At 47.1% G+C, this 135,449-nt stretch overlaps 1 protein-coding gene and 1 non-coding gene across 7 annotated transcripts; one reads left to right on the top strand and one right to left on the bottom strand.

Moving 5' to 3' along the window:
* Window positions 1–1,849: 1,849 nt before the first annotated feature.
* On the bottom strand, window positions 1,850–70,330 carry ZNF236 (zinc finger protein 236). 6 transcript variants are annotated; one of them, XM_065932279.1, is made up of 33 exons: window positions 70,045–70,330; window positions 59,682–59,824; window positions 58,365–58,529; window positions 53,679–53,857; window positions 52,878–53,002; window positions 52,405–52,577; window positions 50,151–50,294; window positions 48,368–48,571; window positions 47,200–47,428; window positions 40,995–41,267; window positions 40,171–40,374; window positions 37,035–37,176; window positions 36,046–36,306; window positions 34,610–34,863; window positions 33,845–33,946; window positions 33,194–33,345; window positions 31,709–31,812; window positions 29,082–29,233; window positions 28,169–28,381; window positions 26,294–26,576; window positions 24,758–24,861; window positions 23,784–24,149; window positions 22,666–22,811; window positions 22,336–22,576; window positions 21,757–21,936; window positions 21,324–21,365; window positions 18,856–19,011; window positions 13,716–13,903; window positions 11,884–12,012; window positions 10,343–10,540; window positions 8,923–9,052; window positions 5,057–5,233; window positions 1,850–4,311 (listed from the first exon to the last, which is right to left on the bottom strand). In XM_065932279.1, the coding sequence occupies exons 1-33, from the start codon at window positions 70,097–70,099 to the stop codon at window positions 4,187–4,189; spliced, it is 5,739 nt and encodes a 1,912-aa protein (XP_065788351.1). In that variant the 5' UTR covers window positions 70,100–70,330; the 3' UTR covers window positions 1,850–4,186. The 6 variants fall into 6 exon arrangements, with proteins under 6 accessions (XP_065788351.1, XP_065788350.1, XP_065788353.1 ...); XM_065932278.1 differs by having other exon boundaries at window positions 1,850–4,314; XM_065932281.1 differs by lacking the exon at window positions 70,045–70,330 and adding an exon at window positions 68,947–69,199 and having other exon boundaries at window positions 1,850–4,314.
* A 63,310-nt stretch (window positions 70,331–133,640) lies between these two features.
* On the top strand, window positions 133,641–133,774 carry LOC136168095 (small nucleolar RNA SNORA70). The gene has a single exon (XR_010663248.1). It is a non-coding gene; the product is annotated as a small nucleolar RNA SNORA70 (small nucleolar RNA).
* The last annotated feature ends 1,675 nt before the right edge of the window (window positions 133,775–135,449 follow it).

Consider the following 135,449-nt stretch of genomic DNA (forward strand, 5'->3'; position numbering starts at 1 on the left):
TTTTTCATGCTTTATTAGTCCTCCATACAAGGAGGACCCCTCCTTGCACCCCTCCATGTAAGTGTGGGGCATTGGGCATGAGAGGAGCGGGGACTGAGGCAGGGGGTGAGCTCAGATGGGACAAATGTGGAGGGTTTAGGGGCCTCATCCAGGAAAGGCTCCAGGAGGCTGAGGCACGGCTCTCGCTTCAGCACGGTGTTACAATGAGATGGTTTAAAAACACTGCTTTTCAGGAGTATTAGGTAGAGACATAGAGGCTCCAAATGTGTGCCAAGGCATTTTTGAAATTCCTTTCTAAAAACTCCAAAAGGCCTACATGAATAGAGATTAGGTGGCAAAAAGTGGTCTAAAAGTATCAGCTGTGTAATTTCATCTTTGCCTCACTGTATACAACAGACTTTAGATAGGTAAAAAGCAGGTATAAGGTATTGCTAAGAAGAACTAGAAGGCAGTTATGTGTCCAGTCACCACTGTGCGACCCCGTGGACTGCAGGCTGCCAGGCTCCTCTGTCCATGGGATTCTCAGGCAAGGATACTGGAGTGGGTTGCCATGCCCTCTCCAGGGGATCTTCCCCACCCAGGGACACAAGCTGTGTCTCCTGCAGCTTCTGCATTGGCAGATGGCTTCTTTATCGCTGAGCCATGGGGGAAGCCCCATGTCCTATACAATTTCTTAAGATGTTATTTACATAAATTGGACTGATGATCTTCTAAAAAATGTTTGTGAGTTACGAATGTCTTCTGCAAAGAGGAAAATCCACAGGAAGAAGAGAAGCCCACCTCCTTTTTAGAATCTCACCCTGTACTGGCGTGTGTCCTTCCTGCCCATGAATACTGGTGTGACTGTAAAACTCAGGCTCACATTTCCTTACAAATGGTTACGGGCACCGGTACAAAGCCCTGTTGTGAAGAGACACTCGCTGGTTAAACGCTGAGATCGGATGAAATGGAAATTCAAGGGAAGACAGGAATTGCGTTAGGCCGGGTTTGTCTCGTTCTGTAGGTGACTCGTGGTCAGAGCTCGAGGAGCTCCTATCCACTGGACCAATAGCGCAAGCTCCCTCCGTGCTGGATTCTCCAACCACAGGCCTGTCCAAGCTGCCAAGTCCTTGAGGGGCCGAGGGCAGCGGGTGGGGAGAGGCGCTGGAAAAGCTGCCCCGTTTTCACCTGCTGCCCTTTGTGCAGACGTGCCTGCCTGTGCAGCGGGCATGGATGGGGCTCCACACACACCCTGACGGGAAAAAGTCCGCCTGCCACACGGGAGACCCGGCTCCGGCTCCGACCCCTGGGTCGGGAAGAGCCCCTGGAGGAGGGCACGGCAGTCCCCTGCAGCATTCCTGCGGGAGAACTCCAGAGACAGAGGCCACAGTCCATCGGGTCACGAAGGGTTGGACACCACTGAGCACTAACCCTTCCCCTCTCCACACCCTCCAGCTTCCCCACCCCAGCTCCCGGGAACTACGCCCAGCTCCCAGCGCAGCGTCCGAGGGAGGGGGACTCGTCCTGCAGCTGCCCAGAGCTGCCCAGCTCTTTACCACGGGACACAGCTACAGGCGGCTGCAGCCTTTCTACAGGCACCTAAGTGACTGGGGTGGCGTTCGTTATGGTCAACAGTGGCAGCAACGCAGGAGCTTGCCGCGAACACAGACGGCAGGCCGGCCTCGAGGCACAGCCTGATTCTTAAGCCAGAAGCTCCTCACGTGGGCCTCACGAGGGTGGTGCTCGTGTGCGCTGTATGGAGGCGCAGGAAAACACCACTGAAGTTCTCTGTGAAAACATATCTGAATGCATGCACCAAACTATCTTTCAGTAAATATTTTAAAAGAAAAAAAAAAATCACATTTCCTAACTTCATTTTTTTATTTATTGTTATTCCAAAGCAGATATGCTATGATAGATATTTTTTAAAAATACAATTATCTATCCTCAAAACCCTGGTTATGCAGGAGACTAGAAATCTCTTGTCAGAAGACTTTTTATCAACCGGTAAAGTATAAAGATCAACTTGTACTCCACTCCACCAAAAGTTCAAGTGAAATTATGTCTTTACAAAACCTTATTTTTCAAGGAATGTTTTGCAAAGAAGCAGCTTTTATAATTAGGAAGTAAATAAAAATAATACATTAATGTCTTGTGTTTGCCTGATAATAAACTGAGAAGACTCACAAAATGGATTACTGATAGGTTTTTTTCTTTAACCAAAATAAAAGTAGGCTTTAGATTCACCTGGTAAGGCCTTACTTAAACAGGCTGTGCACCAATACAATTCACTGAACTATGCTTTCTATACAACTAGGAATTAAACAAACCCCTTGCAGAGACTGACCTGAGATGACATTTAATGCTAAAACCAAAATAAATAACCTAGCAAGAACAAAATTTTTAAAATTTCAATAATTTCAACTTTGGAGATATTTGTTCACCAAAATTAATCAACATTTCTAAAATATTTTAATACAAAATTATAAAAGAAAAGTGCATTAAAAGCAGAACCTTTAAAACTCTGGCACAATTACAGTTATTCTGAATATACGGACTCCAGCCAGGTACACACACTGACATTCAAGAAAAACCTCAGGATACAGAAGTCCAGTATCACAAGTCAAATAAGGCTTTTTTTTTTTCTTTAAAAAAATATACAATACACAAAGCAGTTTGAAAAAAAAAGTAATATTTAACAGTTTTTAGACTTAAATATTTTCACATAACAAAAGTTTTTATATCACCATCAATACTACTTATATACATATGCCATAAGTGTGAACAACAAAAAATCAAAAGATGCCCCTTCAAAAATTAACAGTGAAATGTCTTTCTTCAGGAATCTGAAATGAGCTCCTCTCTTAATATACAAAGTCCATATAATATTTATAATAAAACTGCTCTCTTCTGAAACTAGTGAGGCAATGAGAAAAAATAAAGGCAATTATTCTTAGGAAAAACAAACACAAAAAAAGCAACCCCAGCTTTATGTCACAATGACGAGGATGTCCGTTTCTTTATTAACAAAATGAATGCAATACTGATCTGAAGTGCTCGTTGGAGGTAAAAATGCTGTCGCTCTCTCTGTAACAGGGATAGTGCTTATTTACAAAATATACTATTCAGCCACACAGAGGCCCATATATCTGCATATGTACATACGTATTTATATATAGAACATATAAATAATTTCCAAGGAGAGAGTCACGTGGAGTAAGAAGTTTCTGTCTTTGGAATGCCGTGGGACCGACATGCGCTCTGCCCCAGCAAGGGCGGGATTTGGTTGGTTTGGGGCATGTTCAACGTGGCACCATTGATGATACTAAAGGATTCCCTGAAATAAAAAGTACACCTGCTTATGGATGAAGAGAACACCACGGGGCTCGGACAGGCTCCTATCTTCTGGGTCGTTGGGGCGCACGGACGGCAGCGTCTCCGCTCGCGGGAGCCGGCGCTGCGGTCTGCCATCTGCAGTGCGGCCTGTGCTTGATGCTGACCTGGAGGTGGGCCCGGCAGGGACTCAGGCGCGGGGCCGCCTCCAGCAGGGACGGCCAAGTCCTCACTCGTGGGTCAGGCTGACTCTGTCCTCATGTTCACGCCCCAGGTGCTGCCTTCTCCTGACTGACGGGTAAGCTCTGTCGTGGAGAGAAGTGGTCCAGCCATCTCTCACGGTCCCAGTATACTAACATACGGTAGGCTTTAAAAAAAAAAAAAAAAGGTACATTTCTACTCATCTCGAAATGCACACAGAGAAAAATGGAAAAAACTTCCCTGTGTGTCGTAGCGTTTCCTCTGAACTTCATGCACCTAGCTTATGTTGGTTTCATGAGCTACGCTTTTGTCATGGGAAGCACGAAGGAAAAGAGAACCCTCTGCCTTCCCTCACACTGACACCTGTCTTGCTGATCACACCACAGTGACAGTAAGATCCGGCAGATGTCCAGCTGGCTGCACTGGCCACAGGGAGGGTGAAACTGCTGACACGGACCTGAGTTTAGTGGCTTGCAGAGACATGAGAACGCTGTGCTTCCACCTTGCCCAGCTCCTTCCTGGAAGTCGCTGAAAGTCAGTGATCTCTAGACCATTTTATAGCTAAAAAAACTATTGTGGTGACATTTATAACACTTGAGGCTTCAAAAGAGAAATCCGAAGCGCTCTGTTCTCCTCCACACTTGACTCCGGGACGTCCTCGGGGTGGCGCCGGTCAGAACACGTTGGCCAGGGCCTGCCACTCGCTCGCGGGCTCTGGGACCACCTCGTCCAGGTGCAGCGCGTGGCTCAGCGCCTCTGTGCCCTGGTCCTGCTGGCCCACGGGCTCCAGCACCACCCCTGCTGTGGGACAAAGAGCGACGTGAGATGACGCACATGTAAACAAGGACAACACAGAGACGAGGCATTCCCAAACTGCTTTCTTCTCCATCCCAGTGAAGAACCGTTTGAGCTGCAGGTTTCATGGTTCTAACAATTACTGCTACTTCAACATGAAGCCACACAGCCCTTGTTCAGTACACTCTCAAACTCTATGTATCGTCAAGGTTATGCTAATATGACATTGATGAACCATCACTAATACCACTGACAAGACTTTTCTAAGAGAAAGAAAAGCAGGAAGCACTAGCGTGCAGACATTAGGATGGATTTTCTCTTCCACCAAAGCTGACCAGCATGAAGGGTCCTGCCCTGTGGCTCCCGGAGACCCTGGGGTACTCACCCCTGCACTCAGGCCTGACTGCAGGCCTGGCCACAGCACCTGAACCGGAGACACAGGCTGCAGTCCAGCCCCTCCCAGCACAGCTCCTGCCAGGCGACCGGCCAGCAGGCCCATCTCCCGGAGCCTCCAGGCACTCCAAGATGACACGGGACAGGCAGATGGGGGGACACAGCAGGGCCCCACGGAGACGCCCTCACTCTGCCGGCACCAACGCTGGCGAGTCAGCGTGGGAACAAGGTCGCCCGTCTGCGGGACTACAGGGCGCAGACCCCACAGCGGCTCCCCAGCCCTCGGGACAGCGTCCAGGCCGCCGCCGCGAGGAAGGGGCCTCCCGACGCCTGCGGTGGCTGCGGGCCGCCTCACCTGCGTAGCTGTGGGCCCGCTTCATGTGCAGCTTCATGTTGCTCTTCTGCGTGAAGCCCATGACGCAGTAGTCACACTTGTACGGCCGCTCCCCCGTGTGCTTCTTCATGTGCACCTGCAGCGCGCTCTTCTGGTTGAAGGCCTTCTCGCAGAGCGTGCAGTGGAATGGCCGCTCCCCTGCGGACAGACGGCTCGGTCAGCGCCCCAAGGGGCGGCCGCGAGGAGTGTACACACACACACACACACAAGCTCCCAGGGACACACACACACACTCACACGAGCTCCCAGGGACACACACATTCACATACACACACACGCTACCAGGGACACACACACACACACACACACACACACACACACACACACTCACGGGCTCCCAGGGACACACACACACACGAGCTCCCAGGGACACACACACACACACAGGCTCCCAGGGACACATACACATACACATGGGCTCCCAGGAACACACACACACACGAGCTCCCAGGGACACACACACACACACACTCACACGAGCTCCCAGGAACACACACATACACACACACACACACACGCTCCCAGGGACACACACACACGGGCTCCCAGGGACACACACACACACACACACACACACACACACACACACACAAGCTCCCAGGGACACACACACACACACACACACACACACACGAGCTCCCAGGGACACACACACACATACACACACACACATACACACGGGCTCCCAGGAACACACACACACACACACGGGCTCCCAGGGACACACACACACACACACACGGGCTCCCAGGGACATACACACACAAACACGAGCTCCCAGAGACACACACACACACACACACACACACACACACACACGGGCTCCCAGGGACACATACACATACACACGGGCTCCCAGGAACACACACACACACGAGCTCCCAGGGACACACACACACACACACACACACTCACACGAGCTCCCAGGAACACACACATACACACACACACACACGCTCCCAGGGACACACACACACGGGCTCCCAGGGACACACACACACACACACACACACACACACACACGGGCTCCCAGGGACACACACACACACGAGCTCCCAGGGACACACACACATACGAGCTCCCAGGGACACACACACACACACACACACACACACACACATACACACGGGCTCCCAGGAACACACACACACACACACACAAGCTCCCAGGGACACACACACACACATACTCATACGAGCTCCCAGGGACACACACACACACACACACACACACACACACACACACGAGCTCCCAGGAACACACACATACACACACACACACACACGGGCTCCCAGGGACACACACACACACAAGCTCCCAGGGACACACACACACACACAAGCTCCCAGGGACACACACACACACACACACACACACGAGCTCCCAGGGACACACACACACACACACACACATACACACGGGCTCCCAGGAACACACACACACACACACGGGCTCCCAGGGACACACACACACACGAGCTCCCAGGGACACACACACACACACACACACACACACACACGGGCTCCCAGGAACACACACACACACAAGCTCCCAGGGACACACACACACGAGCTCCCAGGGACACACACACACACATACTCATACGAGCTCCCAGGGACACACACACACACACACACAGGCTCCCAGGGACACACACACACACGGGCTCCCAGGGACACACACACATACGAGCTCCCAGGGACGGACACACACACACACACACACACACACACACACACACACACACACGGGCTCCCAGGGACACACACACATACGAGCTCCCAGAGAGACACACACACACACACACACACACACACACACACACACACACACACACACACACACACACGCTGCCTGGAAGGGATGCGAGTTCTACGGGACCCTAGTGATGTCCCCCTGCTGCATCACTCAGGCGGCTAACCCAGGGTCTAGCAAGGCTGCTCTGCAGGGAGACAGAAGACAAAGCTACGCAAAGTCCCGAAGTATCCAGAAATGAACAAACATGGTTCAAACAACACGCTTCCAAAAGAAAAGCTGAACAATGTTGAGAACATATGAATAGGAAATCCACTTGATTAAAGTATGGTTTATACAGTATCTTTTAAATGTTAATTGCTTTCAAGTTGATACATAAACTTACAAATGGAAGAAAAAGCTGCCAAGAACGACCTCTGCAGGGAGCCTACCTCGGTAAGCACCTGTCCTGGTGAGGATCTATCCAGGTGAGGACCTGCCCAGGAAAGCATCTGCTCAGGTGAGCACCTGCCCAGGAGAGCACTGTCCCGGTGAGCACTGCCCAGGAGAACATTGTCCCAGTGAGCACTGTCCCGGTGAGCACCACCCTGGGGAGCACTGTCCCAGTGAGCACCACCCTGGGGAGCACTATCCCAGTGAGCACCGCCCAGGAGAGCACTGTCCTGGTGAGCACTACCCAGGAGAGCACTGCCCAGGAGAGCACTGTCCCGGTGAGCACCACCCTGGGGAACACTGTCCCGGTGAGCACCACCCTGGGGAGCACTGTCCTGGTGAGCACTGCCCAGGAGAGCACTGTCCCGGCGAGCACTGTCCTGGTGAGCACCACCCTGGGGAGCACTGTCCTGGTGAGCACTGCCCAGGAGAGCACTGTCCTGGTGAGCACTGCCCAGGAGAGCACTGTCCCGGCGAGCACCACCCTGGGAAGCACTTACTGCACAGCCACTCTGGTCCTGGCAGCCCCCGCCTCCCCTGCTGTCACACACTTCTCAGCCCCAGGACCGGGTCCTCACTTGTCCAGGGCACAAGCCTTCACTCGGCCTAGAAAGTTCTTTCCCACATGCCCTGCCTGGCTGCCTCTCGTCCCCATGAGGCCCCCGGATCAGGAGGCAGCACCCCAAAGCTACTCTGGAGGCAGTGGGTTGCCGTGCTCCAGGCGGCCCTCCTCAGCGATGATGAGGGAGGCCTCAGGACTGCTCTCAATGGCAGGCCCAGTCCTCAAAACGGGTCAGGGTCTCTGTCCTCATCCCTAGACTGGGACCGCGACATCACACCCGAGGAAAAGAACAGCCACGGGTGAACTGAGGGCCCTGTCAGACGAGCAGGGTGATGGAAAGGGAGACGACCCTGTGGGCGGCTCTCCCTACTGGCAGCGCCAGCACAAGCAGGGCGCCCCCTGCAGACACAGGCGGAGCTGAGGAGAGGAGGGCCGGGACTGAGGACAGGCACCCCCGCGGGCAGGGAAGCGGCCCTAGCAAGGTGACGAGGTGCCTGCGAAGGTGTGCAAACCCTGCCCGTGCATGTGTGCCATTACACAAGGCAGTCATTTCCAGCCCTGAGTTAAGGTTTTGAAGAGACGCACTATGGAGCAGCAGCACGGTGGTCTGTCACTCGAGCTCCGGGCTGGTACCCAGCGGGCTCCAGGATCTGTGCTGACAAGCAAGGGCATCTCTGAGAACACACAGCCCATGAAGGCTGCCAGGCGCCTGCTGACGACACACGAGGCCCAGGTGCCAGTCAGGGGCACCAGGGAGGAGGAGCCCTCTGAGAGTGAGTCGGAGGCGGCTGCCAACAGGGCACCAGGGCTGGGAGAACTGTGAGAAGGCTGGGCACCAGACAGAGGTGGGCAGGAACACCTGAGACCTCCACGTGCAAACAGCAACAGCCTCCGTCTGGGGAAGTCAGCTACACAGTAAACTGGCGAAAAGTCAGGCAGAGACCTGAGCGGGTGGGTTGTGCTTCATGAACCGGGTGCTGTGTCACAAATGAACACAGACACGCTGCATGTGACGTTCCCGTCACGAGCGGTGGGTGGCAGGACTTCTCTTCTCACCCAGGGCCCTCCCCGAGGTTACCTGTGTGGATGCGGCTATGGCGCTCCAGCTGGCTGGGCTTGGCAAAGGCCTTCTCACACGTGTCACACTTGAACACCCGCGGCTTCTGAGAACTTAAGGAGGGACCAGCCTGATGCGTCTGCATATGCTCCTGGGGAAGACACGTACACACACACACACACACACACATGAAGGACACTGACGATCGTTAACAGAGCCTTACAGACCTGAAACAGGACAGGAAAACCAGCACAGAAAGGCCAGTCGGCAGGAGGAGGACCCCAGGCTCACCTCCAGTCAGGACCCCATGGAGCAGAGTCGGGGGTGGGTGAGTGCTGGGTCGTGGCCTGCCAGGGAGACCCAGGCCCCCTGAGCCCGGGGCCTCATCCTGGCCTGCCTGTCGGCCACCGTGACAGGTTTGAGAAGGCTGGCTGGGTACTTCGCAGGATGTTCCTTAACTGATTCGTCTGATGTTTTCCTCACAGACCAGGGCTGTGTCTGTCTGTGTGTGTGTGTGTGGCGGGGGGCAGTGCCACTGCCATCCCGTCACACCACCACGCGTCCACTGCTGCACCGACTCTGATGGAGCGGTCAGCATCCGCCAGGCTTCTCAGGGGAAGGTGGTCTGTCTGTAACACGCCACCCCAGAATGGTCACGGGAGAGCGAGCTACGCCTTAGGTACGTGTATGATTTTAAGTACCTTAAATTTTCTTTAACCATTTTTATTCTTTTACTTCTTTAAAAATATTTATTCTCTATCAGACTACCACTTCCATACTCTCTACTATGGGTGTAAAGCTAAGCACTTTATACTCCTCTGACAAACACAAGTATTTTATTAGGAAAGTGGAGCTGCCAGTGTCACATAACCCGAGCAAGAGCGCAGACAGTCTGAGTGACAGGGTCAAATTCAGAGAGTCATGGACAGCACCCCAACCTCACCAACCTCCTGGCCGTGGCCTCTGCAAGGAGAGCTGCTATGATGGTCAGTGTTTCGTTTTTAAAAGCAAACGTGAAATTCTCTTTTTCAAAGCATATTACTTAATACTGGGATTTCCCATCTCAGGAAACGGCAGGAATGGAGGTGAGAGGTGTAGCCAGCTGCAGGCCTGGAAAACGGAAGCTGGTGTGCTGCCCAAGCGACTCCTCGGCAGGCCCTGAGGAAGGAGGCTTGGGCCCTGCATGCACCTGGGCGTCTGTGGGGCCCGGTGCTCCAGTAACCGAGCACAGAGGAGGTGCCGCGGGCCGGACACACGGCCCCTGTGCTGTGCCCCCGCCAGGTGTCCTGGGAGCCACGTCCCAGTACCCGGCCCGCCTCGTCCCCTCCTCTGTGCGTGTCCACAGTGGACCCGACCCTTCCCCGCAGGAGGGAGCGCACACACCCTGCCCCCACCCGAAGTGCGGCACGGGCACGTCTGTGCTCTGGCGGCGGGGCTGTACCTTGAGGTGCGTGGCGCGCTTGAAGGCCTTCCTGCACACGGGGCAGACGTGGATGCGCTCACGCCCGTGGGCCGCCTTGCTGTGCTGCAGCAGCAGGCCAGCCGAGGCGAAGCTGCAGCCGCACTCCAGGCACGCATGCAGCCGGGCCTCCTTCTCGGGCGCGCCGCCCGGGGCCAGGCTGGCAGAGACATCCGTCACCTGCAACAGGGCAGAATCCCAACTGAGCCGCTGAGACCCGGCTCCCAGACAACACCCGGCGGCCACTGCAGGCTCCCGCCAACTGCTCTCACTAATCTGGGCCACGGTTTATAAAATAAAGGGATGAAACAAGCGATCGAATAGTTCCGACGATGCAAGGACGCCACACGCCGTGGGAAAGCGATTGGCCTGTGCCTCCTGTGTGAGGTGGGCCTGCGTCTAAGACAAGAAAAGAAACGACAGACACTCCTGTGCTCAGCTCTCCGCAAAATTGCATCTCTCCTGAGTCTTTTTAAAAAGGCTGAAAACCACCGGGAATAAATGACACTCAAGGTTGTTCTGTTACTGCAGGAAACAACCCACCCGATAAAACAAATGACACGCAGGGAAGGACACCCACTAAAAACCCCGGGGCCCCGACACTCGTTCATCAACAGTTACAGAAACTAAGACGCACACAGGACATGTTTCTGACTCAGACATTCCGTTCAGGGGATGTCGGCTTTACTGTAACCACAGGGACAACAGACCTTTCTGAGTCCTGAGACCTGTGAGTACACCCCTGAACTTGAAAGTGCTCTTGTGTTAACTGCTACACAAGCCAAAATCTAGCTAAATGGACTCTGGTTACTCAGGCCAGATGGGGAGAAATTCCCATTGCTGATTACATTTAATTTCTATTTGAAAGAAGTCCTAGTCTCACCGAAAGACCAAAAACTAATTATCTTAAAATCCAACTGCTAAAAAACTGCTTAAGCATAAAATTTAATTCTTCAAAAAAAAAAAATTCAGAGATTTATTATCGGTATTTTACTTTTCTGAAAAGTTTTAGGCGTTTTTAGACTCTTTATATTTGGAACTATCATTTACTAAGTGTTTTGTCCACCCCCTCCAAAAAATGCATTTTAAAAAAAGAGACTAGTCAGATTCAGATGACAAACAGGTCACATACAGACATGTGAAAATCCCTATGAAAATGTATAACAAGATGTGAAAGAAACATCAAAGGTATCACAGGAAATCCAACAAAAAAAAACTAAATGCAAGGGAATGACCACATGCAATCTGATCAGTGGGCAAATCAAGGAGACACTGCTAAACTGAAAACCAGGTCTCACAGCTTTGGTTACGACATCTCCTTCTGACCCCGAGTCATGGAGAGAAGGAGACCCTGCATCCACCCAGGTCCCTGTGCTCGGCGCCTGCTCCTTCTTGGAAGACACGCAGCTGCCAGGCGCACTGAGCCCCGGCCGAAGGCTCTCCCCAGTACCCTCCAGGCCGCCCCTTCTGAAGTGAGGTGCTCTGAAAACCTTGAGAGACTGCAGACGACACGTGTGCTGTACCTGGTAGGTGATCTCCTCACAGGCAGACGCCGGCTGTGCAGGGGGGCTCACCAGGATGACCTGGGGTGAGCCCGCGCCCCCGGGGCCCGAGAGAGAAGGGTCCGTGAGTAAGGCTGGAAACTGCTGACCCTGCGGAGAAGATCACTGCTTCAGAAGCCACGACATGACCCCACCCAGCTGTCACTAAACACGGGACACCTGATGGGCGCTCTGCTGTCACTGGGGGGAGCTGAGTAAAGGGGCGGTCCACAGGGTCTGTGCTACTTCTTTTAATTGACTGCAAATTCACAATTATCTCAAAAAAAAAAAAAAAAAGCTTGATAAAAATAAACAAACAAAACCCTGGGGCTTCCCTGGCGGTCCACTGGTTAAGACTCTGCACTTCAACTGTAGCCAGCTGGGGTTCGATCCCCTACCGGGAAGTAAGATCCGGCATGCTGCACAGCACAGTCAAAAACAAAAAGCAACAAGAACAACAATAAAAAATTCTGAATACAATGGCGTTTACTAGCTTATTACTGGTATCTCAATGGCTAATTTAAGTATCCTCAATGCAAATGCCCTGATTTAAAAGTCAACTGCCCGATAAAATAAATGCTCGACAATTAGTGATACTCACAAAAGTAGTGACTTGAATCCACTAAAAGGGCATCACCTAAAAATGACTTATTTTTGGTTTGTATTCTTACTTGCAGACTATTGCTTTCTTTGCTGTGTTTTGATTACACTGATGTGGAAATCACACTAGTTCTCACTTCTCAAGCGCACATGCATTCTGTAAGTGCCTGAGCACTGGCTGAGGGGAGTAGGGTCTCCTCATCTGCTCAGGGGGCCCGGGGGGCTGAGCGCTCTCGTGGGCCAGAAGGAAGCCCCTCGCGTGCAGTGTGTCCTGAGTCCCCTCGGGAGGACTGGGCTTGCTGGCAGGGACCTCAGAGAGCACAGGGTGTGCGTCACGGCCACGCCTGCCGTGCAGACGGACCAGGAGCAGGCCGAGGTGGCATCACTGGTGTGCACGGGGAGGAACCGAGTCACCCCCAGGGCAGAGAGCCCGCGGGCAGCGCAGAGCCTGGAAGCGGAGGTGGGGCTCAGACAAGAGTCGGGTGAGCCTCGCCCTGCCACCTGCCCGCCACAGCCTCCGCGCAGTAGGGTGTGCACGTGGGGGCCAGCAGGCGCAGCCCCTGTCGGAACTCCACACGGCTGCCTCACAAGAGCTAATCACCGCTTCTCAGGATTTTCCCAACGGGGCTCTGGAAGGTCTGTCAGCATCTTAACCTTCAACCCAGCACACCTACTGCAGGATCTAAGAACCTAAGATCTACTCATCTAAGAACCTAAGTAGCACGGAGTATTGGAATTCCCACACCACTGACAATAGCCAGGGTGCCTAGAAGCCCACCGGTGCTCTCAGCTACAGGGCACACAGCCTGGAAGCCCCCCCGGCGCCCTCCTCTACAGGGCGCACAGGCACTGAAACGTCTGCACAGCTAAAATCACTGAAACAAACGCAATCACAGCAAAATTAACTAGGGGGGAAGAGTTTACACTCCACAATACACACGAGCTTGTTTCTGTAAAAGCGAGAACACGCGCACCCGTGTGTGCATAGAAAGGTCCAGAAGCATGTACACACGCAGACGTTCACTGCAGTTCCGTCTAGCGGGGTGGACTACTTATGCTTTTCTGCACTGTTTGGATTTTCTTATATTTCCCATTTGGCATCAAAAAATTACTTTTTAAACTTATTTGGAAAACAACCAGTTGTGTTTTGAACAGATACCTAGGAAAGAAGGTGTTTCCTGGGAGGACCCCATCGGCGGGGCCATGGCACCCACCTGAGAAGCGATGTTGAGCGTGACGGTGTCCAGCCCCCCGGAGAGCAAGCCCTGGGTGTCCGCCAGGGTCAGCGTGACGCTGGCCTCGGCCCCCACTGCGGACGAGGACATGACCAGGCTCTGCGCAGAGACGGCAGACGGCGACAGCGGCGTCGTGGGAGGCAAGCTTCCAGCTGTGGCATTAAGTTCTACGAGAGAGGCGAAGCAAGTAGATGAGTGGAGAAGCCGGTGAGTGCACACGGGGATTGGCGCAAGAAGACAGTTCTCATGGAGGAAGAAGTCGACCACGGTCAGCATCTACACCCCTAAGCTCACGAGGCTGCACCACCAAGACCACTGCCTCTCAGATTCCAAAGCTGCCTCAAGGCCTTCGTGAATACCCACTCATCTCTGAACGCAGACTCTGCCCCTCCAGTGTCACACACAGGAACAAGCAGGGAAAAGAAGAGCGGAAAGGTGACCCTACAGTCCCGCCCCTATGGCCAGCACAGAAGGACACTCAGACAAGCACTTCCACGGTCCCGTCCTCATCAGGACCCTGAGTGATGACCCGCTACAGAGTGGATGTCTGGCGACGCCACTCACGTTCACGACCCCACTGCCCTGCACATCTGCCTAGCCTGAGACACGGGTGGTCCACACAGCCCTCGTGGCACCCCAAGCCCTGACTCATGCTGCACAGCACGCCAGCTCCCTCTGCAGAACAGAGCGCTGCTCCTCTCCCTCTGCAGCCCACGGTACGAGAAAGGCCACTGGGGCAGGCGGGGCAGAGATGGGCCTTCTCTCCACACGACAGAGACTCATGCACCCGCTGGCAAACGAGACGGCTCGGCGTGGGGGCAGGGCCCAGATCCTGGGGGGGCTCCAACCAAGACACGTGTGAGCGCGACACACATGCACATGCGCGTGTACACACACAGGCCGTCCTTCCGCCGGCCTGACAGCGACTCAGCGCCCACTGGCTGCAGCCACGGTGCCAGGGCCCGGGACTGGCCCTCCCGCAGAGCGCCACACACCGCTGCCTGGGGACGCCTGGGTACGGACACCGCGCGGCCGCGGGGCCTGGCTGACCCCGGGCCTGCTCCGAGGTGTGGCAGGGGCCAGGCTACTTACTTGTGGCCGGCGTCCTCCACAGATCCACACTCCCGGACTTGCACACTGTGCCGCGCAGACCTGGAACCTTCAAAAGCAGTACAACCATTAGGAGGCTGCGTGCGTCCACTCTGAAGCACCACGCGGCTCCCGAGAACCTCGCCAGCCCCCCCCCGCGCGCAGCCCCGCCGGGACGGAAGGGAGTGTGGATCTGCGGAGGGGCGGCACCCTGTGCCGCCGTGCCCTCCACACGCCCGGACGCTCACATGCGGCGTGCAGGAGCGAGTCTAATGGGAGGGCGACGTGGACAGGGACCGCAGCCTCTGGCCGGGCCCAGCCAGCAGAGCAGGGGCTCCATCGGCATCACTTGGGAGAGAGCCGCAGCTGGGAGAAGAGCAAACCGCTCATGGCAGGTGCACCCGGGGCAGACGGCCGGGACGCCATACCTCGCCCTGACTCCCGATGAAGCCGACCCAGGAGCAACAGCTGACCTTCTGCCGACTGTCGGAGCAGGCGACGGGTCAAGGACAGGTAGCCCAGGAGAGCAGAGACAGCGCAAGCAGGGTCACTAACCACACAGCACCCCGACCCCGGGCCCGGAGAGGACACCGAGCAACTGCAGGGAGGGCTGGAGTCCACACTGCAACCAGACACTGTGGTGAGCAAGCCCCAAGGAACACTCAAGACATTTCCCACAAGGAGGACGATCCTGGCTCAAGCACTGCAAGCCTCCATATGACTGAAAAGAGCCTGGTAAAGGGGTAAAGAATCCACCTGCAATGCAGGAGACACAGATTCGATCCCTGGGCTGGGAAGATTCCCTGGAGGAGGAAATGGCAACCCACTCCAGTATGCTGGCCTGGAGAATCCCATGGACAGATGAGCCTGGTGGGCTACGGTCCATGGGGTCACAAAGAGTCGGACACGACTGAGTACACACATGACTGTACTTAAGTCTAGGGGAAACAGGGGCTAAACTAAAATAACCTCACAAAGAACTAGTAAACAAAAAACCGATCTCTTCTCTCACTGAAAGAAGAATTTGATTTCTTCACCAAAATTATCTTAAAAATGGACTAATGGAAGAACAAAAAGGTAATACCCACTTAAGATAAATTCCTTAAAAAGCTGTGCTAAATTCAGACCTCTATCAGTAACGACTTTCTGCCTCCCAGAGTACTGACAACACATTGACTGTTTTGTAGGAAAACCCTTCACCAGGAGTGTAACCTGGAGCTGATTCAGAAACAGCCTCCAAAGCCAGGCACACAGCAGAACAACAGCACATGCTTCACTCACTTCAGATCATGTGTAACCCCTAAACGGCGGTACCAGCTGTCTCCCCACTAAGACACGAGGAGCCCACGCTGCTCCGGAAGCCGACCAGCCCCGACCACGTCCCATTCACACACAGTATAAAGACCGACGCCCACTGCGTCACCTTCCTCCCATGGAGATGACGGGTCTGCAGCGTAACTGTCACAGGTTCACACTGAGCATCTGCATTCTGGTGCTCATCCTACAAGAGGCACGTTTAATCTCCAAGTCATTTCCATTTCAGCTCTTACTTCTGTGGCCTGAAGCTGGGTCCGGGACTGACTGACTCGAAGGTAAATGTTGCCCATTAGGACGCAGTCTCTTGACAATAAGGTATAGATGAGATCGGGTACTTAATGAGCTCTAGTGGAATGTGCAAACCTCACTAAAAACATCTGCTTGGCACCACAGATCGAGTGGTTCAACCTGTGAAGAATCTTTGCCTACAGTCAGGATTATCCAAAGGGGCCGAAGGTATTTAACAGTGCAACTAAGTGCTTATATGAATTTAATCCTGTATTTATAATAACTGATACAAATATCCTTTAATTATAGAGCATGTCTTTTATTTTATAATATTAAACTCCTGAAAAAAAATTTTTTTCTAAATGAGACACCAAATTAAACTAAACGGGCATCGAAGAGAAGGAGAGAGAAAAGCTCTCAGGTGGCTCTAAAACAGTCTAAACAAAAGAAAAACAAAACCAGGAGGAAGGGGCGTGCTCGCCGCTTCTACAGAAACATCTGGGCATGTGTTGGGGCCCGCGCAGCATCGCCCAGCCCCCCACAGGGGGCGCTCCAGCAGGGACGCCTGGGGACCGACAGCACACAGGCCTGAAGACGCGCCGGCGCCAGGGCAGAGCCCTCCGCACAAGGCTTCCCCGACCCCCTGTGCCTCCTGATCACTACGTCACCAGCTTGAAGGAACTGCTCTCAACGAATGCCAGTGTCACCAAGCCACGCAAGACGCCACTCCGTTTAGATGGACGCACCCAAGACTCTCCTTGTCTTTCCACTGATTGGCCCGAGACTCGCTAAAGACACTCAGCAGAGCCCCCAAGGGGACAGAGAGTCCCTGCAGAGCCCCCGAGGGGGTGGACGGTCCCGCCAGCTGCAGCAGGCTGCTCCTCAGGGAAGCAGGAGGCCCAACCCTGAATGTTCTGGAACAGAAACCCGCCACCAGAGTGAGACAGCAGGCACTGGGGCCGAACAGGAGACGCAGAGCCTCCTAGGAGTCGCTTCACGTAAGCGCCCCGCAGGGCGGGAGAGACGTCAGAGCCCTGGAGGCAGTGAGAACTGGTCCTTTATAGCCAGACACAAATCACGACTGTCAGGAAACATTTCCAGAAACAAGTATGCTATGTGACTTTAGCAGCATATGACATACTGCAGACGTCTTACCCATCACAGACGAAATCAGAACTGAAAAATCCCCTTAACTGAAAGCTAAACATGAAGCTTCTCACTTTAAATTAATAGCTGAAAGAATGCAGTTCTATGACACAACTCTTAGCACCCCAAAATTAAACAACAAACCAATGAAGGAGGGACAGAGTTGAGTCCAAAGCAGAGACAAGAAAACAGAGGGCAGAGGTGGAAATGACCGTCAGAAGCCCGGGCTGTGGACCCGCCCCAGTCCACCAACATGAAATGCTGATGAGGCTCTCGGGCACCCCTTCAGCAGAGGGAAGGGCGGTCGGGAGGGCCCTCGGGGTCTTGAGTGGACCCTGACCGCACGCAGCCCTCGGCTCACCGCCCGCCCCAGCAGGGACAGCTCGTGGAGCCTCCCTGGCGGGGGACGCGCCTCCCCGCGGGACGCCACCCGGCCCGGGTCAGCCCGCCGGCCCCATGACCTGCACTCGGGGCGGCCTTCCCTCCCGTGTGGCACTGGCTGTAACCCTGCACCGCCATGCGGACTCTGCAATCAATGCCGGTGCCCTGCTAGCTCCTGGGCTCCAAAACGCAGGGGCCCACGGCTGCCTCGCCGGGTCCCCCCCTCAGGCGCGCTCAGCACACAGCAGGCACCGCGCTCTGCGGGGAATGGACCACCACCTGGTAAAAAGGCACGCCAAGCGAGCAGGAAAGCAAGTCTGCTCTGGGTACTAAGAGGAGCCACACAGACCTAAAGATGAAGCCTGACTCTCTAAAAGAAAAAAAAATACAGGGCTGTCAAACAAGAGGGCTGAGGAGGGAATGGACGCTCTGTCAGGTCCAGAAAATGGGGGCGTCACCTGTGAGGCGAGGCCTCGTGGCACTGAAGCTCTGGCACTTTGATTTTGATGGAGCCCATTTACTTTTACTTTTTATTAAAGTCGACACTTTGAAGCCTTAGAAAGAAGCCTTTTGTGAGTAATTCTGCCATCGTGCGCCCAGGAAAACGTAGCACAGGGTTCACCCCGCAGAGCACGGAGCCGAGAGCCATTCGGAGCCTGGGTGTGACGGAGCCATCGGGGCCGGCCTGCAGACACACGCTGCCTCGCACGCTTGCCCAAGACCATTTACCTTTACTCTGCAGGACGTAGGAACAACCCTGAAAGCTCAGTAATGCTTGAGAGAGCGCTGGGTCCCAGAATTACACAGGAGCCTCTAATCGTCAGGAATTACACCAAACGCGTGAGAACAGGAAGCCGACACAGCTGTCACCTGGAGGGACAGGTGGCCCTTCCCACTGAGGACGCACACAGCCCTTCGACGAACACGTTAAGAAGCCTTTCGGTTGTTCACTGCGTACCTGAAGAGTTCAACGTTGCGCTCTGCGAGAGAAGCTGATCATTGCTTATCGTCAAGGTGGCACCTGCGGATTGATTATTGATTGTAGGTGCTGACAATCTTATGCTTCCATTTAGTTCACTACTTCCATTAGAACTGTGTTGAATAAGATCTTGACCTAAACAGAAATTAACATTGTGATATCTGAAAGTAACATGTTAATTTACACACTGCTAAGTGTGCTAAACATATAAGAACATCCCTCTAAAAATGAAAACTATCTCATTTTTAACATTTTACAAAAAAATGAAAACAAGACTGTGAAATGCATTGCCCTCAATGAAAGTATCTGTCCACATGTTTTAACCTATGAAGTTCCTGAGTAACTCCTAACAGCTCTACTTTAACTCCATGTTTAAGCACTTATGGCTACATGCTTTGTTGAATACGACTTAAACAGAATTGGGACTATTCCCCAACATGGCGGACGACCAGCTGGAGCCTCAGGGGCCTGATGGAGGGACAGGAGGGCGGCGGCCACGGCGGCTCTGCTGCGGGAGGCTCTCTGCCCCGCAGCACCCTGGACACGCACAGTAGGCTTGCACACACCGTGACGTCCTCCCACCAGGAGACTCAGGCTTCCACCAGCCTCATTAGTTTCATAATCTCATAACATGATCAAGCAGTGAGCAAATAGAGGAACAGGAACATGAAAAACCTGTTGCCTTTTCAATGAAAACCAGGCTAAATGCTTTGAAAAGACTTGGCAAAGACAAGCTGCTTTAAAAAAAATCTATTGTCAAGCCAGGTGAAAGCAAAACAAATATACGAAACTGGAGGGCAAAAAGACAGAATGGATGACGCACTAGGCTGTACCAGTGCCGGCAGCGCTGCGCCACACGGGCGCACATCTGCAAGCGCAGATTGCTGAGCAACGCCGGAGGTGTGAGCGAGACGGGAAATGCAGCTACCACCAGCAGAGCAGACCGCAGTCAGAGGCCTGTGGGGAAAGGCTCAAAACCATGTGGCATCGCTCTCCTCTCTGCTCGACAAGGCTCTTTGTGAATAACTGGACTAGAGTTGCCAGGTAGGAGCCCTCTTACAGTGTAAGACAGTCGGGGAGACTGACCACAGTCCTCATCTTCACCCAATGCTTACTTCTCTTCTTATGAATTGCTGAAAGGTCTACACAACTTAACTGAAGTAATATTTGTATTCCAGCATTCACAAGCATGTATAATTCCATGTACTCATGGAAAAAAAGAACATTCTACAAAATAACTGAAAATCTCTGTAAGTGGCCACAAATTAAAAGCTCTTCCAGACTTCTCAGAGTGGGCTAAGAAACTGCTGGCTTAGGAGTCCTCAGAGCCCATGCGCGACACATACAATAATGAGGAGACAGGAGATAAATCTTAGGCCTTTAAAGTTTGGGCAAACTTCATCAGTTTCATCAACTAACTAAGATTTCTCCTATGATAAACCTTTTAAGCTAATTTTTAAAAAACTTATATTCATCAAATACACTAGAAAGCAATAAAATAACTGAATGATCAATATAGGGAAAGACAGGAGAAACAGATGCACAATCCACAAACAAACAAAAAACCAAATTTTCTGAACCAGAAGCAAGAATCCCACACTTTGTGCTTTTTGTTTAGGACTAGCAAAACACCTCTAAAACTGAGATTACTCAAAAAAAGTTAATTTGATCAACAAAATAGCTTTCTTAAAGTAACTCTTCCATTTCCAACACTAAAATTCAAATACACACACACACACACACACACACACACATATACAGACAGAAGAAGGTTGCTGGATTAGATAAGTTAATTTTTGCTGCTTGTTAGAACCTAAAAATCAGTGCTTGTCACTAAAGAGTTCCATCTAGGAACAGTTCCTCCAATTTCTCTCACAAATTGAAAGGAATAAAGACACCTCTTAAAAGAGAAAGCTTCTGGTTTCCTTCTCAATACCTGCGCTACGCCAATAATGGTTTCTGCAGGAGCCTCGTGGAGCAGAGGCGACACTGTGGACCCCCTGGGGCTGGGCCCAGGGTCCGGCCGCCACACCCCCAGCGCTGTCCGGGAAAACACAGTGCTGCCTGCGGCCACACCGGGACCCCAGGGAGGCTACTCTGACTCCCAGCAAGATGCTTTTTTTTAAAAAAAGAAAAAACAAAAGCTCACAAGGTTGTTTCTATAAGACTTAAATGAGTTAATATTTATCAAAGTGACTAGAATAGGACCTGGGGCACAAGAAGGGTCAAAAAAGCTGTTGCTAAATTTAAGAACTGCTCAGTTAACACGGAGTTCATAGCTAAGAAGTACGTGGACAAAGCACACCTGTAAACTGCGCTCCAAGCTAACTCAGACGAGACGAGGGGGTGGTCTGACGGCGAGCATCACAGGCCTGGTTACCGACACGGAGGCTCGGCAGGCCGGCCCAGAGGCCTGCGCTGCCAAAGGGTGTTTTCTACCCACTTACCTATTTTTCTATCGTTATTTTCTACATGATCCGAGAAGAATTCTGAAAGGTAAGGAGAGTGGGTATCTGTAATGCTCTGGGGTACCAAAAGTATACACTTAAACTAATTACACTCCTTCAGTTCAAAGGAGCATGACAAGCATTTATGAAGTACGGTTTTCTGCTCTTGATTAAACAAAAAATACATAACCAAACTAACTGGCTCAAACTAGAAGTGGCATGGGGAACCACCATGTTTAATTCCTGCCATGAGATATGAACCGCAGGAACATTTCACTAAATGGAGTTTCCCAGATAAATTACAAACACTTCCTGAAGCACAGGATTTATGCAAAGCTCAGTCTCACAGGAAAAAACAAAAAACAACAAAAAAAAACCAGATAAGATTTACTTAAACTGCAGGTGAACAGATTTTAAAAACTTGAAGACTCACCAGAGATGGTCAGGGTGATCTCCTGTGGAGGCCCCGAGGACGACGCGGCAGCTGGCCCGGCAGCCTGGGCCAACACCTGGCTCAGGCTCGAGTTGTTAATGGTCAGGGTGATCTCATGGGGGCCGCCGGAGGTGGAGACCAGGCCTTGTGAGGTCATCACCTGAGAGAGGTCTTGTGTCCCTGGTCACCATTATAAAACAGAACAAAGCTGGGCTTAAAAAATCATAATGCTCTCCTTTCTCCTATTAAAACTTTAGTGAAACTAAGACTTTGTAAGATTCGAAACACAGTATCAGTCATCTCTAGGTCCTTCATCTAAAATGATTTTTAAAAAAAAAAAAAGAGAAAGAAAATTCTTATGTTGAAATAGGAAGCCAGTTCTATGAATGCAATAATCTCTGTGCATGTATTGGTTAAACATCATTTATCCTTAAAAAAAAGCTTACTGCATTCTTAGGACATATGATGCATTTGTTAAGCTTCACACAGAGAAGAAAACAGCATCTTAGGGTCAGGTGTGTGACTGTGAGCAGCGAGCTGGAGCCCAGCTGCCAGGACCAGCCACGCGTAAGCTCTCACCGCTGCTGCTGGTGGTCAGCACCGAGTCCTGCTCCGAAAGCGGGCCTATGGTCAGGTTGGCAGAAGTCACCGTGGGCTGCAGGGAGAGGCCTGAGATGGGCTGGATGACCACGCTGGCCGGGACCGTACTGTCTGGCGTCTGCAGGGAGCTGCCCTGCGGGGTCAGGCCAGTCTCTGAGGTCAGCTGCTGAGCAAGCAGGTTGCCCTGCTGTAGGGTCTGCTGCAGGACACTCGGGTCAATCTGAAAGCACAGAGGGCCTTGTAATGGAAAAGTCACGTGGAGCGTGACTCCGACTTGGGAAGTGCAGAGGCGCTGAGCAGGTGTCATACCTGCAGCGTGATGTTATTGACAGTGGAGGCATCGATCCCGGAGATCTGGACGTTGGGCCCCACCAAGTTAGCTGCCAACTGTAGCTGTATGCCCTCCAGGGTGGCCAGGCTCCCATCCGTCAAAGACACCGTCCAGTCACCACCAGCTACAAGAGACAGCAGGGATGACTGGGTGCCAGAAACCTCCTTAAACAGAAAAACTCAATGCTATACAAGGATTTCCAAGTATGCTTTACACACATATTAGTATGACCCAGTTAACAAATAATAGTATTTACTTTCTATCATACATATATAAATACATGATGGGAAAGATGGAGGGCAGGAGAAGGGGGTGAGACAGAGGATGAGATGGCTGGATGGTATCACCAACTCAATGGACATGAGTTTGAGTAAACTCTGGGAGATGGTGAAGGACAGGGAAGCCTGGCGTGCTGCAGTCCATGGGGTAGCAAGGAGTCGGACACGACTGAGTAAATGTCTGAACAGCACCACTAACATGTGTCCAACTTAACTATCACAAAACAAACCCTGTGAAACAGGTAACATCCATCTTTAACACATCAGGAAACGAGGCTCAGAGAGATCACCCTGATTAAGTCCACAATGGAAGACAATGCTATCATTCTACTGGGCTTTAACTGTGCCATGGGTCATTAGACAGAGAGACAGCCATTTAAGACATCCAGTAAAGATGAACATTTGCTTCACTCTTTGTAAGTACACAAAAGATAATGTTTATTTAATATTATTAGTAAATATTACCTGACTAAAATGTAATGCTTTTCAAACACTATTGTGACCCAAGAGCAATTCAATAATTGCAGTGTATTAAAAATAAGGCTTAAGAGGAGTAATATATTATGTCTGTTAAGTTTTGAGAATACCTAGAAACAGACAGGTTTAAGCCCAACAGACCAAACAGCTGAAGGGTAAAATGCAGAAAGGGTGGTAGAGAGAATGGGAAACGGAAAGACAGCACGTCTGAAAGATGGAATTCCATCTTCCCACGGCTTCCTGGGAAAACCTCAGGGAGGGCAGCGTGGGAGTCGGCTGGGTGGACACAGCGCATGAGTCCCCCACGGCCTCAACCCGCGCCTCCAGCACGCGCGGCCCACCTGACACTGAGGCTGGCAGGACGGCCTGGCCCAGCAGGCCCGGCTGCAGCAGACTCTGGTCCAGCTGCCCGGTCAGCACCGGGCTGTTCATGATGAACACGCCGGGGTCAGTGGAGGGTGCGGGGAGCGCGCTCACGGGCTGCGGGCCCTCGACCGCCGCCCGGGTCACAGGCTTCCGGGCCTTCTTGGGGTCCGGCTTGTAATGGAACTGCATGTGCGTCTTCCTCCGCCCCGACGTGCGGAAGCGCAGCTCGCAGTGCGGGCACTTGAAGGGCTTGGCGCCCGTGTGCAGGCGCATGTGCACCTTCAGGCTGCCCTTGGTGGAGAAGGCGTTGCTGCACACGTGGCAGCTGAAGAGCTTCTGGCCTGGGGGAAGAGAACAGAGTCAGCCCGGCAGAGGGTTCACCCATGCCTCCTCCCGCCCCGCCCCTCCTTCCCTTCCCGCCTCGCCCCTCCTCGCCTCCCGCCTAGGACCCATGTGCTGCGTCCATCTTCCCCACCCTCCCACCCCACCCCCACCCCTCGTGCTCCCAGGACCCCCACTCCTGCAGGACATGTGGCTGGGAAACTTAAAAGTGAGTCAAGGTCACTGTTTAGGACCTGAGTTTGGAGTTTCATCTTTCACAACACAAAGGCACACTGCACCCTGCATCAGGGTCTCTGCTCCCCACTTTTAGAAAGGGTGAGTTTGCCTATCACCATCCTCTTCTCAGCCTGAACCAGACCAGGAGGTAATCTTTCTAACTAACACAGGTATTTAAGTCTGAATGACCGCTGGTAACTCCACATTGGAGACCCAGATCCATTCCTTCAGTGCTAGATCAGGAATCTCAAATCTTTTACATTCATTTCTTCATGATTCCTGATTTTTAAGCTTTCTATAATCTTGACAAGTCTGTGTGTTCAAAATGCACAGGAACAAGTGTAAGATGCTGTCGGGAGGCACGGAGCAACATGCAGGCGTCTGCTCCTACCTGTGTGAGTCTTCACGTGGCAGTCTAGGGTGGACTTCACTGTGAAGCTCTTCCCACATTCCTCACATCTATATGGCTTTTCTCCAGTGTGGATTCGAACATGCCTAGCCAGGAAGCATTTGCAATTAGATGTTACAAACAACCTAATGCTTTTAAATTTATAGCTATCAATATGGCTTCCCTGGTGGCTCAGTGGTAAAGAATCTTCCAGCAACGCAGGAGATGAGGGTTCAATCCCTGGGTTGGAAGGATCCCCTGGAGAAGGGAATGGCAACCCAGTCCAGTATTCTTGCTTGAAGAATTCCATGGACAGAGGAGCCTGGCGGGCTATAGTTCAAAGCATGGCTTGCAAAGAGTGGGACATAACTGATCAACTAAACACTATCAATGCAATAAATAAATTCAGCAAAATAAAAATTTTCATAAAAAACAAAAATTTTCAGCTTTACTGTATATAAAAAAATACCACCAACAAAAAAGTAACTGCAAGACCAATGATAACAAGGCTGATTTTCTTAAAAACCAAAGAGCTCTTACAGGACAACAAGTATCACAGGAGAAAAGGAGGCAACAGACAGGCAGCTTAGAAAAGAAACACACGCATCCAAAGGCCACATGAAAAGGTATTTCCCCAGACTCAGAATCAAAGGGAGCCAGTTAAGATGACAAGATGCTGCTGTCCCGCCCGTCTGATGACCCACTGTTGGCAGGTGGCCAGGGGGCAGGCATTCAGGGACTGGAGGCTGGAAACAGCACCGGCTTGAGGCCTGTGGCGGCGGGCATCAGCCCTGACCCCGTACCCACACAAGTGCCCGCAGAGCACAGGGCGGTGGGACTCAGCGCCGAGAACTAGGCATTCATCAACAGGGATCTGGAGGCTGCTGGCCACGCTCAGATGGGCACTTCCAACCCAGCAGCGCCTCAAGTCCCCCAGCCCTCCTGTCCTGCAGAAGGTCCTGTGTGAAGAGGACGGGAGGACACCTGCTGGAGCTCCCGAAGCAGCCGGCTCTATCACCACCCATCCTCAATCCCGACAGCACTTCCTCTCTGTCACCCTCTACCCTCCCTGTTAGTTCCATCTCCTTAAGCAGAGGCAAGTGTCCGCTGTGCTGTCTGTAAGGAGCTTTCCAAGGTCTGGGAGCACTGCACAGTGGCCTTCCTCCCGGGAGCCCCCCCCCAGCCATCTCCCCTGAGCTGCCAGACCTCAATCACCTCCCCACCCCGGGGCCCTCCCCCTGGGCTATGGGCAGGTGGCACCCGGGGCCGTCATCTCAGGGCCTGATGTCCTCAGTAACGCTTAACTTTTTTCACTGCCACCACAGTCACACAGAAAAAAGCGCAGGGAAGAATCTACAGCGTAAGCAGGCTTCGGACTAACGCGCTGGAGAAACTTGAGGGAAGCCTCTAACACGCCCCAGCCCAAAACGCAGCTGGGGAAAGCGGGGTGCTCCTCAGGGCACCAGGTTCAGATGGCGCAGCAGGGGGAGCGAGGGGGCCCGGGCACCGCCCCCCCCCCAGAGCTGCTGGCCGCCGCACCTGACCAGGTCACTGGGCTTCTTGAAGCTCTTGGGGCAGTAGGAGCAGCAGTTGGCGTGCTTGGGCTCCGCCTCCAGCTCGGCTTGCCGGTCCTTCATCTCGCTGATGCGGTCCTTCTCGGCAGCTGACTGCACCAGCACCTGCTCCGAGACCGTGGCGCTCTCCTGGGGCGGGATCTTGGCCAGCTGCGCCGTCTCCTCCTCAGTGAAAGTGATGACCTCGGGACGTGCCTTCCTGGACGTGCTTCTTTCGGAGCCGTCCTCCTCCTCCTCCAGACCCATCTCTAAACAACACATGGGACAAAGGACCAGCTCCTAAGGGACACTGAGTCATGGCAGACCCACCAAAAATGAACATGGACCTTAAATGTAGGTGGTTAGAATCTGCAGCTCAGTTATCTGTGGGATGGAAAAGGGTTTCTTCTCACCACTGCCTATGGAGAAGGGGGCCACAGTCCCTGGTAAAGGAGCAGTACAAGGAAGGCGGCGCCCAGGCAGAGGGATCACTGACGGGGAGGATGCCGAGGCCACAGCGCCCCCACCCCTGTGGCCATGGCCCCCACCCCTGTAGCCAGGCCAATGGTGAGCTCTGACACCAGCATCCACATGAGTCAACATGTTCACACTCACAGACGTGCGTTCACCAGTATGGCACAAAGGGAGTTAGCCTGAGAAAACAAGCAGCCCAAACAGAGAGACCGAACTGATAATCAGCAAACAGCTTTCAATTAAAAAGACTTACTGAAAGGAAAAAGAAAACCACACTTAAAAACATGTGTGTTTAAGTATTCTTTCAGTGAAATGTAAGAACATATTTACATTAATTAAAAATAGGAATAAGCTTCTGTTAAAATGTCACTGAGAAGGAAAAAAGCTTTGGCTGGGGGAGAGAAGGGACATCATTACTGCACAGATGGCTAAAACATGTTTAAAAGAACAAGAGAAACACTAAATAGCCAAGTGGACGGTGGGCAGAGCCAGAGGAGGGAGCTGCCAACCCACTCACGGTCCTCCCGTCGTGCCCCCCGCGCAGCACATCCAAGCCACAGACATCAGGCGCCGGCGCTGTACACACACAGCACAGACAGGAGCCCAGGCCCAGGACACCGTGCAAAACGGCACGACTCACACTGCGTGGGACAACGTCAGTTACAGAAGTCAAAACGCCGTGCACCGGCGTCACGTCAACATGTCAAAATACATGCACGCTGCACATTCCTATCACTGTAATTTCACTCGTGGAATTGCTCAGAAGAAATCATCTGGTAAGAACACAAAGTGTAAGCATGAAATAACACTCTGAGGATTACTGCACTCGGCATGGGGACGGGGTAAAGCCTCGTCTGAGGCTGACTGAGCTGCACATGGCGTCGTGTCCCTCAGGCTGAGAGCGCACATGCGGTGGGCAGTGTCGCGGGGGGCGCGCTCCCTGCCACACGGAAACCCTGGGCACTTGCTGCGCCTCCGTAACAGGCGCTCATGTCGTGAACCACAACAGAGTCAGTGCAGCTGTGCAAACTAAGGCAGGCCTGTGCCCCCCCCGGTGACCAGTGTGTCTGCGGTGAACATCAGTGGGGCAAGGTGAAGTGGACGCCAGCACTGCCTGGGGTCTGACTGCCTGTGGGTTAAGGAACTGAGACCCACCTCCACGTGTGTGTGTGCACAGGAGGGAGACTGCCCTGCGCGACGCTGGCACTGTGGTGCGACGTGACCAGTGAGATAAACAATCCTGTCTGTGCCTTCCCGAACCTTTCTTTCAAAGAGCATGTACTGCTTCCATAGTCGGAAAGGGAAATGCTCACGCACCAATCACCTTTGAAGTGAACGAGCCACTGAAGCTCCGGTTAATAAGCCAGAATCAGCCAAGGGGCAGTACCTCCTCCGTCCGCATCTCCTGGCGCTGAGCCGCCCGAGGCGGCTGTCTGGTGCCTCTTCATGTGCTTCTTACAGTGCACTGTGGTCCGGAAGCCCTGCTCGCAGAACGGACACCTGTAGGGCTTTGCACTCACATGCGTGGCCATGTGCCTGGTGAGGCTGCCGTTGGTAGTGAAGGCGGTGCTGCACACGCTGCAGCTGAAGGCCTTGACTCCTGCGACGACAAACGACGTGAAGACACACTTCATTACCTGAAGCCACATGTCAGAGCAAACGAGGATGCACTCAGTCAGCACAGAACTAAAGGCCACTTGCTTGCTGTGACCTCCAATCTCTTAGGGACCGAGCGTGTCTTAGGAGGAGATTACTTTAAGGAATGGAAGCTGATGTCATGTGTTCTAAGGATGGTCATCATGAAGCAGACAGACCACAGAACGTGCTGACAAGATGTGAAATCAGTGCTGGTGGGCAAGGAAAACAGCGCAGCCCCTCTGGAAAGTGGTTTTGATCAAGCCCAGGCTTTAAACAAGTTTGAGAGCCAAACAAGGCAACAGCTCAGCTGTCCAACAATGATGAGTGGACGAGCAGGAGGTGGTCTCCCCACACAGTGGACTCTGACTCGGCCATAACGTGACTGGAGCGGGACACAAGCTACAACACACGAACCCTGAGCGCCTGCTGAGGGACAGAAGCCAGCGACAAAAGGCCGCGGGTCTCCCGGCTCCTCTGATGGGAAATGCCTGGAGGAGGCCAGTCCAGATAGGAAGCTGGCGGAGGCTGCCAGGGCTGGGCGTGGAGGCAAGTAGAGGGTTCCTCTGGGGCGTGACGAGAATGCTCTAGAATGGGGCTGGGGGATGACAACACAATCTGTGAACACACGGAACCGCACTGTGCCCAGTGCGAGGCAGACTGACCAGTATGCGTCTTCTCGTGGGACTTGAGGACCCCGGAGGAGACGAAGCCGCGTCCGCAGAGCTTGCACTTGTAGGGCTTCTCCCCCGTGTGTGAGCGCACGTGCTGCTTCAGGTGGCTGGACTTCTTAAAGCCTTTGCTGCAGTAGTCACACCTGGGCACAACAGAGACCACGTCAGTGCACGGCGGGACCATGAGTGAGACACCCCAGGCTGGAGGAAGAGCAAGCACTTTCCACCAACAGTTATTCACAGTCAGGCAGAGCTGTCAGAGAGAGGAGGTGTGTGCACCAACAGTTATACACAATCAGGCAGAGCTGTCAGAGAGAGGAGGTGTGTGCACCAACAGTTATTCACAGTCAGGCAGAGCTGTCAGAGAGAGGAGGTGTGTGCACCAACAGTTATTCACAGTCAGGCAGAGCTGTCAATGAGAGGAGGTGTGTGCACCAACAGTTATTCACAGTCAGGCAGAGCTGTCAATGAGAGGAGGTGTGTGCACCAACAGTTATTCACAGTCAGGCAGAGCTGTCAGAGAGAGGAGGTGTGTGCACCAACAGTTATTCAGAGTCAGGCAGAGCTGTCAATGAGAGGAGGTGTGTGCACCAACAGTTATTCACAGTCAGGCAGAGCTGTCAATGAGAGGAGGTGTGTGCACCAACAGTTATACTTAATCAGGCAGAGCTGTCAGAGAGAGGAGGTGTGTGCACCAACAGTTATTCACAGTCAGGCAGAGCTGTCAGAGAGAGGAGGTGTGTGCACCAACAGTTATTCAGTCAGGCAGAGCTGTCAGAGAGAGGACACGTGCGCACCAACAGTTATACACAGTCAGGCAGATCTGTCAGAGAGAGGAGGCATGCGCACCAACAGTTATACAGTCAGGCAGAGCTGTCAGAGTGGAGGCGTGGGCACCAACAGTTATACACAGGCAGAGCTGTCAGAGAGAGGACGCGTGCGCACCAACAGTTATACACAGTCAGGCAGAGCTGGCAGAGAGAGGAGGTGTGCTCAGCAACAGTTATACACAGTCAGGCAGAGCTGTCAGAGAGAGGAGGTGTGCACACCAACAGTTATTCACAGTCAGGCAGATCTGTCAGAGAGAGGACGCGTGCGCACCAATATACACAGTCAGGCAGAGCTGTCGGAGAGAGTACGCGTGCGCACCAACAATTATACACAGTCAGGCAGAGCTGTCAGAGAGAGGAGGTGTGCACACCAAAAGTTATTCACAGTCAGGCAGATCTGTCAGAGAGAGGACGCGTGCGCACCAACAGTTATACACAGTCAGGCAGAGCTGTCAGAGAGAGGAGGTGTGCGCACCAAAAGTTATTCACAGTCAGGCAGATCTGTCAGAGAGAGGACGCGTGCGCACCAACAGTTATACACAGTCAGGCAGAGCTGTCAGAGAGAGGAGGTGTGTGCATCAACAGTTATACACAGTCAGGCAGAGCTGTCAGAGAGAGGAGGTGTGCACACCAACAGTTATACACAGTCAGGCAGATCTGTCAGAGAGAGGACGCGTGTGCACCAATATACAGAGTCAGGCAGAGCTGTCAGAGAGAGGAGGCGAGCACACCAACAGTTATACACAGTAAGGGAGAGCTGTCATTGAGAGGAAGTGTGTGCACCAAGTTATACACAGTCAGGCAGAGCTGTCACAGAAAGGAGGTATATACCAACGTTTAAACAAAACTGTAAGATGCTAGCAATAAAAATGTGTTAGATCAAATTCTGCTTACACCCGCAATGATTTTATTTCAAAGTCAGTAAAACCTATAGCAATCCTACAGCAAAATAGTTGATTAATTAGAAACTATTCCTTTAAGCATAACAGGAAACTCATTATGTGCTGTTTTCTTTATGAAGTCATAAAACTCTGCAAACCCTTCTGCTGCATTAGGGTCAGAATCACCTGAGTATCTAGACACCTGGAAATGTCAATTAATACACTGGTTGGTAAAATATTTCACAAAACAGAGCTGTTCTGAATAATATATAAATATCCAGTGTTTTTCTCCTCTCAGGTGTTGTGAAACATATTAAGGATGAAATAATTATAAATATCAAAATTCCCATTCATATATTATTAAAAACAAAATTTTAGAAAAATTATTTTATTTCCCTATTTTCTCTGTTTCCAGGCTTTCACCTGTGACAGGAAGGAGCACAAAGCAGACAGCTTGGCACACAGCAGTTCTTGGAAAGTGCTGACTGTCAGGAAAGCATAGGGAGATGTCACAGAGGAATCACGAGGAAACACTTCACTAGTCTCACCTGACGATGTCAATGCAAAATCCCAAATTAAACATTAACAAATACTTGTTAATGTTTAAATCAGAGTGTGAATAAAATGTCGGCAGACAAAAAGGCACATTAGAAATTTAAGCCATTTCTGAAAACGAGGCAGCAGCCACCTACAGTGGGGACAGGAAGCCACAGCAGATGCTTTACAGGGAGAGCCTGCTGCATCCTGACTCTGGCCACATCGCTTATTAGCTGCACAAGCTTTGGCAAGCCAGTCTCTCTGCAGAGCTTTTGTGACGCCTCAGGAATGGTGCAGTGGGGCACAAGGCACAGCGGGGTGGCTGCAAGTGCAACAGCAGGAGCCTGGGCGCCTCGAGGGGCCCGCGTACCTGTAGGAGCGTCGGCTCTGCTCTTCCGTCTCCTCCAGGAACGGGGGGCGCGGAGGCTGCAGGTCCATCTCCTCCTGGGGGGACTCCTGAATCAAACGAGTTGTCTAAAATGTAACGGAAGCACAGAGTGGGCTACTTGAATATCTATGAATGAACATGAACACCTAACAACCAAGGATAAGCATAACCATAAATGTGGATTTAATAATGGAGAAAGCCCAATTAGGCCACTGCAATCATTTGGGCCAAATAAAACAACAAAAATCATTTATACCAGTTTTATTAAAGAAGTATTTATCTTCCATTAACTTGTGTAATACAAAGTTTTCCAAGAATGAAACTGATCTTTCCATATTTTCCATGTATATTAAGAGATCACTCTTGCACTTGCTCTGCTCTCACTGAGAGTGAACAAAAAGCACCACTTTCTCAAAATATTCAGTCTCGCTTGCTACAAAGTCACAGGGTTGGGGGAAGCACATTCCCAGTCCAGGAGCAGCAGCTAGGAAAATAGGCCCTGAAAATTTCACTGGAGGATCCAGGTCTTCCACTTGACAAAAGCTTCCCACAGAGGCTTTTAAAGAGGGAAAAAACTGACGGGCCCGTCACCCCACCACTACCGAAAGATCTCCGAGAACAGCAAAATCAACACCAGGACAAAAACCTACATGCCTCCAACTCGGTGAATGGTGAAAGTCGCTCAGTCGTGTCCAACTCTTTGCGACCCTATGGACTATACAGTCCACGGAATTCTCCAGGCCAGAATACTGGAGTGGGTAGCCTTTCCCTTCTCCAGGGGATCTTCCCAACCCAGGGATCAAGTCCAAGTCTCCCACAATGCAGGTGGATTCTTTACTAGCTGAGCCACAAGGGAAGCCCAAGAATACTGGAGTAGGTAGCCTATCCCTTCTCCAGCAGATCTTCCTGGCTTAAGAATCAAACCACGGTTTCCTGCATTACAGGTGGATTCTTTACCAACTGAGCTATCAGGGAAGCCCGACTTGACTAAGAAACAAAATCTCAAATGATGCATCTCAATATTTATATTCAGTCTGTTAGCATGCATTCTAACATGTTTCTTTCAAGATCCCACAGATTAAAATGTTCAGGTTTGATTGCTAAAGCACCATGACATCCTTCAGATGTTACCAAAGTCCGTTCCACTATCCTGACTTCCCTGACTTTCAACCGAAAATGTAAAGCCATGTGATGGGAATGAAATCTTAAAGTTATACAAAAATGTTTTAAGGGAAAAGAAGTCCTATATGACAAACATTCAACTTTTCACAGGTGATGCAACAGTGTTAAAGTTGTAACGAGCATGCATACGCTCTTAAATGAATTTTTAAAAATTACAGTGAAGAATAAGCTAGAATTAGCTTATTCTTGTTTAACTACATTAATGGTGTCAGTGCCAGGCACCTAAAAAATTACAGTGAAGAATAAGCTAGAATCTGCTCATGAGGACACTTCTGTAACACTCACTACATTAATGGTGTCGGTGCCAGGCACAGGAAGGAGGTTCTGCTGGTGGAAGCTCGTGGAGAGGGCCTGGGACTCCAGTGTGCTAGAATCTTGTAACTGCTGGACAGGGGGGAACGGGGTCTGCTGACTGTACGTATCAGTCACTGTAAAACCTGAAACAAGTCAGAAAACATGAATTCCACCAAAAATGCTAAAGCTACACACACACACAAGAAAAACAAAAAAGACTGGTTTTACAAATTAAACTAATTGAAGTAACACGTGTGCTTTCTGAGTTAGAACCAGGGTCGTCAGTCTTATCAGCAGGCTCTGAAGTGACCTGTGTACAGGCTTGCATCCTTGCAGGGCCGGCAGACAGACCAGCCACAAGAACGCACTTACCTCTAAGTCCCAACTGCTGCTCAATTTCCTTTCCTTGGCTAGAAACTACATGTAGCGTGGTTATTAAAATCACTTTCTGGAAAACCTGAACAGACTACAAAATAATGTGTGCATACACATGTACACACACACAATATCCATGTAAGATAGCATGTGGATTGAAACCATACATTCCAAAAGAGTGTTAAAGGAAGCTCTCAAGGTTGCTGTAAAGTTAAGCCCAGACAGGCACCGCTCATTGTTAAGCCCCAGGTGAGACCCACTACTGACCCTGAGACAAGCCGGCCGATTCGAAGGACTGCTGAGGGGGTGCCTGCTCGTGAAGCTGGTCCACGTGCCCCTGCAGGGCCTGCTGTGGGGCCACGAACCTGTCTGAAGACAGAAGTAAGAGGGGCTCACAGACCTGGAAGTTACCGCAGGCCTACCAATCTGTCCAAAAGGATAGGTTTCTTTTTTTCCAAAACTTAGCTTCCTTATTTTGAAAAGACAGTAGGAAGACAATGCAAACATAGTGTATATAAATCTACATATTTGGGGGTAAAAACTACAAAGTTCTAATCATAGACCAAACACGTTTTGGGACCGTAACAAAACAGTCAGCTGGCTGGCCAATCATCCGTTAGGCCTGTAGGAGACCCTGGGCTGGACTCTGTCACTAAGCTCGGTGTCCCCAGGGGAGCGGACGTCTTTCTGAATGAGACCTTCCTGCAGGAGGCAGCGGGCTGGATGAGGAGCTGAGGCTCCAGGGACAGACAGCTGGCAGCCTCACCCTGTGGAGTCTGGGAGTCGCTGGAACATAGCACACGCAATCACACAGATGAAGACGAATGAAGACCAAAGGCTTCTCGGTGTCCTCGGGGTAACAGTGCGCTACAGAGAGTACGTATTGGAAGGTCCTATGTCTACAGCTCCAGATGCCTCGCAAACGCTCACATGTACACACACAGCACAGGTCGTGACCACAACAGTCAGAGATGAGAGGACCAAGGAGGACTGGGGGATGCAGGCTGCAAACTCTTAGGAGGTAAAGCTCACCTTCCTCTGCCTCCAAAGGCTGCCCCGCCATCTGCGGGCCCAGCCCCGCCTCCTCAGCGCTCACGCCGTGCGGCGGCCCCAGCTCCAGCATGGCCCCGGGGTTGGCGGCCACAGCCTCGGCGCTGGGCTGCAGTGCCTCACTTTCAATCTCCACCTGCATTGGGGTAGACACGTGCATGCCCTGCTGGTCCACGGTGCTGTCGTCCATAGAGGAGGCCTGCTGATGCTGCTGGAGCTGCTGGGCGAGCTCATATCTTCAAAAGGAACCAACAGTCCATGGTGTCAGGTGCGGTCAAAAACCAGGGGCATGGGCTACTAGTGCCCAAGATATAATTTACTCAGTAAATTTACTTTATCTCATTTTGAAGTCATGATGGCAATCCAGTTGAAAGTTAAATACTATTAATAATTCTGAAAGAAAAATCATGTCCCCTTATTTTTAAACATACTTTCACAGATTATATGGACTTGAAGGCAATAAGAAATTTTTTAAAGCTTAAAAAAATTCAAGAGAGGCCACATTTCAAAGTAAAACCCTCCCAACCCAAATGGTGCAATGAACCCAAGTGTTGGGAAGAAGACCTGCATGAAATGAGGCGGAGCCGTCAGACTGCTTTCAGCGCTATACACACACGCGTGGGAGACGCGCTAAGTCCTGGGACCTGCCAGGTTGTGCTCGGCCCAGTGACCAGGTCCACAGACTACAGCATCTGGACGGCGAGGCATGTGGCCAAGTTCATTTTCTGCAGGAGCCTTATTCCTGTTAATATCACTTTTCCATATACAAAATATACCCAGCATATTTTCAAGGCCAACAACTTTTCTTTCAAAGAGAAAAATGAGCTATGAATTCAGTGAGTGAATCAAAACACTGGAAAAAAAAAAACAAAACCCAAAACCCAGGTCAAATATAGATCTGATGTGGTCAGAAATGCATTTCTGCAAGAAATGCAGATGAGACGAGATAGCCCTCTACTCAAGCAAAAATCTAAGTCAGCGGCAATGACAGATGACCTGATAGCTAAAATATATATTCCCTTTATCAACAACTTAGAATAATTACCAAGCAGGCAACACTGATGGTATGCCTAGAAGTCACAGAGTCGACCAAGATTTCCTTTTTTGCAATCCTCATTACCTAATTACAGTAGACATGGTCTATCTAGCATTTTATCTACTACTGATGACCAGTTTTAAGAAAGTTTACAAAGCATTTAGCCTAACACAGACTACTTCAATATTATATTAAAAATAAAAATTTTATGTTTTACTCTACGGTTCTTAATAGATCCTTAAACACGGATATAGCAGCTTCACTAGATCAAGCTAGAAGTAACAACATAGGAGAACAAAGACAACTATTTCCTAAAAACACTCCCACCAACATCGTGGAACTACGCAGACGATTAGAAGGTGCCCAGCAGAGCAGCACCTACCTGTGGGTTTTCATGTGTTTCTTGCAGTTGAGCGAGGTCTTAAATGTCTTCTGGCAGTAGGGGCACATGTAGGGGCGGAGGTCGTTGTGGATGCCCATGTGCCGCCGGAGGCTCCCCCCGGTCGTGAAAGCGCCATTACAGATCAGACACTTGAAAGACTTCAGGCCTGTGTGCGTTCGCACATGCGCTTTGAGCACGCCCGCAGAAACAAAGCCTCTTCCACACTGAGAACATTTAAAGGGCTTTTCGCCTGTATGGGACCTAAAAAGAATAAAGACAGTAATGAATGGGTACCTCATGCTTTCATGGTGCCTTATACTTTAGAATGCACTCTCGTAACTATCGCACTTGACACCCCCTGCCCTGAACTCCCTGATTCCAACAGGACCTCTGAGACTCTACGCCAGGTAACCCATCTAAAGTCCTGGGGCTCGTTCATGTCTGACACAAACCCAGACCCCACGTCCTCGTCCATGCTCCATCCTCTCCTCATGACCCCTCACTGTCTCTTATGACCAGGTTTCTACTTCCTTTTCACTGTTGCTAGTGACAATAATTAATCTAAACTCTGATGAACACACCTGAAAAACTGTGAAAGAACATTAACCCTAATGAAACAAACCGATACTTCTCTGACAAGTCCTAGAAACTGCAAAAACTGAAAAATAATAGTGTAAATAAAATTCAGGGGCAATTTGTGGGTAAAATATTTTGGTCAAGACACTAAAGGATGAAAATGTGTGTGTGTGTCTTAGTTCCTCAGTCACATCCAACTCTTTGAGACCCCATGGCCTTCAGCCCACCAGGCTCCTCTGTCCCTGCAATTCTCCAGGCAAGAGTACTGGAGTGGATAGAATACCAATGATCAATAAACATTTGGGGGTCAAAAGTGACATTTTAAATAACAAGCGTTAACACTACCATTCTTAGTATTTCTACAAGTCACCAGGTCACTAAATCACTTTCCATCTCTGAATCTGTCAACTTACCTGATGTGTTGTTTAAGATGGCAAGATTTTTTATAGGCACGATGACAGTAAAAACATTTGTATGGTCTATCTGCTTCATTTACAAAACTGTTATTAAAATAATTTTGAAATAACTGGTTCCTTGGAATGGGCTGGATAAGACCTACAAACCAAAGGAAAATCAGGAATAATTCGCTGTCAATGTACCAAAAAAAGTTAAATGTCAAAAGGCACCTGTTACCCAGAAGATAGGAATCCTGAGAAGCTAGATTCCAATGTGGCAACTAAATGCTATTTTCATTGTGTTAGGAACTGGCTATTCAAAGAACACCTATCCAGAAACACAAAATTAACGTAAGACAGATTTTTTTCCCCAACGTAAAGGAATATTTATGTTATCACAGTTACTTCTCTTTGTTCTAGAGCCAGTTTTTTACGGATTTCTACATTTACTTTCTATGTAAGCATCTACTGGCATCAAATTTCTACAACTATATCAACATGTAGGATAGTCCAAGTTCTCAGTCTCTTGTTTGTTCGGTATGAAGACTGTACCCTAGGTACTACAACAAACTCAAGACAGAAATAATTCCAGCATCATTTCTGTGTTCTAAAAAAGTCTGGGTTTTCATAGGAATTTTATTAAAAGAATATCTGTAAACAGAAAAATGACAATCTTATATATATCAGGTTTTACATACTTTCAAGTAATAAAGAATTCCCTTAGCCTGACCGTGTGATAAGTATGTCTTCATCAAGCAATAACTTATGCAATTCAGGACAAGAATACACTGAACCCTCTGATTTATTTAATATCTACCTGGAACAACAAGGGGAAGACACACACAGTCAGCACTGGCTGGGCTGTGCCTCCTCCGTCCCAGAACAGGCCCCTGCCACACCCTCTGCCCCCTCCACGGCCCTGGGCACTTCCACGCGAGGGTGCACAGGCTCCTCTGACACACGGCTCTCTGGACTGCCCCTGACGGTGCAGGCTACAGCTCAACCCTGTGCCCTAAAGCCCATTACTTCCTCCCGGCTCTCCGAGTGTGCGCAGCCCATCCTCCTAGTCACACAGGGGCCAGGATTTGAGCATCTCTGAGCCACTTGTTAGGTTTTGCCATTTGCCAGTCCTGGAGATCACGTTAGTGAAGATTAAATACATACTATGTGAAACTGGTCTTTTGTGCTGTTTGGTTTTGTGAGCTGCTGAAACTGTGTAACAGCATCAAAGTATTCTAACCTACCACAGGTGCTTCGATCAGTGTCTGTACACTAAACAACTGAACACCCCAGGAATGACAGTCCTAGGAAGCTTGGCAGAAATCATACATAAAGTCATTGCAGACTGGTGTCTGGGGGGAGGATTCTCTTAAACTTGTCTTCTGGGGCTTTCCATTTCTTCTAGAGTCAATTCTGAAAAGTATACTACTCTAGAAAAAATACATTTCATGTATATTTTCAAATGTATTAGCAAAAAGTTGCAGAATATCTGCAAAGTGTTTATCTCATCTGTACCTGTGCTTATAGACTGAGTCTCACTCCTAATACTATAGACATTTTCTCAGTCTTCAGTTTACCAGAGACATGTCAAATTATCTGTTTATTTTCTAAAAGTTGTAAAAATATGTTCACTACAATTTCGTTTTGTCTTAAACTGTTATACTTATTAATTCCTTTTTGTTACTTGTTTTTCATTTTTCTACCTTTTTGAGTTATATATTTATTTTCATTCTTCTTTAGTAAGAAATAATTCTTAAAAGGCTTAATTTCCCTGATAGCAGCTTTGGCCCATTCAATTTGCTTATAAAATGTTCCATTTCTTGTTTGTAATTGCAGTTTTGAGTCTTTCTTTTCCATATAATGAAATTTTAGATAGCTATTTTTTATTATGTTTTCACTGAACTATAGTAAAAGATTGTTTCCTTTACAATTTCTACTTTTGAAAACCTGAAATTTCTTTATACCCCAGAATTTGATCAACTTCTTCATGCACATTTAAAAGAGCATGTACTTTGAAGTAAATAGTTTTAAAGGTATTAAAACTGTTTTAGTATACACCCTTTTATATGTGTGTTTCAAATTCTCTTCAGTCTTGCTATGTCTAAATTAATCTAATTGAAGACAATGGTGCAGAATTTGAATATTTCTCCTTTCTTCTGTTTCTGGTTTATATATTTTCATGCACCTGCTGCTGCTCCTGCTAAGTCACTTCAGTCGTGTCCGACTCTGTGCGACCCCACAGACGGCAGCCCACCAGGCTCCCCCGTCCCTGGGATTCTCCAGGCAAGAATACTGGAGTGGGTCGATATTGCCTTCTCCAGTGCATGAAAGTGAAGCCGCTCAGTCGTGCCCGACTCTTTGTGACCCCGTGGACTGCAGCCCACCAGGCTCCTCCGTCCATGGGATTTTCCAGGCAAGAGGACTGGAGTGGGGTGCCATCGCCTTTTCCGGCTATGCACCTAGATACATAAAAGCTCATGACTGTTGATCATCTGATCAGTGGACTACCACTGACATTAATCCACAATATCTCTCTTTATATCATTTAAGCTTTATTTATACCAAATCATATTTTGTTTGATACTAATTTTGTTCACAGACTAGATTATCTTGCCTAAAATGATGAAATACAGGAACTGTAATAAAAACGTAAATTCTTGCACAGAATTTAATGAATTTAACTTTGCTCTAAGACCTACATTTTCCCAAAAATTCTCATAAGCAGTGTTTTCTTTTTAGTTAACAAAATCATAATTTCCCTTCATTATAACATCAAGCCTAAAAAGAATTCAAAAGCTGGCAGACTTTTGTTTTAATCAGAAGGTGAAAGCTGCCCAAAGGATGATCTGTGACGCAGACGACACGGCACTCCAGGTGCCCCACCAACAGGTTCCCCGAGGAACAGTCCTCCTCGGCGAGGACTCGGACGCCAACACCCTCCCTCACACACCACTTCCTCTCACCAGGAACATAATCCGAGCAGCAGGTTAAGAGACTGACAGAACTAGGATTTTAATTTCTCTGTGGGACATACTGGCCCACAGAGCAAAACAACACTTTGCAACAACCCCCCCTGCTCCACGCGTACAGCTATCTACCTGTGCAGACCACAACACTCCCCCACTTGCAAGACACCCAAGGAGGGGACTCTTACCTACGTCTGTTATGAGAATCGGTTCCTGCAAAGGAATGTCAGGGACTGGGACATTCGCCTTGCCCACACGAACCTTGGCAGGTTTACGCTGGTGCCTCATCTTTCTCAACTCCGTGTGTTTAAAGTGAGAGGCAACGTGAGTCTTCCTGTGGCCTGAGGTTCGGAACTTCTTGTCACAGTGAGGACAAGCAAAAGGTCTGACTCCTAAACAAGTGACAGTGGAATTATTCCAGACACATACATCTCAGTTAAGGTCAGCATAAAATTCTAGTATTGGAATATTGATTTGAATACTCAATTTGTCATTTCATGTTATATGTATATATTATCTCATGGATATTATCAATTATTTCCCTTGTCTGCATACAGTGCACTTCATAGATGTGAAGGCACATAATAAGAGCATTTTATGTATAAAAGAGCCTTTACTATTTTCAGGAGAAAGCCTAAAACGGTAAACTAGGTATTCAAACCACCAGGAGTCCTTCAGACACTAAGACGCTAAGGGTCTCCTCTCATGTGGCCCACCACTTGTGACCGCAATCACAGCACAGCCCCAGGCCTGTGGCCGGCATTCCACATGCTCGGGCCTCAACAGCACTTAGCCGGCCCAGAGCCGAGCAATCCAGCAGCAGATGCTGGCGTCAGAGGCACGTTATCCTGGTCTGTGTCTAAACCCGCTGCCACGGCAGCTCCCTCCTCACTCTTAAGAGGGCGGGGAAGGCTCCCTCTTTGGGCCCTGGGCTCCACGAGGACCCGCTCATGTGGAGGTGGCTCGGCCTACAGAAGGTCACGCGGCCCCGTGCCCCACTGTCCCCGCGCACCTGTGTGCAGGCGAATGTGCACCTTGAGGCTCCCCGAGGTGGAGAAGCTCTTCATGCAGTACTGGCACTTGAAGGCCTTGATGCCCGTGTGTGTCTTGATGTGGGCGGTCAGCGTGCTCTTCACGGCGAAGGCCCGGAAGCACTGGGGGCACTTGAAGGGCTTCTCATGGGTGTGGATGCGGATATGGCGCACTAGGTCGCTGGGCTTGCGGAACTCCTTGGTGCAGTAGGGGCACACGTGCCAGCGCACGCCGTTCTCCTCGCGGATCGACCCTGGGGAGGGCGACAGACGGGCCCAGCCTGGCTCAGAACCGTGCTAAGCCAAGCGCGGACATCCTGCTGACGGCCGGGGGGACACTCAGACCACACGGCACCCCTCTGTGTGCTTTCTGCCACGGCAGAGGGTATGTGCAGTCAACTGTGGGGAAGGCGGAAATCTCCACAATAACTGAAATTTGACTGACACCCTGCTGGCGGCCGGGGGGACACTCAGACCACACAGCACACCTCTGTGTGCTTTCTGCCACAGCAGAGGGTATGTGCGATCAACTACGGGGAAGGCGGAAATCTCCACAGTAACTGAAACAAATGACGACTATGACTGAATCCTGCAGACAGTCCTAAGAGGCTCAGGAAGACACAAATCATTGGCTGAGAGAGAGAAGAACTCTAACGAGACAGGTGCTATAGCATAAATCAAGAATGGGCAGTACAGACTCATCTGCTGGAAATGCAAAGAATAGCAGATCTCATCCAAAGGCTACAAAATTAACTCAAGGAACAAGAAGAGAAGGAGCGAAGAAGTTATAGTAAGTCTTGTCTGAGCCAATCTGTTGTCACTAATAAAAAAAATACAAATAAAAAAATAAAAATACTAATAAAAATGCAAATAAAATGACTAGGAAATGCTAAGTTCTCATGTTATAGAAAGGAACTAGACAGTTAAAACAAAGTTAAAACTCATTTGAACGAGTTCATGATTCATGAACAAATATAGAAAATTCTTCAAATACAAAAAAACTCTAAACACTTTTATTCAACCTTGAACCAGGCTTAAAACTATTTCCACCAGAAGAAAAATCACAAGTAGAATTTGTGGAAATATATTAAGTAAAATAATATCTAAACTGGCAAATTTCTAATTTGACAGAATCATCTTTTAAAATTTCAATAAGATTTATTCATCAGAAATGAAACAGATGCCTACAATAAGAATCCACTTGAAATCAAAAGGGCTTGGGCCATGTTGAGGAAATTCATCAGAAAATTTTCACTGTTTATTGAACTGTGTCTGTACAGACATTATTTTATTAGGGGAAGAGAAAAAATTGTTTCCTTCTCTTTGATATCAGTAAATACAAGGAATTTTCTTTATGCGCAAGTGAATTTGCAAGGAGAGAAAATGTATATTCCTGAAAATAATCCTCTTTGCAGGAATAACACAGGAAAGGAGGTTAAGTAAAAGAATCCAAAATAATATTTTTTCTGAAAACAAGAGCAAAGAAGAACAGACACAAACCATGGCAGGTGGCGGGGAGAAGAGCTGGAAACAAGCGAAATATGTTTTTAAAATGAGAAAAAGATATTTATTTTATGGTGATATTTCTCATATTGAGAAAATCTAAAATTTAAGACTGCTTAAACTAACGGACAAAAACTAATTTAGAAAAGTGCAATAATTAACTAAATGTCTTACCATGACAAATCAGAAAAGCAAGGAACAAAAAGGAAGTCTCTGTTAGCTAAAGTCTGGAAATCACCTTCCTCAATCAGATTTTTTTTCAAGCAAAAATGAAAATATATGTTTAATTGCGTAAGATGACACACAACTTTCACCGGGTTCTAATTATTTCTGGGAATAAAGGAGAACAGAGACACAGACTGGCATCTGGAGCTTTGAGCCTGGCGCTCTCCAAATGCACCCTGCAAGTATTTTGCTTGGCCCAGGCAGTGTTAGAAAGAGAAAACTGAATCCAGATTTCTGACCCTGTGACAAAATGTAAGATCCGGAAAACCAGTTCTTCATTCCCACATGGCAATCCTTCCTGGAGTTGGGCAATAGCTTTTCTCTTCAAACACATCAATAAATTTTAAAAGAAAAAAATATATATAGTCATCCTCAAGATGAAAAGGCATTTACTAAAATTCAACATCTAGTTTTAAGTTTTAAAAAAACTGCCTAAAAACAGGAGGAGGTGAATAAAATCTATCAATAAAATGTTTGACTTATTAGGAAAATACGAAAAGCAGTCCTACTAAATTAGGTCAGGAAAAAGTTCACTATCACACTGCCATTAATTTCTCACGTTTGACAGATGCTAGCCAATGTAACTAGTTAAGATACAAAAACACGCAGTATACAGGAAAAGGCAAAATTATTGTTTACAAATGATATGGCTATATACCTAAAAAACTAAAACTCAGAAAAAGGCCCACATTTTAATCTATGGAAATCAGTATCCTTCCTATCTACAGTCAAAATCCAGAAGAAAATTTTAAACCATTACTAAAATATGGAAGAAAAGAAAAGAAGATCTAAGTAGAAATGCATATCCTATTCTTTTTTAATTTTTTTTTACTGATTGATTCTTTAAGTTATATAGTGCTTTTCAATTTTCAAAAGTTTCACATACATGATTCCATACTAACCCTATTCTTCGGTATGAAGACAAAAAGTTACAAAGGCATCAGTTCTCCCTGATTAAGTCACTTACATACAAATACCAGGGCTTCCCAGGTGGTGCCAGAGGTAAAGAACCTGCCTGCCAATGAGGAGATGCAAGAGAAGTGGGTTCCATCCCTGGGTTGGGAAGACCCCCCAGAGGAGGGCAGGGCGACCCACTCCAGTGTTCTCGCTTGGAGAATCCCATGGACAGAGGGGCCTGGTGGGCTATGGACCACAGAGTCTCAAAGAGTCAGACACAACTAACACGACTTAGCACAGTACATACAAATACCAATAGGAGTTTTTCAGAACTAGTTCTGGAAGTTTAGTAGATGCTTTTAAAGTACATATGAAAAAAAAATATATGGGAAAATAGTTTTATAAAAAAAACAAAAAACTTAAAAACAAGTGAAGTGAGAAAGGACCAGATGTCCTAGTTATAAAACATACAATAAAGCTAAAACCATTTAGTATTACAACACATGAATAAAAAGACAGATTACTGGAATAAAGTCCAGAAAAGACCCACACAGGTTTGAGAGTGTAATATATGATGAAGGTGACAGTGCATTTCAGCAGGGAAAACACGACTTACTCAACAAATGGTGTCTGGGTAGCTGAGTGCCCATCGGCAACAAAAAATAAAACGAAGTCAAAGATTTGGTTTAAAATACAAAAGTATACAGATGGTAAATGGATATATGGTGATCATTTTATAATGTAAAAAAAAAAAAAAATCTAAATGTAAAAGTGTTAGGTAAAAGGTACTTTTTCCATAATGTCAGTGTTGAAGTCTAACTGTTACCCAAATCCAAAAGTCATAAATCACTGACAAATTTGGCTATATAAAAATAAAACCTATCTCTCCCTTCTGCTATATGAAAACAAAAAATACTTCTCCCTTTTAACTCAAAAGCCAAGCAAACTAGAGAAGAACACATGCTACAGAGAATACTGTTCAGGCATCTTGCACATGTAAGATACCATGGCAAGAGAGTAAATATCACACAGATAGCATGGCATACATCTCACTAAGAACAATAATATATAATACATAATAACATGCCTGTGCTTGCTGGGAGACACAAGACCATCGTGAGGCAGCGGCCTGGAGGGCGGACGGGGCGCACGGAGCCCGGCAGGAGCAGAAAGGTGCGTGCCCCGCCGCCCACCAGATTGTGAGATGAGCAGTCCCACCTGGTCTCAGAAAAACTTAAAAATGCATGTATCTATTACACACTTACTACGTTTCAGGCACTATTGGATTCTCCTTTATTTATCTTATCACCGGCCCTTTTACAGATGAGAAAGTTGAAAGGTTAACTGACTTTATTAGAACTTCATAATGAGGATGGTTGGATGGCATCATCGACTCAGTGGACATGAGTCTGAACAAACTCCAGGAGACGGTGAAGGACAGGGAGGCCTGGCGTGCTGCAGTCCACGGGGTTGCAAAGAGTCAGACACAACTTAACGACTGAACAACAAGTAATGATTTACACGGCACAAGTGTTACGATAAATACAAAAGTTTTTGTTAAATATTTAACTCATACATAAAATACTTCTTAAAATAACAAAGCAAATTCTACTAAAAATATTCATTCTCGCAAAACTGAGTAAATCAGAGTGATGGCTTTAGATGGCTGCATATGTTTAACTTGGAAATGTAATTAAGGTTAATTATCAGCTGTTAAGAAAATGTTATGACTTAGGAGACAAGAATAGTTTGCTCAGGGTCTTCTTAGGGTACCAGATGGTATCAACTACCCTTGAAGAAGTGTTTTTGTTTTCAGAAATGATCATTACATTAAAAGTATACTGGTTCCTGTAAGAGGAGGGACTTCTTTTAATCAAAAGCACTGTCTTTATATAGAGACATGCCCCCAGTAATTTTCTCATCACAACATCAGAGATGATTAAAACAAAAAAAGCTTGCTCCAACCTATACTAAGGATCACGTTTAATCTAAAATTTACTAGAACTACATAAACTTGCTCAGTACTCTAAATATTTAATGTAGTCAAGTATTTCAAAAATTAAAATTTGCATAATCTTTACAAACTCTGTAAGTACAACATTCCATATTAAAATAACATACAATAGGGTTAACTGCAGTTCCATTTTAGAATCTCCATATCCTTATAAACTCGCTAAGTACAACACCCCACATTAAAATAATGTACAATAGGGTTAATTGCAGTTCCATTTTGAAATCTTCATCTGATGCTCAGTGCAAAAGAGAAAGCCGTTTCTAACCCTGAAGACGGAGGACAACGTGGGATGAAGTCTCCCCTTCAGCACCTCCCGGAGGCCAGCCTGGCCTGCCCTCAGCCACGTCCGAGCATCTCCGGACATTCACAGCAACGTGCAGCAACTTGTTTCACAGGGACCGTAGGCTTTCATCACTTTATCAGGTGTACGAAAAGGAAGTGTTCAAGAACGCACAGCTAACACGGGACCTTCAAGGCCACCACACAGCTGACAAAAATGTGTGGCAATGGCCCTTATTTCCTTCTTGCCTCTCCAGATCCCAGGAAAACCCAGACAATAAACTGCTTGGGTTCCATCATCCTGTTTTTCACTTGGGGAGGAAGGGTCGGATCAAAAGAGGAGGGAGAAGAAGGAGAGTAGGGCCAAGATGTTTTGTGGGCTGAGATTCAGAGATTTCACAACCACAGGTTAGCAATGGGACAACACACTCTGAGAAAGAAGTGTTAACACAGATCACAGGTTAGTCCATGCCTCCCAAGAACAGTTAGTGCATTAAGCAAACATTTTTATAGGACCACTTCTCCCAAAAGGCAGGGATCTATCTTAACCATAAAAGACACAGTAAGGCCTGCTCCGGCATGGTGAGCCATAGCGAGCCCTGTGGGATGTTCAGAAACACACAGAACGCATTCCAGCTGCACATGAGTGACCCAGGGGACCAGGGGTCCTGCTTGTCTTCAGCACTGAGGAAGGAAGACCCCTGCTCCTACGAGGCAGCGACGTGAGCTGGCCTCCAACAACTGCCCGAGTCCCCCAGAGAATGAGAGAGGAGAGCGAGGAAGGAGACACGTGTGACGCAGTCACGTCTGTGGGAACGCACGCCGCTCAGCAGACGCGAGAGTGCTGAGGGGACAGCAGGCACCCAGCTTCACCATGACATGTGCTTGTGTCCAGACGCCCGGAAGGAAGGCAGAAACGCAGGTGGGGCGGGCTTCCAAGGGCCAGGAGCCGGGGAACAGACGGCGCCACTGGGAAAGGGCCAAGGGGGGCGCAGGGGGGCTTCTGGAGCATCAGGTGGGGGCAACGGGGGACGACGGGGCAGACACTGGCAGGAAGAGCTGGCAGGAAGGAGGGTTCAATCACGGGACATCGGCCGCCCGCGGAAAAGGGGCAAGTCCAACAAGGCTCACCACAAACAAATGCTATTGGGTAGAGACGATCGGGGCCTTCAACAACACATCCCCCTTCAGAAGGAAAAAGGAGGGCATGACTCTTAAATAGCAACTGACCACCCAAATGTCGGAACCTTAAGGCATGCTAAAATTACCTGGTAGGAACGGTGATTTCTTCTTTATAATCTTTTTCTCCTTTTTATCCAGCTTCTCTGGGCTTTCCTGCTCTTTCTCTTGCTCTGTGTCTGTAGGGTCAGCTGGCTCACTTGAAACGCTCGTAGCGTCTGGGGTCTGGCCCTGAGCTGCCGCGGCCTTGGTGTGGCTGGGGTCGCTCGGATGCGCTGCAACTGGAATTGAAGACAGCCCACTGTTTTCTAAGGCTTGCTGAGACAGAACAGAACTAGGAGGTTAGGAGGGGTGGCGCCCGCACCTGCCCACCAAAGCCAATCACAAAGACACGAGCAAGCCTGACCTGCGGGATTCTGACTCAGCCCCACCAGGAGGAAAGCCTCCGTCGCCAAGCAGTCCTCTACTAACATAAGCAGAACGTCCAGCTCTGGAGGTGGAAACGTCCCTTTTGAAATCTGACATCTTACCCCTACCCAAAATCTGGCATGGCAAGCATTTGCGTTCCAAAATTAAAGGGGATTAAAATTAATTACACTGCCTGGTAGAATTGTTGTATCAGACAACCCTGGTTGTCTATAGCACATCTGGGAATCACTGTTAAGAGACGAGAGGGGCTTCGCCCTCAGGACACCAGCTGCCACCGGGTCCTGACAGCCTGACTCTTCACTCCCCAATCTGTCACCACGAAGGTGGAGCACACAGGTCAGCGTTTACCATCAGCAAGGAAACGGAGGGGCGCGGGGGTGAGGGCCGCGGCCGTGGAATGGGCCTGGGGGAGAACGAGAGAGGCCCAGTGTGCCCTCCTCCGCCAGCTCCATGCAAGCAGAGATGCTCACACATGGTCAGAACACGCGGCGCTGTCTCCAAGGAGCTCGGGCAAGAATCAAATAGTCCTCACCCTCTGTCACCAGGGACAGATACAAGAAAGCCCTGAAAAGCCTGTTCTTTTCCAGGAAACTCACTTACAGAGAAAAAAGTTAGGTTTTTTAAACTTTTTGTTTATAGATTAATAAATCATTTCAAAATCTGCACTTTCCATAAGTAATCAAATAAGCATGCTTTGTTTCAATATAATCGTTTCAGTTAGGACACATCTTTCGTGAAGACGTCTTTACTGCGACAAGCCCTGAACAATGACTCCCAGTGGTGACCCTGGCCCTGGCGGACACGGACAGCAGGGGCAGCGCGTCTCACCTGCAGGATGTCCTGGTTGATGCCCACAGTGATGCTCAGCTGCTGGGCGGCCTGGGGCGGCTGGCTGGCCTCCACCGGCCCCGGCTCCGACAGCTCCAGCAACTGCTGGATGACGTCGGTCACCACCTGCGAGCTCTGCTGACCGGGAGCCGACGGGACCTGGGCGTCCGTCTGCTGGAGTGGTAAAGTCTGAAACAACGTGGCCTGAAAACACACCAATGTTTCATTAAAAATGGTAAACAAGTATGCTAATTCGTACACCAATTTTTTTAAAAAAAGAAACCAGCATTATCTTCATTATGAGCATGAAAATCTAACAATATTCCAAATATGCCTCACTGACTTTTTAAGTTAGACCAAAACTGACTCTTAAAAAAATGTATTCAATGAATTTCTCTGTAACTCTTTTAAAGTCTTTTACATGGTAGTAGAGACTATCACTTCAAGATGAGGGATTAAGCACACAAGCCTCATCCCCCTGTTGGTCACTAAAATGAAGGAGAAAAAAGTTACCAAATAGAGAAAATAAGAAAGAAATCACTGTGGTCTAAAAGTTTTTTTGATTCCTAAAAAACAGGGGCATTGGAGGAATAACAGGTCTGTAAAGCCACAGCCAAGAGTATGTAAGGGGAGAGCTGATCTGATTCCTCAAAAACCCAGAAATCTGAAAAACACACACATAAGACGTGGGGTCAGAGAACCTGCAAGACACTGTCATGGCAGATATCAGGACAGACCCCTGCATGACATTCTCAGTGTTTTATTGAGAATGTAGATTTTTTTCAATGACTTGGATTATCATTCCAGGTAATTCACTCCACCTACATGCTGGATTTGCATACTGCCAAAAGAAAAGGGAAAAAAACTCTAACATTTGCTTGATTTATATATTGAAAACTTTATTTAAAACTACTCAGTCCAAAATAAAATTGAAGACCTAATTACAAGACTGATTACTCTCCAGTTTTAGAACTTCTTCACAACACTTTCCCTAATCAAGAGTAAGCTGAGGACTCATCCCAAGCCACAAATATTGTGAGAAAGGAAAAAGCCAACCCTCAATTGGCGCCCCATGCTTGGAGACTGAATACCAACTGGGCCTGCGCTGTCTGCACTAAGAGGCAGCTGCCGACCTGACACCAGCTACTGGCTGGCTGCACTCATGAGGCCCCTCTGCACTCACGAGACTAGTCTGCTGTGGTCAGGACACCATGCTCCACACTTGGATGCCGCCAGGCAGCTCAGCTGAGAGGGCAGGAGAAAAAGCAGCCGGAGGCTGAGTTACCACAGCCTACAGGAAGGAGTCAAGTGGGCGTGCTGAGTCACAACCTTAACTGCATGTTAAACTGGAAAATACAACTTAGTTTCCCCAAAGTGCAAGGTTTCAGGAGAAAGAATCACCATCACATCAGACCTAGGGAAATATCACTTTAAAAAGAGAAGTGATTCTTCAATGATAACACAAGCATAAAGAATATTCAATAATCATCATCAGTCAACACTGACTGTAGGAATTACAACTTCATAACAGTGATGACGTTTGACCTTATTTCTAACTGGTTCAGATGACACCCCATAAATCAGAATCACATAAAAATTATTTTAAAGTTTCCAAAAATTTGATTTTCTTTAATTAAGCAAACAAATTAAGTAGGACCCATACTTCCATAGTGGAAACTTTCATAGCACCTTTATGATACTACTATTCAATTTTAAAGTTCATAATTAAGATGACAGATTTTGGTAAAAGAATATCTTCTGTCAATCAGCTGGCCAAGCTTACCGTTAAGACGTGAGCAGTCTCTGTAGCGCCTGCTGAATTCTGTGGTCCACCCATATGCATCTTGCTGATGTGAGTGTTCAAGCTACCTAAACTTTTAAATACACAACTACATTCTGTACAATTATAGGTAGGGCCATTCTTGACCTTAAAGAACAAAAAAGAAAAATCAATATTTCACAATTAATTGTTAGATTAAAATATTTAAATGATGGCAAATTATAACTAACCATTCAATTAAAATGAGAGAAATAACGTAACTCTTTATTATACCTTTTACGTTAGAGAGGTCTAGAATCAATGACCTGACTGTAATCAATATTTTCAGTCTGGGATTAATTGAAATTTCAGTCTTTTCTATAAATCAGAACTGGCTCAGGAGTGAAAAACCACAATTTTCAGTTACAGTACTCTAGTTAAAAAAAAAAGTCTGACCTGTTCTCGATTTCTTAAATGGTTAGCGTTCAATAAAACGGTTTAAGTGTTCAACAACCAAGGCCAAACAGTTAGACTTTTACTCTGAGTCTTAAACACACAAGTCAGGAGGGCGGCCGCCAGTTCCAACAGTCACGTCACATCACTGACCACTTTCTAAAACTCTGATGGAGCAGAAGTGGAGCATGGAGCAGTGACGGGAACAGGGCCACTGGCATGGAGGCTGTGCCCGCCGGTCCTCGCCCAGCCCTCAGGCCCCACACCCTCCCTGTCAGCTGTGCCTGCCAGCCCTGCGCTCAGGAGAGACTCCATCCTCCCAACACCTGGAGAAGAGCAAGTCCACGGCTTTAGGCTCGCCACAGGAGTAGATAACACTCCAAGCAACCTTTAGGGGTTGTTCCCAGAACACCAGAGTCGGTCCCACTACAGGCCCCGGGGGTCTCTGGCCGGGGGCGGGCGGCCCTGGCCTTCCCTGCAGGGCTCCCATAAGCCGGGGGGTGCTCAGCCTCCTTTCCCAGTGCTGTGTGTGCAGACACAGACCCTTGGCGATCGCCTCCACACGGAGCGGCTCCAGGAGGCTCCGACGTGGACCAAAAGGTACCCTCACCAGTGATCTCCCCAGGCCCCCTGGGTCTTCCACAGTGAAGTCTTCAAAAGCAGTTTCACTGCATGAGTTCTCAGTCTGCTTGTAAACTATCAGAACTGTGTAAGCTTTTCTTCATTTTACTGTTATGGAAGGATTTACTGTTACCTAAGGATTTACCAAGGGAAAAATTAAAAGACATACACTTGCTTTTAAGACTGTGATATTTTTCATCCTCCAAAGCAATTACATAAAATAAATAATCCATGGTAAGTGCTTTGTGTTGCTTAAATACGTCTTCATCATCTCCAACTAGACTAAATAAGACACCAAATCATGACAGTTAACAAGAGCAAACACGAATGGGATGAAGAGAGCTACCCCCAGAGGCTGACAAATCAGTATTATCTGGAGACAACAGAGCACTGGAACATCAGTTTGGCTGAAATGATCAGTTAATGTGCAGCATGGAGGGAAATCCACTGGCCAGGACTCTGCTGGCAGAAAAGGTGAGTGGGGATGCACACGAGGGCAGCAATACCAGCACAGAAAAACACTGCCTCCTCAGTTCATCTTTTCTCTCTCAGTTCCTTACACTTGGAAGCGTCCATGTTTCAGGTTCACTAAAGGCATGACGTGACACAGATTGATAGACCGTAACTAGCAACAGTATTACGATTATTTTCAAACGTTTATTCATCAAAGCTATAATATTGTTGGTAAAAAGACAAAAAATAGTATTTTATATTTCCATACAAGCCAAAAAGGTTCATATGTTATATATATATATAGATAAATATTATTCATGTGTATGTATGTACTTGTACATATATATACATATATATATATTTGGGGGAGCTTCTTAGGTGGCTCAGTGGTAAAGAATCTACCTGCAATGCAGGAGAAGTGGGTTCAATCCTTGGATAGGGAAAATCCCCTGGAGGAGGGCATGGCAACCCACTCCAGTACTCTTGCCTGGAGAATACCATGTGAGGAGCCTGGCGGGCCAGTCCATGGGGGTTGCAAAAAGTCGGACATGACTGAGCCTGCACTGCACACACGTACTTTTTTAAACAGGGTTTGTTCCGCACAAACCCTTCATCTACATTTAGCAAGTGGCTCACCCTTCACTCCGGGGGCACCTGTGCAGCCTGTGACGTCTGCACCCCTGTGAGGACCTCCTCGCTCCACCCCAGCCCGCCCGCCCGCCACACGCCTACACCCCGGGGACATGCTCACCTCGGAGTGAACCCTCTGCACATGGGACTGGAGGTTCCCTTTCTGAGAAAAGGCGGCGGGACAGAAGGCACAGGCGTGGGGCTTCTCACCCGTATGCTTAATCATGTGAGTCTGCAGCGCTCCCTTCTGGTTAAAAGCTTTTCCACATTCGCTGCACTTAAATGGCCTTTCACCTGGAGAGAGAGAAAGATGATCAAAATAAGATTCTGCACTGTGTGAGCACCTGATGGGTTAAGAGAAACACTTCTTAAGTTACCCAAACTCAAGACTGCACATCTGGTCCCTCCAGGCAGAACGCCTCCCTGTGGCCACAGACCCACACTCCCACTGACTCCTCAACATCGCAAAGGAGCACCGCGGGCCCCAGCAAGCAGTGGGAAAGCCGAGACCCCGGTCCAGGCCGGCCGGTTCCAGGGCATAGTCTGGCCCCGAGGCCCCGTCAGGGGTCCTCCAGGAGCCAGTGCGCCCCACACCTGTGTGTATCCGGACATGCCGCGTCAGCTGGCTTGGCTTCTGGAACGTCTTTCCGCAGTGCGGGCAGGAGTATGTGAAGCTGCTCCTGTCGATGTTCCTGTTGTACGACCTGGTGCCGGCCACCCTGGGATCCCGGAGGGAAAGCACGCGGTAAGTGGGGGTCCCTGTGTCCCCACTGCTTCAAAACCAGAGAGAGCTTTAAGGAGAGATCAACCGCACACACAGGAGCGAGGAGGCTCCCGCCTCCCCGGTCCGCAGCTGCCGCCCTGCGCCCTGGCTCTCCCTGCTCCAGCCCCCACAAGCAGCCTCGCCGCATCCTGAAGGCTGGGCAGGAACCTCCAGCCTAGGCTTTCTCATCTGCAAAACGGAGACCACAGCAGTATCCTGGCCTGAAGGGTGGTCTGTTAATGATTAAATGAAGTTTTAATTATCTGTTTGCAGACACACGAAGCAGTGTTGAATACGTGCAAGCTCCAGTTAGTACAAATAAACCAACTCACTAAAAAGGATGCTACTCTGGCCCTGTGAGTTCACTCTACACACCTTCTTACCTGCCCATTAAAAGTGTACTGCCAATACCTTGTTCTACAGCTGTTATTGTAATACAGCTAAAAACTTCTACCCTCAGTCTGAGGTTTCATTTTTTACCTTATCTGCCTTACTGCAGACACGACACGGAACACAGGTTATAAAAGCCATCCCAGTACCACACTCCCGAGTCGCCCTGCTCCTGTTCCTAAAGCAGCGTGCCAATTTTTCACACATGGTGTAATCTTCTTTAGCTGGGAAAGGCTCCCCACCTGATCTTGTAATGTGTCTTCATATGCTCCTTGAGCTGTGAGGACGTCTCGAACTCCTTCCTGCAGGCCTTGCAGGTGTGACTGCGGCTCCCAGCCAGCTCCTGGCGGTGCTCCTCCATGTGGATGGCCAGCTGGCTCTGCAGGGTGAACTCATCCCCACACTCGGAGCAGATGAGGTTCTAAGGAGGAGAGGCCACCCGTGAGCACGCGGACGCGCCGGAGCATGGCTGCTTAAACCGCTGACGCACGGAGTGCGCCCTCCTGGGGAACAAACACTGCCTTGCCTCTCAAAAGATACACTGCGGGATCCAAACATGAGGATACAAGAAAACACTTCTTTGTTGACAGAAACACAGGGAAAATGATGAGAGAACACTACAGCTTTTGAGCAAAGTGAGCTGCTTCAAACTGATTGCTGGGTAACAACACTTTGTCCATCTACGCTGTGAAAACTCTGAAGCAGGACTTGGATGCCACAAAAAGGTCAGGAAAGAATTTAATAAACTTCCTTAAAACAAGCTGACAGCTGGTAAGTTCTTAAATGGAAACACCTATCATTCTCTCCGTCTGGTTTATGTGGAAGGTCGATTATAGGACAGTCAGCGATTCCGTACAGATGTGCCTGGCTGAGCACCTGTGGGGCTAACATAAGATACACACAGGATTTCAAAGCCTTACTGAAAAGAAGGCAAGGTGTAAAACAGCACAGTAACTTTTAATGTGAGACTTACAACATTTTGGATATATTTTCATAAATAAAATAAAATTTATTTCATCTGTTTTGTTTTGACTTCTGAAAATACAGCCACGGTAAATTTTAAATTACTCGTGTCTCGGTTAGGACAGCGCAGGTCCAATGTTCCAAAGCTGGGCCTTGGTTCACGTTAAGGCTCCGAATCACTAGCCATGTGCACCTGAGTGTACTGACCGCCCAAGGGGTGTGAAACAGTGGTGACAGCAACACCTGCCCTCACTCAAGGGGCTGCCACAGTTAAGTCCAGAGATACACGTAAGATGCTGGACAGCTCAGTACACAGAGGCAGTGCTCAGTAATGAACTGCCGACACGGTACAAAGTGAGGCGTCCCATAGTACTATGTGGAAAAGAACGAGCATAACCTGTCAGTGAGCCTAAACTGCTAGTTCTAAACAAAGAACACAAAGCTATCTCTTCCCACCAGACTTTCTTCTAATTACTGCACCTGATGGTCTCGTGAATGCACAGAAACCTCACTGAATGAGGCCGCTCACTGACGCTAGTCAGCGCATCCTTCGCGGAATGGATGAAGTTGAATAGGATACTTGGAGTAATCCAATGACTTCAACTTAAACAACTTTAAGTTAGTGTTAGTATTTAAAAATGTAAGGAAATAACAAACTGCTGTTTTGGTAGTGTCTTGCTGATAATAAAGAAATTTCTTTCTTGGAACTGTCAAAAATTTTTTAAAAACACCTCACAACAAAACTTGCTGCCCACCTTGAATGCAGCGGTAGGGCCACGTGTACCCTGACTCTGCAGGCAAAACATTCACCCTGCCCTGACAACTTACAGTTATGACGCAAACCATGACTTTTATCCCCCATTCCCAGCCCTGTTTATTTGCTCTGGCTCAGATCCACCCTCTTTTTTGCGTACTTTTGTTTTTTTTTAACCAAATGAGCAGGTGAGTACATTTCAGGAGGTATCTACATGGATATTCCTCTGAAACTTGTCTGAACTTTCTGAGTAAACCCTGGCTTGTGTACAATTAGTTCACGTGGTGAAAGCAGGATGGAGTACACGCTGAACCACAACTGACATGGGCTATTGGACGGGAGGTTTTGTAGCTGCCACAACGTCACACCTGCCAACCCCAAGAGGCATGGATGCGCCTCCCATCCCTCTGGGCCCCAGCAGCCTGGGTCCCGGGCACATCCCGGTGGCAGCGTGAGGCCTGGAGGGCAGCAGGCGGCCTGTCCACTGCACTGCGTTTCCTGCGGCCGGAGCTCCTGCTCATGCCTCCCGAAGAGGCAGGTGGTCCTGGGTGATGTCAGTGACTGCTGAGTGGCCAGCAGACCGTCAAGGAAACGTGTGCCTTTCTTATCAGTCCCCATCTGGTTTAAGATGAAATTTTTAAAGTCAGAGTATGTGACACGATAAACAGCAACCACCTTCAAGCTCCTTGCCTGTAACACCTGCCCTTTCTGCCCCCTCCCGGGGGCCACCGTGGCCCTTCTTTCGCGCCCCCCGGGCACCCCTCCCAGGCTGTCTCAGGAGCCCTCTGCCCTGCCCACAGGAATCTGCCTCAAGGTGCTGCTCAGTGTTCGGGAGACGCCCCAGCCTCCCCCGCAGACCCCGCCCTCCCGAGCCCAGCACAGCAACCCCCCCCCAACCCTGGGCATGGTTTCCCCGGCTCACTGCAGGGCCGGCAGGCGCCCTGTGCCGCGGATGCACACAGGGCCCCCGCCGCCAGGCTTCCCCGCACGGCTGCCGGCCTCGAGCACGTCACAGCACTGCAGCCCTCCGCCGACACCCGACTCCCCCCTCCCATCACACAGGTGTCCCCAAACCGAACCTCAATGCGGACCGCCACCCAGTTCACGGGCGCTGCGGACACATCCCACACTCCCCTCCCACCGAACACACGCACAGCAGTTCGCAGCAGTGATCCCAGCATTCCATTCACACGATCCCCGTGTATGTGTGTGTGCGCGCGCCCACGCGCGCCCCTGGTCAGCTCAGCCCCGGGTCCCCAGGGCAGGCTTCCCGCAGCCCCCCAGCCCCTCACAGAGCAACACGAGGCTGCGCTGGCCACGCCCAGCCCAAGGGCAGCCCCACGGGTCAGGGCAGCGGATGCCACATAGCACCGCAGGCCCGAAACAGTACCCGAGACTCAGTGAGCTGAAGAGGACAGCACAGAACGCCAGCACTCGACGGCCTTGGTGGGGCGCACATATCTGTGCGCGCACTGCCGCCCCCAGACAAGCTGCTCCCGGGAGAACTGAGGTCTGGGGCGAAGGGGACTTAACTCTCTACCCCTTTCTCTACTGTTTGAGTCTCACTATGTGAACTGACTCCCAGATATTTTAAAATACCGTATTAAACACTTTCTGCCTTTTAAAAACAACACATTGGCCATTTCTGGACAGTGCTACAGCTGTCCAGATTGAAGCCAGGCCTACAGTCTGCAGAAGGTACAGAGGGGCACACGCTTTCTAGAATACAAGGTGGCACTCTACAAAGAGCCTGAAGAAGCCTTGTTAATTCAGTAAATCCAATTGCAGGAGTCTATTTCAGTGAAACGATGAAAGACACATGCGTTATCTGCATCATTTATAGTACTGAAGGAGAACAAACAACTTAAATGTTAAAATTTAAGAAATATCATGACTCTCTACAGGTGCTGAAGACTTTAGTAAAGTGGTTTAGAATAGCGATGTGGGGGAAACGCTCATGGTTGATTCAGTGAACAAGGGAAAGAGGCATTCACAAATACGAAAGGAACAGAGCAGATGACATAATAGTATATAACTATATTTGCACTAAAAACACTATTCTTAAACAAACTATTATGGAAGTAGATGTACACCCCCCCCCCAAAAAAAAAAACCAGAAACAGCACAACTGACCCTTGAAAAGCATGGAAGGCTAGGGCCATTGACCCCACAGGTGAAAATCTGAGCATAACTTTACAGCGGGCCCTCCATGTCCACGGTTCCCCATCCTTGGTCCTGGAACCACCCAGTCCTGTCGGATGTGTTTACTTAAAAGTTCTACCCACGCTGCTAAAGGGTCTACCCACGCTGTATATGCATTCTCTCCCGCTGGTGTGACTATTGGTTCTTTTACTTTTGTTAATCAGTTTCTAACTTTTTCCAAAATGAAAATGTATTACTTATATAATAAGAATTTAAAAGATAAAAAGAAATTATTTTATACAAAAAAATTAAAGACGTAAAAAGAGGACACAAACCTATACATGATGTACAAACTCAGTTTTCAGGATGCAGATTTTACACGTGCAATTAAATGTTGTATGTTTTTCTGTCTCAGGAGAAAATCACACCAAATAGTTACCTGTAATCACCCCTGGGTAGCCAAATTAGAGGTGACTGCTATTTTCTCTGTGCTACATTTGCATGTTCCCGACTGTCTACAGTAACAGTGAGGGGTGATATTTTACACTTCACGTGCACCCACCCAGCAGCAGGCAGGCCTCTCTGGGCAGCGTGCCCTCAACTCCATCTCAAGACTGTCCCCTTTCAGACTATTACTAGGGGGCATAAACTGCTTTGTGTCTTCATGAATTTCCTCTCTTCTCCCAAATGCCCATGTGTCGGGGGATGCAGGAGCCAGGCAAGGAGACTCTACCATCTTCAGAGGCAGAAAGTTTACCTTTATTCACTCAGAATTCTACAGAAGCTAACTTCTGTTAAGGAGAAAACAGGGGTCACCTCCGCCAGCCACTGTGGACGAACTTTGATCCTCCGAATACACCACACATTAAATAAAAAGTCTTGCCCTAAGCTGCTGACACGACCCAAAAACAGATGCTTTCCCAGGGACCTGGAGACTGGCTGAGGCGAGTTTCAGGATAATGGGCTCCATGACACCTATACAAAAGACTTTTTCTAACTAAAAGCCTCCTGACCCAAGATGAGATGCATTTTAAAAATCAGCGAACAAAGTATAGGCCGAAATAATTACCTCTTCCTTTTCATGCAGCATAACATGTGCTTTGAGACTAGCCACTCTGGAGAATTTCTTGTTACACACGGGACAAGTAGGATCCTCCCCATTGTGGGTACATTTGTGAAGGGTCAGGTTGAACTCAACATTAAAGGTTTGGGGGCACTGGTCGCATCGATGTGGCTAGGTGGAGAGAAAAGTCGAAAAGCTACTGAAACACAATCTTTCCACAATAAACGTCATTCAAACATTAGCAAGCACCACAATCCACAGATAAGCTTTAGAAGCAACTTCTGAAGTCCTTCTGGACCTGAAGTCAATAAATCCAAAATGGACACAGGAAAGCTCCTTACAGAATTTCTCAAAGCAGTATACAGAGACATCACATTTGCATAGAAAATTATTTCTAATGAGAAATGCTGCATATAAATCTAACAGAATGAAACCTCTATGAAAGCAAAAGTGAGAGACTTCAACTTATTGGGTGGGGCTTTCCCCTTCTTTTTATGACAACTCCATTGCTGTAAACAAAATCACTTCCAACAAAGTAACCATAAAACTCTCACTGGATTGTCACAGGGCTGCCTAGCCCCACCTAAAATTCCCCAAACGGAAGGTGTCCTGCCATTTACTTGTACAAAGAAAATCCCTGGTATTTCTCTTGGAAATAAACACCCTAATGGGTCAGGATTTTCAGATTTTCCACCTGGGAGGTTAACGCCCAGTGGGTTCTGGTGTTAGCAACATGTGGTCACAGCTACAACATCATCACTCGTGCCCAGAGTGAGGCTGGAGTTGCTCACACCCGCCCTCCAGAAAAGAGCGCCCAGGCGAGAGTCCCATCCCAGAAGACTCACTGGCTCACGCTGCGCTAGCCCAGAGGGCTCGGCGCTCACTCTCTTCACGGGGCTCAGCTGCCAAGTTCCAACTACCCTGACACATCCCACCAGAGGCACTAGAGTTCAACCCCTGTGTACCAGAGGGATGCTGCCCGCGGAAACATGATCTAAAATACCTCAAATTCCTTAAGATGCAAGACCACTGGGGGGTAACACTGCCTGCCAGAGAAAAACACATCGAGACGTGGGAAATTGAAAGAAAGTCATATTTTAAGATTATTTCTCTGTCCACTCACAAATAATTTCATTAGATTCACTAGACAAGCTCTCACTTTCTCTCATCACCTAACCATGGCTAGAAATACTACAGCTAAAAACAAAACATCAAAATCTTCATTTACATAATAAGCAATGTAGGAATAAGAAAGAATGCTGATTTGACAGTTCCTCCAGTTTCAACGCTCACATTTCCGACATCCTTCTTATAAATACATACCTTGTCATTTCGCTCGTGATCCCGCATGTGGCGTTGAAACTGGGACTCTTTTGGAAAAGATAGCAGACAGATTTCACATTTATGGAAGTTTGGAACTTGATAGTCATAATTAGTGTTCTCCGCATTCAATGTTAAAACTCCATCTATAAAATTGCATAAGTATAAACAATAAATACCAGTTGTTATTCTCAGCACATAAATGAAACTAAATTATCCTGTTACTGTTACAAAACCAAATTATGTCAGATTTATGAGAAATTTCAGATGAAATTAATGATACCTTAAATTTCTTAAATGGACATGTTTTTACATTAGAAATGAGACATGCTGTGATGACTGAGACAGAGATGACTATGCCCAGGGTTTTTAGAAACCTGAAACTAAACTCCTGAGGCTTGATACCCACTCAGCAACATACAAAAGCCATCACATTTCTTAACCTTGCCTGCCAGTTCAATACTGTTTCTAAGTCACAACAAATCAGGAGGCACTTCTCCACTTAGTCACTGTGAGAGTTCATCAATAATCCAGTTTCTTAAATCACTCAGTAAACAAAATGCTAGTAGAAATATAAAAGCTAATTCACTAATTCAATCTACCTCTGAAAGCTGCTGCAAAGCAAGATGAAGTCAAGAGGTAAAAGCTTCTGTTCTCTTTCACAGCTGTAGTTCATGAGGTTTTAAAGGATTGCAGTGCTACAGACAACCCTCAGGCTCTACTGCATGTTTTCTATAAACCCATTTAGGTTAATAGCTATAAATTTAAAGTGTTTAGTCCCTCAGTCTTGTCCAACCCTTTGCAACCCCGTGGACTATAGTCCATTAGGCTCCTCTGTCCATGGGATTTCCCAGGCAAGAATAGTGGAATGGGTTCAGTTCAGTTCAGTTCAGTCGCTGAGTCGTGTCCAACTCTTTGCGACCCCATGAATCGCAGCATGCCAGGCCTCCCTGTCCATCACCAACTCCTAGAGTTTACTCAAACTCATGTCCATCGAGTTGGTGATGCCATCCAGCCATCTCATCCTCTGTCGTCCCCTTCTCCTCCTGCCCCCAATCCCTCCTAGCATCAGGGTCTTTTCCAATGAGTCAACTCTTCGCATGAGGTGGCCAAAGTACTGGAGTTTAAGCTTCAGCATCAGTCCTTCCAATGAACACCCAGGACTGATCTCCTTTAAGATGAACTGGTTGGATCTCCTTAGCCATTCCCTTCTCCAGGGGAATTTCCCAACCCAGGGATCAAACCCGGGTCTCCTGCATTGCAGGCCAAATAAGAATAAACATGCAACAATCACAAAAATTTACCAAGAATGTCATGAAATAAAGATGTTCTGCTGCTGCTGTTAAGTCGCTTCAGTCATGTGCGACCCTGCAGACGGCAGCCCACCAGTCCCTGGGATTCTCCAGGCAAGAATACTGGAGTGGGTGGCCATTTCCTTCTCCAAAAGATGTCCTAAATCTCTTCAAATCTTGAGAGTAAGTACTCTAAGTCTTATAATTTGGGCACAAATACATAATGCATATTAACTATACAGAGACAGAAATATGGCACATATAACTCTCTATATCCAAATTGACCTCAAATAGTAGAATTCAGAAATTTGGAGGTAGGGCAATGGGTTAATTTTAAGATTCAAAGAAGCTCAGGAAAGTCTCCTATGTGGTGAACACAGCACTCGAGTATTTTCTCTAGACTTTTATGTCCCTATCTGAGCAGACAGCCTGGAGCTCCTGCCTTGGCCAACAGTCCCCGGGGGAAACAGCAAAATCCGCCTGAAAGCAAGAGCCATGAAACTCCCATGAATGGGAGGTGGGGTGAATCAATGCTGGAGACAGAGCAGAAGGGGACAGAGAAGGTGGACAACAGCTTCAAAAATTCTCCTGGCAGATCCTCAAGTAAAGCAAATTCCAGCTTCAAGAAATCCTAATGTTAATTCAAGAGACTGTAACTTCATTCATAAGCAAAATGGATTGACTAAGGGAAAGATATTCATAACTTCTATTTATTCTTAACTCTATCCACATCCTTTCCAAAGCCCATACACTCAAAATCTCTACACTAAACTAATAACAAAATGTTCTATAACTCCTCAGGTCCAAATAAAATGATTGCTGGGACCACATTAATATGCTGTTTCCTTTGGAAAAGTCTGTTATGGAAAGAAACACTGAAGGCATGAGTGAAATACGTGTTGACAAACATGTTGTAAGAACTCAGGAGCCAAGTCTTTTAACCTAAACACTGAAAATGGTATTTAAAAAGCCCCTCAACTTAATTTCTAAAATGCAAAACTAAAATGCTATTTCAGGACACAGAGTAAAACAGTTTTCATAGCTCCTATGTTGAAACTACACTTAATATGCTATCTAAAATTGAGAATTAAATTGACTGCGATTGATAGATAAAACCCTAAGGGACAAAAAAAGGTATATTTAAAACTGAAAAATGATGTCATTTTGCTTATTGATTACAACTTTTCTAGAATTCCAGGCAGTGCACCCAGATGCTCCCCTCACACATACACACCCACCACTCTTCAACTGCTCACCCACCTCCTCCAACTCTCTAGCAAAAGGAAACAAAAACTGATCAAGGAAGATCAGTAACTGAACACTTCACTTTCTTGAGAAAAACCTGGAGACCAGTTTGAAGATCAGTTTAACTCTATGTACACAGAGACCCTAAAGAGCACATGAAAACAGCTGTCTTTCCACCGCCCCAAATAACAGAAGGTCACAGAGTTCTGCAGATTAAGTAAGACGCTGCTTCCTGCGGCTGCAGCGACAGAAGTGTAGGGACCATCCAGGAGCGCGGCCATCTCTATAACAGGCATCCGTGCTCCTCAACACCCTATCCGTCATCCCATAATCATGCCATGCCGTGACTACCCAGAGTCAGGCCTGGCTTGTGACGAAGGGGACAGAGAGTTGGCTTACACGCTGCTCTTCCCTGGAACAGGCCTGCACATCAGGCTGGTCCGCTCACCTTGCCAGCAAAGGTGGTCCACTTTCCCAACCTGAAGGATCAAGGTCGATCTCTTCTACACAAAATGCCTATGATGTGATACCAGATTCCAGCAAGGCCTACTGCATTCATAGCGTTCCCGGGATTTAACTCATACTTGCATCCCCTGACTAAAACTATTCGGTACTGTGCATTTAAGATCTCAGCTACCCATAAATTCTGATGAGGCATTTTCAGTTTCTAAAGTAACTTTGCCCCAAACTTTTAACCTGATTTTATTTTGTTTTGAATAAGAATTTTCCCAAAATAGAGCTGAGCTCCCTATCTTCTGCTCTCAACAGGCACCTGCCCTACTTCCCTTTTTCCATCTTTCCCTACTTTCCTCCAAGAACTAGCTCTCTAGCCATCAACTGCATGCCCTCACCGCGTCAGCCTCTGACCCCACAATGCTCTGTGACGTCATCAACAGGCCTCTGTGAAGTCTGACAGTCACCACCCCTACTTCAAATCTCTAACACCTTGGCTACTCTACCATTCTTTCCCTCTTGTTTCCTTTAATAAAACGAAAAATTCTATTTTCTTTTCTCCAATTTTCTACTGCTCCTCCCATCTATGTCATCATTCCTTTGGGCTTTTTCAGGTAAAACTCTGTGAAGCGTTTGGGCCCATGGATTCTTTCTGCTTTGTCACTGCATCTCCAAATCTTTGCACGGGGCCTGGTGTATAATGTGTGCCTTATAAATACTTGCTAAACACATGGAGATGAGACCAAAGCTAATGACTTTTTGGTCTCTTCCCATTAGTTTGAGGCTCCCAGGACCAGTATGCCTATTTCCACTTTTAGCCTCATTGACTCACGCCCTCCACTCGTACCTAACTTAGCTTTAACACCCTTCCAGCTTGTCATGTATCCACCAACTGCTCTTCTTCTGCTTATATATTGTTGACCCTTGAATACCTCGAGGGTCAGGGGTGCAGATCCTCCAATAGGTGAAAACCCAGGTAACTTACAGGTGGCCGTCTATATCCACGGTTCCTCTGAATCCATGGATTCACCAACCACGAATATATGGTACTGGAGTATTTACTACTGAAAACAATCCGGTCCATTGTATAAGTGGACCCACGAGCTCAGACCCACCTGTAAACTTTGCTACTAAAGAAAGGATTTAAATTCATGTAGATGTACATTCAGACATACATGTACATTATCCAAATTTAACAAAACTATACAACATTAAAATCATAGCAAAATAAAGCCCTAGTTATCTACAGCCTCGCCTTCCAGCTAACATACCGAATTCTAGGCTCAGGGTCTGAATACAACCGAGCTTTTCTGAGGAGGATTCAGCCCTGCTGAGTGTAACAGCTCCTATGACAATGGAAAATGTTAATTTCTGCACATATACAGAATCATCTCTGGTTGATCTGTCTGCCGTTCTGCTTTTCATCTCCGCAAACGTACAGCTGATGGCAGCGCTGCACCAGCACTAGGCAGGCCACAGAGCGCTGTGCAGACCCGCGAGAGCTCAGCCCAAGAGGAGTCCCGGGTTCGTATGGGCAGTGCCTGCCCGGTGCACGCCCTCTCTAAGGATCCTACAACAGAGGCGTCCACAGAAGGCATGGGCCACAGGGTACAGGACATGGAAAAGCAAAGAATGCCGGACTGGGGGTCATGAGAGCAGTCTCGAGGCAGCCGACCATTAGTGAGGGTCTCTGCAAACCAGACCACCATATGTTTGCATGCGGCCCACTCTCAGGGCTGCTGTGAAGATCCAAGTTACAAAACATGAGAAAGAAAAAACAGCTTTCAAAAAGGTGAAATGCATGTCCAAGAGGACGGTTAAAATTAAAAAGTCAGACAAAACCAAGGACTGATGAGGATATGGAACAGCTGGAGTTTCATATACTGTGACAAAGACTGAAATTGGAAAACTGACCAAAAGACGTCAGGCCTGAGAAGATATTACCAATGACTTCACCTAAAAAAGTTCGATAAATGGGCAAGACTAATCTAGGTTGTGCAATACCAGGACAGTGGTCAGTCTTACAGGGGTACTGATCAGATGGAGATTTCTAGAGTGCTATAATATCCCTTTTCTTAACCTAAGAAATTACATTTATAATCATATGAATTATTATTATAACCTATATAAGCTGGGTGCTGATTATATGAGAAAGCTCATGTTGTGAAAATTCACTGAACATAATTTTCATTCTTCTCTGTATGTTATATTCCAACATGAAGTTTACTCAAAGTAAAGTAACAGAACATGCAACTTTCCTTTGTATTCCTGTCTTTCCTTCCAGACTGGGGTCAACTAACCAGTGTCTAGCCTTTCGGGTAAACTCAGCTTCACAGAACATAGCCACGCTCATGGGTTACGTATGACCATGGTAGTTTTCTGGCTGCAACAGCAATTCTGACTTACAGTAAAGACCTTAACGCCCACAAGGCCTAAAATATTTACCATACGGCCCTACAGAAAAAGTCTGCCAGCCCTTGCCCTGGCCAGGAAACCAGGACTCCACACCCGCCAGCCATTACTACTGCAATCCCTGGAATGGCTGTGACCTTCCAAGCTCTGAAGCACCACAGTGACGTTCCAGAGTGATAGAGGCATTCAGGGCTGGTATACACTATCCCTTACCTACTACAATAAGTAGCCTTCATATTTACTTAGGTATAATCTCTTTAAAACTAAGACCTCTATCTTAGTCACTGCATAGAAAGACTGGATGTTCCCCTAAATAACAATTTTCAGATATTAACACAATAAAAGCAGTTATCTCTGCATTTCACCATTCTGCCAGATACCTATGTATGCACTTCATGCCTTTTTACCCCACCTGCTAAATGTTCTCTGCCAAGCATTTTCAATCAACGCAACAATGAGCACTAGGAAATAATGATTAACAATCACCTATTTCCTAAAAGCATGCAGAGATAGTGTTTTCTAAGTATGACAAGCATACCACCAGCAATTTGTAAGGCGATCTGAGGCAGCATAACAAGAACTCACAATTTTCCTGGCTAGGTATTTACAAAGTCTTAAAGTATACTTGAAATTTAGATGAGATACTAGCACATAGACAGACATATGGACCAATGGAACAGAATTAAAGAGTCCAGAAATAAACCCACACCACTCATCACCAACTGATTTTCAAAATGGGGGTCAAGACCATTCACTGAAAGAACAGTCTCTTCAACAAATGGTTATGGGGACAAATGGACATCCACATGTAAAAGAATGTATGCGGACTCTTACTCCATACCACACACAAAATAACTTAAAATGGATCAAAGACTTCAATTTAAGGAACTAAAGCTATAAAACTCTCAGGAGATAAGAGGGAAAAGTTTAATGACTATGTAGTGACAATGAGGCTTACTTCTTTACTTATGGCCTGTGCAGTGCTTAGTCGCTCAGTCGAGTCCAACTCTCTGTGACCCCAAGGACTGTAGCCTGCTAGGCTCCTCTGTCCTGGAGTGGGTTGCCATGTCCTCCTCCAGGGGATCATCCCGACCCAGGGATCAAACCCAGGTCTCCCACATCGCAGGCCAATTCTTTACTGTCTGAGCCACCAGTGAAGCCCACTTATGGCCTAAAGCTAAGTATTACTTTAAGAAACATTTTTATGCTACCAACAAGGGATGACTCTCCAAAGCATGCAAATAGCTCATACAGTTTAATATAGGAAAAACACAAAACAAAAAAACTCAATCAAAAAATGGGCAGAAGACATAAACAGACATTTCTCCAAAGACATAGAGAGGGCACATGTAGAGATGTTCCATATTGCTAATGATCAGAGAAATGAAAATCAAAACCAAAATGAGCTATCACCTCATACCAGTCAGAATGACCATCATCAAAAAGTCTACAATTGCTGGAGAGGGTGTAGAGAAAAGGGAACCCTCTTACACTGTTGGTGGGACTATAAACTATAGAGAAAGTATGAAGGTTCCTTAAAAAACTAAAAACAGAGTTGCCATATGATCTTCCAATCCCACTCCTGGATGTATATCCAGAGAAAACTCTAATTTGAAAAGATATATGCACCCCAGTGTTCACTGCAGCACTATTTACAATAGACAGATGGCCATTAACAGGGGAATGGATAAAGAAGATGTGGTACATATATATGTATATATATATGTAGGTATAATGGAATATTATTGTGTTGTGTTACTCGCTAAGTCGTGCCCGATTCTTTGCGACCCCATGGACTGCAGTCCACCAGGCACCTCTGTCCATGAGATTTTCCAGGCAAGGATACTGGAGTGGGTTGCCATTTCCTTCTCCAGGGGATCTTCCCAACCCAGGGATCAAACCCGAATCTCCTGCACTGCAGGTAGATTCTTTACCAACTGAGCTATAAGGGAAGCCCTTGTGGAATATTACTCAGTCATAAAAAAGAATGAAAGAATGCCATCTGCAGCAACATGGATGGACCAAGAGATTATTACACTAAGTGAAGTAAGTTGGAAAAAGACAAATATCACATGATATCATTTTTATGTGGAATCTTAAAAAAAAAAAGATACAAATGAGTTCATTTACAAAACAGAAATAGACTCACATTGAAAACAAACTTATAACTATTAAAGGGAATGGATGGGGGAGTAAATCAGGAATTTGGGATTAACATATACACACTACTATATATAAAATAAACCACAAGGACCTACCGTGTAGCACAGAGAACTCTACCCAGTATCTTGTAATAAACTATAATGGAAAAGAATTTGAAAAATAATGTGTATAATAATCACTTTGCTGTACACACGAACCTAACACAACATCATAAATTAGCTTTAGTTCAATTTTTTAAAACTGTTATCAAATTGCATTTTAACAAAAAAGGAAATATTTTTGAGCAGGCCTCCTCCTGGTCATTTTTGGAGGTTTCAGCTCTGACATCACTTTCCCTGGGAAGCCTGACTTCTAGTGGTTGTCAACTGCTGCCATAAAGTGTTCCTGCCATCAGAAAACACACACTGTCCTGGGAGCCAAGGCAGAGACTTTGTCTCTGTTAACCCTTGTACCCCTAGCCCTCAGCACAGTGCCCACCTATGACAAGAAGTGCTTTAAAATACTTGTTGAAGAAATGAGTTAACCCATATGCAGGGTGTTATACTGATCACAGCAGAACAATGTACTGCACACTTTGGATTCAAATGTAAATTCAAACTCAACTCTTGACACTTACCAGCTGGGTACACCTTCCACATCACTTAACCTGTCTGAGCCTCATTTCTCTATCTGTAAAAATCCCCACCTACCTTCCAGGTTTTTCTTAGAACAAAATTCACAATGTGTGACACCAAAAAACAAACAAACAAATTTCAGATCATGAAAAACATTAAAATCGTAAATTGTTAGTGCAATGGTCCCCAGATCTTTTCGTTTCAGGACATTCTTAAATATCAATGAGGAGCCCCCAAATCCTAACTTTATATGGGCTATACATATTGACAGTTGCCCTACTAGAAATCAAAGCCAAACAACTTTCAAAACACTTATTCACTGAAAAAATATGCTAACAAATATTTTTATGAAAAACATACTCTTCAAAAACAATAGGAAGAAGTTTTCACTTTTGCAAATGCTTTTCAATGTCTGGTTTAATAGAAGGCAGGTGGCTCCTCACATCTGCCTCCACATTCTCTCGTTGTCTCTGAGTGGAATTCACAATAGGTGGCCTCGGCCACCTTGACTCCTGCTGAGTCAGCAGTTTTGCCCCCAACGGCCTGTTTATGATCAGTGCAAATGATAACCGAGTGAAGAAGTCCAACAGTCTTAGCACTACTAAGAAAACAGCTACCTTGCAGACCCCTAAAAGTGTCTCCAGGAACGCCCAGGGGTCGGTGAATCACACTTCCAGAACCACTGTGGTAGAGAATGGCTGATGGGGGCGGGATTAACCTTCAGAAAGGTCTGAGGAGGCTACTCCTAGAAGCCGAAGCACAGGACCCAAAGACCGAGCCAGGGTTGGGTGCTCAGAATAGGGGTGCGGAGACACACCAGCACCGTCAACGAACAAAGGGCTGAGTGCAAGGGCAGAGAAAGTAGAGTTGGACAAAGGCCGGGCCAATGAGGGTCCTGCCCGGCGGGGATCTTAAGTTAAAGGGGTGAGAGACCCTTCCGATAGTTTGAATCCGGGTGTGGCCATCTCATTTACGTTTTAGAGCGCTGCCTCGGGCTGACAGGGGCTGGGTTTACTGGACAGGACAAGCAGAGACCAGTCAGAAGGCTCCCACAGAAGCCGAGGCGATAACTAGTGGGCAAGGACTCACCCTGAAGAGGGGAAAGAGGAAGGCCAACTGAAAACGCGTTTCTGAGGAGAAGCTACAGAGCCATGGGCCGTCACGGAGAATAGGATAATTTTTTTTTTTTTAGTTTGGGACTTGAAAAGCCAGGTGAACAGGGAGTGATGTCACTAGTTTGACGGAAAAGACTGTTGGAACAGGAGGTCCCAGCCTTATCCCAATGCAAACTGTCTTTTTTCTCCACCGTAAACCTTCTTCCAAGTAGACAGTTGAAAGACACTGCACTTTTATTTTCTGCAGAAGTCGTTATCAACAAGAAGAATCAATAAACTGCACAGAACAAGTCCTGAAGACCTCCTTCCAGACTGCATCCGGCACGCGCACGAGCTCCGGGCGGTCAGGACCCGCCCCGCACCTGTGCGGGGGCCGGCCCCGCGGGTCTCGGCCGGGGGGTTGCGCCCGCCGCCGCCCTGAGGGTGCGCCCGGCCTGCTCTCGGCCCCTGGGGCTGCGGCGGGCACACCGGGACCCACGGCTCGGCCGCGCTTCCAGAACCCCGTACCCCCGCTCCTCAAGCCCGGGCCCCCGGGCAGCGCGGGCCCGGAAGGCAGCGCCCCCGGACGCCGGCCCCGCCGCCTCGGCCCCACGTGTCAGCGGGGGGGCCCCCGCACCGGGTCCCCCCCGCCGCCGGGGCCGCCAGCCGCCCCAGGGCCGGCGCTTTCTCCTCAAAAAGGGCTCCCACGACCCGCGGGAGCCTGGCCGGGCGGGCGGGGACGCGCGAGGAAGACGCGGGAGGGGGAGGGGAGGGCGGCGGCGCGCGCCTCGCCCCCGGCCCCGCCGCCCGCCCGCGCGGCCCAGGAAAGTAGGCCCAGCCCGGCGGAGGGGCCGGCCGCGCCGCGCCGGTATCATTCCGCCCGCGCCCTTCGGCCCGGCAGTCGGGCGGCGGCGGCGGCGGCAGCGGCGGCTGGCGCCTGACGCCGAGGGGCGTCCCCCCGGGGCCCCGGGGCCCGACCCCAGCCCGCCCTGCCGCCCCCGGCCCGGCCCGCTCCCGGCGTCCCCGCGCCGCATCCGGGAACTATATTCGCGCGGAGCGGCACAGCGCGGCCGGCCGGGCCGAGGCCACTTACCGGTGTCGCCGCGCGCCTTGCTCTCCTTGGGCTTCGGGGGGCGGCCCCGCGGCATCGTCGACGGCGGCGGCGGCCCACCCCTCGGCCGCACACACACTCACACACATACACTCGGCGGAGCGCGCACGCGCGGGGACCGGCCGCGGAGGCGCGGCGCGCGCCCGGCCGGGTGAGGGCGGCGGGCGGGGCGGCCCGGGCGGCCGCCGAGCCCCGGGCGAGCGCCCGCGGGCCTCACGGCGGGAAGACGCCCGAGCGAGCGGACGGGAGAGTTCGACCCGCGCCAACTTCGGCGGGTTCCATGGCCCGGCGGGCCGCACTAGGGGCGGGGAGCGGTGCCCTGCGCATGCGCGCTCCGCCGCTCGGGCCTGGGCGGACGGAGGGCGAGCGGCCGCGGGCGCCGGGCGGCGGGGCCTTGGCGCGGGCGGATGGACACCCTGGCGGGCGGGTCTCCAGAGGTTCTGGGCAGCCGAACTCACCCGGCTGGTACAGCCATCGGTAAAGTAAGTGGGGGGAAAGTATGTTGGTCGTTCTGTCGTGTCCGACTCTCTGCGGCCCCCTGGACTGTAGCCCGCCAGGCTCCTGTGTCCATGGCACTCCCCAGGCAAGGATACTGGAGTGGGTTGTCATGCCCTCCTCCAGGGAATCTTCGATCCAAGGATCGAACCCGGGTCTCCCGCATCGCAGGCTGATTCTTGATCTTCTGAGCCAGCAGGAAAAGCCAAAGTAGGGAAGGTGCACTTTTAAAGGGCAGAGGTGGTGAGAAGGAGCTTTTCAGATGGAGACAGGTAAAAGAAACCAGCCCGCCAGGGCTTCTGCCTGTGCCTCTTGCTTGATCTCCGTGCTTTTCAAGTTCCAGAAAAACAGCGCTTCATCTCCTGGGTTGTTTCAGGAAGGCTCTTGAAAGTGTCCACGTGCGAACCACAGGGGCAAAAAGCCTGGGAGCCTAAATTTACCCAAAACATCCATCTTGGGCCCAGGAAGACATACCCAGAAATCATTGATGTTCCTTTGGTGTAAGCCACTAAAATTGTGCAATTCCAAATATGTCGATCTTTTATTTTTGTTGTTGCCCACATTTTCACAAAACCCTAACAGGAAGGTGACAGCTAAGTGTTGAGTGAGGCCAAGTAAGCGGAAAGAAAGTAGTCTGACATTATCTTAGTATCCTCCGAAAAATTAATTCAAAGCCATAACTAATGACCACCAACTACATGCAGGGTATTTTGAGGGAATACCAAAACAGCCTGTCACCCAAAATACTTGGAACCTTAAGACAAGAAGGACACAGGTGTAGTAAAAAAAAAATCCACAGTGCCTTGAAAAGGATAGGACAATTAATTTCAAAAATAAATAGGAAAGACCCTCAATTAAAATTTAGTAAATGGTTGGATACTAACGGATGGAAAGGGTTGGGTTTTCCATGTGGAGGCAACAGGATAAAGAAGGAAAAAACTTAAATGAAGAATTGTATCTGTTAGGTGCTTTGTTATACATCCCACTCCTGGAAAAACTAGACATAATTGTGTAAAAGGAAACAGGCTCAGGGTATTCAACCTCCCAACGTCAGCTAGCAAGCAAATGGCAAATGGAATTTAGCAATTATTAACATTTCCTGTTACTCAACTTCTTAGTGTGTTCTATCCCTGGGTCAGGAAGATCTTCTGGAGGAGGAAATGGCAACCTGCTCCAGTAGTCTTACTTTTGAAATCCCAAGAACAGAGAAGCCTGGTGGGCTACAGTCCATAGGGTCAAGAGAGAGACAAGACTTAGCAACACTAAACAACAAAAATATGTTTTACTGCCTTAAGTAAAATACTTGTAATCTTTACAACATTCCTTCAAGGTATTACTTTACAGATGAGATTCAGAGGAGTTAAGTAATTTGCCTAAGGCCACATAAACTTTTTTAGCTAACTTTGGTGTGTGTGTACTCAGTCATGTCCAACTCTTTGCCACCCCATGGACTTTAGGCTCCTCTGTCCATGGAATTTCTCCGGTGAGAATACTAGAATGGATTGCCATTTCCTCCTCCTGGGGATCTTCCCAACTTAAGGATCAAACCAGCATCTCTTGTGTCTCCTGCATTTGCAGGCAGATTCTTTACCACTGCACCGCAGGGGAAATTCTGGGGCCACATAGCCTTAGGCAAATCCAAGACCCAAATCACATCTGCTATCTGTTAATCCTGTGCTCCTAGCTGCATCCAAGCAAAAATGTACACAAGTTTAGCCAAAATATAACAGCTCTTCCATATGAATATTAAGACTGGAGTTCTATGGAAGGGTGAGAAAATAGATTGGAGGCAGATGATAAGAATCCTTGGCCTTTTGTAAATCAATTTGGGTAATGATGTGTTTGTAAATGTATACCCTCTTGTTACAAAAAGAATTTAAAGCTCTTTATACCAGGACAAAATAAATAGATGAGGAAATTAGGACAATAGAAAAAAAATTAGAAAATCAAAGTAAAGCACCTGAACTAATAAAATCTTGTGTAGTTGTAAAAGGTAAATAGAAAATCAAACTCTTGATTTTTAGTGCAAGTAGAGATGATGAATTACAATTAGTTATTCATAAAAGAGAGCAGTATCCCTGTCACTGTGCCCCCTGTGGGATGCCACTTTCACCACACATGTATATTTACACGTACCATATTTGAGATCTTATCACCTGCGGAGACAATCTTACTTCTTCCCTTCTCATTCGGATGCCTGTTATTTTTCGTGTCTAATTGCACTGGCTGGGTCTTTCTAGCTCAATGCTGAATGGAAGCGGTGAGAGTGGGCACCTTTGTCCTATTCCTGGTCGCAGTGGGAAAGCTTTGAACATCTCACCAAGAGTATGATGTTTAACTTTCTCTTTGTCACATTCTTTCTGTACTCAATTTGTTGAGAACTTTTACCATGAAAGGTGTTGAATTTTGTCAAATGCTTTTTCTACATTTATTGAACATACAATTTCTACCTTTCATTCTGTTAACATGGTATATCCCATTTATTGCTTTTCATTGCTTTCCAGGGATAAATTCTGCATGATCATGGTTACATGATCCTCTTACTATGCTGTTGCAATCAGTTTGCTAGTATTTTTTTTTTTTAAACATTTATTTGACCGTGCTGGGTCTTAGTTGTGGCACTCAGGATTCTTAGTTGCAACATGTGGGATCTAGTTCCTTCACCAGGGATTAAACTCAGGCCCCCTGCATTGGGAGCATAGTGTCTTAGCCACTGGAAGTCCCAGTTTGCTAGTATTTTGTTGAAAATGTTTGCATCTATGTTCATCAGGGGTATTGGCCGATAGTCTTCTTTAATGTTCTTATCTGGCTTCAGTTTCAGGATAATCCTGGCCTCGTAAAAATGAATTGGAGTGTTCCGCTTTTCGGTTTTTTCCATGAGTTTGAGAAGGATTGGTCTTAATTCTTCTTTAAATGTTTGGTAGAATTCACCAGTGAAACCATCTAGTCCTGCCCTTTTTTTTGGTGGAAGATTTTTGATTACTGTTTGAATTTTGTTACTTGTCATTTTCTCCAAATTTTCTGTTTATTCATGATTCAGCCTTGGTAGGTTGTATGTAGGTTGGTTTTCTAGACTCATCCACTTGGATGTCTCGGTTCAATGGAGAACTGGTCTTTTCTTTTCAAGTTGATAACTGTATCAGGTATTAAAACAAGGATGTAAAACATATGCTCCCCAGAACTACCACATAGGCACAGCTAGAAAACAAGACTAGCATCATGAAAGATCCCGAGAATGGCCTCCCCCTACAGACACCTGGGGTTTCCAAGGTGGCTCACTGATAAAGAATTCACCTGTCAATGCAGGAGATCAACCCAGGGTTTGATCCCTGGGTCGGGAAGATCCCCTGGAAAAGGAAATGCAACCCACCTTAGTATTCTTTCCTAGGAAATCCCAAGGACAGAGGAGCTTGGAGGGCTACAGTCCATGGGGTCACAAGAGTAAGACATGACTTAGCAATTAAACAATTCTAGGGAATACAAAAAAAGCTGAAAGAATGGTCAAATGAACACATAACACTGATACCTAGATTCAAGAGTCAATATTGTGCCATATTTGATTTATCCATTTTTTTTTTCTTTCTTTGAAACTACCCAACAAATTGAACTTGACTCTGAAATCCGCCTGAAACAAACGCCTGGAGTACTTCCAGAAGCAAATGGACTTAGTTTGCCACCTAAGAAATAATAATAACATTATAAGTAGATAAATGGTTATTAGGTACATAGTTTGGCACCTAAGAAAATTGAAATAATATGATAACAGAAATAATAATTTGTTCAGTTGCTAAGTTGTGTTAGACTCTGCAACCCCACAGACAGTAGCCCACCAGACATCTGTGTCCATGGGATTCTCCAGGCAAGATTACTGGAGTGCGTTGTGTTTCTTCCAGGAGATCTTCCTGACCCAGGGATCAAAGCTGCATCTCCTACTTCCCCTGCATTGCAGGCAAATTCTTCACTGCTGAGCCACTGGGGAACCCCATGTAACAGTTATAACAAGTAGATAAATGAAACGGTTACTAGCTATAAGCTAGAACTGCAGTAACACCAATCCGCCTCCTCTCATGAATTTCTCACGAAACACTCAGTAACCCAAGAAAATGAGCACAGGCCCACACGAATGAGACAGTGTGAGGACAAGCAGGAAGCTGGGGTGAGTGGATGTTGTTGTTCAGTCGCTAAGTCATGTCCACCTCTTTGTGACCCTGTGAACTGCAGCACGCCAGGCTTCCGTGTCCTTCACCATCTCCCAGGGTCACTCCAGGACTGGTGTGCTGCAGCTCATGTGGTGAGGGGATGGGGTTTGGTAAACTAGACTGATGCCAAGAGCATGGCTGCAGAAAGCACAAGCCGCTGACGTGAAGGAGTGAGAGCATTCAGGCACCGCTCACGAAGGGAAGCAAGTGGTGCGTGGCAGGCTGCTGTCTTGGATAACACGGGAAGCGGCTCTGGGTGCGGGGATGGGGGGGGCGGTTGCTGAGCAGCAGCTATGATGGAGTTGGGTGGCGTCACTGCAGAAGGAAGAACGATTGCCTAAGAACTTCCGGCGCTTTCCTCCCAGAGCCCTCAGCGTGCTGACGGAAGACGAGAGGACTCAGGTCGCGTGAGCCCAGGAAGAGCGCCTTGCCTTTCTAGGTCTCAGACCAACCAAGAAGGCCGAACGATCTGAGGTCCCCAGCAGTATTAACTCTGTGACTGCACTGTGCTTCAGCCATAAACCGTCAAACACTGTTTTTTCAGGGAGAGGGGCCTGAGCAGGACACCTCTAGGGGCCAGGGGGTGGGGTGGCCAGTGACCACAGGTGTGAGCGGTACTCTGTACTGTAAGAAAAACGAAAGTGGGCTGGTGATTCACTGGCACACTCAGTCCCCAGCGTCACTGAGGTGGCTCAGTGACACCTCGCCCCTCACTGGGGAGACCAGGAGCACCCTACCCCGTTTGCCCTGAGTCCTAGACAGCCAGCCCCATGCCTGTGCCTCTCTATGTGTGTTATCTTTCCACAGCTTTTTTCTCTTGTGTATATTGTGGCAAGATACATACATTGTTCATTTTCACTTCTGTAAACAGTTCCGTTATATGACCATATACAATTTATCTCTTCTCCTGTTGGTAAAATGTAGGCTATCTCTGCATATATATTTTTTTGTTATTACAAATAACATGGCTCTGAACACCCTTATACATGTGTATAAATAAATATGCTGTGTTGTAGGAGTGAAGTTACTGAGATTTAAAATAATTTTCCAAAAAAATAAAATAATTTTCCACTGTGATTGCAATAATTTACATTCTTACCAGCAGTGTGTAAAATACCCTTATCACCATCTGGTATGACCAGACATTAATTTTGGTCAACCTGTGGGGTCTTATTTGAGTTTTTTTTAATTTCCAGTGAGGTTGAACTTTTGTTTTTCCTCTTCACTGATTTGGCTATCCATATTTTTGCCAATTTTAAACATTAGGTTTATATTTACTATAAAATCTATAATAACTGTATCCTGAACACTAATATTTAATGGATAAATGTCTTTCCATCCTGTGACCTGTTTGGTTTGTCATTTGAGAAATTCAGGTTTTCATTTTAACAAAATTCCATGGACCAGTCTTTTCCTCTTTCCCAAGGAGAATGCACGCTGTCCATCGTGATTCTAATTCCCTCGGAGACCTCACCCAGCCCAAGCCCGGATCACCCGCCTCGCGGTGAGGGGACCTGGGCATCCATCCATGCTCTGGGCCCTCCAGTTGCCTTCCATCTGCCAAATTCAGCGTGTCCCCCAACCCTGCCTGCACCCATCACCTCGATACTGTCTGGGCTGTCTCCCCCACTAGATTTTAGATGTTTTAACCCGTTCTCCACCTAGGTGGGGAGGTTTGTAGGGGAGGCAAGGCCGCTGAGACTGGGGACCGGGGACCAGCACCGGGGTGGGCGAGGGGTGAACACACCACTGGGTCTGCGGGGCTGTGGCGAGGCGGGGTTAGAGACTCATCACGCAGGAGCTGCTGGGAGGGAGGGACGGGTCACGTTCAGCATCACCTGCGCCAGCATCCCAAGGCTGCCAAGCGCTGCCCCGGGCGCCTGAGCTCCCCGTGCCTGGCTCTGTCGCCAGGTCAGTCCATCGGGGGAGAACAGTGTACACTTGGAGAGGAAAGAAAGAAGAGAACCGAATGGAGAAAACGCGGGAGACAGAGTTGAGGAGGAGGCGCGCCACCTGGTGGCCCATGAGGCCGCCTGCACTGCGTCCCGGCGACCCGGGCCATCTCGGATCCAGGCCCGACCTCCAGCGTGAAGCCGAGATTGGCACATACTGGCCGCTTATGATACCAATACTCATTAAGCAACGAGTCTGAGGGTTTAATTAGCAGGTTTGGGGTGTTTTTGTTTTTTGTTTTTTTTTTACAGTTTTACATTTTCAGAACTGAGCAGCTGATACAGGGAGCTCCCATGCACCCTTGCCCCAATATACACGTTTTTCCTATTAACACCTTGCATTAGTGTCACCTGTTGCAATTAATGAACCAATATTGACACAGTAGTATTAGTCAAATTTCATACTTTACGGCCCATTTTTGTACAGTTCTGTGGGTTTTGACAAATGCTTGTAATGAATCCATCATTATAATATCGGAGGACAGTTTCACTTATTTTGAATTTCTCAGTGTTATCCGTAATCACCCCTCTCCCCACCCCCGAATTGAATCTCTGGCAGTCACTGATCTTTTACTGTCTGTCACGTTTTCCAGAATGTCACACAGTCAGAACCATACAGTATGTGTCCTGTTTCAGATTGGCTTCTGTTCAGTTCAGTCGCTCAGTCGTGTCCAACTCTTTGCAACCCCATGCATCGCAGCATGCCAGGCCTCCCTGTCCATCACCAACTCCCGGAGTCCATCCAAACCCATGTCCATTGAGTCAGTGATGCCACCCAGCCATCTCATCCTCAGTCATCCCCTTCTCCTCCTGCCCCCAATCCCTCCCAGCATCAGGGTCTTTTCCAATGAGTCAACTCTTCACATGAGGTGGCCAAAGTATTGGAGTTTCAGCTTCAGCATCAGTCCTTCCAATGAACACCCAGGACTGATCTCCTTTAGGATGGACTGGTTGGATCTCCTTGCAGTCCAAGGGACTCTCAAGAGTCTTCTCCAATACCATAGTTCAAAAGCATCAATAGCAATGTGCATTTAAGATTTCTCCATGTCAAAAAAAAAAAAAAAGATTTCTCCATGTCTTTTTTTTTTTTTTTTTTTCCCAGTTTGCTAGCTCATTTCTTTTTATTGCTGAGCTGAATAACATTCCAAAGTCTGGATGAACCACAGTTTATTTACCCATTCATCTACTGAAGTGCATCTTGTTTGTTTCCAAGTTTTCATGACTATGAATAAAGCTGCTTTTAAACATCCATGCACATTTCTGTGGGGACATAAGTTTTCATTCCCTTGGGTAAATACCAAGGGGTGTGCTTGCTGGATCACATAAGGCTATATTTAGTTTGATGAGAAGCCGCCAAACCAGCTTCCAAAATGGCTGCACCGTTTTGCATCCCCACCAACGACGAATGGAGCTCCTGTTGCCTTGCATCTTCCCAGATTCTCGTCGCTAATAGGTGTGTCCTGGTTCCTCACTGCTGTTGTGATTTGCAGTTCTCTAGCAATGTATGATTCGGAGCATGTTTTCCTATACTTATCTGTCATCTGCATATCTTCTTTGCCCATTTTTTTAAATTGGGTTGCTTGTCTTCTTTGTTGAGTTTTAACTTTATTTTGGGTACCAGTTTTTTAGCCAATATGTGTTTTGCAATGTATTTTAATACATACGGGCTTCCCTAATGGCTCAGATGGTAAAGAATCTGCCTGCAATGAAGGGGACACAGGTTTGATCCCTGGGTTGGGAATACCCCTCGGAGAAGGAAACAGCAACCCATTCCAGTATTCTTGTCTGGAAAATCCTAAGGACAGAGGAGCCTAGCAGGCTACAGTCCATGGGGTCGCAAAGAGTCAGACACAACTTAGTGACTAATATTTAATATGTATGAAATAAATAGAGATATTTAAATAAAACACTTGGGTGTATCACTTAAAATAATTTGCTATACTAACTGTTGTATGCATACATTTTCATTTATATTATTTAAATCTCTGAAAGAAAAATAGCAATCACACAGAATCATTTTTGTAGACACATGATTAAAGATAAACAACCCTTGCAGCATCCATGGAAGCTCACTTATAGACTGCAGCCTCGGTTAGGCATCTCCTTTCAAAGAGATGGGCGATTTCGACCCATGGTGCAGGGGGCTTAACACACGCTGATATTCGTTTAGCACTGTCTGCCTGGAAGCCCACTCGTGCAGATTTAAATTATATTGATTTCTTAGTTTTTAAATACCTTAGTCCATTCAGGCTGCTATAACAGAGTACCACAGGCTGTATGTATCATAAACAGCAGACATCTCTTTCTCATGGCTCGAGGCTGGGAGCCTGAGGTCAGGTGCTAGCGTGGCTGGGTTCTGAGGAGGCTCTCCTCTGGGTTGCAAATGACCGCCTTCCTGCTGAGTCCTCATGTGAGAGAAGGGGCAGGGGAGTGCTCTGGGGCCACGTTAACACTGGCACTAATCCCACCACAAGGGCTCCACCTTCATGACCGAATCACCTCCAGCAAGCCTCACTTCCTAACACCATCAAATGGGGGGTTAGCTTTCAACACATGAACTTGGGGGAGGGACACACATGTTCAGCCCATGTGCTAAGTCACTTTAGTTGTGTCTGACTATTTGTGATCCCATGGATTGTATCCTCTGTCTAGGCAAAAATACTGAAGTGGATTGCCATTGCTTCCCCCAGGGAATCTTCCCAACCCAGGGATAAAACCCGAATCTCATGTCTCCTACACTGGCAGGCAGGTTCTTTACCACTGAGCCACCAGGTCCACCCATGTTACTGCAAACAGCGTTCTTTCATTCTTTTTTATGACTGAGTAATATTCCATTGCATATATGTACCACATCTTCTTTTCATATAAAGCAAGTGATTGCTAGTGTTCTCTCTAGTTTTAACACTTACCTTTAGGTCACAGGAAATTGCTACATTAAAAAGTCTGCAAAAGTTACAGGATATGTCTGACATTTTGCCACAAAAGGAAGGAAACTGAAGCTTTTGCTTTATCCTCAGCTAAGATCTGAAACAAACAGCAAGGTTGTAGGTAGAAAATCATAAACCCAGCCAAAGAGATTGTGACAACCATGTGAGGAACATGTTGTGTGCTGGTGTCTGGTCAAACACATTTGACAAGAAGTGCATATGAATAAAATATGATGATGAAAAATATCAACAAAAACTTCAGTCTAGGGTGAGACAACTGCCTTCACTTCAGACGAGTAACAGCAATAACCCAAGGGTGACCCAGGAGCGCGGCCTCCAGAACATGAATCTCGCCCCAGAAAGCATGGCCCACTTGCACTGCCACCCCAATGCAGCCACAAGACTGCTTCCCAAAGCTTCAGGAACAGGTGGCACCACCACCTCGGAGAGAGCCATCCTTACCGCCAGTACGGCCCACAAGGCACAGGTCACCATGTTCTCATTCCACATTTCTTTAGCAGCTTGTGAGGCTGGACTTCGGTTTACTCACTGCCCTTTCCAGTTTGTGTTTCGTGAACACTTGCTTGGATCTCTGGCCATTTTCTGCGGGGGCGGAGTCACAGGGATGCCTTCTTCTAGTTGATCTGAAGGGTATTTTATATACTTACCATGAGAACACTGCTAGGGCGATTAATCAGTAAGTCCTTCCACGCACTCCATGGTCTGTGACTGCACCTGGTAGAACACGTCTGGCCCCTGGAGGATGCTGGGCCCGGCACCCTCACTCTGGGAGCCGCTGTGTGCGGCAGGTGTACCTGCTAGCTCCGGGGCCTGCAGGACCAACACGAGGCGAGGGGCACTCCGGACAGATGCCCCTCACTACCCCCAGCTCCTGCTGCATCTTCCCCAGCACACAAAGAGCACAAAGACATCGTCAGGGTTAACAAGCCACACATTATGCTTCCAGAATTATTTGACATTTCGACTGCCCTGAAGTGAAAGGCCCTCATTGTGTCCGGACTCACATGCGCCATGACCCTCATGGGGTCCTGGTTAGACGCCTGCTTCTCCATCCTGACAGCACAAGCGCTGTCCTCTGGGAGTTTGAGGACAATGTTCCAGTTATACGCCCAGAAAAGAGCAATGTGTGCCCAGGAATCAACTCACTGAATCACTAACCTCCTACATCGTCTTTAGAGCCTGAAGGAAGATTCCTCAAAGGCGTCTTTCCCCACCCATGTGAGAGCATGGGTGGGCAGATGGAGCACCAAGCCGAGCAGGAAAAAAAGGGAAGGGTGGAGACCCGAGAACATGCCCTACTCCCTGGAGGCCGACATAGGACCCCCTCAAAAGACAAAGCCATAAATGTTCATTTCCACCCAAGTCATTTTTATCATATCCTGATGAAGAGCTATTTGGCGGAAACACTTGTTATCTTTCAAGGTCTTAAGGATGTGGCCGCATCCTTAGAACACGCTTCACGTCGACACCTGTCTATTCAGGGGTGTACCCCCTTCTGCAGGTGGTTCTTTCTCCCCCATGTCAAAGCGTCCTTGACATTTTACTGCTTCTTCTTGTTTTGACCAATTCACTGAGCCAAACAGGAAAGAACGTAGTTTTCTCCAGTTACACTAATCCAGCCTTGGGTGAAAGGGTCTCCAGAGGACACCTGGGGGGTGGGTGGGACTGAGGATGCTGTGGAAGGAGACATTGGTGTGTGTGGGGGGGGAGCTCCACATGTGGGTGCAGGACCTGGGGGGGGCAGTGGTAAGGAAGCATTCTCCCCCCACCCTACCCAGAGCTCCCAGTGCCCCATCATGACTGGAGCACAGAGGCGTAACTGGCAAGGGCATGATGGTGGGTGCTGGCTCACCCAGGCACACAGCCGAGGGGGACCCAAGATTCTAAGTGACCCCGCCCCCTCCCACAGACGTATGAAGACTGCTGACCCTCCACCTCGAGGAGTGCTCAGCTCTCTTAGGTCGCTGCAAAAGTCAAGTCGGGCTGGCACCCATATGCTTCAGCATCTTCCTGACTCTGGATGCATCTGTATATTTGTACATTTTCTCCTGCTTTCCTGGCAAGAGTAAACAAGAACAGAGAGGATCCCACATCAGCTGTTCACTCGCTGGTCTGCGCGCCCCCTGAAGGGGCGGGGCACAGGCCTGTCTCTCCCTCCCCATGTAAGATCCCTGTGTTCTGAAGGCAGAAGTGTTTTTAAAAATGTATTCTGGATATTCAGCATCCAGAGGCAAGATTCGATGCTGTAAAGAGCAATATTGCATAGGAACCCGGAATGTTAGGTCCATGAATCAAGGCAAATTGGAAGTGGTCAAACAGGAGATGGCAAGAGTGAACATCAACATTCTAGGAATCAGCAAACTAAGATGGACTGGAATGGGTGAATTTAACTCAGATGACCATTATAACCACTACTGTGGGCAGGAATCCCTTAGAAGAAATGGAGTAGCCATCATGATCAACAAAAGAGTCTGAAATGCAGTACTTGGATGCAATCTCAAAAATGACAGAATGATCTTTGTTCATTTCCAAGGCAAACCATTCAATATCACGGTAATCCAAGCCTATGCCCCAACCAGTAACGCTGAAGAAGCTGCAGTTGAACAGTTCTATGAAGACCTACAAGACCTTCTAGAACTAACACCCAAAAAAGATGTCCTTTTCATTATAGGGGACTGGAATGCAAAAGTAGGAGGTCAAAAAACACCTGGAATAACAGGCAAATTTGGCCTTGGAGTACCGAATGAAGCAGGGCAAAGGCTAACAGAGTTTTGCCAAGAGAATGTGCTGGTCATAGCAAACACCCTCGTCCAACAACACAAGAGAAGACTGTACACATGGACATCACCAGATGGTCAACATCGAAATAAGACTGATTATGTCCTTTGCAGCCAAAGATGGAGAGGCTCTATACAGTCAGCAAAAACAAGACTGGGAGCTGACTGTGGCTCAGATCATGAACTCCTTATTGCCAAATTCAGACTTAAATTGAAGAAAATGGGGAAAACTGCTAGACCATTCAGTTATGAGCTAAATCGAATCCCTTATGACTGTAGAATGGAAGTGAGAAATAGATTTAAGGGACTAGATCTGATAGACAGAGTGCCTGATGAACTACGGACAAAGGTTCGTGACATTGTACAGGAAACAGGGAGCAAGACCATCCCCAAGAAAAACAAATGCAAAAAAGCAAAATGGCTGTCTGAGAAGGCCTTACAAATAGCTGTGAAAAGAAGAGACGTGAAAAGCAAAGGAGAAAAGGAAAGATACATCCATTTGAATGCAGAGTTCCAAAGGAGAGTTAAGAAAGCCTTCCTCAGTGATCAATGCAAAGAAATGGAGGAAAACAATAGAATGGGAAAGACTAGAGATCTCTTCAAGAAAATTAGAGATACCAAGGGAACATTTCATGCAAAGATGGGCTCGATAAAGGACAGAAATTGCATGGACCTAACAGAAGCAGAAGATATTAAGAAGAGGTGGCAAGAGTACACAGAAGAACTGTACAAGAAAGATCTTCATGACCCAGATAATCACAAAGGTGTGATCACTCACACTGACCTAGAGCTGGACATCCTGGAATGTGAAGTCAGGTGGGCCTTAGAAAGCATCACTATGAACAAAGCTAGTGGAGGTGATGGAATTCCAGTTGAGCTATTTCAAATCCTGAAAGATGATGCTGTGAAAGTGCTGCACTCAATATGCCAGCAAATTTGGAGAACTCAGCAGTGGCCACAGGACTGGAAAAAGTCAGTTCTCATTCCAATCCCAAAGAAAGGTAATACCAAAGAAAGTTCAAACTACTGCACAATTGCACTCATCTCACATGCTAGTAAAGTAATGCTTAAAATTCTCCAAGCCAGGCTTCAGCAATATGTTAACCCTGAACTTCCAGATGTTCAAACTGGTTTTAGAAAAGGCAGAGGAACCAGAGATCAAATTGACAACATCTGCTGGATCATTGAAAAAGCAAGAGAGTTCCAGAAAAACATCTATTTCTGCTTTATTGACTATGCCAAAGCCTTTGACTGTGTGGATCACAATAAACTGTGGAAAATTCTGAAAGAGATGGGAATACCAGACCACCTGACCTGTCTCTTGAGAAACCTGTATGCAGGTCAGGAAGCAACAGTTAGAACTGGACATGGAACAAGAGACTGGTTCCAAATAGGGAAAGGAGTACGTCAAGGCTGTATATTGTCACCCTGCTTATTTAACTTACCTGCAGAGTACATCATGAGAAACACTGGGTTGAAAGAAGCACAAGCTGGAATCAAGATTGCCTGGAGAAATATCAATAACCTCAGATATGCAGATGACACCACCCTTTTGGCAGAGAGTGAAGAGAAACTAAAAAGCTTCTTGATGAAAGTGAAAGAGGAGAGTGGAAAAGTTGGCTTAAAGCTTTGTTGAATTCAGAAAACTAAGATCATGGCATCTGGTCCCATCACCTCATGGGAAATAGATGGAAAAACAGTGGAAACAGGGGGCTGACTTTATTTTTCTGGGCTCCAAAATCACTGCAGATGGTGATTGCAGCCATGAAATTAAAAGATGCTTACACCTTGGAAGGAAAGTTATGACTAACCTAGATAGCATATTAAAAAGCAGAGACATTACTATGCCAACAAAGGTCCATCTAGTCAAGGCTATAGTTTTTCCAATAGTCATGTATGAATGTGAGAGTTGGACTATAAAGAAAGCTGAGCACCGAAGAATTGATGCTTTTGAACTGTGGTGTTGGAAAAGACTCTTGAGAGTCCGTTGGACTGCAAGGAGATCCAACCAGTCCATCCTAAAGGAGATCAGTCCTGGGTGTTCATTGGAGGGCCGGATGCTGAAGCTGAAACTCTAATACTTTGGCCATCTGATGCGAAGAGCTGACGCATTTGCAAAGACCCTGATGCTGGGAAAGATTGAGGGCAGGAGGAGAACAGGACAACAGAAGATGAGATGGTTGGACGGTATCACCGACTCAATGGACATGGGTTTGGGTGGACTCCGGGAGTTGGTGATGGACAGGTAGGCCTGGCATGCTGTGGTTCATGGGGTCACAAAGAGTCGGACATGACTTAGTGACTGAACTGAACTGAATTCTGGATATTAATTCCTTATCAGATATATGATTTGCAAATATTTTTTCTCTCATTCTGTAGGTTTTCATTTCACTTTCTTAATAATGTCCTTTTGTTGTACAAGTTTTTAATTCTAATCGTTTATCTAGTTTTTCTTTTATTGCTCATGTGTTTGTGCCACATCTAAGAATCAACCACAAAATCCAAGGTTGTGAATATTCATCCCTGTATTTTCTTCTAAGAGTTTCACATTCAGGTCACTGATTCACTGTGGTTTAATTTTTGAATATAGTGGAAAGTAGAGTCCAAATTCATTCCTTTGCATGTGGATGTCCATTTATTGAAGAGACCATTCTCTCTGTTGAGTAATTTTGGTCCTGTTGTCAAAACCACCTGGCCACAGATATGTGCTTATTTCAGGATTCCAAAGCCCATTCTGTTGATCCACATGTCTATCCTCATGCCAGTACCACAGTGTTTTGATTACTGTAGCTTTGTAGCAGGTTTTGAAATCATAAAATGTGAGTCCTCCAACTTTGTTCTTCTTTTTTAAAATTACTTTGGTTCCTCGGGATCCCCCGCAATGCTATTCGAATTTTATTCGGGACTGCACTTGAATTTGTAAATAGCTTTGTCATCTTAACAACACTGAGTCTTTCAACTCATGATATGAAACCTATTTCACACTATTTAGGTCTTCCTAAATTTCTTTCACCAAAGTTTTGCAGTCTTCAGTGTACAAGTCTATTACCTACTTGATTAAATTTATTGCTGTCTTGTATTCTTTTTGATGCAATTGTAAAAGGAATTGTTTTCTCAAGTTCCTTTTTAAATTACTCATTGGTGGTGTATATAAAAACAACTGGTTTCTGTGTGTGGTCTCTTTGCAACTTTGCTGAATTTACTATCTGTAGTAGGATATGTGTGTTTTTGTTCTTTAGGATATGTATATGATCATGTAATCTGCAGTAGAGATAGTTTTACTTCTTTCTTTCCAATTTGGGTATCTTTTTTTTTTTTTTTTTCTCTAATTGCTCTGGCTAGAACTTCCAATACAACACTGAATAGCAGAGGTGAAAGCTGGCATCCTTGACTTGTTCCTTATCTTAGGGGCAAAGCTTTCAGTCTTTTTAGCTATTAAAAAAAAAAAAAACTTCATTTTTCCCAATTATGTACAGGATTCATGAGAGCTTTGAAACTAGATCCACACAGCTTTAATCATCAAGGACACGGGTTTTGATTTAAAAATAGTATTGTCTTCTTCTTATTCCATTTTATAAATATTTATCAACAATGTTCATAATTGTCCCATCTCTGTTTCCTGAGCCTTGCAGTATATGAGAAGGCATGGCTCACATGGCTCCTGCTCATTGCATTTATGGGCTTCCCCTGACAGAGACAAGGCAGCTAGTTGGCCCCAGTTCATATTCTAAATAACTAAGTACTGATCAGTGTCATAGCTAAGAGTTCCACCCATATGAATTCTATCTAATTATCTTCCATCCAAGTTCTCATTTTTCAGATCAGTGACATCTTCCAAACACAGATATTTTAGTGAAAAGTTGAGCCATAAATTTAGTCAGTTCTGTTTCAGTTATCCATGCTTCCAAATTTTCTTTGACATTAATTGCCAAAATTGCAGTGTTTAGAACACACTGGGATCTTTTTTTGCCTGGCTCTTATCACAAAAGTCTGCCCAAAACGTGCTTATGAAGGGCATTTCCAAGGAACAAATTAATGTTGCTCTAGCCCTCCCCAGATTTGGTACATCTGTTTTGGATTCCATTATAATTTTAAAATGTTAGGGTAGGCAATGTTCTGGTGCAGTGAAATTGCCAGGGGACTCCACACAGCCCTGAAGGCTGCCAGACCATTTGAAATAACATGTCAGTGAGTTTAGAAAGACCTACTTTTAGAATACAGATGGAGTGAAGGACACTTCATTCACTCTTGAGTCAAGTCCAACAAACGAGGCAAAAGATGACCATCAAAGACAGAGGGCACCAGGACATTAGAGCACTTATAGCTGGTCTACCCCAAGAACTGTCAGTATTACAATGGGAAGCCTTATGCTTATGGAACACTCACTCTGTGCCACGTGGTGTGCTAGGAGCTCTGCACACATTACCACAACTCTAGGAGGGAGATAAGGTAAGGTAAACCTTACCAAAGAGCTGATGCTAAAATTGAAGCTCCAATACTTTGGCCACTTGATGCAAAGAGCTGACTCACTGGAAAAGACCCTGATGCTGGGAAAGATTGAGGGCAGGAGGAGAAGTGGACAACAGAGGACAAGATGGTTGGATGGCATCACCGACTCAATGAACATGAGTTTGAGCAAACTCTGGGAGATAGTGAAGAACAGGGAAGCCTGGCATGCTGCAGCCCATGGGGTTGTAGAGTTGGGCACGCCTTAGCAACTGAAGATAAGCCTTCTTACTTATAAGGAAACAGGCTCAGATACAATTTGCCTGGGGTCACGGACCTGAGCATGGCAGAAAAGGGATTAGGTTTGGGGTCTTATGGCAACATCTCTCCTCCTTCCCCTACCCCAGGGGCCAGCAAACAAGGAAGGACTGAAGTGCAGGCCTGGCCTCCCCCCATTGCGTTCTGTAATTAAAGTTTTACTGTCTACTCATCAAGTCACGTGGGTGAGGCTTCTGTGACATGGAGAAGCTGAGCAGTTGAAACAGGCTGTGTAGCCCCAAAAGCCTGAGACATTTACTCTCCCCCCCTTTCAGGGGGGAAAAAAATTGCAGGCCTGTACCCTCCACAGTGAGACCAACTCTTACGTCGGAGCTTCTCCTCCATCTGCCCGGCGCCCATCTGACAGGAAGCCTAGAAACGCCTGCCATGTGTGCTAAGACAGAGGCTCTTGCAGCCCCAGAGTTGGCAGAAACAGTCTTCCCACATTTGGTCACCATCACTAATGCACAAGTGCCTGCACATGGCCACTGTCCACTTTCCAAGGTCACCAGCAGCAACCACAGCCTCACCACAGCCACCCTCAGAGGACCTGCTGTCCTGGCCACCTGCACTGTGGAAGCACTGAGACCGAGACCAGGCCCCCAGTGCCAGGCAGTTCTGTATCCCCCTGAGCGCCCCTCTCCACCAAGGTCTCCGTGACCAGCACATGCAGCCCTCTGCCTCAGACACCCAGGCCATTCCTGCATCTGGATGGATAGAGAACCTGAACACCTGAGGTTTAAGCGGGCGCCTTATAAAGGGTCATGAGCTCCCTGTCTGTTCTGGCACCAACTGGGTCACCGGTGGGCAGGACCGTTTACGTGTGAATTTGGAGACCAGCAGCCTGGAAATTTATGGCACTGAGTAGTCAGGAGAGGAAGCTGTAAAGTGCCTGACAGAATGGCTCTAAAAATTAAGATCTCTGCTTCCTGAATCCCTGGGCTGAAAATCCTCAAAACCAGCCGTCTGGCTTAGCTCTCCTCCTTCTGCACCACACTTACTCTTACAAGACACAGGGAAAAAAAGATCAGGATGACTTTAATGCAATCCTATCTGGGAACCTTCCTCACTCTTAGTTCCTGAGCTGAAGTAGGCTCTTCCAGTTTCCCAGGAAGTCCATCAGGAACCCGTGAGAGGGGAGCCGGGCCACAGGGGAGAAGTCAGGTGTCTGGACAGCAGCCCAGCACCTCAGCAGGCCATGTCCATGCTTTGCAAGAGCCCGATCTCTTAATTCAGACAGCTCTAGGCTCACACTCTGCCCTTGCCCTGTACTGGCTGGCTAACTCAGGCCACGTACTGAATTCTCTCCATCTTCGTTTTTTACTTCAGAGCATTTGATGGAGGAACTTTTGTATATCAAAGAGCATGAGGCCCAAGCTGCAGTGGACGCAGTTCTTTCTTTTTTCACCATTTGTTCTTATCTTCCCCTAACCTGGCTTAGCAAAGAGTAAGGCCAAAGGCCTTAGAAAATCTGAAGCAGTAAAGTACAAATGGGGGAATGCAAGGCTCTGAAGAGCAAAAGGACATTTATTTAGACACCATAGGCTATTCAGCTTCATTAATCGTTGTCTAACCTGATTTTCTGTAGCACAGATGACACTGATGTGGACAGCTGTTATTTTCCAGAGTCAGAGGAAGTATCATATTCTTTGCCAGGTTATTTCTGCTCAGTTGGGTTTCTCCAGACTTCTGAGTTCACAGATGGCCATGTGGACTCGGTCATTGTCATCTGCACTTTATTTATTTTGGCCACAAGGTGTGGCTTGCAGGATCTTAGTTCTCTGCCCAGGAACCGAACCCATGCCCCCTGCATTCCCAACCACAGAGGGAAGTCCCTCATCCACACTTCAGACTGAATAAATGGGCTCATTGACAGCAACCTGATATCTGAATGGAGAGAAAGAGTAAAACAGACAACCCCAAATGTATACAATACAAGTAATTTATAGCTTGACTTTGGCGTACCCTGTGGTTCTTTCATTGTGAATACATCTGATACTGTGGGAAGTCCAAACACTTCACAGAAGTGACTGCCGGCCTCTGAAGCCCACTATCAGTAAGCCCTGGAAACGGTCCAGGCTGTGACCTGACAATCACAGTTTCCACCCCCTGCCTTGGAGGTCTGATGCGTCGGACCTGAAGGCTCCCATCTTCAGCTTCAGAGGGCATTTCCTTCATCCTTCAAAAAAAAAAAGAAAAACAGAACCAGAAAAATAAGCCGTGGCATTAGAACGCGGGCGTGTCTCCACCAGGTGGCAGCGGCGCCTAATTCACCGGCTTCGGCCATTGGCTACACAGGACAGCGGGCAGGGCCCCAGCCTGGAGTTTACAGGTCTATGCACAGGCTTCACAGTACGTTTCCGAGGAACAGACCCTGGGCTCTGAGCCCTGGGCTCTGAGCCATTGGTGCTAAGTCCCGCGAGTCGGGCTGTGGCCGCACGCCTGCGGAGGCCCAGGCTGCCGAGGTCCAGCTTGACCTGTCCCCGCATGACCGCGCCCCAGACGCCAGGTTCTCACCCAGGTCAGGTCGCCACACGCCTAGGGCACCTCGAAACTGCCCCCAGGTGTGGGCCTCCTGCCCTTCCAGTTCAGTCAGCAGACAGCCGGTGACGGAAGGTCCCAGTGACGAGAAAGGGCGGAAGGGCAGTCCCCTGTTATCCAAACGAAATGCCAGCGTTACATTCGTGCTAGAGACACTAGTAACTAATGTTACCAGAGCTCATGGCATATGCAGTCCAGCAGAGGCTTCCTCCCAGCCGCTCCCGCTCCACCGGGCACCTGGGTCCACGCAGAGCCGATGCCACTAGAGATAACCGCGTTACTCCTGTACGCCTGGGTGCACCCCTACACTTCCGGGCTGGGGCAGCGGTTAGCACACGACCTCTTGTGAGACCAGGGCTGCGGCCTTCGCGGCAACCACATCCACGGGTTCTTCCGCATCATCATCGCCTCTGCACTCCTGGGCGCTGAGGAGCGAGCCTGTGGTCTCGCGCCTCCGCCGTGAGCGCCCCCGCACAGCCTGCTGATTGGAGGACATGAACTCTCACGTGACCCATGCCAGCCAGTCACGCGGCCGCACGTCAGCAGTCGTCAGCACGTGGCTGTCCTGAGCACCGTTGGTAAACATGGCGCCAGCCTGATACCCTCTGCTGCGCTGCGCAGCGAGTCTAATGTTTGCTTTTGTTTCAAAGCCTTTTCCCGCCAGTTTCACCCCCAGGCGGTCCTGAATGGAGTCGAGGTGAACAGGGGGATGCTGCCCAGAGCGTTCGGGTGAACGGAGGAGTGTATCAGTGCAGTATGGTGGATAAAGCGCGTCTCTGCAGGAGAGAGAAGTGGCAGGACCGGCAGACGGACACGTAGGAAGAGAAGGACGTGGAGGCAGGCCCTCCTGGAGGGAGGCGATGGCAAAGGAGTGGACTTGTCACTTTTAAAGAATAAAAATCACCTTTGGGAATTCCCACTTTGAAACTTCAAGTCGACATGCAACCTTTTAACTCTTCAAGTCCGTCCCCCACCCCCACCACCCACTCTGTTTATTTCAGTGTTCTCGGAGCTTCCCTGGTGGCCCACGGGGGTAAAGAATCAGACTGAGGTGCCAGAGACCCGGGATTGATCCCTGGGGTTTTCCTTTGCCATCTTATGTCGAAAACAATGCTGTAAAAGGGAGACAGCTGTGATTTCTTTAAGGCCAGTTTCATATCAGATTTCTCACCGGCAAGGAGTAGGGCATATGAGCCCCCCTTTTTGGGCAGAAGCTGACAGTGTGACTTTAGTCCAGGCTGTTCTTTATTGAAAAGCTGTACATCCTCCTCATGGCCAGAGCACAGCTATTCTGAGGCCACAGCGTTTAGCGTGAGGGAAAAGGAAAGAAGGCAGCCAGAGTGAATGGCTATGATGTTATCTAAATATTTCAGCCCCGGTCCTTATCAGCTCCAGACCTCCAAGTTCACTGTGCTGCAGAGATTGCTCTTTAAATACTTTAGCACAGAAATCTGGAATTTTAAAAAGTGAACGCCCATTGAAAAGGACCCAAGCAGGGAAGGAAATTTAAATTCCAGTCCGCTAAGCAACGTTTTGCAAAGAAACCCTCTTTCCCAAGCCAGCTTGTTTCCAGGAGCAACCTCCCCCAGCCTGCTTGTCCCCCACATCCTTGCTGGAGGTGCTGGGTCCCAGGCAGAGTCCTCACCCACTGCCCTGGGAGGGCCCTTGTCATGTGCTCCTAAGGTCACGGAGTTTGTAAAAGTTGGAAAAGTAAGGTTTGTGTTTGACTTTGTGTGTTCTTTTACATTAGAGTTTCTTCTTAACACAAATTGTAACACTTCCAAGTTCCACAAAATCTGGGTCTGAGCTTGTTCTTGTTTTAAATAATGCATACAGATCAGTGGATGCACCCCCAGAATAATTAACTGGGGAACAGGAAGAAACCATTATACCTTCTTTATCTTTCTCTTATTTTAATCAAATAAGAAGATCAAACTTTACTAACACTGGTCAAACTGATCCCTTCCTCTCCCCCTGCACACACACACACACACACACACACACGTGCCGGTCTGACAGGAATAATCACCACTGAAGATCGAGTAAGCACCCAGAGGGGAGGGTGGGGGCAGGAGGCTCTCACTGGCTGTTTTCTCTCAACATTTGGGGTATACATGTAGTTTACATGTGAGAAGCATATTCATTCTCACTACTTGCAATCAAAACACTTTGGAATGAGAACAAAAATATGTTTTTAAGGCTAAGATAAAATAGTTTTAAAATATTGTTTATATGACCCTTTAACATATGTAATAGTGTAGTGTTAGTCACTCAGTTGTGTCTGAATCTTGTCTATCCCATGAACTGTAGCCTGCCAGGTCCTTTGTCCATGGGATTTTACAGGCAAGAGTACTGGAGTGGGTAGACATTTCCTTCTCCAGGGGATCTTCCTGACAGTGATCAAACCTGGGTCTCCCACATTGCAGGCAGATTCCTTACTGTCCAAGCCACCAGGGAAACCCTTCATTATGTGTATGTTTATGGTAAATAAAGCATATTTAGTGCAGTAATTGTACACATTTATGTGAAATCAATGAGTTATTTGGGCAGGTGTTTATTTTTAAAAATATGACAGAGATGCATCATCAGAAGTTTGGAAGGGACTTCCCTGGTGATCCAGTGGTTAAGACTCCATGCTTCCACTGCAGGGTGCACAGTTTCCATCCCTGGTCAGGAACTAATATCCTGCATGCAACGTAGTGGCCAGAAATAAAGTATACAACTTGAGGGCATTTAGTATATTCCTAGACTTGTGCATGCATCACCATAATATTTTTTTTTAAGTTTAGAAATTATAGCTTTAAAGTATTGTACTAGCAATACCATCTCTGTGCAGAAGAAACAGAGCTAGGGCAGAAAGAGTATCCATAGATGTGCCTAAATAATGAATGTAACTGTAACCCTTTGAGTCCACTTGGATTCACCAACCACTCTTAGAATGCAGAGTTGTCTGGGAGACGGATCACAAGCTGAGTCAGCAATGGACCATTCACATCTTAGTATGAAAGATTCCAGTCACTTCCTTGTCTGCTAGCAGTCAGGCACCATTGGAAATGAAAGCTGGGAAGAGTGAAAGAGAGGAATGAGAAGTTGCTGCTTGTAGAGAAGGCCAGCTGCACCAGGGACTTGCTGAACCCGGCAGCAGTGGGGTCTCACCTTCACATCTGGCTGGTGCTCAAGGCCCCTCCGCCCTCCCACCCTCCAGAGCTGACTCAGCTTCTTTTGAAATAGACACTTACAGCTTTCAAATATGGCTCAAGTCCTAGGCGTTTGTTACAACAGTGTATATGTACTTAAGTGTGACTTTCTTTTTGGGAATCTTGTAATCTAACTTAAAGTAACTTTAGCAGTACAGATAAATGTCATTCGTGTTACATTTGGTTATGTATTCTGCCAGATATTATTTTTAAACATGCAGTACGCTTTTTTCCCTTATTTGAGACCATATAGGTTTTGTTTTTTTTTTTTTTTTTTTTTTTTCACTAAAATATGTCATGTCTTTCATTGGTTCCTTCCATTGGAGACTGGCCTTGGAAACAGACATGGGCACTGGGTGTCCTCATTCATTGTTACCGGAGCCTGGTTATTATTTTAATATGCATTTTCTTGACCAGAGAATTCAAAGTTGCTCATTTATTTATTGACTCTTTTTTCTTCTTCCTCTACCTATTCTGTCTTATGATGTTTGTATGTTTTTCTATGAGGATGTTTATCATTCTTGATTTGTAAGGAATCCTTAAAATTTAACACTGGGGGTGGGTGAGTTGGGAGGTTGGGATTGACATATGCACACACTGTGTATAAAACAGCACCTACCTACCTACGGGGAGCTCTGCTCGGCACTCTGTGGCCACCTCAATGGAGGAAGATCCAAAACACAGCGGGTATGTGTGTCTGGCTGATTCACTTAGCCGTACGGTAGAAACTGACACAGCAGTGTCAGGCAGCTATACTCCAACTAAGAAAAATTTCTAAATCTAATATTGACATAATTGTAGTACACAGTTATCCTATTTGGGCATTGGCTTTTAAGTTTTACTTATTTTTCTGGCATATAGAAGTTTAAAATTTTTAGGAGTCAAATATCTTTACCTTTTACTGTATATTCTTATTTTACTATTATACCAAAGATATTTATTCACCTGTATATTTACTTCCTTGTCTTACAGCTCTTCCTTTTTTTCATTCTTTCATCTCTAAGTATTCTTGGGTTTGTTTTATGAAAGTAGTGCTCTAAATTTGTTTGACTTTATTTACAAAGTATTAACAATTGTGCCACTGATTTAAAAAGTTATTTTTATCTTTAGCTCTTATAAAAACCCTGGGCTTCTCCTCTGTCCACTAATACCCCTGCCTATTGCTGTACTACTCAATGAAGCAGACATTCTTTTTTATATCTTAAAGTATTAATACATCTTTTTATGTTTTTAATCACAGTGCAGGCTCAGGGTTAAATAAAGGTTTGAGGCTTATATGAAAAATAGCAGCCTCCATTTCACCCTTCCCCTACATTGTTCCTATCTGTCAGAAGAAATATTTTAAATGATTTTACTGGATTTTTTTCCTGCTAATTTTCTTGGCTGTTCTTGTTATTTCTCTAAATAAACTTTGGAATTATTCTGACAAAAAAATTCCTTAAAAAATTTTATTGAAACGTAATAAATTACATTTGAGATCACTTATTTATAACACTGATGCTTTCTTTCCTGAGAGTCTTCCCATTTACTAAAACCTTTCCTGCCCCTTGGTGAACCTGTGGAATCCCCCTATCTCATCCAGAGCCTCTCTGATAATTCTTTTTCAGTGTAACCCTAAGTATTGTGTGTGCGTATTATTCAAATAGCAAAGATACATACATACACATACATACATACATATAAACACACATACACATACATACACCTTTGCTATTTTAATAATATGTTTCTCGACGTGTTCTTAATCATTAAGAATAACTTCGTTTCCGCTACTTTTTTGATTCATAGCCACCCATCTTAGCCAATGTGCAGTAAACAACGGTGATAACGCAGCTAAGGTTGACTTTGTTTCCTGGCCACCACCTTGCCAGAACAATGCTTAAGCTCACTGGCACCAGTTGCAAAGAATAAATAATTGGTATTGGCATCCCAAATAACAAAACCTTGAGCAATACTTTATTTTTAATATATCAAAATCTTACAGATGTGATTCCTTCAAAGCACTGTGGTCTAGTCATTCAGTGTTCAGGATGGTATCTTTAGGAGAGAACCAGAAATGTGAATGCAGAGTTAAGCGTGTAGGTTTTCATAGGGGGTTGATGATCTGTATTCTCTCCTGCCCAGCTGAGGTCGTGTTCTTGATGCCAGCGGACACGCCCGATGCCAGCACAGACGTGTCCACCCACAGGTCTCTCCCCCTCTCTCACACACACACACATACACACACACACCTTCAATCAGCCACTTCTGTTCACCCACAACTCTAGCTTGAATCTCTCTTTTCCTGCTGGAGTGCTACCTACCCCGTGTGACTGCTTTTCTGCCTCCCTGTGATAACTGTTTTATTTTTGGCTTATTCTTTATAGTACAAATCACAATGGTATCATATAGCCATTTGTATAGTCTTTGGTTTTTGATTAATGGTCTGTGAAGGATACAATCTGGTCTTTGTTGCTGCGGCACTTACCTTTTCGGGACCTTTCTACACCTAATGTGAGCACAGAGTGGGTGCTCCTGAACATTTGTTACATGGAATAGAGTGAAATATTGGTAGCACCTAAATGCCTAACAAATGGAGCACAGGAAGGAGTGCATTTAAATCATTAAAAGTTTATTTTCAAAGAGTTTTAAGGGCAAGGGAAATTGCTTCTTTTGATGGCAGTAGGCTTGTACAAATCAAAAGTAATATAAAGGTACAAGAAAATTGCTGGAAAGAAATACACCAAAATGTCCACAGTGGTTTTTCCTGGAGTGGAGAACTAAACTTTTGTGTGTTTACTTTAAAATGGGCATGAATTCATTTTATAGTCAGGAAAAAGTAGGTTTTTTTGTTTTCTTTTTAAGCTGACTTAGAATATTTAGGGCTGAGTTACTGGAAAAAGTACCTCTGAGGAATAAGAAAACAAAACTACATTTAAAAACAAGAGATTTCAATAAAATAACATTTAAAATATTTGTCCAAAGAGAATCCTGATCAGGAGAATGGGTAGCAGATTGTGATATTTCTACCCAGTGGACCACATTTGACAGAGAAGTGAATGAAAGAGAGAAACACATGCTCACATGGATAGAGTGTGTAGGACAATGTTGAGGCGACAGTATATACCATTTATAGAATAAAGTCAATATATAAAATGAATTCTGTAAATATTTGAAACACATAACATACACGTGCAGATGAACTGCTTATGACTTCCTACCACACTGAACGGGGTCTGCTGGGCCCTCCCATTAGGAGGTCAGGGGTGTCCTCGGCGGGTGGCGCTGCCCTGGAAACTCTGCCGGGAGCACGGGGCGGCCCTCCCCTCTGCAGCATCAGCTGAAGGAGGGGCTGCTTGCAGGGGACCCAAGCGCCTTCCCATGAAGCCTGTCACCTCAGCTTGCACAGGTCTAATGTCTCCTATGTTAGGAGAAAGTAATAATTTCCTCAGTACAGAGAAGGGCTTCCCAGGTGGTGCTACTGATAAAGAACCTGCCTTCCAATGCAGGCGACATAATGGATGGCGGTTAGATCCCTGGGTCAGGAAGATCCCCTGGAGGAGGAAACAGAAGGCCACTCCGGTATTTTTGCCTAGAGAATTCCATGGACAGAGGAGCCGTGGGCTACAGTCCATGGGGTCACAAAGAGTAGGACGCGACTGAAGCACACACAGACAGATATAGAGAAAACACATTTATTTGACAAACACTGGTGCCAGGGAAACAGGGAATATGAGAGCCTGACCCAGTGCAGGAGTGAAGCAGGGCACTTAAGCTCCTTACGTTTATGCCCACCCACTGATAATCTTCTCACCTGATTTTAGCCAAAAGGCTCAGCCTCCGCTCCCCGCCACCCTATCTTACTCAAGAAATCATTTCTCCCGTCGACACAGCCATGAAGGGATCAAACAGAAGAAATTTGCTAAAAGGCAAATGGAGACGAGAAAGTATGACCCCAGTCATCTGCTAATTGGAGGTCCAGACCCAGATGACTGCGGGTGGGTGAAGGATCACCCCCAGAGTGGGCGGGGTGCCCAATTCCCCATGGCACTGCCTCCTGGGAGCATCTGAGCACACTTGCACACTTGTACACATGCAGACATACCCACGCACACTCACAGTCCCACGTTCACACACTTACATCCATATACACAGCCTCATGCTCACATGGACTCACACGCCCAAGTACACATTCGTGCACCCTCACCCTTATACATGTAAGTAGGCTGTCACACTTACACACACAGTCCCCCTGTGCTCTGCCCCACAAGTCTGGAACAAATGGTGAACTTGATTCCCACACCCCATGGTTGAGAACTGACCCACTTCAACTGTGTTTACAAAGGTTATGAGCTAAGCCAAGGAAATGATCCAGACGTAGAAAACTAACCGTAGGGAACAAGATCCTCCCGACCCAGATTCCTAACAGCGCCTCCCTGGAGGGGGTGGGCCGAGCATGGACTTCTTTCTCCGTCTCACCCAGGTGGGGCTGGTCTTGCATCTCGGTTGTCTTGCAAATTGATACTGATCACTTCAGAAGGCGTCATCAGGCACGGTTCAGCCCGGTGGCTAAAATGGCCAAAACTATGTCTCCTCTGGGCAGGCTGCATTCCACACTGCCGGCCTGACCCTGCTCTTGGATTAAAGGTCAGATTCAAACTGCACATAGGAGCCAGCATGCGTGCCCACGTTTACAGCCCTGCCTCCCATCATGTGGCTGAGGGGTCACCAACAGCAAATAAACATCCTGCAGTTTGGGAGTAACCATATTATATTGACACTTTAAGACCTAAGATTTAATTACAAATCCCCAGGACACCATTCATATATGTAAAACCTATGCTTTATCTAAACCCATAAGCTGGTATGGCATGAATTTGGATTACTTTATTATTTTTTAGAAAGTCTCATTTGCAGGTGACAAAAAGATAATTATTGTGAAAGATAACTTGGTCTCTTGTTTATATTCAAGAACCCACACCGATTAAAGTGATCTTGTAAAAGGGCTTGAATAGGAGGATAAATCAGTATTGGTGTCAGTGCGTCTTATTTCAGTAATAGTCACTATGGAAACAAATCACTGACCTATTTCTCTTCAAACCCCCAAGTAAACAATAGGGTCTCTGCTTTTCTGTGTCTGCTCTTCCCTCTGGACAGGAATTTCTGGTACAGAATGTCTCTAAAGCACTTTTTACTGAAACCTATAGTTCTTCCCTCCATGCTTATTTTAGTTGTTATAAACATTCTCAGCCTCTTTGTGGATTTCTGCCATGGAAGGCGCCCAGGACGCTCAGCTCCCTCCTTCGGAATCCTGGGGGCTCTGGCGGGGGCTCCCTGGGCCTGGCTCAGAGGCGGAGACCCACTGATGCTGCGGTGCAGACGTTAGGAGATGCCCGGTGCAGTAAGTCAGCAGAGCTCCCCTTGAGTGTCTTTTCTTACCACGCAGATCTGTAATTACAGACAAACAGGAATGTCACAGAAGGTCATTTTCCACACTGAGCTGCTGATTCAGGGAAGAACAAACGAACTATTAACATGCGTGTGTTCCTTTCCTTGTCCTCAGCCCACATCCTAAATCCATTTTACATTTGGCTGAAGCCAGAAGTTTCTAAATATAGACGCTGCTCCCTCTCCGCGCTAACGAGCGCCCCTGCGGGGCTGTAGAGCCGGCGCACGCCCGCCGAGCCGGGACAGCGGCAGAGCCGGGCTGGTGGGCCCGGACCGCATCCCGCCCGCGCCCCCAAGGACACGCTCTTGCTGAGGTATCAGAAGGAAGTACACCCTGTTTAACTTTATTGATGGCCTGCTAGTTTTATGACCTGTAAATCCCTCCTCTTCACTTGTTTATTGTGTGAGATGGAAAATTACATAATAAAAGTGGAGGGGAAAGACACACATATAGAAATAAGTTTTTTTTAAAAAAGACATAAAAGATACACACCCCAAACAGTGCTCTCCAAGAGGGCAATAAAGAAATAAGAGATAAATCACCAGCCCTCTGTGTAAGGTATTATGAATAATGAGCGCAAAGTGGTCATAGTGATTCACTTTTCTTATCTGACAATTTTTTTTTCCCATGGGAAAAGTTCTGACCTAATGCAGGAGAATGCCACACGTGGTCTAGGTATCCTGGGAGATCTTCTTGTGGTTTCACTTCAAACATTACTTTCTTTGTAATGTTTGTAATCTCTAACAGAGCCATAATATCCAAACAACCACATCAAGTTGATACCAGTTGATACAAGTTGTTTGGAAAGTGGGAAAAATATAACCTGAAACCGTGGTGGGTGCTTGCAAACATGGCCCCCTTCTCCACATCTGCCCTTGTCCTGGCCCTTTGCAGGGTGACTCTGCAGCTCCTCCCACTAAGAGGCACAGGCAGTTTCATCGCTTTTCAAATCTGGGCCTGCCTTGGGACTCTCTTGCGCCTCCAAACATGGCACAAGTGATAATCTGCTGGCTCCCAGCCTAAAGCCTCACAAAGACTCACACGATTTTACTCTCATAGCGCCCCTGCCATGAAAACACACCTGGGACGATGACTGCGGGCTGAGAGAGAGCACAGGAGAATTGAGGCATCCCAGCTGACCCGTAGCTGACAGCAGAGACATGAGGGACCCTAACTCAGAAGACAGTCCTAGCAGAGTCCAGCCTCAGGGGCTGACCCATGGAATCATAACTGTGTACTTGGCTCTCATTTTAAGCTACTAAGTTGGGCTACTTTGTTACACAGCAGTAACTATCTGATACACCTCTTTGGTCTCATTTAATAACTCTCCCATCCCCCAGTAAAGGTTTGATGTTTTGCAAAAAGTTCTGGTCAAAGAAACAAGAGACACAGATCCTAGTCCTGACACTCAGATATTACTTTTCTGAGTATCAGTTTCCTTGTCTATATGACAACATACAAGATGCTTCTAACTGGAGCATCTTTGTGAAAGAAACTGGCAAAGCAGCTTAAATTCTTACACATGTTGGTGCGAATGCCTTTCAGAGGCACGGCTAACAAATCTAGTCACATGACAAATACACCATTTGACTCAGCAATCCCACTTTTTTGCTCTATGCTATGGAACTAAACACATGAATATACTAATGTTTACTTTCAAGGGTGTCTAATGCAGGAGGATTTGTATAGCAAAAATCAGGAAATCATCTGAATGCCCATCAGAAAAATGGTTGGACAGACAGTGGTATATTCATACATAACATTTTCTGCAGGTATTTAAAGAATTCTCTACAAGAACTTTCATGATGTATTTTTTTAAGTGAGCAAAGTGAGTTTCATGGTATAATGCCATTTATATACAAGAAACAAAACAAAAAACCTTTATATGAGGATGCAGTTTTTATATACTTGTTTGGTCATGAAGAATGGTTCAGAAGGATACAGACCAAGCTGATTGCTTGGCTTGGAGGCAGCAGTTTATATCAGCAAAAATGCTGAAACAACCTCAGTTCTTAGATTTAAGAGTTTAGTTTAATTACAGCAGGTTCATACAGAGGCAGACCTGGCAGATGCTGCAGGTCAGTTCTCGACACCCCAATAAACCAAATATCGCAATGGAGCAGGCCACACAGATTTTCTGGTTTCCCAGTGCCTATAAAACTCATGTTTACATTGCACTGTAGTCCATGAGGTGTGAGATCACATTATGTCTAGAAACCTTAATTTAAAAATACTTTGTTACTAAAGATTTGCTAAAAAATTCTGAACATCATCTCCACCTTCAGTGAGCTGCAATCCTTTCACAACAGTAGCATCAAAGTTCACTCATTCATCCCAGATTCCCATAACAAATATAATAGTAATGGAAATGTTTGCAACAGCATGAGAATTAGCAAAGTATGACACAGAGATGGAGAGTGAGAAAACGCAGTTGGAACATGGCACCGATAGGCTTGTGCAGGGCAGGATTGCCACAAACCTTCAATTTCATAAAAATATAGTGTCTGTAGAGCATAACCATGAAAGCACAATAACACAAGGTCTGCCTGTAGTGAAATAATATTTAGCTGTTAATGGTATATAACACCTGAGAATAAGTATATGCAAGATATTAAAAATAATGATATTAATAAACAGGAAGCAGTATTAAAGGGAATACAGATTCATGGTCTCACACATATCTCTTCAGAATCGATACAGCCAATTAGCCACAGGTAACTTTTTAATGATCATGAGCTTATGAGTGGCTTACCCTTATTTTTATGTATCTATATTTTCTAATTTTGCTAAACTGACATATGTTAAAGGAGGAAGAAATAGGCCAAAGTAGAGATGTTTAGTGATTCAATAGAGTTGAGTAAAACAGAAAGAACCAGAGGGGACGGGATCTTTCATAAGCTCAATGACATCTCTGAATAATAGGGAGATGAGACTATTTTGAATTGGAAATAGCAGCTTCAGATATTTAGTGAGTTGGGTGACCGGACATCTATAATATCTCTGGCTCATACAAAGTGATGAGGACAAATGAGATAATTAATATTTATAAAGTGCGTTAACATCCTGCAGGAAATGCTACTGTATGATAATAGCATCCTTCTCAACTCAGATGGGCACACACAACCACTTTCTGATCCCACCCTTCAAGATCACCTGCTTATTTCCTAGTTAGTAAGTGCGGTCTTTGTGTTTTTCCCAGACAAGAAAACCTGGATCTGAGAAAGATGTTGTACTTCTTCTTACTATAAATTTTGTAAATGAAAACAAGAGACTGTTTTTACCTTCTGAGAGTACACTTGTGCTTGAATAGATGCTTTTCATGAAAATATCAGCCTTGAGTTGCTCTTTTTCAGCCAAGTATAAAAGACCCGGAACACAACATGTGGGTTAGTTGCTCAGTTGTACTGACTCTTTGTGACCCGTGGACTGTACCTGCCAGGCTCCTCTGTCCATGGAATTCTCCAGGCAAGAATACTGGAGTGGGTTGCCATTCCCTTCTCCTGGGTATCTTCCAGACCCAGGGATCGAACCTGGGTCTCCTGCAACTCAGGCAGATTCTTTACCATGTGAGCCACCAGGCAAGAGGAGTTTCTAATTAAGAGAATGATGTAGCGCAGATTGAGAGTGAAGGTAAAGCAGATCGGGTGTGCAGGGCGAGCACTGAAGGAGGCTGAGCTGCTTCTTCAGCTTCTGCCCTCCTGTGTCTATGAGCTGGCCACCAGGTAACTCTCCCCAGAGCCTGGAGATTAAGTACCCAGACAGGAAACTCCCTGATGTTCCAGCTACAACAACCGCAGGACAAGTCATAATGAAAAGGAACATTTCAGGGAGTGCCTGGCCCTCTGCTGAAAGGCACCATTCCCTTGACTCATCTGGCCTTGGAATTAAGGAAGGAAACCTCTGCTAAAAAGCTGTATCAGAACAGGCCTGTAGGGGGAGCTCTCATGCCTGTCATCACCATCAACTACTCCAAACAGGAAGAAACAGGCCTGTATCTCCGACAGGAAGGCGCCTCCACTTTCCATCCAGCAGGAAGAAGACACCATCTCTCCACTGGACTATGGCCCAGTCAATCAGACGCCACGGCAGCCCAGCCAATGGGAAGCTCCGTGCTTTGGACTCCTAGGTCCTCCAGTGAACTCTTTGGTCATCCCAGCTCTTCCCAAGAGCCCCCCTTTCCCTATAAAAGCAAATTTCCCTTCCTTGTTTCCTGAATTTCCCTATGGTCTGCCATATCCTGAATTGCAATTCCTCTGGCTATTCCCAAGAAACTCACTTTAACTGAGAAAGATAACTGGCTATTTTATTACTGAAGTTGCCAGTCCTGTTCCTTAGTCTTTGACAAATGCTATAAAGGCTTGTGTGGGAACCATAAGCATCCTACAGTCCAACTTAGTAAATTACTAAATCATTTTTGTTTTACTCTTGGGGGAAAAAATCGTTATTTCTTCTACTTAGACTCGTTGCAAGTCTTGTGTGTGTGCACACTCAGTCACTCAGTCATGTCCGACTCTGTGCGACCCCACAGACTGTAGCCCTCCAGGCTCCTCTGTCAATGGAATTTCCCGGGCAAGAATACTGGAGTGGGTTGCCATTCACTTCTCCAGGGGATCCTCCTAACCCAGGGATCAAACCCGAGTCTCCTGCATTGGTAGGTGGATTGTTTACCATTGAGCCACTGGGAAGCCCAATTGCAAGTCTTAACACATTGAAAACATTCCAACTACACAGTTGTCATTTCAAACTTATGGTTGCTGTGGGGAAAGATGGGGAGAAAGGATAGTTACAGAGTTGGGGATAGACAGGTACATATGGCTATATTTAAAATGGATAACCAACAAGGACCTACTGTATAGCACAGGGAACTCTGCTGAATGTTATGTGGCAGCCTGGATGGAGGGGAGTTTGAGGGAGAATGGATCCATATATATGTATGGCTGGGTTCCTTTGCTGTCCCCCTGAAATTATCACAATATTGTTAATAGGCTATAGCCTTTCTTGAGGGCTTCCTGGTAGCTCAGCCAGTAAAGAATCTGCCTGCACTGCAGGCGACCCAGGTTCGATCCCTGGGTCAGGAAGATCACCTGGAGAAGGAAATGGCAACCCACTCCAGTATCCTTGCCTGGAAAATCCCATGGACAGAGGAAGCTGGTGGGCTGCAGTCCATGGGGTCGCAAAGAGTCAGGCACAACTGAGCGACTAACACTTTCTTTCATTTTCAGTTCAGTTCAGTCACTCAGTCATGTCTGAATCTTTGCAACCCCATGGACTACAGCGCAACAGGTTATACTCCGATATAAAATAAAAAGTCAGAAAAAAAAACCAAACTTGTCATTTTAGGGCATGAAGCCATTGGGTCAAGTCTGGACGCTCGTTTCCTTCCTCATTCTCTGGATGGCTGAGAGGCGGCCCTGCCTGTCAGTGTGTCTGTAAGTATTCCTTCCTCAAGAGTCACCACTGTGTAATTTCCTTGGAGTAAAAGACAGGCGTCTAAGGTGGCTTTTTTTCCCCTCCTAACGTTGAAACTTGCCCTTCAATCACATCGCTGTTGCTCATTCAAGCCTCAATCCTGGTTGCCTCGTTTTAATATTTTATACACATATTTTATCAATGTGAGCGGTAGGGCACCATGACTATTGCCATAGGAATGAATTGCTGTCTTGAGAACAAAGCCTCAGAAATCACTCTTTAAAATTGTACTTAAAAGCAGTTATTGTTTGGGAGATGGTTTGCAGCCAGGATTAGAATTTTTTTTCCGCAGAAATTACATTCCGAAAACAATGAAAACAATCCCAGGGCTGAGAAGTGTGGCCTTTATTCAACGTCAAGTCTGTACTCACAGTCTGGCCACTGTGAACGCTCCCTTTCTCTGCATGTGAAAGATCTGGGTCAGTGGAAAAGTTGGTCCTGGATTTCATCGGGAGAGGACGTTTGTTGTTAGAAGGCGCATCTTCCTGCCAGCAGGCGAGTCTGAGAACAGGCAGGTCTGGGAGCCTTCAGGGTGAGAGCCTGTATAGAGCAGGTATCGGATTTAAAATCACCCCTATGAAACAAGCTGTGTGTGTTTTGATATTAGCAGCACGAGTAAATCACACTTTTTAAGAGGTCAAACTCTGAGTGTAAATGACAAAATTGCTGTCAGCGTCACTCACTGGAACCTCTGTGCCCAGAGGCTGTGACAGCTGATTGAGTGCAGCTGCCCGCGGGGCTGTGGTTGACCCAGGTGTGAATCAGACATGCTGAGCCCAGGGTCAGGGTAGACGCGAGTGACACAGAGTCTATTTTGAGGATAAACTACTGAAAGGAACTTGCTGACCAAATGTTTCAATTTGAAAAACAGAATCCCGTCACTCAGGGCTAGCAACTGGACTGGCAAGACACAGTGTTTCCCGATTGTATGGTTTGTGCAAGGCATCCCTGGGCCCTTCATCTGGAAACTGTCCCTGCAGGCCCTCCACATGCCCTCGTGTTGCGGAGACGGCAGTGAAGAAAGGACAGAAAATCCCCAGCTCAGGACTTTAGCAACTGGCGGAGAGGGCAGGCATCTCCCCACGCAGAGGGCCGTGAAAACCAGGCTCACTGGAACTTGCACTGGACGCCGAGAAGAAGCAAAGGATGCTGCGAAAGAGTGTGACTGGTGGGCCTGAGTTGCACGGGGCAGAGGCGCCGGGAGGCCCCCTGTCAGTGACAAGTGAGCTGAGACCCAACATGCCGGTGGGGAGCCCTTGGCCCTCTCGACCATGTTCAGTGTGCACATCCTTCCTGGTTGAAGGTGACATGGGGCCTGTTTGATGGCTGTCATCGAACAGTTTCCTGTGGAGTAACACCCATGTGCCGGAGCACATGCCCAGGTGTAACTCGAGAGCAGGCAGCTCATGATTAAAGACAGAAATGAGGGATGAGATGTCCCATTTGCGGTTTTCGTGTGTTGCCAGGCTGTGTGGACGCCACGACTGGCCCAGAAAGCAGACTCCTCCAGGCTGGGTTGACCTGCTCTGCACAGGCATGCATTTGTAGACAGAGGCACCCACTGCAGGCTCTCTGACACTGCAGAGTCATGTGGGGGTGAGTGCTGCCTAACCGCGGATGTCAGCGAACTCCTGAAAGCATTCATGCTGGCCCAGAAACAGAGCTCCAGCATCTTCCCTTAATCTTTAATTTCCTCCCACCTGTGTTTCCATCCACTTTAGCCTTCTGATTAAGAAGGCTAAGTACTGAAGAATAGATGCCTTTGAATTGTAGTGCTGGAGAAGACTGCTGAGAGACACTTGAACTGCAAGGAGATCAAACCAGTCAATCCGAAAGGAAATCAGTCCTGAATATTCATTGGAAGGGCTGATGCTGAAGCTGAAGCTCCAATACTTTGGCCACCTGATGCGAAGAGCCAACTCATTGGAAAAGACCCTGATGCTGAGAAAGATTGAAGGCAGGAGGAGAAGGGGATGACAGAGGATGAGATGGTTGGATGGTATCACTGACTCAGTGGGTATGAGTTTGAGCAAGCTCCAGGTTGTGAAGTCAAGTGGGCCTTAGAAAGCATCACTATGAACAAAGCTAGTGGAGGTGATGGAATTCCAGTTGAGCTATTTCAAATTCTGAAAGATGATGCCGTGAAAGTGCTGCACTCAATATGCCAGCAAATTTGGAAAACTCAGCAGTGGCCACAGGACTGGAAGGTCAGTTTTCATTCCAATCCCAAAGAAAGGCAATGCCAAAAATTCTCAAACTACCGCACAATAGCACTCATCTCACATGTTAGTAAAGTAATGCTCAAAGTTCTCCAAGCCAGGCTTAAACAATAAGTGAATGGTGAACTTCCAGATGTTCAAGCTGGTTTTAGAAAAGGCAGAGGAACCAGAGATCAAATTGCCAACATCCGCTGGATCATCAAAAAGGCAAGAGAGTTCCAGAAAAACATCTATTTCTGCTTTATTGACTATGCCAAAGCCTTTGACTGTGTGGATCACAATAAACTGTGGAAAATTCTGAAAGAAATGGGAATACCAGACCACCTGACCTGCCTCTTGAGAAACCTGTATGCAGGTCAGGAAGCAACAGTTAGAACTGCACATGGAACAACAGACTGGTTCCAAATAGGGAAAGGAGTACGTCAAGGCTGTATATTGTCACCCTGCTTATTTAACTTACATGCAGAGTACATCATGAGAAACGCTGGGCTGGAAGAAGCACAAGCTGGAATAAAGATTGCCTGGAGAAATATCAATAACCTCAGATATGCAGATGACACCACCCTTATGGCAGAAGGTGAAGAGGAACTAAAAAGCCTCTTGATGAAAGTGAAAGAGGAGAGTGAAAAAGTTGGCTTAAAGTTCAACATTCAGAAAACTAAGATCACTGCATCCGGTCCCATCACTTTATGGCAAATAGATGGGGAAACAGTGGAAACAGGGGGCTGACTTTATTTTTCGGGGCTCCAAAATCACTGCAAATGGTGATTGCAGCCATGAAATTAAAAGATGCTCACTCCTTTGGAGGAAAGTTAAGATCAACCGAGACAGCATATTAAAAAGCAGAGATATCACTTTGTCAACAAATATCCGCTTAGTCAAGGCTATGGTTTTTCCAGTAGTCATGTATGGATGTGAGAGTTGAACTATAAAGAAAACTGAGCACTGAAAAATTGATGCTTTTGAAATGTGGTATTGGAGAAGACTCTTGAGAGTCCCTTGAACTGCAAGAAGATCCAACCAGTCCATTCTAAAGGAGATCAGTCCTAGTTGTACATTGGAAGGACTGATGCTGAAGCGGAAACTCCAATACTTTGACCACCTGATGCGAAGAACTGACTCATTTGAAAAGACCCTGATGCTGGGAAAGATTGAGGGCAGGAGGAGAAGGGGACGACAGAGGATGAGACGGTTGGATGACATCACCGACTCAATGGACATGGTTTGGGTGGACTCCGGGAGTTGGTGATGGACAGGGAGGCCTGGCGTGCTGCGGTTCATGGGGTCACAAAGAGTTGGACATGACTGAGCGACTGAACTGAACTGAACTGAACTGAAGCTCCAGGAGATGGTGAAGGACAGGGAATCCTGGCGTGCTGCAGTCCATGGGGTCGCAGAGTCAAACATGACAGAGCAACTGAACAACACCCCTTGCTGTCCTCTTGGGCCCTCGATGGCTCGGCCTGTGTGGAGCTCCTTTAGTCTGAGAGAAGCACTCTGGAACCAGAGTCCAGCTGAGTCACCCTGGTTCCCACCGGGGCCTTCCCCGATCACCTGCCAACCCCAGGTCAGGGTAGAGCCACTCAGAACCCTCCTCCTGGGAGTGGATGTTTCCCAGGAAACCCCTGTCAGGAAGTTTGCTCCTGGCATCTTTCTAACAATCAGAAAGTCGGAACCAAACAGTCCCTGGAGTTTGGCCCCCCAGAAAAGGATGTGTGCTGCCCTTGGACGTGACCGGCCCTGCTCTCGCTCATCACAAGGACTGTGATCTGAAGCAGGCCGCCCCAATGTAACCCCAGGGGGCTGCTCTCGTGGTGCCATTCCTGTTGCCCACTGTGTGTGTGTCTCTGTGTATCAGTCACCATATTTTCTGGTAATAGCCCTAAGCAGACGTGGCATCAGTGGCCATAAAACAGAACCCCTTGTGGAAAACCCAGGAGAGCAGCACAAATAACCACCAGTGAGGCGCCATAGCAGATGAAAGCTAATTAAAAATGACTTATTAAACACCGCGTTTCATTCTCTGGAGCTCCAGAGCGAGTCCACAGTCCCCTCCCCACTCTGCTCTTTCTGGTCACCTGTTCAAACCTCTACACGGAGGTCCTCTTGTTGCCTGGAAGCCTGGGAGATTTAGAAAGACAATGGATTGTACAATTTCATCTCAAGGACTTATTCTTGGGAAAATGACTCATGCTTATGAAGGGTCTAGTCAAATGAGAAATGAATCACTCCTGCCTGTTTTGTCTCCCTTCCCAGCACAGGCTCAATGGTATTTGGAGGAAGAAGGGATCAGAGATTAATGAGAGAACCAAGCATATGGTACCTCGAGCCCCCACGCACACAGGGACCTGCACAAAGAAAAGCTGGATGCTAACAGATTTGACCTAAATTAAGTTTCCAGAAGAATCTTTCCCTGGACTTCTTGGTGTTTCCATGTTTCTAGCCCAAGGCGATCATTGATGCAACCCCAAAGTTCGAGTTTAAAAGCAACTTTGAAACAATCTGTAGCCCTTGAAGCTTGTGTCCTGGCAATAGGAAAACTTATCATGACAAAGATCTGCTGACGTCAGTTCCTTTTATAACTTACTTGTTGGCACAAAGAGAGACATACTCTGCGCTATTGTTTTCCAAGTGTGGGATCTGGGTCAGTCTGACCTACAGGTTGACAGGTGGCCCTGGAATCACCTGTGACTCTGAAGAGGAAGGAATGGAACGCACCAGTACTAAGGGCCTGCGTCCAGTTTCCAGGCTCCAGAGATGGAGTCTGCTTTTTGGACAATAATCTTTAAGACATTCCTGCTTCCCTCCCACAAGGCACATGCAGGGGGCAACAGGCAGACTCTGGGGGTCTCCTGTGGAAAGTAGGAAGCTTGAGGTCCTTTGGTTAACCTCGCTCTTGTCCTAAAGGCAGGCTGACCCCCAGCAACCCACCCACCCGCCCCCAGGGCAGGAATGACAGTCGTCCTAAGAAGACGGGCTTGTCTTGTAACACAGTCCAAGGTTCAGCTGGAACACAGTGTGTGATTTTATTTTCTTTTTTTCAGATTTTATTTATGTGTTTAAACTTTTTATTTTATATCGGGTACTTCCTTGGTGGCTCAGGCAGTAAAGAATCTGCCTGCAATGCAGGAGACCCAGGTTCAATCTCTGGGTCGGGAAGATCCCCTGGAGAAGGGAATGGCAACCCACTCCAGTATTCTTGTCTAGAGAATCCCATGGACAGAAAAGGCTATCAGGCTCCAGTCCATGGGGTAGCTGATTAACAATGCTGAGATGGTTTCGGGTACCCAGTGAAGGGACTCAGCCACACGTAGACATGAATCTGTTCTCCCTCAGATGCCCCTCCCATCCAGGCTGCCACACGACGCTGAGCAGACCGCACTCTAAAGCAGGTCCTTGTTGGTTATGGTTTGTTTTACACTGGAGTGTGGCTGACTTGTAAGGTTGTGTGATTTTAAATAGTGGCCTCACAGTGGAGCAGGGATCAGCGTATCCTTTTTAAACCATCCTGGGGATCCCTCAGGCGCTAAAAGTAACCTTTAAGCCCCCACCCCTTTTTTTTTTGCCACCGAAAGAACAAAACAGAAGCCAACAACCAGATTTCAGCGGTAAACACTAGCAGGCGACGGCTGGGGTGTCTGGGTGCCTGGCGCTCGGAGGCGCAGCCGCCAGCGGGCAGTGGGTGCAGGAGGGGACCCCAAGGGCAGCCGTGGACAGCGGGCGCAGGCGAAGGCTCGGTGCAGGGCCACACAGGGAGCGGCAGCATCTGAAACCCGCGGCTCCCTCCCGGCCCGGCTCTCCTGCTCCCAGCCCGGCTCTCCTGCCGCTCAGGACTCGAGGCTGTCCTCCGTGGCTGTCTCCGTGGCAGAAGAGGCCTGGTGGCCTCCACAGAGCCCTCCAGGCTCTGCTTTCTCTTCCCTGCTTCTTAGGAAGAGCCAGGACATCCCTGGGCTAAAGGGGTCACCGACAAGCAATGATTCATATCCACAAGATGTGTAACCAGTCAGCTCTAATCCTGGAGCTGGGCTTAATCTCTTTCTGGGACTTTAATGTGAGAAGGACACTATTTGTCTGCAGATAACACGAGTGAGCCACTTTAAGATCCTGATAAAAAAAAGTTGCCAGTTGTACTTATCGTCGGAACCGAGCCCAGGCTGTGGGTTCCCAGGTGCTGACGCTGGTGGTCAGCACGTGGCCTGGACCCCTACTATGATAGGCTCCCAGGACCAGGCTGGGACCCCTGTGAGATGGAAAACTAAAGCTTGAGGAGCATATATTTGCATTTCCTTGAATTTTTGGTTTACTGTATATGCAATTATGAAAAGCGAAAGTGTTAGTTGCTCAGTCATGTCTGACTCTTTATGACCCTATGGACTGTAGCCCACCAGGCTCCTCTGTCCATGGAATTCTCCAGGTAAGAATACTGGAGTGGATTGCCATTTCCTTCTCCAGGGGATCTTCCCAACCCAGGGATCAAACCTGGGTCTCCTGCATTACAGGCAGGTTCTTTACCATCTGAACCATCAGGGAAACCCCCATGTATAATACTGTATAATTATAGAAATCTGCTTTATGGGAAGTATATTAAAGTAGAAAAAAAGGGAAAAATAGTTATGCACTCATTACCCAGATATACCCACTGTTAATATTTTGCCATATCTCCTCTGGAGTCTTTACTACTGTTTTTTTTTAAGCATAATTGGAATCATTCCATATCTATAATTCTGGAAACTTTAAAAAATTTAACACGGCATAAAAATTTCCTCATGCATTAAACAATTTCGTAAACACAAAATGTAAACAAAATTTTTAATGGTTGCATAAAGCTGAAATACATGGATGGGCCACAGTTTAAATATTCTTCCCTCTTAAATTATGGTTTTAATCACATTAATCTTGGCTCCCACTCACTGAACCCTCACTATTTGTAGACACTCTTCAGGTCCATCTATAGAGTGAAAGTGAAAGCATTAGCCACTCAGTCATACCTGACTCTTTGCAATGCCCTGGACTGCAGCCCGCCAAACCCCTCTGTCCATGGGATTTCCCAGGCAAAGATACTGGTGTGGGCAGCCATTCCCATCTCCGGAGGATCTTCCCGACCCAGGGGTGGAACTTGGGCCTTCTGCCTTGCAGGAAGCTTCTTCACCCGGAATCTGAGCCATACTGATTCCGGGTCTCTTGATTATCTGCTCTTAATTCTCAGATCAATGCATGGTGTGAATACAGTTATTTTTCCACTATTCAGGATGAAGAAACCAGGATCCAACAGGGGCTGCTGGTCCTAATAGAGATGCCAGAGTAGGTGACCCTACTGAGAAGGATCCCGCCTCCATCTGAGTGGCCCCAAAGCGATGTTCCACATTCATACTCCTGGGCAACCTCCCCAGGTGCCCGGCTGAGGGTGGGGCCCAGAGCTTGGACTGGGGGCAGGACAGAAAGCTTTGTCTGCCATCCAGGCTCTCGCTGTCCAGCAGGCCCTCAGACAGACACCGACCCCTGCCCCCGCCTTCCACTTTGGGAACTTCCCCATGTGCCTCCTGGTTTGTCTACAGGGACAAAACTGGGGGGTGTCCTTCTCTGCAGGCAGTACTGGGGGCCTGGCAGTTCTTTCCAAGCGGGGAGGAGGGCTTGGCGGGGGTGAGGCAGTGGGCGAGGGCACGGCCTGCCAAGCCTCTCAGAGCCGCGTGGACTGCACCCACCTTGCACTAGCAGTTTGCAGACTTAGGTGTCTGAGAATCACTGGACAACAGAATATTGTCCTTCTTTGGAAGGAAGGAGACTCTGACACAGGCTACAACCTGGATGGAACTTGAGGTCATTACGCTCATGAAACAAGCCAGGCAAATATTGTGTAATTCATTTATAAGAGGCACCCAGAGTTGTCAGATGCATGGAGACAGAAAGTAGCCTGCTGGGTGCCAGGGTCTGGGGCAGGGGTTGGTGAGTGAGTGTCTGATGGGTGCAGTTTCAGTTTTACAAGATGAAAACATGTGGGAAATGATGAGCTGAATGTGAACACTGTGTGTTTTATCACACACACACACAAAACAAGCACCAGAGCTATTGTCTATTGATTTGGGCTTTGGAATCTCCTTGAAAAACTAATCTATTATAGGTGTGCGGAAACCCAGGGTCAAGAGAAAAATCACCTGGGCAGTGGCATGAACCGCCTCAGAGGATGCACTTTACCACCTGGCCTGCGTCTCGCAGAGTCTGGACCAAGCCCCAGGGTCCTCTCGGGCACCGCTGGAGCCAACCTGGGCAGCATCGTCCTCTCCTCAGCCAGTACCTCTGGGGCCTGCATCCCAGACTCTCCCCTCGCCTCTGATGCACCATCCTCGGGTTTCATTTCAACAGTGGGTTCCAGAAATTCACAACCATTGGAAACCACCAACCCAAAGGAATGAACAGCATTCCTGGAAAGCCCACTTGAGAGATTTGGAGGTGGGGTCCGCACACCTCTCTCCTGGGGGAAGAACGGATGAGAGAGAAGGACAACAGACCCCGTGGCATGCAGACAAATCCATCGAGACAGAAGGCACATTGGTGGGAACTGGGTTTGGGGTGAGAGAAGGCAGTGTGCCTGCTGATGGCCCAGAATTTCTTATAGGAGGAACAGAATGTTCTAAACTTGGAGAGTGGTGATGGTGGCATGACCCTGTAAATATATTTTTTAAAAATTGAAAAAAACTTCAAGTGGGTGAACTCAATGGTGTGTGAATGCCATGATGTATCTCTGTGAAGTTAAGTACCAACAGTTCAGAATTCCTGCATTCAAGCATCTTTTCCTTTAAGATATTTCCTTTTTTTTTTTTTTTTTTTTTTTTTTTACCAATAATTATCCAAATAATGGGGTCTGGGACTATTGACAATTGAGGATGCTTTCTCTCTCTCTCTTCTTTATTTTTTTGTTTTTACAAATTCAGACAGCTTCTGCTAGAGTTAAAATGAAAAAGTATTTTGCTTTTCAGTAAGAGTCTTCCTGAGACAAGAACCTTAACTGACAGCTGTCTCCACTTTTATATCCTTCATCTCATCCATACCCATAGTGATAAAAATCCTGCTACTATACTGAAAAGTCTTTAGAAAATTCTCCTAAATTAGGAAACATTATTTGTGACACTGGGGGTGTGATGTTGACATTGGTAAGTCAATATTGATGGATACAGTAATTGCGACCCTTTCAGAAGTCAGATCGCAGGATCAGTCGCTTTTAAGCTTCATGACTGCAAAATCTGCCTTAACTCATGTGTAAAAAGCACAGGAGGGAAGTATCTATATTATGTTGAAAGTCACATGAACATATCACAGCAATTGCTCCTTTGAACTATATATGGTAGAAAGAACATTTCATGGCATTCAACTCCGAGATAGACAAATTGGAGGAGCCCCAGTTCCAAACATGAAACTGCAGGGCATGGAAATATCATGCCTGCTTCAAAGCAACCCTCTCCATCCATCAGCATCCCCAGGAAAACACTGACTGACCTCGTGTGGCCAACCAGAATTAAACGAGCTAGTTTACATGAGCTGCTCAGGACAGTGTCTAGGATATAAAAGGCACTTAATACTGTTCAGTTCAGTTCAGTTCAGTCACTCAGTCATGTCCGAATCTTTGCGACCCCATGAATCGCAGCACACCAGGCCTCCCTGTCCATCACCAACTCCCGGAGTTAACTCAAACTCATTTCCATCGAGTCGGTGATGCCATCCAGCCATCTCATCTTCTGTCGTTCCCTTCTCCTCCTGCCCCTAACCCCTCCCAGCATCAGGGTCTTTTCCAACCAGTCAGCTCTTCGCATGAGGTGGCCAAAGTATTGGAGTTTAAGCTTCAGCATCAGTACTTCCAATGAACACCCAGGACTGATCTCCTTTAGGATGGACTGGTTGAATCTCCTTGCAGTCCAAGGGACTCTCAAGAGTCTTCTCCAACACCACAGGTCAAAAGCATCAATTCTTCGGCGCTCAGCTTTCTTCACAGTCCAACTCTCACATCCACACATGACCACTGGAAAAACCATAGCCTTGACTAGACGGACCTTTGTTGGCAAAGTAATGTCTCTGCTTTTTAATATGCTATCTAGGTTGGTCATAACTTTCCTTCCAAGGAGTAAGCATCTTTTAATTTCACAATCACCATCTGCAGTGAATTTGGAACACCCAAAAATAAAGTCTGACACTGTTTCCACTGTTTCCCCATCTATTTCCCATGAAGTGATGGGACCAGATGCCATGATCTTAGTTTTCTGAATGTTGAGCTTTAAGCCAACTTTTTCACTCTCCTCTTTCACTTTCATCAAGAGGCTTTTCAGTTCCTCTTCACTTTCTGCCTGTTAGTTATTGTTATTATTGTTACTATTACTATTATTATACTCATTCACCAAATAGCTCTTATAAGAGTCCTGGACCTGAGTTCCTGACTATCCCTGGATTGCCTGGGTTTGTGTCTACCCTTGAGGTAGGCCTGCCCCAGGTGGGAAGTGGGCCCACTTCTGGATGAGTGGGCTACATCTCTAGATAAAGTGGCACAGAATCTGAACTTGTAAGTTGCTTAATAGGGAAAGAGCCACCACATGAGAATTTGAACCCAGGGGGAGCAGTCTAGAGGGCTCGCTGGCAGGAGGCCTGGGCTTTGGGACCCGGGCAGCAGGGTCTTCATCTGGGCAGTGGGATGACGGATGGCTGCTCTCCATCCTCCCAGAAATGTCAGGATGGGGACATGAAAGGGAACAGGGAGGGTCTTTGGAGACTTGAGCAGACAACTCAAAACTCACATGTTGGTAATAGCAAGGTCGTTGTTCAGTTGCTAAGTCGTGTATGACTCTTTGTGACCCCATGGACTATAGCACACCAGGCTTCCTTGTCCTTCACTGTCTTCCAAAGTTTGCTCAAACTCTGTTCCATTGAATCGGTGATGCCATCCAACCATCTCATCCTCTGTCGTCCACTTCTCCTCCTGACCTCAATCTTTCCCAGCATCAGGGTCTTTTCCAATGAGTTGACTCTTCGCATCAGGTGGCCAAAGTATTGGAGCTTCAGCATCAGCATCAGTCCTTCCAGTGAATATGCAGGGTTGATTTCCTTTAGGATGGATTGGTTGGATCTCCTTGCTGTCCAAGGGACTCTCAAGAGTCCTCAACACCCCAGTTCGAAAGCATCAAATTCTTCAGTGCTTAGCCTTCTTTATGGTCTAACTCTCACATGGACTGACACTTATTTACTTATTTTAAAGCAGTAAAAACAAAAGAGAGTGCTTTTAAGAATTCATTTTCCCTGAACAAGCAAATCAACGCATCTTTACCATGTTCTTTGATTCTAAATGAGTCTGTTCTGTTTAAAACCTAGACTCTCCAAGCATGGGTATATCCTACACATGGTTGCATCTTCCCTGGGGCCAGCACTAAATTGTAAATTGAAATAGAAATCGAGAACTTGAAGATGGGGTTTACTTTGTGGAAGAATCAGCCCTCTAGTGGACCTGATCTGAATGCAGCCAATAGCAGGATGAAGTTTTGTCTTTCAACTTGGACTCCTTGGGTATTTTTCAAAAAACTTAAGTGGCATATGCTTTTTAAAGTTAATAAAAAGATTTTTACATTGCAGTTGAGAGTCCAGCAATAAGAAGTTCAGTTCCAGCTCCCTGGAAGCTCAGCGAGATGTCTTTGTTCCTTCCCAGGGAAGGGACTGAGTAGGGAACTGTGGAAACCCCACTTTGGTTCCAGAACCACCCAAGTAACCGGGAGAGGCCACCACATCTGAGGAAATTTTGGCAAAATTAGTGGGAAACGATCCTTTGAAGACACGGCGTTCCTGTCGAGGCGGTCCCCACCCTGGTCCCACCCGACCTTGCTTTTAGTTTTCACCTTTTCAAAATCGGAAACTCTGGCAGGGAACAAAGTTCATCACGGTGTTCAAAGGCTGAAGAAGTTGCAAACGCGAAGTCTTGTGCTGGTAAATAATAACGCCCACCGTGTTCCTAACTGTGCTTACTGTTTCAAGAAGAGGGCAGCTGAGAAAACATCCAAGAAGGTGGTTTTGTCTGGAGAGGAGAAAGGTGGAGATGACAGCTCCTTTCCAGAACATGAAGAGGTGATCTTAGGGTAGAATCGGCCTGTCGGTCCCTCCCGGGCCCTGTGGAGAGCGGTGAATTGGGGGGGGGGGTGGATCCTGGGCCCCTGGTTCTCAGGGCCCCCTCAACTCGTCTGTCTGCAGAATCCTCCGGGAGGGCCCACTGGAGGGAAGGCGGCTCCCCTCAGGGCAGCTCCCTCCTGGACACAGGAGGTCACCCGGTGCTCCACGGGCACCTGGAACCAAGATGATACCCCAAGGTTCATCCTCCGTTTGGGCGCTGCATCTCCTCCAAGCCCTTCTGTCTTCATTGTGACACGTTCAACTCCCCCTGCTACGTCAGCCTGCAGAACAGGAACAGGAAATAGGAAAAAGTAGGAGAACAGAACATCAAAGATGAGACTCCAGGGAAGACCTAAATCGACAGAAAACCCTTTGGCCGACCTCACTGGACGACCTCACTCAGATCCCTGACACTCTCACTTTCAGCGTTTCCGTAGATGCCTGCTTCTGTGTCGGTTTTTTTAGTTGATATAATAGACTCTCTGCAATGCTCATCATGTGAGAGGACCGCCCTCAGGGCTTTGTAGATACTTGCTTACTTTCTGCTCTTTCAGTAAAGGCGGGTGCCATTACCAACCCTACTTTGCAGATGAATAAATGGAGTTCAGCCTGGAAAAGTGGCTCACCCGGACTGCCCAGCTGGGAGACAGAAAAGATGGATGACCAGTCGATCTGCTCTGCTGCTGTTGTGTAAATTGTCATTAGGTTTGTCTGCATAAATGTAAGAAAACGAACCCCCTGCCTGGGTGTGAGTATGTGGGGGTCACATACATCCATGCAGAAAACAAGGACATACTGTGAATTCTCCCCAACTGAGCCTAAATCAAACCCCAGCATTGCTTACCGTGCGTGCATGCGTGCTAAGTTGCTTCAGTCGTGTCTGACTCTGCAACCCCATGGACTACAGCCGACCAGGCTCCTCTGTCTACAGGATTCTCCAGGCAAGAATACTGGAATGGGTTGCCATGCCCTCCTCCAGGAGATCTTCTCGACCCAGGGATTGAACCTGCATCTCTTCTGCCTACCTGCACTGGCAGGCGGGTTCTGTACCACGAGCACCACCTGGGAAGCCTCAGTGTTTGTGGGGATGCTGTATTATCTACCTTGATGAGTTCACATTTCTCTGAACTGAACCAACTTTGACGTCTTCAGACAAAGCTGGTCCTGTCAGAGGCCAGCTTCCTCTTTCCCAGCCTTGCAATGTTGGCAGGGTCAGAGGACAGTACCCTATTCTCAGGTCGGTAAGACAAATGGGCTGTCGGGGAAGCTGGCTTGAAACCCCGGGTAAGGATCTTAATTTAATTAGGGTCCCTGCTCAGTTGAGCGACACCTCCCATTGAGGAGATAAAGAAATGAAGGCACATTTGTGGTTGGGAAAAATGAAGCCCCCATGATTAAACAGATGTGCACAATTTCCTAACATCTTCCGGTCTTGCCAACTTCTTATATGTTAATACCTAATTTCAAGAGTCCTGGGAGAGTTTTCTTTTTTTAATCACATGATTATTTTTGCATGATACAAAATGAAGAAGCAGTGTTGTTTTTGATTGGTATGTCACTGAAGATTTCATTATAACATTCATTTTAACACAAATGTTGATCATCTTGATTGTACATAAAGACACATTTCAACTGTCCACAGGGAAATAGTGATGCTCCTCCACGTAATCTATTTTAAGATAATTACATGGTAAATGCATGATTTATTGACAAATGCATTTTCAAATGAGATATTATATCCTGTTTGGTTTTGGCTCGTTACATATACTAAAATGTAGATGGTCATTTACCTTCATGTCGTAGTATCAAAAACAGACAAGAAGCATAGTCATGGTCTGTTTGGAATTCTCTCATTTTGTTATTTAAGAGCAATTGATTTGTTTCTGTGATATTTATATTTGTGTATGTCTACTGTCACATGCATTTAGTTAATATGCTTTTAGATATACAGTAGAAAATTAGTCTACCTTAAATGGAAGCTGATTATATCTTCATTTAATTCTTTGATATAAAAAATAAAACGTTTTTACGATTAGCAACAGGAAGCTGTACAAGGGGGCTGGAATTGGAATATGATGTCCCTGGCATGAAATTTTGGGGTTTATCCTGTTGGGGGTTCGCTCTGCTTCTTGGATTTGTAGGTTTATGTCTTTTGCTACATTTGGGAACTTTTGATTCACATTCCTCTGTTTATGCCCATTTTCCAGAGCTTAGCAAATCCTGTTTGAGACCTTCTACAGCAGAGTGGACCAGAACACATGTGCTTTTTGGAGTCAGATTCAATTCCACCGCAGCCCTGTGATTTGGGAGATCCAGGTAAACCGCGGGCCTCCTGGAGCCCTGCTTCCGGTGGGGCCGCTTATGACGCTCCGGGCTCGTGAGGCGAGGGGCGCTCCCACAATGCACTGCGCTGGAGGCCGGGCGCCTCAGGGAGTGCGGCGAGCAGACCAACGCTTTCCCGAGTGTGGGCGTCAGATCTTACAGGTTAACATCAGGTCTGCAAAATGGAAGCAAAATATTACGTTCCGAGGACCAGTGCTTGTGATCAGGCGTCTGTAGTAGAGTTCAGCAGCGCCCCCCGCACCGGTGGGCCCGCTCGCGCGCCGCCTCCGCTCCCAGCATAGAAGGCAGGCGGAGCGGGGATTTTGGCATGGCTGCTGGCGGGTATCGCCTCCATCTAGCACTGACTGCCCCGCGTGTCCCAGAAGCTTCCCTCTGTGGAAGCGTGACCCTGACCACGGCGGCCGTCTTCTACGTTTCACATCCAGTTTTCTTGTAAAATGTGGCAAACCAAAGGAGCCCACGTCTTGTCCCACCGTGGTCTCCGCCACGGGCCTCAGAAGATCGCTGCGGGTGTGACGTCCCCGCCCTTCCTAGCCAGAGGGACACGCCCAGGGGCTCTGACCTGGCGACTGGACAGCACTGGCCGCGACCTGGGAGCCCTGGCTGGATGGCCAGGTTAGTGACTTGGGGCACACAGGGCACGCGGGGCACCCAGGGCTGGCCTGGCCTCTCTCCCTCTGCTGCTTGCATCTGCCTCTGTGGGTCCTGCTGACCAGCGGCGGCACGGACCCACGACTCTTTCCACCGTGAGAGTGTGTGAGTCGCAGAACGGTGCTCGCCTTTGTCCTCCGATCAGCAAAGGCTGGCTTTTGGGCTCTGCTTCCACAGTACAAAGCCAGACTGTCCTCCAACTGAAATTGGAGCTGGTGGATGTCTCCACGTGTAGAAGAACACAAAGGTCGTGGTTTGAATGTCTTCATTTTTGTGTCTTTCTCCAACACAAATGCCTTTTACTTTTCTCTGATACCTGTTAAGTAAAAGCATTTGTACTAGTTGATCTAGCACAGAAAGTTACATTTAACGGGATTTTGTTGGGTAGGTTCACAGCCCCCATGAACAACTTTGAGCAACATTAGGAAACAGAAACTTCCACTGTGTTTTTGAGTTTTCTGTCTTCCTGCTGGCAGCTTTTAACATTGTGAGCTAGGACGTGTTGCTTTATTTTACTTCTCAAAGCCTCAGTTCCCCTGTTTGTAAAATGCAGATAGTAAGAGTCCCACTGTCAGAGGCATGCTGTCTGGATTACACGGGGTGGAAGACGAAGGCCCTTGGAACAGTATCTGGCAGAGAACTTCAGCAGGTTCCCACTGTGATCCAGGAGAACAGAGTGCACCAGGCCATTCTTCCCCAGCACTCACTTGCCTTCCTGGTCTTGGTTGCTATGGTTGGATTTTGATTTGCAGGCGTGTCTGGACTTGGGTAGAAAACAAGTAGCTTTACAACTGGAGACTGGAGCCCCCAGCTTGTCCCTAATGCCTCTCAGACCCCACTGCCCACCAGCAGCCTTGCCCGGGTTTTGCTCTTTACATTTCATACCCTATTATGTACATATTAACTTACCTTTCACATTTGGAGAGATTTGCTAAAACTGGCATGGTGTCCAAATGCACTGTTTGTGCTGACTCTAGCAAGTGTGTATCACAATACTCTGCGATGTTTTTTTATGTTAGCAGATTCCTGGGTAACCCCTGTGCTGGACCCCCAGGCCCATCTCCTGAGGTCCCTTCACACCCTGAAGACTTGGAGGAGGACCTTGAATTTTGCCGATTACACTTGCTCTTCCAGAAGCATTTGTTGGTTCTTCCCAGTGTCTTCTGCCCTCCTGGGCAGTCAGTAGATTACTCAATGACTTGTTCCAATATCTTCCCAGGTGTTGATTTCAAGATAAAGTCTGTAACTAGGTCCCAGGCTATCTCTTCTAAAAGGTGACATCGTTCCATTAGAAGAAACTCAAGGGATCTTCTCTGTCCTCTGGGGCCCCTCCTATGACAGCTTATGTCCCTTAGTTGACCCCACCAACACCTAAAGTAGCCCAGAGTCCCCAGAAGGAACCTTTGCTGAGCAATGGTCCATTGTCCCTCTTCCTCTGCTGACTTTCCTTTCTGTCCCTCCATCTGTGCAGGAATGGCAAGACTGTTCGCAGGAACATTCTTCAACAAAAATAATGAAGCCCTTAAAATCTTCTATTTGGCGATGGTGTCTCCACATTTCATGATGATGGACCCAAATGTGGTCCTTTTTTCCCCATTCTGCTGGCACCCAGTAGGATTTTTACACTATATATCTTTCAGTGCTGAGAAATTTTCCTCCACTCTATCCTTCAAACTGTTTATAGAAATTGTTTTTTATTTTAGCTACCATACCTATGAATTCCAAGGCCTTTTATTTATTCCTTGTCCACACATGTGTGTGGGTGTATGGATGTTTTTATTCATTTTTTTTTTCATGAATGCAGCATTTGCTGACCTAATATCTACCTAACATTGATTTTTTTTTTAAGTTCATTTATGCTCCCTTCATATTCATTGACTAATTCCTCTAGGTTTATTTGTTCTGTTTTATTCTCTTCCCCCACAAATTTCTAGTAATGCTTGACTATCCTCTCATATTGATGAAAAGTGAAAGTGGCTCAGTCATGTCCAGCTCTTTGCAACCCCATGAACTGGAATCCATGGAATTCTCCAGGCCAGAATACTGGAGTGGGTAGCCTGTCCCTTCTCTAGTGGATCTTCCCCACCGAGGAATCGAACTGGCGTTGCCTGATGACTAAGGTACTAAAACCCAGATTGGTTAAGTGCATGGTGGGGCTTGTGGATGCATAAGGGTTGCCCACACCTGGCTTCTGAATGTCTGGGAGTAGATGGGGAGGAGGTTCATAGCAAAGGGGTATTTCCAGTATCTTCTACCTGGAGACCACTCCGCATGCTGACCTTTGGCAGGGCCCGTGTCCCCAGATTCAGAGCATTTGCTATTCAGTTTCCCCACTGAATAACCTTCAGTTTCCTACAATACAGAGAAGCAAGGGGTAGGTCCTTACCTGCCACTCAGAATGCTGGAGGGGACCCTTCGGTGGATCCCTTGAGATAAACAATCCCTCCTCCATCAGTGTCTCCATCTACAGACACATTCTCTTCTCCACGAGGCCTTTACTGTCTTCCCTCTGCTCCCTAAGTTCCAGTCTCCTGTTCAAACACCTCTTCTGCTGCTGTTCTGTGTTACTGTGAATAAAACCTGTAACACTTTTTTGCAGGGGGTTGGGTACAGAGAAGATAATCCATCTGTGCAATCCACCATGTTAAACAGAACATTTGTTTACTTCCTAAAGTTCTTTTTAATTTCTGATTTCACTTTTTTCCTTCTCCTGAAATATTGCTCTGTTGTGTTTGTGACTGATTCCTCTAAACCATCTACCTGCTTTATCTTTAAGTCTCCCACCACTTCTCCCCTGTTAAGGATCGGTTACGGCCTCTGTCCTGTCCAATTCCTCTAACATCCTGAAAGAGGAAATTCTCTCCAGTGCTGTCCAAAAAGCTATTTGGTGGTCTGTGGTCAGCTGAATTGTTTTTCCAGAATGTAATGCAATTAAACGGCCCATCATAACTAGACGTAACTGAACACTTCGGCGAGTTGACCAAAAAAGGTTTCCTCAACCTCTTCTCCGTGTGGATGCCTATAAATAGATTCCACCAAGCTGTGGTCCTCAATCTTAATCTCTTTGGCCTTAGCACTGTCTGGTTCATGGCCTCGGGTTTCCTGAGAGAGTTTACGGAGTGGATCACGGTGTTTACCCCCACCAACGCAGAGCCTTCCTGCCATGATGGCAGACTGTGAGAATGTGCAGGGTTTTCTTCCCAGCAGCGAAACAACTGAATTTCATTCACTTGAAGAAATGTTTATGATGGTCAAATTGTTCAGGTCTGGTCTTTTCAGAAAGCTACCAGAGTCAGGAGAGGGGGAGGAAGGAAAGAAATGACAATTTCTCTACTTAAAAGTGGTGTCTTTTGTGCAGGTTTTTAAACAACTTTTTTTCAGAGAGGACACTGATAAAGCCCACAGCAGCTTAAATGTCAGTAGCTGCCTGCCCTGGCTTCTCCTGGACTTCAGCACCCCTTCTGCCCTCACCATCATCCTCTTTTCCATCCTGGCACTGAAAGGGTTAAATATCCCAGGCCTCGATTCAAACTTTCTTCAAGTACTTTAAACTCTCAAAAGCCCAAGCAGAGATTATTATCACTTCCTGTTTGAGCCAGGCTCCTCATCATCTCTGGCAACTGTATTTCACTCTGTGTTTTCTTGGAGCTGGGAGGGCCCAGCCTCACCCTTCAAGCACCAATAAAGCCCACAGTGCAGACCCAGATAAGTGCTTGGCCAGAACAGAGCGTTCCGCCTGACACAGGCTAATCACCGGCCAAAAAAAAAAAAAAGAAAGAAACCTAGAGATGTTGAAAGAAAGGTGCAGTAAGAGAAAGACTTTTAATCTTTCAAAAATAAAAAATTTAAACATTACTTCCACTAATACATTTGGAACATGTCTGAGAAAGCAATTGTCCAATTTAGACACATTTGTTGATCTGTATCATCCTGTTACATTTATACTGTGCTCTGTTCGGTCATAACATTGTTAGAAGATCACTTGCGTAATCTGAAGAGTGAGAATGGAGTGGTTTTCAAACAAGCGATGGGAGAAGTGAAAAGAAGTGAGAAGAGTCGGCTGGTCTCACGTGTCGTTGGGGGCCTGGCGCCGGCTCCATTCTTCCTCCAGTGGTGGGGCCAGAACGAACCCGGTGAGGTAGCAGGCTTCTGCTTCTCTGCATTTCCTGACTGCAGGACATACAGTTGAAGTCTGACGTGCTCATTAAACTACAGTCTCAAAACAGTTTGATCACCAACAAATGTCCCCTGGAGAGATGTTTTCGAGATGGTTCGCAGTCACATTTTTAGTAAATATTTCACCTTTATCCCCCTTGTATCATCAGTTGCTTCAAAAATATGTTGTAAGTGTTCAGATAAGGGAGAAAGTTTATTTTCCTAAATGGGATGTTAAAGGATCAGTTGTATTTAGAAAGGGAAATATAGTATGTCTTTCTTTGTAAATAAAGTAGTATCTATCTTGGTGTCTTTTTTTGAATTTTTTGTATTCAAAAATTTTTGGAAAATAGGTATTTTTCTGATAGGGGAATATTTTTCAAACTGAGTCATTCGCGTTTTTTTAATTGAAGTATAGTTGATTTACAATATTGTGTTAGTTTTGGGTATACAGCAAAGCATTTCAGTTATATATACGTACATGTATATGTGTGTGTGTGTGTGTGTGTGTGTGTGTGTGTGTGTGTGTGTACTTTTTCCCGATTCTTTTTCATTATATTACAATTTGTTGGGTATAGTTCCCTGTGCCATACAGTAAGTCTTTGTTGTTTATCTATTTTATGTATGGTAGTGTGCATCTGTTAATCATACTCCCAATTTATCCCTCCCCCTGTCCGTTTGGTAACTGTAAGTTTATTTCTATGGCTGTGAATCTGTTTGTGTTTTGTAAATAAGTTCATTTGTTCTATTTTTTAGATTCCACATGCTAAGTGATATCATGTATAAGTGTCTTTCTCCGACTGTCTTCACTCAGTATGACAATCTCTAGGTCTGTCCACGTTGCTACAAATGGCATGATATAATTCCTTTTCGTGGCTGAGTAGTATTCCCTTGTATATATGTACCACATCTTCTTTATCCATTTCTTCTGTCGATGGACACAGGTTGCTTCCATGTCTTGACTCCTGTAAACAGTGCTGCTATAAACACTGGGGTGCATATACCTTTTTGAATGAGAGCATTCATCTTTTCTGGGTGTAGATAAGGGAATATTTAATATTTTTCCTTCCAGTTTTTCTATGGAGACATAATAGACGTACAGTACTGTATAAGTTTAAGGTATATGAATATTAAACTTATTCCAAATTTCACTCTAGATGATCCTACACGTTTTGTATTGAGGCTTTTCTGAGCCAGTATGGGAAGGAACCCAGAGCCTTTATTTGAGTAGGAGGCAGAATGGCAGATGTCAAACATAAAGCCATGGCCCGCCATCTCCTGGTCGTATAGACTCTAATCTCAAAGCTTAGTGTGAAATGAAGATACAATTAGTCCTCCCAAGGGGGTTGTTGTGTGCATTGAGTGTGTGCACAATCTCTTAGCACAGAAACTGGTTGGAATTCCTACATAAAGGAAAACATGGACTTTCCCAGATATAAATGACGGTTGAGTCTTTCCTGTTGAAAATGGCCAGACAGTTGAAACTCCTTTCTGCTTCCAAAGGTAAAGACATTTATTCTATAATGTGGGACTCAGGCAGGTATAGCAGTGTCTGAACATCTGCTTCATTATCTGACATGAATAATACCATTTGTCTTCAAGTGATTTTGCATAGGTGGTATGGGCAGGGGTCTGGGAAAAACTAATTTATGAATAGGAGGTGGCTTTGTGTTCTCAAGAAAAGTCCTCAGTAGTTACTGATGCCATTTTCAAGGTTGAAATTCTTTTCCTTTTAAAGAAGTTTGAGACATCAGATAAAAAAACATCAAAAAGTTGTAAAGTAGATTTAGTGTTGAGTAGAGTCCAACATTCTTCATTAATTGGGTAGTTTCAAATAGCTAATATCCATGCCTCCTTGCAGACAACAACTTGAGAGAGGATACAGGGGAGGAGATAGGTTCTGGATGGAATATGATTCGTGAGACATGGTTGTCCACGGAGAGAGCCCATGAAAAGGGTACCCAGCCGGACTCCAAATCTTTCACTTTTCCTTTAGCCAACTCAGATTGTTGTTCATCTGCTCAATCGTGTCTGACTCTCTGTGACCCCATGGACTGCAGCATGCCAGGCTTCCCTGTCCTTCACCATCTCCTGGAGTTTGCTCAAACCCATGTCCATTGAGTCGATGATGCCATCCAACCATCTTGTCCTCTGTGGGCCCCTTCTTCTCCTGCCCTCAATCTTTCCCAGCATCAGGGTCTTTTCCAGCTCATATTATACACAGTTAATATGTATAACCACATTATACACAGAGGGTAACAGTTACAATGTGTGATTGATGTACTGCTGGTGGGTTATGGGAACACACAGCCTGATTCGTAGGAGGTCAAGGTAGCCAGGGCTGGGAAGTGGCTGGAAGGGAGCAGGAGGCAGCAGGGAGGTCCTGTCTTTCCCTGGGGATTTCGTAAACCCTCCCCAGCCTCTCACCAGGGAGACGGCAGCAGCGCAGCACGGGGAAATAATGCCCTTTGCCTTCCTGAGAGAAAGGCAAGGAAGTCAGACTGCCCAAGGGACCAGCCTTCCCACCTGAGTTAGAACTTGACCTTTAGGGTTTCTCTTCACCATGCGGGTCAGGGCCCTGAGCCCTCGGCAGCTTGCACAACCCCAGCTTTGGCTGCAGGTGACTCTCAATCTGCCAAATGCACTGCAGCCCGTTTTCGCACAACTACAACAAGACCGTCAGTCTGAAAAAAAAAGGTAACGTGGAAACAGCGATGGTGATTCACTGTGCGCTCTGTCTGTGCCGGGCCCCACAGAGATGTCTCTCAAACCTCACTCTCCCGTGTGCAGTCATCCTCCTCCGGTCCACTGATGAGAAGCACGCGGCCCGGGAGGGGACAGCCTGCTCAACGTCACATAGTCACAGTGGCCCCAGGGAGGACAGTCTGTCCTTTAGAGGAGGTGGTGAAAGTCAGTTTCATGATTCTTGCCCCTCATCAACCTTCTTAGTGGAAGTCACAAATTCACTTTGAAGCCAGGATAAAGCGGGGAAAGAGAGACACTGTCATTCTAAATGAAGTTTGGCACTTTACCATATAGGACTGGGCACTGTAATTTCTCAAATAAGACTGTTATTATTTTGAGAATTATGAGAAGACTATATAATTCCAATGGTTGGAAAAGTTCTGAGGACCAGCTTGAGATTTCACACAGGAAAGAAATAGCTGGCAAAGCAGATTAAGAGGCACGTGAGGGATGAGAAGAGCATGGTTGCTTCCTGCTTGCCTCATGGGTGTCCTGCTCTTCCATGCCTTGGTGCATGTTCCCAAGATCTCAGCCTTGGTTCTGTCCTAGGCCCCCCAAACTACCAGTGAATTCAGTGAGGTACATGGGGATATTACCGTCCTCTCTACTTTCCTGAGAAGAAAACTGAGACATATCAAGTTTGAGTAAGTCACATCTACACATGTTCAGTTCAGTCGCTCAATCGTGTCCGACTCTTTGCGACCCCATGGACCACAGCACGCCAGGCCTCCCTGTCCATCACCAACTCCTGGAGTCCATCCAAACCCATGTCCATCGAGTTGGTGATGCCATCCGACCGTCTCATCCTCTATCGTCCCCTTCTCCTCCCACCCTCAATTTTTCCCAGTATCAGGGTCTTTTCAAATGAGTCAGTTCTTCGCATCAGGTGGCCAAAGTATTGGAGTTTCAGCTTCAGCATTAGTCCTTCCAATGAACACCCAGGACTGATCTCCTTTAGGATGGACTGGTTGGATCTCCTTGCAGTCCAAGGGACTCTCAACAGTCTTCTCCAACACCACACTTCAAAAGCATCAATTCTTCAGTGCTCAGCTTTCTTTATAGTCCAACTCTCACATCTATGCATGACTACTGGAAAAACCATAGCCTTGACTAGACGGACCTTTGTTGGCAAAGTAATGTCTCTGCTTTTTAATATGCTATCTAGGTTGGTCATCATTTTCCTTCCAAGGAGTAAGCATCTTTTAATTTCATGGCTGCAATCACTATCTGCAGTGATTTTGGAGCCCAGAAAAACAAAATCAGTCACTGTTTTCACTGTTTACCCATCTATTTGCCATGGAGTGATGGGACCAGATGCCATGATCTTAGTTTTCTGAATGTTGAGCTTTAAGCCAACTTTTCCACTCTAGGCAAGGTCAAAATGTAAATCATGTATTAAACATTATGGGCTTCCTTGGTAACTCAGATGGTAAGGAGTTGGCCTGCAATGCAGGAGACTAGGGCTGGATCCCTGGATCAGGAAGATCCCCTGGAGAAGGGAAAGGCAACTCCAGTATTCTGGAGAGTTGTCTGGAGACAAAAAAGTCTCCAGAATTGTCTGGAGAATTCCATGGACAGAGGAGCCTTGCGGGCTACAGTCCATGCAGTCAAAAAGAGTCGGACATGACTGAGTGACTAACACTCACTATTAATCATTATGTATACTACATCTTTCATTAAGTGGAGCAAATGCAACCAGTTACATTTAAGCCTCTATAATTTCTATACCTCAATAACTTGATCATTGTCACCACCATTATCACCATCAGCATCATGGTGATGGTAATCATAATCCCAAGTCCCCACCAAACACTTTCTCTATACTTTGCACTAACGTACTGTGCACTATTTTACATCACAGGAACTGATGACTTTTGAAGTCATAGTGCCAAAACTAGCTATTAGCATTTACTGAGTGCATAATATGTACCTTACGAAAGCCTTTACTTTTCTCATTTGATCCTCTCAACAAGCCTGCAAGAGTTGCTTCTTTCAAAGATTAGGGAACTGCAGTTAGGAGAGAATGAATTACCCACAGCTGGCAAGAAACAGATTCACATTCGGATCTTTCAGATCAGCTGCCGGCCCTTGACCATCGCAGCACTGGCCTCCGGGACAGGGCTTCCTGTCTCCAAGTACAGAGCTAGACTAATGGACTTAGCCTAGGCAAGAGGAAATTCCCCTGGGATGCCGTGGCAATTGCTGACGCTTTCTTGCATTCCAACCTTTGTCCTTGATATTCCATTTATTGGGGGAATGCTTCAATATTTGTAATTTATAGTGCAAATATCCTTTACCTTGCTCCCTGCAAAGCACTTAAATGAGGACTGCCAGCTGGCGCACACAACAGGAGGGCAGCCACCTTTCTAATTTCTGGCTAGTGTTGAGGAGGTCTGCGAATCTGGAAAACAATATAGCCATTACTAGGCAGCCGGTGTGCCTCTCCTGATGCATGGTGGGTCAGGGAGAGCCGTGTTTTGTAACCATGGAAACAAAATGAGTTTGAGAAGGCTGAAAGCAAACCTCCAGAATTCAGATCACCCTTTAAAGATGGCAGAGAGGGAAAAAGCTCTATCACCACTCAACATATAGGAACTAGTTCTAGAATATCTAGACTTTAATGAAATCAATTATCCTGGCTGTCTTGAGGGACAGGGAGAGATGTCGTGATCCGCAGAAGTGTATGATAAGTGAGCCCACAGCCTTGAAGGGAGGCAAGAGCTGCCAGGAAGCCTTCTCCCATCCCCTGACTCCATGTCAAGGGCTTTGGGCTCACTCTGTCTTTGCAGAAAGGTGTGCCATTCAGGAACTCCATGGGAAAGACTCTGCCCTCTCCAGCAGCTCCATCCCCCACAGTCCTCACCATGAGAGAAACTGTCCCCACCAACCTGCCGCCTCTCTCGGTAGACACCTCGGCAAGATGCATCAGGCCAAGGGACGTCCTCGAGAGGCAGTCCTTCCTTCTCAGGCTGGCCCCTTCCTGGGTGTTTTCAGGATTAGGATTGAGGGTCATGGTCAAATCTGATGGGTCCCGAGAGTCCTGTCTAGTCTCCGTGCCGTAGAGAAGCAGGGGCCACATTTGCAGTGCTGTCCTGCACCTAGGCGCTTCAGTCGTGTCCGACTCATGTGACCCTGTGGACTGTGGCCCGCTAGGCTCCTCATCCATGGGATTCTCCAGGCAAGAATTCTGGAGTGGATTGCCATTTCCTCCTCCAGGGAATCTTCACAGCCGGGAATCGACCCCGCGTCTCTACGTCTCCTGCATTGCAGACAGATTCTTTACCACTAGCTACTGCGGTCCATTTGCAGAGACAGCTGTTTAACATCTACAGACTCCTCAGGGCCGAGGGAGCCCAGCCCTGACCCCGTGCTCTTGAGAGAGATGGATGGTGTTGTCACTTCACAACCCCACATGCTGCTCTGGTCTCACTGCTTGTCCACCAAGATAAGAACTTCCGGCTGGCAGGTAGTTTTCTTTTTTTTAGTATACATATTTTATCCAAGAGCGTTGGTCCTATAGGAGCTTGTACACCATTATAGGAACAGAACTTGAAAAGCACTTATTTACCTTATGATATTTGATTTATTTATTCAAATTTGATTTTGTTAAAGGCTCAGTACCATGTTTTAAAAATTATTTTTGCCTGCTCTGGGTCTTTGTGGCAGTGTGTGCAGGCTCTTAGTTGCCCCATGGAGTGTGGGATCTTCCCAGACCAGGAATCGAACCTGCATCTCCTGCATTGGAAGGCAGATTCTTAACTACTGACCACCAGGGAAGTCTCAGTAGTTCTGTTTCTTGAGAGCAGAATCTTATTAGGTGACTTGGGGTGTGACTATTAGGTGACTATTAGGTTGAGTGACTTGGGGTGTGGGGTGCACACATCTCTGTTGCTGCTGTGAACACTTCAGGTATAAGTGGGCAGGATGCAGAGGGGTTGGGAAGGGGAGCATACCCCGCTTTTTTCTGGCCCAGGAGCCAAGCCCTCGTGGAAGGGGGCATCCAGACCTGACCTGGGCTTCTCCCGAGGACGCAGCGTGAACATCGATTCTGTGAGAGTGTAGCTGAGGAAATAGCCCCTAATGCCGCAATTATGGTTCATCTGTTGCTATGGTATTTCTGTGGCCGGTTTGGATCCATGGATGTCTTGATTATTCTCAACACCCATTTATAGAACTCTCCGCTCATCACCATGGGCTCTGACACCATCTTCATAGGGTGTTCTGGTAACAGACCCCCATTAGCATCAGCACCATCTCTCAACGCACAAGAAGCAGGTGTTGTTTCAGTAACTAAAATCAGGGAAAGTGAAAGAAAAGATATATGACAAAGGACATTATCATTCTAATAATGGCAGCTCAGTTATAGGTTAAATTACAGTTGACATAAATTGATGTTTTGATGTCAAAAGACACCATTTGATAGCACTGAGGTTTTGACATCTAGTTGGGGGCACAGTTGAGAGAAAATATTGTTTGAAGAACAGGTGACTGATTTTAAAGGGAGGTACAGTGAGGCTAAAGGAGGACATTGCCAACAACCTCGGCTCTCAGACCTCTGGTCTGCAAAGAAACTATGGAGAAAACTAATCGATTCACAGTGTAGTCTTTTATGCACCGGAGCCTATGTTCAGAGAATGTTTACAAGTTAGGAATAATAATGTATAATAATTATGTATGTAAAAATAATATTGAAATACCATAATAGTGTGAGCAATAAAAAAGAGAAGAAAATAAAAGTTCCTATTGGTAAACAAGCTACCGTGTATTCATGCAACGGAATCCTATGTGCCTGTGTGCACTAAGTTGCCTCAGTCGTGGCTGACTCTTTGCAACCCTGTGGACTGCAGCCCATCAGGCTCCTCTGCCCATGGGATTCCCCAGGCAAGAATCCTGGAGTGGGTTGCCATGCCCTCCTTCAAGACATGTTCCCAACCCAGGGATCGAACCTGTCTCTCTTTCGTCTTCTGCATTGACAGGCAGAGCCTTTACCACTAGTGCTACCTGGGAAGCCCATGGAATTCTATGTAACAGTGGAAATGAGTAAGAGTTATGTGCATCAACATCCACAGATCACATCCCAAACAAGCAAGAAAGAACAAAGTGCTTACAATGTTGCACTACTTATGGAGACTTCAAAACTATGCAAGACTAAGCAATATAAGGTTTGAGGGTGCATTGCTATGTGTAAGAATTACAAAGAAAACTAAGTGAATAAGAATCACAAAATTAAGTGAATAAGGAACATAAAACACAAACACACACACATATATGAACAAATCAACTATGGCCTTCAGCAATATTCGTCCAACTCTAACGCTTAAGCTAAGTGGTTAGACTGGGATGTTCGTAACACTATTCTTTGTATCTCATATACTTTCGATATCTCCTTTGGGTTTATGAACCACAGAACTGGCCATCGACTTGCTTTCTTTCTCCACTTGCAAACCTTGATTTTCCCCTTGTCCAGCCTGGGCTGTCCCAGCACTTGCCTCCCATCTTCACAGAAGACGACTCGCTTGGCTCAGAGGATATGCTCCGTACAAGGGAATTATAAATGATTCCCAATCCCCATGATTACCATTCAGTAATAATGAGAGTGAGTAAGTGGCTGAATTCACAAATATATTCATTTCTGTCTTAATTAAAAAAATGTGACCGTGAAACAGAATGATAATGATTTATAAATTTTTCCACAGAAGATATTGGCAAAGTCATACAAAATAGAGGATCTTTACTGATTTTCTTCCTTTATGTGATTTTTCTGGAATATAACAAGATCATATTAGAGAGTTACTGTACAATTTCCCTTCCTGTCTGATGTGGAACTGAAGCAGTTCAGTTCAGCTCAGTCGCTCAGTCATGTCTTTGTGACCTCACGGACTGCAGCATGCCAGGCTTCCCTGTCCTTCACCATCTCTGTGAGCTTGCTCAAACTCATGTCCATCGAGTTGGTGATGCCATCCAACCATCTCATCCTGTCATCCCCTTCTCCTCCTGCCTTCAGTCTTTCCCAGCATCAGGGTCTTTTCCAATGAGTCAGTTCTTTGAATCAGGTGGCCAAAATATTGGAGTTTCAGCTTCAGCATCCATCCTTCCAATGAATATTCAGGACTGATCTCCTTTAGGATGGACTGGTTTGATCTCCTTGCAGTCCAAGGGACTCTCAAGAGTCTTCTCCAACACCACAGTTCAAAAACATCAATTCTACGGCGCTCAGCTTTCTTTATGGTCTAACTCTCACATTCATACACCACTACTGGAAAAACCATACCTTTGACTAGATGGAGATTTTTCAGCAAAGTAATGTCTCTGCTTTTTAATATACTGTCTAGTTTGGTCATAGCTTTTCTTCCAAGGAGCAAGCGTCTTTTAATGTCATGGCTACAGTCACCATCTACAGTGATTTTGGAGCCCAAGAAAATAAAGTCTGTCACTGTTTTCATTGTTTGCCCATCTATTTGTCATGAAGTGATGGGACTGTATGCCATGATCTTAGTTTTTTGAATGTTGAGTTTTAAGCCAGCTTTTTCACCCTCCTATTTCACTTTCATTAAGAGGCTCTTTCGTTCCTCCTCACTTTCTGCCATAAAGGTGGTGTCATCTGTGTATCTGGGATTACTGATATTTCTCCTGGGAAATCTTTTTTTTTTTTTTTTTCCCCTTCCTTCCCTCCCTCCCTCCTCCCCGCCGCCCGCCTTCCTCTCTCCTGGGAAATCTTGATTCCAGCTTGCACTTCATCCAGTCTGGCATTTCACATGATGTACTCTGCATGTAAGTTAAATAAGCAAGGTGACAATATACAGCCTTGACGTACTCCTTTCCCATTTTGGAACCTGTCTGTTGTTCCATGTCCGGTTCTAACTGTTGCTTCCTGACCTGCATACAGATTTCTCAGGAGGCAGGTAAGGTGGTCTGATAGTCCCATCTCTTTAAGAGGCAGAGGTACATAAAGAAACTTATTTAAGGTCTTAAAACACTGAGTGTACCCTGGGACTCAATCTCCAAATAAGGGGCCAGCCCACCCCATCCCCCGCCTCTGCTCTCCCCTCTGATTCGTCACTATGAGAGGGAGAACCAGGAGGAGTCTGGCAATGGTTCTAACACAAAGAGCACTGACTTGGGAGGCGATTGATCGATCTGGGTTTAAGCGTTCAATTTATAATCTACGATCTCGGCCACCTGCTATGGAAGAACCATCTCTGTTTGTAGGATGGTATATTTTAATACAATGGTGAGCAGGCAGAATTCCCAACTAGATTCATCAACAGATACAAAGGTTTATGTGCAGAATCTTATGTGATCTAATTGTAGCCCAATAAGCAATGGCAGGTGCTTGCTTGGCTTTTTCTCCAAAGGTGCCCCTTTCAATACCACGATCTTTTAGTTCTTCCAGCATTTGGGGGGCAGGCACACATTAGGTGCTAATCCTCCTATGAACACCTTGTGGCTTTTCCCTATGAGAGGCTGTCAGTAGGTGCCTGGGGCAGCAGTAGACAGTAAAGAAGAAACCAAGATGGTAGGGGTTATGGTGACCCCGAATCTTTAAAAAGAAGAAGGCTGTTGGCAGCCAATTAAGTTGACTGTGCTCTTTTCCCCATGGGGACCCAGTGTGCAATGGCTGAAACAGCCGTCTTCTTGGTAGTGTATGCAGCTTGTTACCTGTACAGATTGCCCTAACGGAACTCGGAGACAACTCTTTCCAGTGGACCTTCATGACTGGCATGCTGGCCACAGCCTAGGCTCCAGACAGGTGTGTGTGGTGCCTTTGGAAAGCCTGGGGGCACAGCGGCCAAGGTCCACATCGGCCAAGTCATCATGTCCATCCACACCAAGCTGCAGAAGCAGCAGCATGTGATTGGGGCTCTCTATGGGGCCAAGTTCAAGTTCCCTGGCTGCCAGAAGATCCACATCTCCAAGTGGGGATCTACCAAGTTTCATGCGGATGAATGTGAAAACATGGTAGCAGAGAAGCCATCCCAGATGGCTGTGGAATCAAGTAGGTCACTAATTGTGGCCTTCTGGACAAATGGGGCCTGCACTCGAGAAAGCCTGGTCGCTGTCCCCTCCTTACTCAAGCCCAGCAATAAATCCTACTTTCCTGTCGAAAAAAAGAAGAAGGCTGGGAAACATCTCAAGCCCCGTCTTTGCAACAACACACTTGTTCTGGCTATATCCTAAGAAGCAGAGTAGCCAGGTCACTTCCAGGAAGCAAGCCTACCTTTGCTGGGCAGCCTTCTCTCATGATCACACCTCCTTCTCCTGGTGCTTTTCTCCTGGGGCCCCCTCAGCCTCCAGTGCAAACCAATCTACTAGTCAGTATTCTGATCACAACTAGGACGATTCTTTCCAGCGACCTAAAGTACAAGAAGTTCACCAGTGGGGGATCAAATACAGGGAGGGCCACGGGCCTGCCTGAGGACTCAGAAGCTGCCAGGAATCCAGATTTCTCGAAGGTCAAGGCACAGGAAGCAGCAGGCTCTCTCTCTGCCTGAAAAGTCTGGCCAACAATACAGCGAACAATACAGCGACTGTGAACAGATTTTAAGCACCACTTCCCGTCAATGAGTCAATGGGATCCCGCGTGGGAGCATCCAGCAGGTCCTGCCAGGGGCCAGGCCCGAGCTCTCCATCTGGGAGGAGAACAAGGTCACTTTTCCTTTCAACTTCGGTATCAGGAACTAAGACTCTGCATCAGGTGGTGGGTTTTCACTAAGACTCCATAGACTACAGTCCTCCAGGCTCCTCTGTCCATGGGATTCTCCAGGCAAGAATACTGGAGTGGGTTGCCATGCCCTCCTCCAGGGGATCTTTCCAACCCAGGAACGAAACCTGAGTCTCCCATGTCTCCTATGTTGGCAGGAGGATTTTTTACCCACTGAGCCACCGGGGAAGCCCACACCCAAATTAGGATAGTTGTTTCCTTGTCTGAAAGCTCCCTAAAAGCAAAGATCATGCTTTGTTCAACACTTTAACCTGTGGTTCTTTGTAAGGCGCGATTTTACATAAGAGACTGTGTCTTTTATTTCTGGGAAAGCCCCACATAAAATAAATGTGTCGAAGGAAGAAGAGAATAACAATACTATAGCTTGTGAGGCAGGTACAATTATCTTCATTCCCATGGTACAAATGGGAAAAGTGAGTCTTCAAGAGTAAGTCATTTACTAAAGTTCACATAAAAAGTAAGTGAATAATCGGGCGTAAACTCAGGTTTCCAGGAAGTCCTGGGCACTGTTGTGTCAGATGGTGGTGGACCTGGTCACTGGCCTTTAGGGTCTGAACCAGTTTCCTGGAGCTGGTTCACAGCCTGGGAGATACCATGCTGGTGGCTTCAAAGCACCAGGATGTATGCTCTCACAGGCCAGGAGGCCAG

Source organism: Muntiacus reevesi, chromosome 4 (assembly GCF_963930625.1).
Source record: "Muntiacus reevesi chromosome 4, mMunRee1.1, whole genome shotgun sequence".
NCBI lineage: Eukaryota > Metazoa > Chordata > Mammalia > Artiodactyla > Cervidae > Muntiacus > Muntiacus reevesi.

What these genes read in the sequence shown, in the direction of transcription:
- ZNF236 (XM_065932278.1), bottom strand. Translation starts at nt 70,099, where the DNA reads ATGCCGCGGGGCCGCCCCCCGAAGCCCAAGGAGAGCAAGGCGCGCGGC. An exon ending in TCAATAACATCACGCTGCAG is followed by an intron (nt 22,577 to 22,665) that starts GTATGACACCTG and finishes CTGTGCTTTCAG; the next exon opens with ATTGACCCGAGTGTCCTGCA. An exon ending in GCTGACCACCAGCAGCAGCG is followed by an intron (nt 21,937 to 22,335) that starts GTGAGAGCTTAC and finishes AATGGTGACCAG; the next exon opens with GGACACAAGACCTCTCTCAG.